Source organism: Coregonus clupeaformis, chromosome 13 (genome assembly GCF_020615455.1).
Source record: "Coregonus clupeaformis isolate EN_2021a chromosome 13, ASM2061545v1, whole genome shotgun sequence".
Classification (NCBI taxonomy): domain Eukaryota; kingdom Metazoa; phylum Chordata; class Actinopteri; order Salmoniformes; family Salmonidae; genus Coregonus; species Coregonus clupeaformis.
In genome coordinates this window covers 39,160,748-39,304,926 of record NC_059204.1, presented here as the reverse complement: position 1 = coordinate 39,304,926, position 144,179 = coordinate 39,160,748, and the positions used below count along the sequence as shown (strand labels likewise).

Here is a 144,179-nt window from a genome sequence, read left to right as displayed (position 1 = left end):
CAGTTCATTACAGGCCTAGAGACTACATGCACCCTTAGTTCACACTAGACAGCCACATAACAACACATACAGTGGGGAAAAAAAGTATTTAGTCAGCCACCAATTGTGCAAGTTCTCCCACTTAAAAAGATGAGAGAGGCCTGTAATTTTCATCATAGGTACACGTCAACTATGACAGACAAAATGAGAAAAAAAAATCCAGAAAATCACATTGTAGGATTTTTAATGAATTTATTGGCATATGATGGTGGAAAATAAGTATTTGGTCAATAACAAAAGTTTCTCAATACTTTGTTATATACCCTTTGTTGGCAATGACACAGGTCAAACGTTTTCTGTAAGTCTTCACAAGGTTTTCACACACTGTTGCTGGTATTTTGGCCCATTCCTCCATGCAGATCTCCTCTAGAGCAGTGATGTTTTGGGGCTGTCGCTGGGCAACACAGACTTTCAACTCCCTACAAAGATTTTCTATGGGGTTGAGATCTGGAGACTGGCTAGGCCACTCCAGGACCTTGAAATGCTTCTTACGAAGCCACTCCTTCGTTGCCCGGGCGGTGTGTTTGGGATCATTGTCATGCTGAAAGACCCAGCCACGTTTCATCTTCAATGCCCTTGCTGATGGAAGGAGGGTTTCACTCAAAATCTCACGATACATGGCCCCATTCATTCTTTCCTTTACACGGATCAGTCGTCCTGGTCCCTTTGCAGAAAAACAGCCCCAAAGCATGATGTTTCCAACCCCATGCTTCACAGTAGGTATGGTGTTCTTTGGATGCAACTCAGCATTCTTTGTCCTCCAAACATGACGAGTTGAGTTTTTACCAAAAAGTTATATTTTGGTTTCATCTGACCATATGACATTCTCCCAATCCTCTTCTGGATCATCCAAATGCACTTCAGACGGGCCTGGACATGTACTGGCTTAAGCAGGGGGACACGTCTCGCACTGCAGGATTTGAGTCCCTGGCGGCGTAGTGTGTTACTGATGGTTGGCTTTGTTACTTTGGTCCCAGCTCTCTGCAGGTCATTCACTAGGTCCCCCGTGTGGTTCTGGGATTTTTGCTCACCGTTCTTGCGATCATTTTGACCCCACGGGGTGAGATCTTGCGTGGAGCCCCAGATCGAGGGAGATTATCAGTGGTCTTGTATGTCTTCCATTTCCTAATAATTGCTCCCACAGTTGATTTCTTCAAACCAAGCTGCTTACCTATTGCAGATTCAGTCTTCCCAGCCTGGTGCAGGTCTACAATTTTGTTTTTGGTGTCCTTTGACAGCTCTTTGGTCTTGGCCATTGTGAAGTTTGGAGTGTGACTGTTTGAGGTTGTGGACAGGTGTATTTTATACTGATAACAAGTTCAAACAGGTGCCATTAATACAGGTAACGAGTGGAGGACAGAGGAGTCTCTGAAAGAAGAAGTTACAGGTCTGTGAGAGCCAGAAATCTTGCTTGTTTGTAGGTGACCAAATACTTATTTTCCACCATAATTTGCAAATAAATTCATAAAAAATCCTACAATGGGATTTTCTGGATTTTTTTTCCTCAATTTGTCTGTCATAGTTGACGTGTACCTATGATGAAAATTACAGGCCTCTCTCATCTTTTTAAGTGGGAGAACTTGCACAATTGGTGGCTGACTAAATACTTTTTTTCCCCACTGTATGTGCTCTACAGTACCATAACACCGAAATGCTTCCCATGTTCTTCAATTACAAGTAATTTAAGCATACCCTGTGTGATGAAATGAAAGCGGCTCTGTTTGCAGCACGTATCTCTACGGGCTGGTGCTTATTGTGGAGTCTGAGAGGTCAATAGCATGGAGAGGATGAATAGAATGAATAGGCCTATATGTTGATATATCTTATGCAGAGGCATTGTCTTTTTCCCCAAATAGAGTGTATCAGAATATATGTTGGCTGAAAATGAAAGCAGGTTGTGTTGCTTTATTGTGCATCCAAATACATCTCTCACTGACTGAGAAGCTTTACGCTGCCAATGGGAGGCATTTGGGAAAAGACAGAGAAGGCAAAACATCTGGCCTCCACATTTTAATTAGAGCTGGCTCACCTTTGGGATTTATTGTCCTTGAGGACCACCTGACAACAATGTGTTAAAGTAAAAACTGCTTGCCTCCTTTGCAAGAGTTCCATTCTGAAACGTAAATTTGTGTTAAGTCATAAAAAATGCAATTCCCAGCCAGCAACAAGCCTGTCGACATTTTCCTCACTGACAGTACTTTGCTGATCAATTTAAACATTCTTTGCAATTTAAACCAACCAGTATGGTGTGAGTTGTCATTTCCGAGCACCAGGACTCATGTGATGGGATCACAACAGCAAGCTGGTTTGGTAGAAGACGGGATGTGAAATGCCAACGCACATCCCAGGCAGGGAGAGCAAGTAGATGGCAAAGATGCACAATTGATTTTGTTTCACTTAGCCCTGTCTGGTAAAAGATGAGGCCTGAGATATCTGTATCAGCACTGACATCAGCTGGACCCAAGTCAAGCCAACTTGCAACTTCCAGAAGACAAATCAAATCCAAGTGCCAGGCTATACTGCCAAGTGCCATGCTACAGTGTCTCCCTCACTGTGCCGAATTGGTTCAACACTTCTATATGCTTCACAAGTTACAGAAAAGTGGCGTTAGAGAGGCTTTGTTGATATTGAATGAGGATGATGGTCCTCACCATTTGACTGAAAGTGAATAATTGTGAGTTTCAGAGCTGTCCTCAGTAAACCCTTGGGCTACAAACCAGCACTCCTTTGACTGACAGTCTTTTGTAATCCACTGCTGGAGTCCCAGACCACCTATTGGGATATTTTGTTGGTGGATGTTGTACAGTTAGAGTTTAAAATGGCTGCTCCCAAGGTCACGTTGCCATGGTGATACTGACAATGGGAGTCACACTGTTAGATAGTTATAGCTAAATTAGTTTTGATCAATTAACGTCTCCATGTAGTCTTTGAGGCATGATAACATGCTTTGTTTGAGGGTGAGTTTCAACGGTGCTCCAACGAGAGCTGTCACTCAGTGCCGTTCTGAAGCAGACACAGACATAGAGGGGGGAATGAGGAACTTTTCATGTTTAATTAATAATGCTAATGAAAATTAATTAGCACAGCTTATGCAAAATTCATTCAAATGAGAGATGCGCTTTATCCTTAAATAACAAGCCTCCTGTGCTGGATTTGGTGTCCTATTACATTTTAATTAGACTCCACTAGGGACCGTGAATTTAACGAGCAAAGATCATTTTAATCTTCTGCACAGTGGAGGGGCCTAAGACCTGTGTTTGTGCATGTGTGCCAATGTCTCTGTGCATGTGTGTGTATGTATCTGTGCATGTGTGTCAGTGGAGGCTGGTGGGAGGAGCTATAGGAGGATGGGCTCATTGTAATGGCTGGAATGGAATAAATGGAATGGAGTCAAACGTGGTTTCTGTATGTTTGATACCGTTCCATTTATATCATTCCAGCCATTACAATGAACCCGTCCTCCTATAGCTCCTCCCACCAGCCTCCTCTGATGTGTGTGTATGTCTCTGTGCATGTGTGTGAAGGTGTGGGTGAGTGGTCGTGTTTATGTATTATGTGTGAGTAGTTTGGCAGGGAGCTGTATTTGGGGATTTCATGATTCACACTGCCGCTTACAATTCTGACACTAACTTGGCACAACATAGGCTATTTCTAAAATGTTTAGAATATTTTCAATGACAGCCCATGTCTTTACTCCTGTTTACTAAGCACTATTTATGAAGTCGACAAAACAATCAAAGAAGTATATATCAGAATCATTACAAAACAATCTTATATGTATGCATAAATGTCTAACATTTGTTTTACTCTACTAAGCCTGTACAAGTGGAATCATCTGCAAAATGATTTTTTAAAAGATGGTTTTGTTTCACACTCCAATTAGTATTTTCATTAGTGAGCTAGGTCATCGGAGAGCTCTTTCAATGTGTGAATGAGAGAAAAGCTGTCTTGAGCTCAAGTGAATTGGAAAACTGATCAAATGGACCCGGAAGGAATTATATGCTCTAATGCTGCATAAATACTGTGGCTGTATTCAATTGTACATATCTTTTATCTTTCTAGATGCAACTGCTACTACTGCCATCGTCAGTATAATTATGGAAAATTACAGTCACACATGATAAACTTTCTTTAGCAATTTAATCTACCCAGAAATGATAATTGACAGTCACTGACATTTTCACTTTCTAAGCATCCGTTATACACAATCTTTATGCAGGGGCCATTTGAGCATCTGCTAAGAAGTGGTTGGCAGGCAGGATGGCAGTTCACAATTTGTAGACCTACTGCAGAAGGTGGTAGACTGTCACATTGAGTGTGTCGTTGTCTCCAGTTTCCTAAAAGCGCAGCGACAGCCCAGCTCATCCGTGGAAAATGCCGTTACGCCCCGCAGGGAAGGGCTTGTGATCAGCTTCTACTCTGTGTGATCCTGCCCCCAAGACCTGATTCTATCTCAACATAAAGCCATTAGCCAGATCTGCATCACAAGATGTGCATTGCCTGCAGCCATTTACTTCTCTAGAATTATTGCAAATTAGCCCTGGTTTAAGAAGATAGCAAATACTGGCTTTATTACAAATATATGACAAACCCCATAGCTGATGTGCTATCAATACTGCAAAATTAAAGATATCAACTATACGACTATATAAGGGTGTGTGTGTGCGTGAGCGTGTGTGCTTCTGTCTGTGTAGGTGGATGTGTTGGTGGGTGAATTGGTGTATGGGTGCACTCTCTGTTACATGGACTGTCAGTTTGGCAGACGCCTGCAGGGGTTGGTGTGTTGCCATGGTGACATGAGGACGGCATGAAAGAGCAGCAAGGTTTGCCCAACAGGACCAATTTCTATTGGACTGAAGAAATGAGAGCCTTTTCATTTACATCTCCTCAACTTCTTTGTTAATAATAATCCTCAGCTCAGAGAAATTCTGCAGGCTTTAAAAACAAGAGGTAGACACAATACAGTACAATGGAATGTAGCCTGCCTTTGCTGAAACAAGTAATTAAAATGGGTTTACGGACCAGGATAACACATTATTCTGTTGCTGAATTATCCATGTTGCATAACATCGAGAAGATTTATATTAATTCATTTTGCCTGCAAATATACCTTGAAACCAAATGTCCTTTATTTGTCATTTAATTTGATCAAAATGTAATTTCAACAAATCACCTGAGGTCAATGTTTAACATACAACATTTGGAGAGTTTCAAAACGCTATATATCCATTTTCAGAAATGTTAAATTAGTGTATTTTTTCACTGTCTAATCATGGCATGAGGTTGTTCAATGAAAGACATGTATTTGTTTAAAATCTACCACTTGATGGTCTCATTTCAGAGAGACAAATAAACATGTTTCTTTGGTGGCGAGTAAAATTCTGTATATCATGTTATAGTACACCTACTGTAATATAAATATGGTATCAAGGCAAGTACTGTGTGATGACACAAAGTACAATACCGTAAAATGTAATGTAGTATACTGTAAAAAAGTAAATGCTATCGTAATCAGAATGAATGAATGAATTTCATTGAGGGGAGGGGTTTGTATTTCACAGTATTTTATTGTAATAACAAGGGATTGGTGCGAGCAGGTTGGCTGCTTGATAACGCATTTATTACAGCATATTAATGAATATTCTGTGTTTTATATCACTTGCACTTCTAGAGACCTTAACAAAAGCTTGTTGCCACTCTAATCTGTCCCCTATAGCCCCATTAAATTGATGGGGCACTCTAATAACCACATAGGAGTTAAATTGGTACAGCATTCTCAATCACGGGTGTAACAAATATAGGCTCTTGCAAGGCCCACCTCAAAATATGTTAATGAGCAAGGAACAACAATACCATGCACCCACTAGTGGTCAAAAGGTTTTTGGCGCTCCAAAGATACGGTGCGGCACTGTGGGGTGGAATTACAGTACTATTCGAAATACAGCAATTTCCCCACAATCCACCATAATTTACAGTATGCTGCAGCTAAACGTTTAAGTTTACTGTTAAAAATACCTAAAATTACCATATAAATTACAGTTTCTGTTACAGTGTATGTAAAACATTTACATTTGACATTTTATTCATTTAGCAGATGCTCTTATTCAGAACGACTTACTGTAAGTGCATTCATCTTAAGATAACTAGGTGAGACAACCACATATCACAGTCAAATATACAGGATACAATCATTCCATTCCAGCTAAACAATGGATATATAGCGTTTTGCAAAAAAAACACATTTTCATACACATCTAAAATCTATTAATTTAAAATATGAGAACAATAATATTTTACACACACATGAAGGTCCCTCCCCCATAAGTAATAATTTCAGATGAAAAAACTGGTGGATATAATGCTTTGGAAACACACTTACATTTACAGGGAGAAGCTATCGTGTATAACAAATTCAAAAATTGGTTTGCCATTTGAATTTCTTGAGTAGGTGTCTGAAAGTGAGATTCAAAGCAACACTTTATTTCTACCCTGTGTTGTTGTTTTTCTGACAGGTCTCAGCTCTCTTTTCACAGCACCGCTGCACTTCTTTCTATATCTAACATTTACCCAGCAGGCCATTGTAAATGGGTAACCATTGCCCTCGGTCTGGGGGCTGTAATTACAATCTAAACTATGGAAAAAGTACTGTATCACAATGGGGCTTCAGTGAAGTCCTACCATGTCATTATTCGGTCACATTATTTGACATGTTTTGTTGTGTATTCATAAGGATGGCGATGGCAACAATTTACATTTACAATACATTTTACATTTTAGTCATTTAGCAGACTCTCTTATCCAGAGCGACTTACAATTAGTGCATTCACAGGGGCGTCGTGAGAGTTATTTAAGATAAACTCTAGAAAACAGAAGTATCATATGGCTCCTCTGTGCCTCCTAATCAAGAGGATATCTAGGCCTTAAACTTGACTTTTCAGGACCTGATAAGGATGCCCTTTGTCTACAAGGATTGGGTAAGGAGCAGGCACAGAGGCAGAAGATCAGTCAGGGTTATTTACAGTCTTCCAAGTTGATACATGAATAAAGGCTGCATGGTCTGGTATAAATAAGATATAAATACTTCCAAAACCATTGTGGCTGTCTTGGGACTGTCTCTTAGTGGATGTGATGTCTGCGTCAAGTAAGCATTTATACTTTATAATGCTTTTATGGACATATGCATTTAGTCACAGTGTTATTGGCAGCAACAGTGGGGAAAAAAAGAATTTAGTCAGCCACCAATTGTGCAAGTTCTCCCACTTAAAAAGATGAGAGAGGCCTGTAATTTTCATCATAGGTACACGTCAGCTATGACAGACAAATTGAGAGAGAAAAAATTCAGAAAATCACATTGTAGGATTTTTAATGAATTTATTTGCAAATTATGGTGGAAAATAAGTATTTGGTCACCTACAAACAAGCAAGATTTCTGGCTCTCACAGAGCTGTAACTTCTTCTTTAAGAGGCTCCTCTGTCCTCCACTCGTTACCTGTATTAATGGCACCTGTTTGAACTTGTTATCAGTATAAAAGACACCTGTCCACAACCTCAAACAGTCACACTCCAAACTCCACTATGGCCAAGACAAAAGAGCTGTCAAAGGACACCAGAAACAAAATTGTAGACCTGCACCAGGCTGGGAAGACTGAATCTGCAATAGGTAAGCAGCTTGGTTTGAAGAAATCAACTGTGGGAGCAATTATTAGGAAATGGAAGACATACAAGACCATTGATAATCTCCCTCGATCTGGGGCTCCACGCAAGATCTCACCCTGTGGGGTCAAAATGATCACAAGAACGGTGAGCAAAAATCCCAGAACCACACAGGGGGACATAGTGAATGACCTGCAGAGAGCTGGGACCAAAGTAACAAAGCCTACCATCAGTAACACACTACGCCGCCAGGGACTCAAATCCTGCAGTGCCAGACGTGTCCCCCTGCTTAAGCCAGTACATGTCCAGGCCCGTCTGAAGTTTGCTAGAGTGCATTTGGATGATCCAGAAGAGGATTGGGAGAATGTCATATGGTCAGATGAAACCAAAATATAACTTTTTGGTAAAAACTCAACTCGTCGTGTTTGTAGGACAAAGAATGCTGAGTTGCATCCAAGGAACACCATACCTACTGTGAAGCATGGGGGTGGAAACATCATGCTTTGGGGCTGTTTTTCTGCAAAGGGACCAGGACGACTGATCCGTGTAAAGGAAAGAATGAATGGGGCCATGTATCGTGAGATTTTGAGTGAAAACCTCCTTCCATCAGCAAGGGCATTGAAGATGAAACGTGGCTGGGTCTTTCAGCATGACAATGATCCCAAACACACCGCCCGGGCAACGAAGGAGTGGCTTCATAAGAAGCATTTCAAGGTCCTGGAGTGGCCTAGCCAGTCTCCAGATCTCAACCCCATAAAAAATATTTGGAGGGAGTTGAAAGTCCATGTTGCCCAGCGACAGCCCCAAAACATCACTGCTCTAGAGGAGATCTGTATGGAGGAATGGGCCAAAATACCAGCAACAGTGTGTGAAAACCTTGTGAAGACTTACAGAAAACGTTTGACCTGTGTCATTGCCAACAAAGGGTATATAACAAAGTATTGAGAAACTTTTGTTATTGACCAAATACTTATTTTCCACCACAATTTGCAAATAAATTCATTAAAAATCCTACAATGTGATTTTCTTGAGAATTTTTTTTCTCATTTTGTCTGTCATAGTTGACGTGTACCTATGATGAAAATTACAGGCCTCTCTCGTCTTTTTAAGTGGGAGAACTTGCACAATTGGTGGCTGACTAAATACTTTTTTTCCCCACTGTAAAACTCATTTTTAGTAAGCCAGAAGCCAGGTGCAGGTCTGTGGATGGTGCTTTGGCACAGATCCTTGTGCAATTGCATCATTTCCTCGTTGCGGACCCTTGCGGCTATGCAGACGCACACACAGCCCCCCGTAAGGCAGCCATGTGTGTCTGGACAGGGGGTGGTGAGGGCCCAGCACATCTGGCCATCTTCTCCATCAGCTGCCATGTTTATGGGAAGGTGAGAATAAGGACATTATCTCATATGATGTGACTACATTCATCAGAATTACTGGAATGGAGTTTGACAGCTTTGACCCTTTTCTCATTTTACAGTGGAAATAAAGGCCTAAAACACTGTATACTCTGGCATTGACCTGTAAGTGTAAGGATGACTTTATTTAGTCTGACAGGCGATTCTTTGAGGTAAATAATCGTTTTAAAAATAGGAGTGGTCTTGTTCAGATTGATACTCTTATCCCCACCCCTTCTCCTCTCTGTTAGGGTGTATGAGGTACATCCTTTAGCAGTGGGTAATATAATGACACCCCGCTCCAGACTGTTCGCATTATGAGATCAAAGCGGTACTGCTCATATAAACACAGAGCACACAACATCAAAGCAGTTGCTTCCATGTACTTTACCCCCGTTATCGCCAAGCATGCATTACCCCTCTCCTCTTCTGTGTTAACACCTCTTTATTTCACACACAAATATCTGGGTCTGCCGTACCAATCTTTCCAAGAACACATTGTAAGTTAATGGTTATCGGTCTGAAATTAGACATGGCAACATATTGGTATTCTCATAGGCAAAATCAACACCCATAGCGGGGTATACAGTATTAACATAAACCAGGCATGCTATTGTGTACCCCAAAAATAGTTTGTTATGGCATTGTGATCTTGTCTTTGGTGATGAGCTGCAAAGACCACTTGTAGGGCAGAAAAGTTAACAGTTGAACAAAGTTCTCTGTCCTGAGTCACTACATTCAGGAGATTAACAGCGAAGCATAGCAATTCATAATTCATAGTCATATGTTGTAGCTGTAAAGCTAGCTGCAGGCTTAGGGGTGATAATGCAGAAGCAGGCTGACATTATGCTATTTTGGAATCTGTCAGTGATAAGGTGTGGGATATGTCAGAGACAGGGATGTGTGTGAAAATGATAGACCCCATGCTGATGAGGAAATCCACATAGGTGAGATATTCATTGTTAGAGTTTCATCTGTGCCTAGCTCATGGTCGTGTTTGCCAAGTTTGTACTGCATGGAGTTTAGTTCACGTGTAAAACACAACAAGAGGACATTATCCAGTATTCAATACAGAGACCTATCTGTTTCTCTGCAGTTAGCCAGCTACAGTATTTATCAATATATAATTAACAGCACCCGAGGCTGATACATGCTGCATAAATTAATGGGGTTTCCAAGGGGCAGAATTAATCCAAGGCAAAAAAGAGGCTTAATAAGACTAATGATATCCAGAACTAGAAGAATGTTATGAAAGACACTGTATTTACTAATCCATTCAAATCTGTGCTATTGATTTAAGGCTTCTGCTGGCAAACCATTTTAAAAGGAGGACCAAAACGTTAAGCGGCTTAATTTGCTGTTTCTTCTTTCTGGGTTTGCTCAATGTTTGGTATATGAGAGTAAATGAGCGCAGGAAACAAAAGAGCCCCACTGGTTCACTATCAGTCATGTTTCTCTTTCCGCTGTGCATCAGTTGCTGTGGGGATCATGGAGATCTAATCCTACTAAACAGCCCGGTGGCAGATAGCCCAGCAGCTAAAAAACAAACGTCTGTGAGACAAGTAAACAAATAGCTAAAAAAGGAAGGGGAGAATTAGCTTGCAGCATGTTCACACACTTACAATACATTATTGCTCAACACTAACCCGAAAAGAGAGTTATGCATGTATTATGTGTAGTGTGTAACACAGAGGCTACCTTTAATACTAAGATATACAGACAAAATGAAAGTTGGTGAAACCCGAGAAGAATAGCAAGAGATGAGAGAGGGAGTGAGAAAGGAGGAGATTTCAGGGTCTGTAAAGTGCGGCCCTAACATCTCCCATTCCTCCTGGTTTAAGTAGCATTTTCAGATCACTGAAGGACATACATGATGTAAATGTGCCTTCTGCATTAACCCAATATAAACACACACATACACACACACACACACACACATTAGGCTGGAGAGGCTGGAGCAGAGGGCAGCCGCAGTGCAATGCCCAATGAGCAGTTTTAGATTAAAATTTTAAAATAGTTTAAAATGCATGTTTACCCTCTGTAGAGGTTCTGTTTAGCATAGGGTCTCTGAAAACCCACTGATCACAATGTGGCTGCTGTTTTTTGTGTTTCTCAATGTCATATGTATATGTTTATTTTTTACCATTCTTTCAGATCCATTCCTTCCCATAAGCCTCAGGACTTCATTCTCTGTCCCTCTCCCTCTCCATCCCTCCTTCTCTCTTTCTCTATCTATCCAATTTCTTCTCAACATTTAACCCATTTAGTAATACGTGGTCTAATGATTTTAGTGGTCTAATGCACCTCCCACACCCTTTTTATGAGCCACTTATCTGACTATCCAAAGTGGCATTCCACCGAGTCTTTATAGGTGTCTTCGATTGGTCTAAGATCTCCCCCTACTCTCCACCAACACAGTCCTATTAAACACCTCCTCTTCCTGTTCAAACTCCTTCCAACAGCAAGTCCACATTAACTAGGCTATTTTTCATCAATTCTGATTCTCCACATTCTATCCTGTTCTTGGAAATGCCCAGTGCTCATTAAAGCTTAATACATTTTTAAATACTCAATCAGAGGTGGGGTGGAGGAGCAGCACAGTGTTTTACCCATTCCAGTGTCCTAGTGCCTGTGTTTATACCACAGCATCACACTCCTAATTAAAGTCCCATAGACTATTCCCTTTTTGTTTACAAAGCTCTACTACACAAGGTTCCAACTTTCCTAACTGTTAACCCACTAGAGTCGCTGTCCGCGCCCCCGCGGAAATCGAATAAGCATGATAATAAAAATCCCCATAAACATCCGTCAGTTTAAGCTAGAGATATCTGTTTTGTTTTGCATTGGGTGTGTCTCAATCCACTGCATCCACCGATGTCGCACTTCCGCATCTGCGGTGAAAGGTGACAGAGCTAGAGCGGTGTTTGTCAGACCATGACACATCCCGAAAATCGGCCTTCTCACAAAATCGGCTGAATAAAAACAAAAAAATACCAAACCCGTTCACGAGGTTGGTTAACTCTTGAGGTTCCTCGGGTCTCCCCCAAACTAGGTAAATCCGCTTTTAGTTTTAAAGCACCTCATTGCTGGAACCAACTACATAATACATTAAAATTGGATGTTCTGGTGTCGCTCAGGCAATTCAAAATATTGGTTGGGGACCTTCTTGTTTTTCTTGAATATTTGTGTTGTGCTGTATTTTACTGGTTTTACATTGTATTAGATTTTTTATGTTGTATATGCAGGGCTCCCTTGTGAAAGAGATCCCTGATCTCAATGTTGACTCCCTGCTTAAATAAAGGTAAAATAAAATAAATAAACTGTCCCCACCACAACAAGGCCAAACCTGCCCCCCTGCTTTGATCAAGTTTATATTCTGGCCCCATAAAGAAAAGCAGCTGGAAGCAGAAGCCGTAAATAAAATAAATGGCTATAGGATGCCATAACACGAGGCCATTTGAAATAGAGGGGGACGTGACAGTCATTTAAAACCTCATCTGGCTGCCCTGACATGACGTTTCTCAGCAAGAGTAATGGTCAGGGGCTGCTGCCTGCTGGTAAAGGTATCACCCCTGTCTAGGGAAACCTGTTTCAGATATTAGAGGAAAAATCCCATACACATCTGTCTCCCTGCTATAGACTAACACATGCTCATTGAGTCTGGTGGTGCCTCCTCCTTATTGCCTTCCACCCCTGTCTTCTCTCATCCTTCTTCCATTCTTCATCCCATTGTCTTTTATTCACTACCAAGCTTCTTTCACCATGGCTCTGTGCTTTTCTCTGGAAATGGGAGGCACGTGTGTGTGTGTGCGCAAGTGTATGTGAGGAAAGGTGATTACTGATCGACAGCTACTGAACAGATTAGTGGGTAGCCAAAATCATTCAACCGTTGAAGCTGTCAATCAGGGATTTCCCTGCCAAGTCCCCTCCATGCACGCACACACACACAAGTGTGAGTTCCTCATAATGGTTTCTGTAGCACTGCCTAAGCTTGATCTGACCGAAGAATCTCTAGATCTAATCAGATAATAAGGTGTCATATGAGGAAAATAAATCAATAGAACATTCACACGTTCCATTTGTTTCTTCACGACAACACAGGGAGTATGATTACTAGTAGTAACTCTTACATTGATAATTAACCTGATTTTGTCTTGCATGATCCATAAGCATGATTGGCATGCAAGACATTTAATCAGTGTGCTGAGTTCTGACAGCCTGCTCATGTAATGATGCTATTGATTTTTACAGACCCTCCATGGTTGGCTGCTTGTAAATCATCTCTTGTAAATCATCATGTACATTTGCTTAAAAAAACGAAAGCAATATAATCATCATTCTATGAAACATCTGCTGTTTCTGTTGCCTATTCTTATTGATGACAATGATACGTTCGTTTTCTAATTGATCAGACTATATACAATAAAGTTTGTAGTAATCCAAACACAATGGAAGCACATTGAAAAATGTGGTGTCTGATGTCTCTCCCTGCCAAAATCAATGAGCATTACAGACTGGCATGTGTACTGGGTATGATAAAGAGTGTCATTGTCAGTGATAATCAACTGATGCCCTCTCTCCTCTTCCTCTCCTGTTTCAACAACAATCTTGTTTGTTTGCACAGGCTGGTCGACACTACTTGGACATGAGACACAACACAACCTTATGCCAGTAGTCCTGAGGTAAACAGAAACACCAACAGTAACACCCAGCTCTACTGACTCCTACCATACATACCTTGACACAAAGGAAAGAAAGGGGGATATAACTGAATGCATTCAACTGAAATGTGTCTCCCGCATTTAACCCAACACCTCTGAATCAGAGAGGTGCAGAGGGCTGCCTTAATCGACATTCCATGTCTTCGGCGCCCGGGGAACAGTGGGTTAACTGACTTGCTCAGCGGCAGAACGACAGATTTTTACCTTGTCAGCTCGGGGATTCGATCCAGCAACCTTTCAGTTATTGGCACAAGGCTCCTACCCGCCAGGCACAACAAAATCCCTGCATGCCATCTCCAGAGCCTGTACAGATTCTCTCCCTCTAACCATTTAGCAGGAATCAAGGATAGACTTTCTTTGCATTTGAACAGCACAAGTATTTAGGCAAATAGATTTGTGAAGGCTATTCGTTAGCTTTGTGAAGTGCATTCGGAAAGTATTCAGACCCCTTTACTTTTTCTACATTTTGTTACGTTACAGCCTTATTCTAAAATTGATTAATTTACTTTTTCCCCTCATCAGTCTACACACAATACCCCATAATGACAAAGCGAAAACAGGTTTTTAGAAATTTTGCAAATGTATTAAATATTAAAAACGGAAATACCTTATTTACATAAGTATTCAGACCCTTTGCTATGAGATTCGAAATTGAGCTCAGGTGGGTCCTGTTTCCATTGATCACCCTTGAGTTGTTTCTAAAACTTGATTGGAGTCCACCTGTGGCAAATTCAATTGATTGGACATGATTTGGAAAGGCACACACCTGTCTATATAAGGTCCCACAGGTGACAGTGCATGTCAGAGCAAAAACCAAGCCATGAGTTCGAAGGAATTGTGTCGAGGCACAGCTACGTGACAGGATTGTGTCGAGGCACAGATCTGGGGAAGGGTACCAAAACATTTATGCAGCATTGAAGGTCCCAAAGAACACAGTGGCCTCCATCATTTTTAAATGGAAGAAGTTTGGAACCACCAAGACTCTTCCTAGAGCTGGCCGCCTGGCCAAACTGAGCAATCAGGGGAGAAGGGCCTTGGTCAGGGAGGTAACCAAGAACCTGATGGTCACTCTGACGGAGCTCCAGAGTTCCTCTGTGGAGATGGGAGAACCTTCCAGAAGGACAACCATATCTGCAGCACTCTACCAATCAGGCCTTTATGGCAGAGTGGCCAGACGGAAGCCACTCCTCAGTAAAAGGCACATGACAGCCCACTTTGGAGTTTGCCAAAAGGCACTTGATCGACTCTCAGACCATGAGAAACAAGACTCTATTGTCTGATGAAACCAAGATTGAACTCTTTGGCCTGAATGGCAAGTGTCGCGTCTGGAGGAAACCTTGCACCATCCCTATGGTGAAGTATAGTGGTGGCAGCATCATGCTGTGGGGATGTTTTTCAGTTGCAGGGACTGGGAGACTAGTCAGGATCGAGGGAAAGCTGAACGGAGAAAAGTACAGAGAGATCATTGATGAAAAACTGCTCCAGAGCGCTCAGGACCTCAGACTGGGGCCAAGGTTCACCTTCCAACAGGACAACGACCCTAAGCACACAGCCAAGACAATGCAGGAGTGGTCTGAAGTCTCTGAATGTCCTTGAGTGGCCCAGCTCAAGCACCTTTGGCAGCTGTAATCGCTGTCAAAGGTGCTTTAACAAAGGATTGTAAAGGGTCTGAATAGTTATGTAAATGTGTTATTTCCAGCTCTGGAGAGTGTATGCTGGTTGAATGCTGAGGGCAAACTCATTTGGAAATTCACAATTTCTGTTCTAATGTGTTGCCCACTTCCTTTCCTTTGGGCCTTCTCTTATAATATGCAGATATGGGCCATCAGGAGAGCTGTGTGGAGAATCAAACAGCACTGTAGTCTTTCAGCTGGCTAATCAAGAGATCAAACCAGCCACTGTCTCATCCCACGTCCTGTCAGACCCAATTCTGCCTGGACCGTCAGCTTTTGTTTCCATTTCTGCACTCATCTCTCTCCATCTCCTTTTTTCAATCCAAAACAATATCTTAATTTCAGCTGTGATCATTAATGCCAAGAGGGATTGCGCAAATTGATGTTGAATGACTAGAATCAGCAAAAAGTGCACTTTCAGTGGTACGCTGTCCCACATACTAGGTTTGAGAGAGAAGAAACAAATAAACACGTTAGTCATTATTAGGTAACTATGATGTAGTTACCATTTTACAATGTAATGATCTGTATCAATATCAGAAAGGTGTAGCAAACTGTAAAATAAAACATAAACACAAACTCTTGAATTCCCTTCTAATTGTTTAATTGTATATTTGAAATAAATCACGAAATAGCATGAAATAGCCCTTTGTGATCAATACACATTGCAAGAGACCATCAGACATTTTGTCATGCAGAAAATCCATCCTCCTTTTCTATAGTGCAAAGGCATAATCAAACGGCTTTGTTTGTGATTCACAGAATACTACTATACAATATTGTCCCTCCTCTCTTCCTCATGCACACGTGTCCATGTGAGCCCCCCACCCCACACACACACACATGCATGCATGCACACACACACACACACACTTTACAGTACATCATTAGAAAGTATATTTAAGCAATAAGGCCCGAGGGGGTGTGGTATATGACCAATATACCACGGCTAAGTGCTGTTCTTAGGCACAACGCATCTTGGAGTGCCTGAATACAGCTCTTAGCCATGGTATATTGGCCATATACCACAAATCCCAGAGGTGCCTTATTGCTATTATAAACTGGTTACCAACGTAATTAGAGCAGTGAAAATAAATGTTTTGTCATACCTGTGGTATACGGTCTGATATACCACGGCGATAAGCCAATCAGCATTCAGGGCTCGAACCACCCAGTTTATAATTACATTCAAGGCTTAACTACAGGTGACTGACAGCGGGGTTGGCTGCCATTACCACACATTGTACTGAGAATGAGTCACCAGTGTCGCACAATCAGCAAACAAAAACGACCTGATTCTGAGAAAGTGTCATGCGGTGGAGTAGGTAATTTGTGCTCAGACATTATCATGACCCTCAATTCATCTGTTAAGTGGCTGCTCTAAACCAAAGAGACGTCCACCATGTCTTGAAAAATCAACAGCTGGCCAAAGAGTGGGATGGTATATTTTACATAGGAGCTCAAACTCTTGTGAACGTTTTGGGGCTGTAATCAGTGAGCATTGTCACCAAATGATTGTACATACTGTGCCTTCAGAAAGTATTCATACTGCTTGAATTATTCCACATTTTGTTGTGTTACAGACTGAATTCAAAATGGATTAAATAGATTTTTCTTTCACCCATCTACACACAATACCCAATAAGGACAAACTGAAAACAGGTTTTTAGAATTTTTTTCAAATGTATTGAAAATGAAATACAGAAGTATTCACATCCCTGAGTCAATACATGTTGGCAGCTATTACAGCTGTGAGTCTTTCTGGGTAAGTCTCTAAGAGCTTTGCACACCTGGATTGTACAATATTTGCCCATTATCCTTTTCAAAATTATTCAAGCTCTGTCAAATTGGTTGTTTATCATTGTTAGACAACCATTTTCAAGTGTTGCAATAGTTTTTCAAGCAGATTTAAGTCAAAACTGTAACTCAGCCACTCAGGAACATTCAGTGTGTCACGGATTCAGCCGAGGCTGCTCCTCCTCCTTGCTCGGGCAGGCTTCGGCGCTCGTCGTCCCCGGAGTACTAGCTACTGCCGATCGATGTTTCGGTGTTTGTCTTGTTTGGTCTTTATTGTTTACACCTGTTTCCCATTATGTTGGATTGTATTCCCTATATTTCCACCTGTCTCTCATTGGTTATTTTGTGTGTGATTGTTCGTTGTCATTTCGGCAGTTGCTTTGTGTTACGGGTCTTTGTGTTTTCCTCCCTGTTTGGAGGTTTGTTGTTTTGTACGTTTTTACTGTGTTCAGTAAAGTATGTTGCCAGCCGCTCTGTGTCCTGCGTTTGACTTCGCTGACCGCATACACGTCGTGTGACAGAATCACACACCAAGACATGGAGTCAGCAGGAGCGGCGGTGCCAGCTGGATCAATGGAGGAGCGCGTAACACAACAAGCGGCCATGATCCAGGCTCTCGGCACCGCCATGGAAGGGGTGATGAACACCTTGGAGCGATGGGAAAGAGGAGGTTTGCCCACCTCCACCATCAGCTATACCCATCGCTTCACCTCCGGGGTCCAGAGGGATTCGGCTCTCGCTCCCGAGGGCTTATGATGGCACCGCGGCCGTGTGTCAGGGTTTCCTGCTCCAAGTGGAACTCTACCTGGCAACCGTCCACCCGGTGCCCTCGGGATACGAGAGCGTGTCCGCCCTCATCTCCTGTCTGTCCGGCAAGGCGCTGGAGTGGGCCAACACCGAGTGGAGGGGAATAGACGCCGCCACAGTCAACTATGCGGAGTTCACCCGCCGCTTCAGGGCAGTGTTCGATCATCCCCCAGAGGGGAAGGCGGCGGGTGAGCGTCTGTTCCACCTCAGACAGGGGAAGAGGAGTGCGCAGGAGTTCGCACTGGACTTCCAGACTCTGGCTGCCAATGCGGGATGGAATGAGAGGGCCCTCATCGACCACTACAGGTGCAGCCTGAGGGAGGATGTGCATCGGGAATTGGCCTGCAGGGACACCAACCTAAGCTTCGATCAGCTGGTGGACATGTCGATTCGCCTAGATACCCTGTTGGTTACCCGCGGATGTCCGGAGTCGGGGCTGTCCATTCCATCCCCCAGCACTTCCGAGCCGAGCCCTATGGAGCTCGGGGGTGCTGGTGCTAGGGAGACTAGGAGAGAGACCAGGAGAGAGGCCGTCCCCTGCACCAACTGTGGCCGCAGAGGACACACTGCGAGTCGGTGCTGGGGAGGGTCTCCTAGGAATCGAGGCAGTAGGCAGCGCACTGATGAGCCATTCCAGGTGAGTAAGCACCCAACTCACCCAGAGCTCTCTGTTGTACATATGTGTATTAAAGTTGTGTTTCCCAAGGTTTCTCCTCACTCCCAGCATAAGGCGCTAGTAGATTCAGGCGCAGCTGGGAATTTTATCGATCGCCGGTTCACGTATAATTTAGGGATTCCTATTGTACCAATTGATGTGCCCTTCCCCATCCATGCTCTAGATAGCCGCCCTTTGGGGTCGGGATTGATTAGGGAGGTCACAGCGCCACTTAAGATGAAGACGCAGGAGGGCCATGAGGAGATTATACGGTTGTATTTGATTGACTCTCCTGTGTTTTCCGTGGTGTTGGGGCTTCCCTGGTTAACATCTCATGACCCCAACATTTCATGGCAACAGAGGGCTCTCAAGGGATGGTCTGATCAGTGTGTCGGGCGGTGTGTAGGTGTTTCCGTAGGGGCAACGACGGTGGAAAGTCCGAACCAAATTCCCACCATGCCCATTCCTCCTGAGTATGCCGATTTGGCACTCGACTTCTGTAAAAAGAAGGCGACTCAATTACCACCTCATCGACAGGGGGATTGTGCGATAGACCTCCAGGTAGGCGCTGCGCTTCCTCGTAGTCATGTGTATCCTCTGTCTCAGGAGGAGACGGCGGCTATGGAGACATACGTCACCGAATCTCTGAGACAGGGATACATACAATCGTCCACTTCCCCTGCGTCCTCAAGTTTCTTTTTTGTGAAGAAGAAGGATTGGGGTTTACGCCCGTGTATTGATTACCGTGGTCTCAATCAGATTACAATCAAATACAGCTATCCTCTCCCTCTGATTGCTAGTATGACGGAGTCATTACACAGGGCGTGATTCTTCACAAAATTGGATCTCAGGAGCGCGTACAACCTGGTGCGCATTAGGGAGGGAGATGAGTGGAAGACAGCATTCAGTACCACCTCGGGTCACTATGAGTACCTCGTCATGCCATACGGTTTAATGAATGCTCCTTCAGTCTTCCAATCATTTGTGGACGAGATTTTACGGGATTTGCATGGACAGGGTGTAGTGGTGTATATTGATGACATTCTAATATACTCTGCTACACGAGCCGAGCATGTGTCCCTGGTGCGTCGGGTGCTTGGTAGACTGTTGGAGCATGACCTGTATGTGAAGGCGGAGAAATGTCTGTTCTTCCAGGAGTCCATCTCCTTCCTGGGACATCGGTTGTCCGCGTCAGGGGTGGAGATGGAGATTGACCGCGTTTCAGCCGTGCGTAATTGGCAGACTCCCACCACGGTGAAGGAGGTGCAGCGGTTTTTGGGTTTTGCCAATTACTACCGGAGGTTTATCCGGGGCTTTGGACAGGTAGCAGCTCCCATCACCTCCCTGCTAAAGGGGGGCCCGGTGTGTTTGCAGTGGTTGGCTGAGGCGGACAGGGCGTTTAGACATCTGAAGGACCTGTTCACCTCGGCTCCGGTGCTGGCACATCCGGATCCCTCTTTGGCGTTCCAAGTCGAGGTGGATGCGTTCGAGGCGGGGATCGGTGCTATATTGTCTCAGCGCTCGGGCACGCCTCCAAAACTCTGCCCCCGTGCTTTCTATTCTAAGAAGCTCAGTCCGGCGGAGTGCAATTATGACGTGGGGGACAGGGAGCTGCTAGCTGTGGTTCAAGCCCTGAAGGTGTGGAAGCATTGGCTTGAGGGGGCTCAACACCCTTTTCTCATTCTGACTGACCATCGTAACCTGGAGTACAGGCTAGGTGGGCCATGTTTCTTACCCGATTTGTATTTAAGATCACTTATAGACCAGGGTCACAGAACGCTAAGGCAGACGCCCTGTCCCGACGATATGACACAGAGGAGAGGTCCATTGAGCCTACTCCCATACTTCCGGAGTCTTGTCTGGTGGCACCAGTAGTGTGGGAGGTCGATGCGGACATCGAGCGGGCGTTACGTGCTGACCCTACTCCCCCACAGTATCCAGAGGGCCGGAAGTATGTGCCGCTCGAGGTCCGTGATCGAATGATATATTGGGCTCACACGTCACCCTCCTCTGGTCATCCTGGTATTGGTCGGACAGTGCACTGCCTTAGTGGGAAGTACTGGTGGCCCACCTTAGCTAGGGACGTGAGGGTTTACGTCTCTTCCTGCTCGGTGTGCGCCCAGTGTAAGGCGCCTAGACACCTGCCCAGAGGGAAGTTACAACCCCTACCCGTTCCACAACAGCCGTGGTCTCACCTATCGGTGGATTTTGTCACGGACCTTCCCCCCTCCCAGGGGAACACCACGATCTTGGTCGTTGTGGATCGGTTTCCTAAGGCCTGCCGTCTCATTCCTATGCCAGGTCTCCCTACAGCCCTACAAATGGCCGACGCCCTGTTTACTCACGTCTTCCGGCACTACGGGGTGCCTGAGGATATAGTGTCTGATTGGGGTCCCCAGTTCACCTCTAGAGTCTGGAGTGCGTTTATGGAACGTCTGGGGGTCTCGATTAGCCTTACCTCCGGTTTTCACCCTGAGAGTAATGGGCAGGTGGAGAGAGTAAACCAGGATGTGGGTAGGTTTTCTGAGGGCCTATTGCCAGGACCGGCAGGAGGAGTGGTCGGGGTATATCCCCTGGGCAGAGATAGCCCAAAACTCACTCCGCCACTCCTCCACTAACCTTACAACTTTTCAGTGTGTGCTGGGTTATCAGCTGGTCCTGGCACCCTGGCATCAGAGCCAAATCGAAGCCCCTGCGGTGGATGAGTGGTTTCGGCGCTCTGAGGAAACATGGAACGCTGCGCATGTCTATCTGCAGCGGGCTATCAGGCGGCAAAAGGCGAGCGCCGATCGCCACCGCAGTGAGGCTCCGGTGTATGCACCAGGAGATCGGGTCTGGCTCTCAACCCGAAACCTGCCCCTTCGCCTGCCCTGCCGGAAGCTGGGTCGGCGGTTTGTGGGGCCATTTAAAGTCCTGAGGAGATTGAATGAGGTATGTTATAGGTTACAACTGCCCATTAATCACCGCATTAACCCCTCGTTCCATGTGTCTCTCCTCAGGCCGGTGGTAGCTGGTCCACTCCAGGAGAATGAGATACGAGAGGCTCCTCCGCCCCCACTAGACATCGAGGGGGCTCCGGCGTACTCAGTCCGTTCCATCGTGGATTCGAGGCGTCGGATGGGGGGTCTGCAGTATCTCGTGGAGTGGGAGGGGTACGGTCCGGAGGAACGGTGCTGGGTCCCTAGGAGGGACATCCTTGATCCCTCCCTGTTGAGGGATTTCCACCGGAGTCATCCGACTCGCCCTGCTCCGCGTCCTCCTGGCCGTCCCCGAGGCCGGGGTCGGCGCACGGCTGGAGCCGCACGTCAAGGGGGGGGGGGGTACTGTCACGGATTCAGCCGAGGCTGCTCCTCCTCCTTGCTCGGGCAGGCTTCGGCGTTCGTCGTCCCCGGAGTACTAGCTACTGCCGATCGATGTTTCGGTGTTTGTCTTGTTTGGTCTTTATTGTTTACACCTGTTTCCCATTATGTTGGATTGTATTCCCTATATTACCCCCTGTCTCTCATTGGTTATTTTGTGTGTGATTGTTCGTTGTCATTTTGGCATTTGCTTTGTGTTACGGGTCTTTGTGCTTTCCTCCCTGTTTGGAGGTTTGTTGTTTTGTACGTTTTTACTGTGTTCAGTAAAGTACGTTGCCAGCCGCTCTGTGTCCTGCATTTGACTTCGCTGACCGCATACACGTCGCGTGACACAGTGTCTTCTTGGTAAGCAACTCCAGTGTAGATTTTGCCTTGTGTTTTAGGTTATTGTTCTGCTGAAAGGTGAATTAATCTCCCAGTGTCTGGTAGAAAGCAGACTGAACCAGGTTTTCCTCTAGGATTTTGTCAGTGCTTTCTTTTTTATCCTGAAAAACTCCCCAGTCCTTAACGATTACAAGCATACCCATAACATGATGCAGCCACCACTATGCTTGAAAATATGGAGAGTGGTACTCAGTAATGTGTTGCATTGGATTTGCCCCAAACATAGCACTTTGTATTGAGGACAAAGAGTGAACTGCTTTCCAAAATGTTTTGCAGTACTACTTTCGTGCCTTGTTGCAAACATGATGCATGTTTTTTATTCTGTACAGGCTTCCTTCTTTTCACTATTTCAATTAGGTTCGTTTTGTGGAGTAACTACAATGTTGTTGATCCCATCCTCAGTTTTCTCCTATCACAGCCATAAAACGCTATAACGGTATTAAAGTCACCATTGGCCTCATGGTGAAATCCCTGAGAAGTGTCCTTACTCTCCGGCATCAGAGTTAGGAAGGACTCCTGTATCTTTGTAGTGACTGGGTGTATTGATACACCATCCAAAGTGTAATTAATAACTTCACCTTGCTAAAAGGGATATTCAATGTCTGTTTTTTTTTTACCCATATACCAATAGGTGCCCTTCTTTGCGAGGCATTGGAAAACCTATCTGGTCTTTGTGGTTTAATCTGTGTTTGAAATTCACTGCTCGACTGAGGGACAATTGTATGTGTGGGGAACAGAGATGAGGTAGTCATTCAAAATCGAATTAAACAATAGTATTGCACACAGAGAGAATCCATGCCATAACAAATGGCTTTTCAGCTTTTCATATTTTATTAATTTGTAAACATTTCGAGAAGCATAATTCCACTTTCACATTATGGGGTATTGTTTGTAGGCCAGTGAGAAAAAATCTAAATGTAATCCATTCTCAATTCAGGCTGTAACACAACAAAATGTAGAAAAAGTCAAGGACCCATAAACCTTCAATTAATAGCCCAGGCGTTTATTTGCTTTAATCACTGAACACAACCGGTGCTTTAAGCTTCCATTTGAGCTGGCATCTATTTCCTTAATACACATATCTTTTGTTCAATAAAATGTTGAAAAGACTACCACACTGTTTATTATAACCAGTATGACTAGTATAAACATTATACCATAATAACAAATCCATCGCAGATCAGACTTGCAAAGACTAGGCTGCTGCCTATCATACACCCCCGATGTTGCGCTTCAGCACCATGGAGAGCGGTACTGGTACTCACCAAATTTTTGTTTAGCCTGTGGCAGGCTGGTTCAGTAAGTTTTTTTGGTATTTTTTGTAATACCAGTAAGTAACAACAAAAAATCAGAGCTGTGTCCACGGTAACCTCGTAAACAATTAATTTAGACCCAGCGTTTATTTGAAACAGCCGTTTATTTGCAGAAATGTGTGCCGATGCCTGCCTATTAAAAGAGACAGGCGGCTATTTGAAACTGAGCGTTTAATTGAAGTGTTGCAGTACTTTGAAAGGTCGTACTTTGAACGTCTGAAGAAGTGTATGTGAAATGTTGCTGCTGTGTTGGAAACACACTTAAGTCAGAGGCGTGGAAGAGGTGGGTTGTTGTATGTTCTAAATTAGATGATAATGATGGACACAACAGTAGTCAAACTACATTTACATTTTACATTTTAGTCATTTAGCAGACACTCTTATCCAGAGCGACTTACAGTTAGTGAGTGCATACATTTTTCATACTAAACACCTTCATACATACAAAACACACTCATAAACACAAGGACACACATGACTGGATGGCAACCATTGTGAAGTACTTGGGAAAGTGAGAGATCACCAGGCAGGGCCTACTGTATCATGTCCACCCACAGGTCTTCCTGCTCATCAATGTAGTCTACAGTGCCTTCAGAAAGTATTCAGACCTCTTGACTTTTAAAAAACTGGATAAAAAAAAAAATCTAATAAATCTACACACAATACCCCATAATAAAAAGCAAAAACTGATTTTTCGAAATTGTTGCTAATTTATATAAAAAAATTATAATGAAATATCACACTTACATAAGTATTCAGACCCTTTACACAGTACTTTGTTGAAGCACCTTTGTCAGCGATTACAGCCTCAAGTCTTCTTGGGTATGACGCTACAAGCTTGGCACACCTGTATTTGGGGAGTTTTTCCTATTCTTCTCTGCAGATCCTCTCAAGATCTGTCAGGTTGGATGGGGAGCGTCGCGGCACAGCTATTTTCAGGTCTCTCCAGAGATGTTTGATCTGGTTCAAGACCGGGTTCTGGCTGGGCCACTCAAGGACATTCAGAGACTTGTCCCGAAGCCACTCCTGCGTTGTCTTGGCTGTGTGCTTAGGGTCGTTGTCCTGTTGGAAGCTGAACCTTCAGCCCCAGTCTGAGGTCCTGAGCGCTCTGGAGCAGGTTTTTATCAAGGATCTTTCTGTACTTTACTCCGTTCATCTTTCCCTCGATCCTGACTAGTCTCCCAGTCCCTGCTGCTGAAAAACATCCCCACAGCATGATGCTGCCACCACCATGCTTCACTGTAGGGATGGTGCCAGGTTTCCTCCAGACGTGACGCTTGGCATTCAGGCTAAAGTGTTCAATCTTGGTTTCATCAGAGAAGATAATCTTGTTTCTCATAGTCTGAGAGTCTTTAGGTGCCTTTTGGCAAACTCCAAGTGGGCTGTCATGTGCCTTTTACTGAGGAGTGGCTTCCTTCTGGCCACTCTACCATAAAGGCCTAATTGGTGGAGTGCTGCAGAGATGGTTGTCCTTCTGGAAGGTTCTCCCATCTCCACAAAGGAACTCTAGAGCTCTGTTAAAGTGACCATCGGGTTCTTGGTCACCTCCCTTACCAAGGGCCTTCTCCCCCTATTGCTCAGTTTGGCCGGGTGGTTCCAAACCTCTCCCATTTAAGAATGATGGAGGCCACTGTGTTCTTGGGGACCTTCAATGCTGCAGAAATGTTGGTGTGAGCCTAGTGTGAACCTTTCCAAATCATGTCCAATCAATTGAATTTATCACAGGTGGACTCCAATCAAGTTGTAGAGACATCTCAAGCATGATCAATGGAAACAGGATGCACCTGAGCTCAATTTCGAGTCTTATAGCAAAGGGTCTGTTTTTTGGTTTTAATAAATTTGCAAAAACCTCTAAAAACCTGTTTTCGCTTTGTCATTATGGGGTATTGTGTGTAGATTGCTGAGGAAATTGTTTTATTTAATCCATTTTAGAATAAGGCTGTAACGTAACAAAAATGTGGAAAATGTCAAGGGGTCTGAATACTTTCTGAAGGCACTGTATGTGTCTTCTCGAGATGTCTTCACCACCAGTCAGTCATTAGAGGCTTGGAGTAACCCATGCAAATGTTTTAAGAATAATAGTGTGAGAGCCACAGGCATTATTGAAGACCTGCATCTTGGCGATGTGTCACTTTTGACCCCGCAGGTGTGTGTGGGCGGGAGCTCTGCCGTGATTGGCTACGGGCCGCTGTGCGTTTGAGTGGCATCCCCTAATGAGAACCCTGGAGAGGTAACCCGACAGCTGTTTGTTTGCAGCTAATGAGAGACTGGAGGAGGAGTGTGGATCAGAGATGGGAACTCTCTGATAAAGGCTACCTTTACCAGGGCTGGAAAGAGGGGAAATAATGTTTCCTCTAGAGGAAGATGTTCGGGGCTCTCCTTTGTGTCAGAGCAGTATGTTTGAGTCATTGCTCCTGGGCCACTGCTTATGCTCAGCAGCTGGTTTTGGGGGGGATGACCACGACGACTACATGGAGGCTGGTTCGTGGAGAGGGACATGGTGTTCCCAGTTGAGTAATGGTGGTTTATAGCCCAAGGCTACAAATCATGTTATATAACTAAACCCACCTGCATCTTCTAATTGATGACACACATTATTAGGAGTTTGTGAGGTGCAGCAATGCAATGCCTTGGTCAAGAACCTGTTGCTAGATATCTGTCCACAGAGACCACTGATGTCCACCCCCTTAATCAAATGGGGAATAGGATACACATGAGTAGGCTATAGATATACTGCGCCAACAAATAATCACATCAAATAAAGATTTGACGTTTACAGTAGCCTACAGTACAGTGGCCTAGCCTATTATTTCAGACGAGATGGCAGACTGGTATATCAATTTTTTCCAGTGCCAGAGATGTTTCCCCATATAAACTAGTCGCCTGAGGGTGGCGCCAAAAGAGCAAATAGCGCCCCTTGTGCTTTCCTCTGTTGAATTGAATTCCAGTACTCAAACCAACGCCAAACTATGATACATTGAATATATCAAGAAGTAAATAATCACATGTGAGTAGATGGCTTTAGAAGTTTGTGAAAAACATTTATCATGAGCTACTGACACATAAAATCACACCTGGAACCTATCCATAGAAACTCCCATCTGGAGATGGAATAACACATTTTTGTATGAGCTCAAGTAGCCTAAAATAAATATTAATTTCAGTCACCCTCTGTTTTAACATAAAGTGTGGAAGTCCCAACATTATGCTTTAGGTAGTTGATAAAATCTGTGTTTAAGTCTCAAGTGTTCAGCCTGTGGCATCCAGTGATGTGGATGAGAAGTTGCTGAGACAGAGAGCGGAGTTCTGTGGAGCCCCACCTCCTCCCACCGTGCAGTCTAGAGAGCAGAGCAAGTGCTGAAAATTTTTCCTCATTTGCTTTCTCATAACAAATACGTCCTTTACTCAACGCGGCGACATATTCCGTTTTGTGATTATGACACGTGACATTTTAAACACTTTTTTAAAAATCTGTATTTCGTGGTGTGTGGGTTTTATGCACGACATTCGCAACGCTTGAGAAACTTGGACGATAGAGATAGATAGGTTGAAGATGAGTGCATATCTTCGCCAAGGTGCAGTTGCAACATGATTTTAGAGTAGAGAAAAGCAATTTAACGTCGCGGCCAGAAGCCCAGAATTCTTGACTATTGGTTATTATTTGTAAAAACGAAAATAATAGATTTCGCTGTCAGAATATATAGTTTTTTTTTGGCCAGCGGTAACATGGAAGGCTGCAGAATGACATGGGAATGGATTCATCGAATTTGAGGGTAAAGTTGTCAATGGTACTAATGGATTTGCTCTCAACTTGGGATTTTTTCGTCGTCGTGATACAGTATTTGGATTGATTAATTGAGACGGAGGTTTGAGGGTTATATACCTGCCTCTGGGAAGACAGAAGGAAAAACATCAGTCCTAAACCCAGGCAAGAATTGTGTCTCGGGCGAAGGACGGAGAGGCAATCGCACCCTAAGAAGTCTTTGGCAAAGGTAAATTAAATATATTGGCATACAACCAGAATAATGCTTTCCAAAATAAATGCATATGCAGTATGTAATGTTTAAAAGTCAGACGTTTCTTAGTAAACGTTAATTGCTAATTTCGCCATTTAGAAATAATATCTGACGATAAGATAATGTGTTGCTGTAGGTATAATTGCTAATACAATATACAGTCATTCATTAAAAAGCCTAGTGTAAATTTAAACAAATTAAAAGATTGATCATTCAAACCACTCCCCAATAGTTCGTTTTCCGAGGATCCGGTTAAGCAGGTGCAATAGCTTGAATCGGACACTTGTTTGACTAAAAGCTCTTAAACGTCTGGAGTCATCACTCACTCATTCTCTCTCTCCCCCCCCTCTCTCTGTCCCCCCCGTCTCTCTCTCTCCTCCCCCTCTCTCTCTCTCCCCCCTCTCTCTCCCGCTCTCCCCCCCTCTCTCCCCCTCTCTCCCCCCTCTCTCCCCCTCTCTCCCGCTCTCCCTCCCTCCCTCCCTGCAGTGAGAGCAAGAGATGCTCTTATCGACCAACTATGCATACTGACCAGCCATACAGGCTATATTCGTTTATCATCGTCTATCAATATTGCGTTCCCACTTCCCACATATTAAATGTCATTTTGACAATGAATGATCAGTCTACATGACTCCAGACGCAGCTCTTCAGTGCGTATTTACATTTTTCAGAGACTGAGCGCATTTCTTTAGTGATACACGCCTATGATTTGTTCATACCCGCCCAAATATTGACAAGCAATACACATGGGCAGAGTATGGATAAAGATTGCTCCTCTTGGTGATTAGTATTAGTGTTGTCTTGTCATAAAAAGTAACTATGCATCTAACTTCATATAGATTATTAAAGATTACTGAGAGGCAAGGGAGTAGTATGTTATGCACTCTATTGTCTTGCTACTCAAATCAATATGAAGTGTATAGACTAGCTGTTCTGGAGATAGTTTAGTCTGAGAATCTATGACAGACATGTTGTTGGTGGGGTCCCTTTTCAAGAATTGTGTTTTAATAATTATATTTGTGTGTTTATTGGTGAGCTGCTTCTGGTATGTTTTAGAGTCAGTATAAAGTGATGTGTTTCTGTACATATTAGATGTGAAGCATGGGTATGGCTTGAAGCTAAAGCCAGTGCTAGGGGATTTTCATCATGGGCCATTCACACACGTTGATTCAATCAGACCGCCATGTCCCTGATGTGCAATCTTCAGACATTGATTTATCAAATTACTTTGAATTGCCATCCATTCCCAAAAACATCACTCAACTACAGTACATATTTATAAGTTAGACAGTTACAGTATGTTTGAAACGCTTTGCGGGATGAAGGCCTACCATATATACATGATTTAACTCAAGCTTTCAATGCATGATATACACAGACCTTTGAGCTACACTCACATTCCTCAAATTCAGCTCTGTGTGTTTGTGACAAATTGATTTCAACCCTTATACTTCTAAGGTAACAGGGTGATTTAAAGAGACATTTATTGCCATATGGCATAAACCCAAGGAATGAAACCATTAGTTGCATAGCAATATAGGCCTACTGTATTGTATTTGAAATGGAATGATTGTGAAGCAGAGGAATGATGAGTCAGTTAATGATGCATGGCTGCTGAGGCTTATCCCAGAACCTGTTGCAGTCTGATCATGACCATGATCTGTCAGTGACCAGGCTGTGGGGAAGAGAAAAGGTCACTGCCACACGGAAGACTGATATCACCAGGATGCCTTGTAAAAGCTGTTGATAAAAGTTGCTCATGCTGCAGCTGATAATGAAAATGGCTGACAAACATCAGGATTAGATTATTCTTATGTCAATAATTGTTCAATTCATGCCAAAGGTTATATTCTCTATGGCATTTTGATGAATGGAGAGCCATGATTCCAGGGCACCTCAACACACGGAATCCCTGGGCTGCAATTCCGACACAGTAATGGCTAGTGCTATGGTTGAAACGATTTAACTGGACTTGGTTCTTCATAGATCTAGGAATTATAATACTAGAATGGACATTAACCATATTATGATGGTTCAAAGGTCAGCCATGTTGGTCTGGGAGTTGGTCAACCATGGTTTGCCAGTGCTGTGATAAGATATTGTGTAAAACACTGAATGTGAAGAATGCATCTGCAATGTATGTGTGTTAGTTAGCTAGCCAGACAGTTTTAGAGGAATGATTCCATTTTGTTTTGTTTTTACTGCCAATATACCAACATTACATTCAAACAATGCAGTCTATCCACAGCCATATACTGACTCAAATCAGTTGATGTAAGGACTTGCAACAAATGCAACAAGTACTGATATTGTATCATACAATAGCACTCACAGCTTTCCAAGAAAACACAATCTGAGACATTTATGGTGTCACCTATGCCTCTACTGCCATTCATTCCAATTAGACTGCTTTTGGATTTCTCCCTGACCAAGATGGCTGCCATTGCGCCCCATTATGGAACTTTGAGGGTTTATGACATTCCCCCCTCTAGTAATTTAATAGGATCTCTATGGAGTAGTTGATATTCTTCTTCAAATATTTTGTCTCACTCAATATGATAGCAATCCAATTTTATGCAGATTCTGAACTCTTGGATTATGTTTTATTAATGTTTACTTATAAATAGGCTAGAACTGCATGAGTAATTTAATATCACAATTGCATCAGATTTTGTTTTGTTTTTGTGAATATAGCACAAGCCATTGCCCTCATTACCCGCTCTGGCTGTTCCAAAATTCCAGTGCTGTTGAACTCACCCTCTGTTGAGGAGATACTCCCAACTTGCAGTGCTGCGGCCCTCAAAATCACACTTTATTGCAGTCCAGGTTGAGTTGTAATTGTATATCTGCTCTTATCTGTTACCTGAAAGTGTATGGACTCTTATCTGAAATGGAAACTAGGCTTAGACTCTTCAGTGGAGTAGTCCACTCATAGGTATGAATAACCTATGTTTGTTACTCAGTATATTGCCTCTGGAATTGAGGCTTCCATAGACTCTTATCTGACGATGAACGTGTGACTATAATCTGAGTTGCTACTGTCCACACTGATACAGAATACAGTGTGTGTGTGTGTGTACCTGATCTGGAGACTGTTGAAAGAATATTGTTGTAATTATCTCCTTGGAAGTGATTATGTGATCACTTCTAATGAGTGTTTGGAGAGTCTCTTATCTAGAGGAAAGTGTGGTTATGGCTTTATTAAGGAGACATTTTAAAGAACCTCTGAGAGACATTCATTCACTGTATGGAGACTCCTGAAGGGCCATATGACACTTATTGGGAGTGAGTTGTATATGATTTAGCCTAATTGAGTGAGTGGTATCTTTTTTTGCCTTTAGTATTTGGTATCTCTTGGGATCTGTTTTAGATATGTCATCTGAGAAGCTTTTGGATTGTTATCACGCTAGTCAATACAGTACTGTAGTTCTGGATATCGTTTTTTAGCAAATGGATGGCTGATTTTAGATAAACAAGGATGGGACTTGTTTATGATTAGTATTAGGCCTATCTACAAAAGGCGTAGATAGAGGCCATCTCATTTAGGTCTTTATACTACAGTAGAGCAGTTCAATGCTGCTTTCATCATGCTCCTTTATAAAGCAACAATTTCAAAGGAGATATTGTAATGGATCATTACTGTTGAACTTGATGACTGTCTTTCTCAGCGATGGTGGATATGGAGGATGAGGGTGATAATGTACTCTGGGTTGTCTAGCTGTCATTGTGTCATTAAGTTTATTTGTCTCCACATGTTTGTCACCACAAGCTCATCACATTAACATGTCTACATCAGGCTGGAAAAGTAATATCTTCTCTGATCTCCTCCAATTTAGTTTATTTATAAAATCTTAATAGATGTTTAGTTTCTATGTAGCTGTAGTCTTAGGTTTAACAAAAATGTTGCGTTACGTTGTACTCTTTAATCATGCTTTTACCTCACATGCTGTCATTCAAGCCACATCGACTGGAGGCTGCACTGCAAATGTAAAAAGAGACACATCAATAACCAAGCAATTAGTGCATCAATAACCTGCACTTCCAATCTTAACGGATTGGAAGGAATTGGATTTCTAATTGGATTTCTAGACATGCTCATGTTTTGCTGTTTAGTTTTAACATGTACTTGCTTTGCTCTGCTTTGGAACATTGTTGCATGCAAGGAGGGGCAGAAAAATATTGACTTACGGGCAAAAATGTATGCACCTATAGGATCACTAAATTTGTTCACGCATGCTTTTTGACACGCACACACACACATACACACACACATACAGTAACATTTTATTTCCATTCAAAATCCTATTTTCCCTAACCTTAACCCTAACCCTGACCCCCTAAACCTAACGCCTAACCCTAATTCTAATGCTAACCCTAAACCCAACCCCTAAGCTTAAAGCCTTGTCGTCGTGGGGACGTGGGAAAAGTCTCCATGAGGAAGAATTTTCCTTGTTTTACTGTCCTTGTGGGGACCTTTGGGGATTTCAGGTCCCCACGAGGATAGAAGAAACAAGACCACACTCACACACACACACACACACACATACATACATACACACACACACATACACACACAAACACACAAACACACACACACACACACACATACACACATACACACATACTCACACATATACACACACACACACACATACACACACACACATACACACATACACACACATACATACATACACACACGTACATACATACATACATACATCAGCATGCAAAGGCTATCAGGAAATGTGCTGGAGCACTACAACTATATATACCACCCCAATGAACTGTCTTATCCTCTTTCAAGTTACAGCGAGAACTCTTCTCACGCATGAAATAATTAAAGTCTAGAATCATTTGCAGTCTGAAAAAATAGTGAATTCTTTAGCTTGGGGAATATGGATCAAAGCAGAAGCTAAACTAGTGGGTAGTGATTAATGAGGCGGCATAGCAGGTTAGAAATCAAACATGAACATTACAGTGTGTAAATTAGCCCATAACAGCAGAGTGGGATGGAGATCTCATCAACTCTAAAGTAAAGCTGTATTTTGTGATAAGGCGTAGGCCAGGTCTGCAGATCTGCAACATGTTCCACATGAAGCTAAACACTGGTGTGCTGCTGCCTCTGTGAGACTCTGGGTCGCTGCAGCTGAAGCCTTAGGTGGGTCAGACCTCTCTAGTATTAGATCAGTCAGATTATGCATTTTCAGTCTTGTCTTTATATCATATCGTCAAGGTTTCGTAACATACTGTATGGTTTGTTCAACAGTGTTGGATTTTTTCTGTGGTGTTGGGTCCACAAGCTGCTTCTATACACATTTAATGATGTCTAGGAGGCTCAAATTTGAACCATGGCACTGTGCTAGGTATTTGAGGCTCTGCATTGGATTATATAGCTGCCGTAATGCACACTGGGCCTCTCTCACTTTATCTTCTGTGTAAACTCTGTCTGGAAATCAATTCTTGAAAAAAATATGCATTCATTATAGCGCTTACACAAGTTTTCAATACTGGCTGTTGCAGTTTTTGATATCCTCAGCACTGTGCTGAAGATCTGTTTTAGTGAATGAAAACAGTAACAAACTGCTGCAAAAGCTCAATTTTCAATTGGGTTTAATTAATGTGGCAAAAAGAAGGAGGGGAACGATTCCACATTTAGATGAATGACATTATCATCCCTATTTGTTAAATTGTTCCTTTCAAAATAGACGATTGGGTGCACATTGCTCTATAAATTCCCTGTAAGTCACTAAGACAGTGGAGAAAATCTCCAACATCTGAACCATACATTTTCATGCACGGCAAAAATGGTCCTTGGGAGAAACATGTTACCAAATAAAATAAAATAAAATTTTATTTGCCACATGCGCCGAATACAACAGGTGTAGACATTACCGTGAAATGCTTACTTACAGCCCTTAACCAACAATGCATTTATTTCTTAATAAAAAAGTAAAATAAAACAACAACAACAAAAAAGTGTTGAGAAAAAAAAGAGCAGAAGTAAAATAAAATAACAGTAGGGAGGCTATATACAGGGGGTACCGGTGCAGAGTCAATGTGCGGGGGCACCGGCTAGTTGATGAAGTTGAGGTAATATGTACATGTGACTATGCATAAATAATTAACAGAGTACCAGCAGCGTAAAAAGATGGGGTGGGGGTGCAAATAGTTTGGGTAGCCATGATTAGCTGTTCAGGAGTCTTATGGCTTGGGGGTAGAAGCTGTTGAGAAGCCTTTTGACCTAGACTTGGCGCTCTGGTACCGCTTGCCGTGCGGTAACAGAGAGAACAGTCTATGACTAGGGTGGCTGGAGTCTTTGACAATTTTGAGGGCCTTCCTCTGACACCGCCTGGTATAAAGGTCCTGGATGGCAGGAAGCTTGGCCCCAGTGATGTACTGGGCCGTACGCACTACCCTCTGTAGTGCCTTGTGGTCGGAGGCCGAGCAGTTGCCATACCAGGTGGTGATGCAACCAGTCAGGATCCTCTCGATGGTGCAGCTGTAGAACCTTTTGAGGATCTGAGGACCTATGCCAAATCTTTTCAGTCTCCTGAGGGGGAATAGGCTTTGTCGTGCCCTCTTCACAACTGTCTTGGTGTGCTTGGACCATGATAGTTTGTTGGTGATGTGGACACCAAGGAACTTGAAGCTCTCAACCTGTTCCACTACAGCCCCATTCGATGAGAATGGGGGCGTGCTCAGTCCTCTTTTTTTTCCTGTAGTCCACAATCATCTCCTTTGTCTTGGTCACGTTGAGGGAGAGGTTGTTATCCTGGCACCACACGGCCAGGTCTCTGACCTCCTCCCTATAGGCTGTCTCATCGTTGTCTGTGATCAGGCCTACCACTGTTGTGTCGTCGGCAAACTTAATGATGGTGTTGGAGTCGTGCCTGGCCGTGCGGTCATGGGTAAACAGGGAGTACAGGAGGGGACTGAGCACGCACCCCTGAGGGGCCCCCGTGTTGAGGATCAGCGTGGCAGATGTGTTGCTACCTACCCTTACCACCTGGGGGCGCCCATCAGGAAGTCCAGGATCCAGTTGCAGAGGGAGGTGTTTAGTCCCAGGATCCTTAGTTTAGTGATGAGCTTTGAGTGCACTATGGTGTTGAACACTGAGCTGTAGTCAATGAATAGCATTCTCACGTAGGTGTTCCTCCTGTCCAGGTGGGAAAGGGCAGTGTGGAGTGCAATAGAGATTGCATCATCTGTGGATCTGTTGGGGCAGTATGCAAATTGGAGTGGGTCTAGGGTTTCTGGGATAATGGTGTTGATGTGAGCCATGACCAGCCTTTCAAAGCACTTAATGGCTACAGACGTGAGTGCAACGGGTCGGTAGTCATTTAGGCAGGTTATCTTAGTGTCCTTGGTCACGGGGACTATGTTGGTCTGCTTGAAACATGTTGGTATTACAGACTCAGTCAGGGACATGTTTAAAATGTCGGTGAAGACACTTGCCAGTTGATCAGCACATGCTCGGAGTACACGTCCTTGTAATCCGTCTGGCCCTGCGACCTTGTGAATGTTGACCTGTTTAAAAGTCTAAGTCACATCGGCTACGGAGAGCGTGATTACATAGTCATCCGGAACAGCTGGTGCTCTCATGCATGCTTCAGTGTTGCTTGCCTCGAAGCGAGCATAGAAGTGATTTAGCTCGTCTGGTAGGCTTGTGTCACTGGGCAGCTCGCGGCTGTACTTCCCTTTGTAGTCTGTAATAGTTTTCAAGCCTTGCCACATCCAACGAGCGTCAGAGCCGGAGTAGTACGATTCAATCTTAGTCCTGTATTGACTCTTTGCCTGTTTGATGGTTCGTCGGAGAGCATAGCGGGATTTCTTATAAGCGTCCGGGTTAGAGTCCCGCTCCTTGAAAGCGGCAGCTCTACCCTTTAGCTCAGTGCGGATGTTGCCTGTAATCCATGGCTTCTGGTTGGGGTATGTATGTATGGTCACTGTGGGGACGACGTCATCGATGCACTTATTGATGAAGCCAGTGACTGATGTGGTGTACTCCTCAATGCTATCTGAAGAATCCCGGAACATGTTCCAGTCTGTGCTAGCAAAACAGTCCTGTAGCTTAGCATCTGCGTCATCTGACCACTTTTTTATTAACTGAGTCACTAGTGCTTCCTGTTTTAGTTTTTGCTAATAAGCAGGAATCAGGAGGATAGAGTTATGGTCAGATTTGCCAAATGGAGGGTGAGTGAGAGCTTTGTATGCGTCTCTGTGTGTGGAGTAAAGGTGGTCTAGAGTTTTTTTTCCCTCTGGTTGCACATTTAACATGCTGGTAGAAATGAGGTAGAACGGATTTAAGTTTCCCTGCATTAAAGTCCTCGGCCACTAGGAGAGCTGCCTCTGAATGAGCGTTTTCCTGTTTAGTTATGGCCTTATACAGCTCATTGACTGCAAACTTAATGCCAGCATTGGTTTGAGGTAGTAAATAGACAGCTATGAAAAATATAGATGAAAACTCTCTTGGTAAATAGTGTGGTCTACAGCTTATCATAAGGTACTCTACCTCAGGCGGGCAAAACCTTGAGACTACCTTAGTATTTGATTTTGTGCACCAGCTGTTGTTTACAAATATACACAGACCGCCACCCCTTGTCTTACCGGAGTCAGCCGTTCTATCCTGCCGATGTAGTGTATAGCCCGCTAGCTGTATGTTGTCCATGTCGTCGTTCAGCCACGACTCTGTGAAACATAAGATATTACAGTTTTTAATGTCCCATTGGTAGGATATGCGTAATCGTAGGTCATTAAATTTATTTAACCAAAACTGAGTGTTTTGTACACTCAGTGAATATTTTAATACTGTATGTATAACTATGGCTGTTATGCTCATTGCTGATGTTTCCTGGGTTTTGTCCTGTTGACAGGGGAAAGATAATCCTTGCTCTCTTAACAAGGATATATTGTCTATTCCACTGTGGAGAGCTTGTTTTTGATAAATATGCCACATATGATGAATCGTTCCCTGCATTGTCAATGAGAAGAAACATACCTGGGAGAATAACGTTTTTTCACTAATGTAAAAATATTTTCACTAGAATTATAAAACATCTTAATTAAACCCCAACAAGATACTATATATATAGTGTCAACAGTTTTCCGTGTGTATCAATAATAGTCCACCACCCAAAGGACACCCAGCCAACTTGACACAACTGTGGGATGCATTGGAGTCAAAATGGGCCAGCATCACTGTGGAACGCTTTCGACACCTTGTAGAGTCCATGCCCAGACGAATTGAGGCTGTTGTTAGGGCAAAAGGGGGGGAGCAGCCCCCCAGCACGCTGATAGGCAGCCTCAGTGAATATTTAAATACTGTATGTATAACTATGGCTGTTGAATAACTATGTTGTTTCAGAGCACATTCAATATAACCGATAAACCTTAAGCCCAAGTACAGTTTTTCATGATATCTATAATGTTGAATTTTTTTCTATTTCTTTGCAGGTAGGTAATCTAGTGACGGACTTCATGGAACTGTGCTTGGGAGCAGTTCTGTTGTGGGTCCTGGTGTTGGACTGCTGTGGTTGGGTTGAGGCTGGTATCCTCTACCGGGTCCAGGAGGAGCAGCCCCCCAGCACGCTGATAGGCAGCCTGGCATCAGACCAGGGCCTGCCAGACTCTGGTCACCTGTACAAGCTGGAGGTGGGCGCTCCGTACCTGCGTGTGGATGGGAAGACAGGGGACATCTTCACCACAGAGATCCCCATGGACAGGGAGACACTGAGGGACTGCCGCAGTATGGTCAGGGGCAAGCCCTGCTTCCTGGAGTTTGAAGTGTCTGTCACAGACCTAATCCACAACCAGAGCCCCAGGCTCATCGAGGGCCGAATCGAGGTCCAGGACATCAATGACAACACGCCGCAGTTCCCCTCCCCCGTGCTCACCATCTCTGTCCCAGAAAACACCCACTTGGGAGCGCTGTTCTCCATCCCCCTGGCCACAGACAGGGACTCGGAGAGGAACAGGGTGGCGGACTACGCCCTCATCGCTGGGCCAGATGCAGCGACGCTCTTCGGCCTGCAGGTGGCGGAAGACAGGGGGGAGAAGCTGCCCCAGCTCATCGTCCTGGGCAGTCTGGACCGGGAGCTCAAGGACTCGTACGACCTGACAATCAAAGCTGTGGATGGAGGTAACCCCCAGCGCTATAGCAGTGCCTTGCTGAGAGTGGTGGTTGCTGATGCTAACGACAATGCTCCGAAGTTTGAGAAGGCCACGTACGAGGCTGAGGTTTCAGAAAACAGCCCTGTGGGACACTCTGTTTTGCAGGTAAAACATTATTTTAATATTGCAGAGTGATCAATGTGTTGTGTACGCTACTGTATAGATTGTATACAACTTTGACTGTGAGAAGACAAAGTGGTTAAATCCACAACTCATTAGGGTCCAACATGCAGTGCTGGGTTTCTAGGCTTTTACCATGATGAAATGCCTGAATGATGTTACTGAATTTATAATTTCACAGTGTAGTCTTATTGAACTGCTGCCAAAAGCAGCAAAGCTTAGCCAATTCGTTGAATGTTTTTTGAACAATTAGCCCACTCAATAAAGTTTCTTCCCGAGTGGGTATTTTGGTTGACAGTTTTGAGTCAAATAAACCCTCAGTTTACATATATTTTCATTACACACGTGTCTCTCTGAAGCTGGGATGGTGTGTTCTGATATTATGGCAAAAAATGTTTATAATATGCACATTTAGACTCCCTTGCTTATTGCCCTCCTGCTGTAAGTTAACTTCAATGACATGGGGCCGTAAACCTAAACCCCTTACCCATACCTCCATATGCTAACATAATCCCTGAATTCTTACCCTGATCCCAACCTCTAACCTAATCCCTTGTCTCTGATTGCAGGTAAAAGCCAATGACTCTGACATGGGCCCCAATGGAGAGATAGAATATACACTACACCAGGCATTAGACCCAGTGCCAAAACTCCTGCGAATTGATCGCTCCACTGGCATCATCTATGTCAAAGGGCCCTTGGATCGGGAGGAAATCAGCGATTTGACATTCTACGTAGTGGCCAGGGACAAGGGTCCCCAACCCAAAAGCTCCAAGACCTTTGTTACAATCCAGGTGACTGACCAGAACGACAATTCCCCTGCTGTAGAGATCCGTGGGATCGGCCTGGTGACCCACAGTGACGGGGTGGCGAACATATCAGAGGACATGCCCGTGGGCACAGCGGTGGCCCTCGTCCAGGTGTCTGACAGGGACGAGGGGGAGAATGCAGTGGTCACCTGTGTGGTGGCGGGGGACGTACCCTTCCAGCTGCGCCCGGCTAGTGACTCGTCCACTAACAAGAGGAAGTACTTTCTGCAGACTACAACCCCCTTGGACTATGAGAGGGTCAGGGAATACCGTGTGGAGATTGTGGCTGTTGACTCTGGCAACCCAGCTCTCTCCAGTACTAACTCATTGAAGGTGCAGGTGACTGATGTTAACGACAACTCCCCAGTGTTTTCCCCGGCCCTGTTTGAGGTTGCCTTTGCAGAGGAGAACCAGCCAGGGGACAAGGTTGTGGATGTGGTTGCCACGGACGCTGATAGCGGCACTAACGCAGAGCTGGTCTACAGCATCGTAGCAGACACATCTACCAGGGGCCTGTTTGAGATTGACCCCGTTTCAGGGGAGGTAAGGGCACGGAGCCCACTGGACAGAGAGCATAAAGAACGCTATGAGTTCCGGGTCACCGCGTCCGATAAAGGCTCCCCCAGTCACAGAGGAACAGCCACGGTTGTGGTCAAAGTGCTGGACCGTAATGACAACGACCCCAAGTTCATGCTGAGTGGCTACAGCTTCTCTGTTCTGGAGAACATGCCCCCACTCAGCGCCGTTGGCATGGTGACTGTGCTGGACATGGATCAGGGAGAGAACGCCAGAGTGCAGCTCTCTGTGGATCCGGACGGAGGGAAGTTTGTGATTCAGAATGGAACAGGAACCATCCTGTCCAGCATCTCCTTTGACCGGGAGAAGGAGAGCAGCTACACCTTCCGTCTGAAGGCCGTGGACGGGGGAGAGCCTCCCAGGTCCTCCTATGTAGGCGTTACCATCAATGTCCTGGATGAAAACGACAATGATCCTGTGGTCACCAAGCCCTCCAACTCCTCCTTCAGACTCCTGTCCCCTCTAGCTGCCCCAGACAGCCGTGTGGAGCTAGTGGAGGCTGAAGACCTGGACACTGGGCCCAATGCAGAGCTGGTCTTCAGCATCACTGGAGGAAACCCTTATGAACTCTTCAGCATCTCCTCCACTACTGGGGAGATCACCCTGGCCAAGGAGCTGACGCAGAAACATGGTGGGCTCCATCGCCTGGTGGTGAGGGTGAGTGACGAGGGCAAGCCCGCACGCCACGCCACTGCCATGGTGCACATCTATGTCAACGAGACCATCGCTAATGTCAGCCTGGTGGAAGCGCTGGTGGGACACAGTCTCTACACCCCTCTGGAGACAGACATCGCTGGTGACCCAGACCACAGCCTGGCGGCCCAGCGCAGTAACATTGTGTACGGAAGCCTGGCAGGAGTGGCGGGCGTTGTCATGGTGATCATAGTGGTGGTGTTTATCCGCCACCGCATTCAGAGGGAAACGAAGAGCGGCTATCAGGCTGGCAAGAAGGAGACCAAGGACCTTTACGCCCCCAAGCAGGGACCAAAGAACGGCAAAGGCAAGAGGGGCAGGAAAGGAAAGCCCTCCAAGGCCCCCAAGCCCTTGGGAGAAGAGGAGGAGGTCAGCCTCCAGAAGAGTCTCAAGTTCAACCTGGATGGGGTCAATGACAGCCCCAGGATCCACCTGCCCCTGACATACCCCCCAGGCAGCCCTGACCTTGGCAGACACTACCGCTCCAACTCTCCCCTGCCATCCATCCAGCTGCAGGCCCAGTCCCCCTCGGCCTCCCAGAAGCATCAGGCGGTCCAGGACCTCCCTGCCACCAACACCTTCGTAGGGACTGGAGGAGACGACAACTCAACAGGCTCAGACCAGTACTCGGATTATAGCTACAAGGCCAGCCAGCCAAAGTACAACAGCAAGCAGGTAAGAGCCAGAGCTTCGAAAGCAATTTTTTTTTTTTCAAATTGCCTGTGACAAAGGTAGGAGGTGGCTGTGATATTTAAGGCTATGGATGGGGGCCATTAACGTTGGAAATGCCACCCAAAATATAATCAAGCAGCCGTTTCAGAATGCTGTTGGCTACCTACCTGCTTTTTATTGCCTGATTTACACACACAATCAGTAATTAAAAAAGGCTTTAGTAATTAGGAAAACTTCCATCCACTTGGAGGGAGAAAGGGCACATGGGAGTAATAAGAAATAGCTTTTGGTCCCCTCTTCTACCGGGGTGGAGACGAGTCTGCCTCGCCTTCCCCTTCTCCCCCCCTCTTCCCCCTCTTCCCATGGGTTCATTAATCTAACTGGTGAACGGAGGAGGTGAGGAAGAGGGCGAGGTTCATGTCTGAATGACTTACTCTTACACTTCTGCTTGACCTCGCGCCCTGCGGTCCATACAGGTCAAATGCTCTTATCTTCTCACTGCACTCCACTTCGCTCGGCTTGGCTCTGACTCTTCTACCATTGCCATGGAAACAGAAATATTAATAGCCTCAGAAAGGATTAGAATGCAAAAAGAAATTAGGGACAGTATGTCTGGATGTCTCTGTGCATATATACGTGCTTGCTTGCGTGCCTGATTGTGTGCCTGTGTGTGTGTATGTGTCTACAAGTATCTATTAGCTTAACCTGACCTGTGTGGTACAATATGTTCATGAAATTATCCTATTCTTCAGGGGAAATGGGTGACTGGGCTCTGAATATGTGTGGGAGACTTTGAGGATAAGGAAGCTTATCCCCAGAACCCAGTCAGTCACCACTGTTTGGATAGTGGCTGGTGGGTAATTTCAGCAGATGTTGGCTGACAGCTTGGACGATTACGAGCCCCTGTGGGTAAAGAGAGTCAGTAGTGAGTACAGTCACCCACAGTCACCACTGTCTCAGTGTTGGATAGCAAATAGGAGCAAAGTGACAATGGACTGTAGCCCTGCAGTGGGTTTGCGTGTTTGGGTTGTATTTGAGGATATACATGTCTAATCTAGCTACATTCTACTGCTAGAGTCTGTGCTGTGTGCACCTGTGAATCAAGCTGTCCTCCTCACCTCTCTCTATTTGTGTTTCTCTGCGTGAGTGTGTAAAGTGTTTCAAGACGTGTGAGTTGATTGGTGGCGTAAAAACGCGGACAGATGTTAAAACTCATGTGACATACCTCAGCAGATGTTACCTCATGTATGGCATCCCCTCTCACATCAGGAAGAACCAAAATAAATAATTAAGTTGCTGCCTATTGGAGTGACAGATGTGGAGTGGAGAGCTTACTCTAGTCAACCATGCTGCTCTAAACAATGACTCACATTTTCAGTGGGGATGTGCTCAGGTGTGTGTGACTAGAACTGAGCTTCTCAAGGATTATTGGCAGTGCTGAATGTAAACACGCTGGTGCTGCCATTCGCTGTCAGGTACATATTCATATCTCTGGCAGTTTCACCTCTTCTCTTTTTAGCCCTAACTCCTATAACTGGATGTAGGGCAAGCATCTTTGACACGGAGGATGATATACACTGAGGGTGTTTCTCAAAAGGCATTCTACCATGCTCCGAGCACGCAAATTGAAGCAAGGGAGGGTCGGAGTATGTCCAAATCAAAGTATTTGCGTTCCACCCAATTACTGTATATAGTTTCCACCGAGCGTGAGACATTTGTTTACATTGTAGCCACTGTAGCAGCGTGAGCAACTAGTGCTAGCAATTCAGTGAACAACTATCCCAAAATGGAAATATCTGACACGAATAAAAAGTAAGCAAGTTACAGAATTGATCTCCTCCGTACCTGTTCATGAATTAAGTTGACACTAACAGAATAATTGTTCTACAGTATAGGGTCCTCCTCTAGCATATTGCTTGGTCTGCTGCTCCATAGTTGGGGAATGTGGACTTGACAGGTAAGCTTGCATGCATGATACAGGATACTGTTTTTTGAGATAGCTAAGCTATTTTACTGACTGCTTAAGAATGATTAATAGCCAGAATAGTGGTGTTTCACTGTGAAGCTATTATTGCATTAGAGCTGCTAATGTTTTATTCTAATGAGTTGGCTTGCATTGTGATTCATCAACTATCACACCCGCGCATATTATTAAATGACACTGATCTCAACATGGTTTTATATTTGTTGATAACTAATATTGAAAGGTGATATGATGCAGACTAACTACATAAGAAGGCTACTTCATCCTAATGTTAACTAAATGCATTGTATACAACAACAACAAAAATACTGGCATGTGATAAAGGATAACATGTACAATATAATTATATAAATGCATATCAAACTAGGAATATATATTCAATTAAATGAATACAGCATTGTAAAATTATTGATGCCTTTCTCTTGCAGGGGATTAGTCAGATTAACTGAAGTCACCAGATGCCCAAACCTCAAAACATGTTGAGACATCAACACTTGTCATTTTGAATAAATGTTAACATTTGTATTGGTTTTCCTGTATCTGTGCATGAGTCCTTAAAACACATTCCATTGTACAAAAGAAGCAATTCCCAAGTGAGGGACATCAAGGAGATTAACTTCCAACATACATAAGCTTGTTCAGTACATGAGGGGAAATTTTGTCATGAAAGCCACAGGTTTTTTTTTTATAGACAGGCCAGGAGTTTACTGGTTTTTGTTCCATCCCCAGCCCTTCACTAACCTAAGTCAACTAACTGTGGTCTAAATTGAAGACTTGCACACAGTGAAATCCCCTGGGACAGAAATCGTGTCTATTTTAGAATGAGCTTCATAAATTACAATGTCCTGACAAATCTGCATGATAAATAATAACATGGGTGAATCTATTTCTATCTAACATTGTGATGTTGCACACTCCGTAAAATCCTGGGATATGGTGATTATCCTGGTGGCTTGAAGGTTCCCAACAAGTTCTTTAAATCTGCAGGGTGTAGGTGTGGGATGTCCTTCAACCTGGAACAAGCAGAGACAAGGGGGGAGAAACTAACCTCTCTGCTCAGATTTCAGTGCTGGTTCAAGTTGCTGAAGCCCCAACTACCTTTATTAATGTGCAATCGTTTTGTTAACAGTTTTGCTTATTTGTAGGCTTGAACAATTTGTTTACACTAAGAGTAGAATAATTTAGCCTATAATGTTAACTAGTAACCCCAAACCCAATGGTGCAACACAATAGGGGAAAGGAATGTAGCAAGAGAAAGTTAGCTAACGTTAGGTAAACAGACACTGTATGCAGCTTGTTAGCAAGCTAGCAAAACAGACTCATCAACAGAATGCACAAATAATTTGGCTGGCTAACAAGCCTAGATTGAACAGAACACAGCTGGCTGCATTTCCTACGTTTTTCATCAGATGTTGTTAATAAAATGTCTTCCCTCTAAACAAGTCGGGCAGAACTGTTTTCTGCTGCCAATGCAATGGAGTGAAACGCGATCAGGTGCCCACTTTAGTCCCTGAAAACAGATTGGGAAAAAACGATTTGCTACATTTAGCTGGCTAGTAAGTTTACCAATTCATGATTTAGAAACTGTCCGGGTCTTCACAATTGACACAATGCTGAATCTATGGTTAGTTTGTTTAGTTGTTAATCTCTAAACAACCGATAAGCAGGACGAGATCGCCTGCTAGCTAGCTATCGCGTCCGGCGTGTTAGCAATGGGCTGATAAACACCAGTTACTCAACATTTTTGAATTCAAAATTCATATGAAGGTGATTTGTTGAGCATTTTAACATAATTTGGTGAGAAATAAATGTTATACTTACATTAAGTTATTCCTTATTCTTCTGAAAAATGTTCTCCAAAGCGGGGACTTCTGTTTACCATTAATTCTTACATTTGGGGTATTTTCGCTGCGCCACAAGGTGTTATGGGATAGCCTCCCCGACGAAGGATACATGTGATGCTGCCTTCAAAATCAAACCCCTTTTTAAGGCACCTTAGAAGGCAGCATTTTAAGGTACCTTAGGATTGATACATGCCAATTTTGATTGGGACACAGCCTATACAGCTTATGTGTGTTTGTGTTTGTGTGAGTGTGAGTGCAGCTTGACATTCAGGGATGCATCTATAGGTTTTCCCAACACGTTCTCCCTCTCTCCGAATGTGTGAAATTACATGATGGTTGCCGGGGAGACCATTAGCTTACATTGAGCCCAGTGTTGATAATTAGCCCAGTCAGGCCAAAGATTGGACACCTTTTTACATAGCATTTTAATGATGTGTCCCTCCTCCTTAAGAGAGAAAGAACCAGTGTGAGAGATATTAGCACACAGTGAAAGATCAAGGGAAAGGCCTTCCCAGTTCATTTTTAAGTGGGCGTGATGAGCGCTTGTGAAGCCATAAATCTGTACTTAAATTAAATCCACACAATTAAAATGCCTTATTAGTCAGAGATAGCGGAGTGTTGTTCCCCTGTGGGGCTCCGCCTTCATCTCGGCACTGCAGTGGGCAGCTAGCTAACTCCATCTCCAGCCAACCTGAAGGATTCTCACAGAGGATTCAGGGCTAGCCTTAATTAACCCTACTTCATTGTTCAACTGGCCATACACTGGGTGAACTCTAGGCATCCCTGTGAGCTGGGATTAATCCAGTTTGAGTTCACTATCTGAGAGGTGCAGAGATGCGTTTCAGAGGGCGAGGCCAGAAGCAGAATCTCCTTGTCATCTCCGCAGATGGTTTACAACACGGTCATGCCTAATACTCTGTTTCTTGCTTTCTTTCTGAGACCACAGAAACCCTCAGATCAGAGCACATCCATGCAATCCATGATGCATTTAACTGCAGTCGTACTCTCTCCCTCTTCTGCTCCCTCGCTTATTCTCTCTCTCTGTCCCCCCCCAATATATTTCTCTCTCGATCCATCCATCTGGATGGCACCCTTATCAGACACATAGGCACACACCCACACTCAGACACATGGTGCAGATACATATTCTACTATCTGATTCAAAACACTCTACCAGACACTTCCCACTCACATCCTCTGTAGCGGAACTTAGTCAGGGAACAATGTAGAATTAGGAGGAAGTATTTGGTAGCAGACCAAGACCCGCCTTCACCCTGAGGGGAAGAACAGCAATTATCTGCAAATATTTTGTTCATAGATACTGGAGAGACATGTCCCACTGAGGGAAATTCACCATGTAATGAGTAATTCTAATACACCTGGAGCTACAGCAAGCCTCCCACTGGGGTGATAGAGTCAACACAGTGAGGACAAGGAAGACAGCAGAGAAGCAAACAACTTCAATTAGCACACTGGCTCTAATGAAAGTGGGGGTCTTTGAACCAGGACAAATGGGTTGATTTCATTGGTGTAGGATTCATAGACAGAGTAGTCTAGGCTTGCCATCTGAGATTGGCTGGTTTGGCCTTGCATTAAGGGATTAGCAAGTGTGCGACCTCTCTGAGATTGACTTGTCGGGGCTGGGTGGTCTCTGAGACGGTATGTTGGGTGTGAACGGTGAGAATGTAAAGTGAAATCACAGTGCACTGTCTTGAAGTGGGCAATTTATAGCAAACTTTCCCTTGATTACCTGTTAAAAGAGATTACAGCTGGAGACCAAGTGAGGCTCCCGGGGCACATTCAATCCAAACCAAACCCACAGGCTAGCTAGAGCAAACCTACAGACGGGTTGCCATAGTAACTCATACATGGCACCTGTACACAGGAAAAAGGAAGATGATAATGATCTTGCTTGTCTTCAAGCCCAACATGCTCCGCTATAATATGATTCTGGCAATACTCCTAAGGTTTTCATATCTGTGACTCAAGATAATTATATTCCTTTTCCCCCCAACCATAACCTCTGTTGATTTTATCAAATTACCTGACTTGCTTGTTAATGCTTTTGAAAAATAATTGAAGCGGAATAATATTAGAAAGTGACACTCTCCCAGCATCTAGCTGAACCCAATGGAAAGCTGAGCCTTTGGTTCCCTATGTTCACTTCTCATTTCTCTGCAGGCAGAGATGCTTTCTGCAGGCTGCCCATGGTCAGATTCCCACTTTTATGTAAAAATTTAATGAGAAGCTCCTTTAGGTAAAGCTGTGTGGAGGCTCAGCTCCCTGATGGCATTGCCTTTAGCTCAGATATTTTATCACCACACATCCCAGCCTCCTTACCTTCTGCCAGGCAGATTAGTGCTTTTATCAATAAGCAGCTTAGCACCAAAGCGTCCCTCAATAATGTGCCATGGTATTTTCTCTCCTGCTGCTATAACTCCGAGGCTCCTCTCTATTCCCTATCTCCCTCTCTCTCTCTCCCTATATATTCCCCTCTCTCTCTTACACTCTTTCTCCTCTCTCTCTCTTTCCCACTTTCTCTAACTCTGACTATTGTTAACTATCCTCTCGTCTGTAAGTTTGAGCAGTGTGAAATCTGCCTGTGTGTAACTAAGCAGGGTTTGACTAATTGTCAGATTATTGTTTTCTTAAGGCCAGATAACTATCATGTGTATTTAGTCAGAGTAATCCCTCCTACCTTTCCAGTGAGGGAACTGATTAAGATAAAAACCCAGACTAGACTGTCTCTAACCAAGCATTGGGATGGTCCAACCAATGGAAATGTACAGAATCTCCAGAATGTTTAACATTGCAGAGGTGTTTTATACCTCAGAGAGAGAGAGAGAGGCAGAGAGAGAGAGAGAGAGAGAGAGGCAGAGAGAGAGAGAGAGAGAGAGAGAGAGAGAGAGAGAGAGAGAGAGAGAGAGAGAGAGAGAGAGAGAGAGAGAGAGAGAGAGAGAGAGAGAGAGAGAGAGAGAGAGAGAATGAGAATCTCTCTCTCTACAGGTCAGATTAGGAACCCAGACAGAGCCCGGGAGAGTCAGCAGGAGAACAACAACAGACCCATCAGACATGTAACCCCATTAGAGGTCCTGTATAGCGCACCATAAAATCCATTAGGAAGGTATACACCTTTAATGCTACTTAGCCACAGAGGTGCCCAGTTACACAGATTCAATCAAATTGATTTATTTAATTGTAGATTAAAATGTCATGTTTTGCATAATACCCAAGTCAGCCAAAGGACACATTTCATTGGAAATCTTTAGACCCAATAGATTTTGATACGCTCTGCTGTGGCTACACAAGGCTCATTTTAATACATCATTATTAATATGATAATACCAATTTACACAATGTTTCAATAAGTTAACAGAGACATGGATTGTCAGCAATAATTGTTGTGTAGTTGATTTTATCTGTAACCGTTATGCACATGACTGAACCTTTTTTTCATGTGTTTACAGTGTTTCTATCTCTGAAGTTGATGACATATTCTTCATTAAGGCTGATTGGCTTTCCTGAGGGCTGGGCTTGGCAGCAAGTGCTGTTTTATAAGGTTACTGTAATAAAACATCATGTAACCAAGAAAACTCACAAACAATTCCCAACATGAAAAATTAATGACATGAATAATATATTCCGACATAAAAACAGAACAGAATGGAGCAGAAATAGTGTATTGTGTGCCTGTCCTGAAGTTTATCCCACTAAACTGCACTCCAACACACAGCACCTCCTCTAGCACATCCTCTCTATTATCATTTCTAGGGAACACTGTATGCAGATGTGAGGGTTCTGCACACTGCCTCCCACACTGTTAGAAAAAAGAACCTAAAAGGGTTCTTCGGCTGTCCCCATAGGCGAACCCTTTGAAGAACCCTTTTTGGTTCCAGGTAGAAACCTTTTGGGTTCCATGTAGAACCCTTTCCACAGAGGGTTCTACATGGAACTCAAAAGGGTTCTTCTATGGGGATAGTCAAAGAACCCTTTTGTGATTAGTGCAATGCTAATTACGTTTGATGTGTTTGCCCCAAATCTTTAAGAGGCAGACGTGTTTAAGGCAGAGAGTGGGAATTTCTAAATCCAATATAAAGTCACAGCTGATTCCCTGACTTGGCTTTAAATTATTGTTTCCTGGTGTATTGCTGTGTATAATAATCCACTTTTCAAAATCCCCTAAAAGCCCTGGAAAAAACACTCTGAAATAAGTTATTGCATAATTCCATTTCCCCTGCTGACCAACGCTGGCTGACATGAGAAGTGATCATTACTCTCTGTGTCTTCACCACACTAGAGACCAAGGATATTAGAATATTTCATGAATATTGAACCCTGCTGGCTCTTGGGTTGCTGCAAAAAGATGTTCACTGCTGTTTCATGTTGGCACTGAAGAAGAACATGGCTTAATTGCATAAATCTCTAGAAACGGGATGAGGGGAGAACTCAGCATCTATGACAATGGGAATTGTTCTGATGGATCGGCCTGCCAGTATCAGAGTCATACACAGCTTTGTTGAACTCAGTATGTTCCAGCGAACAGATGAAAAGAAGCCTTGGAATAGATGAAGACAAAACCTTGCATTCTCAGGTTTAATGGCCTATGTGACCGGGCTTTTAATTGTGCTTCTTAGTCAAAAGGAGAAGAGTTTATTGTGCATACTGAATAGTTCTCTGAGCCATGTTAATGTACTGCAATCTCTTTAGGTTTACGATGCATGACTGTGGTTCTGAATGTACTTATTGGTTTAGCCTATGGCAAAAAATAATGATCAGCTCATGCTTTAGGTGTAGGCCAATATTCCTCAGGCTAGGGCCTGTAGGGCATGCAGGTGTCATCAGGGTGTTCCAACTCTTTCCTAATTAACCTTCTGAAGATAACTGTCCATTGATTAATTAGTATGCAGCAGAATTTTGATTCTATTGGGGAATACTGATTTACTGTAGGTATGATAGATTGCTAGTACCTGAAGTCTTTAACATTTCTCAATGTTATAGTTTCATCTCAATATCATGTTTGGAAATCTTTTTAATACAATATAAAGTACTTTTGTGTTATTAATACATTCCTTCTGTCCACCAAATGGAGCTCTTTCCACTATATTAACATTCCCAAATGATTGCCTACTCAGACGTTTCTCCTTTTCCTTTTTCTCAGAAGAGATTTGTGGGTAAGTGAACCAAGGCCTACTGAGAGATTATTATTTTCATAGTGGTTTTACACTTTAAAGGTGATTAAACACATAGGGCAAATGGAGGGGGAGAAAAACAGAGATGGAGTGGGTTTGTGTATGTGAGAGAGGTGGACGAAGCACCAGGGATAATTATCTGTCTAAAAGCACTTGTGTGGATGATGAAATCCAATTAAAGTGCTTTAAAACAAGCGAGAAATTTTTATAAATTGTATATGAGGCAATAAGGAGATAGGATTTAGTGAGTGAATAGGAGAGAGAGACATGAGAGGGGAAATTTGCCTCAGTGTCTCTGTGTGTTGGTGGTGAAATACTTATCCTCTCCCAATCTTCCACTGTAGGACTAGCGCTAGACTGCAGGAGGCTGACCACTATGGAAGACTCAACCATGAGACATCACAGACACATAACCTTTGATAATACTCATACTATAAATCATAAGAGAGCTTCTGGATATCAGGACAGCGATTACTCACCTCGTATTGGACAAATATATTTTTTCAACGAGTCGGACGCGAAGGATATCCTGCAGACACCCGACAAGGCCCAAATCCCAGTCATTCAAATGAGAAAGAGACGGAGATATCGGGGACGTAGGTTCGGGGTGCCTTGTAAGGATCCGACGGCGAGCGAGTAAACTGCCTCTTCCATCAAGCCTATTAGCCAATGTTCAATCATTTGAGAACAAATTGGATGACCTAAGATTACGGTTATCCTACCAACGGGACATTAAAAACTGTAATATCTTATGTTTCACCGAGTCGTGGCTGAACGACAACATGGACAACATACAGCTGACGGGATATACGCTACATCGGCAGAATAGAACGGCTGACTCCGGTAAGACAAGGGGTGGCGGTGTGTGTATATTTGTAAACAACAGCTAGTGCACAAAATCTAATACTAAGGAAGTCTCGAGGTTTTGCTCGCCTGAGGTAGAGTATCTCAAGATAAGCTGTAGACCACACTATTTACCACTACAAACCTGTCTATCTACCACTACAAACCGATGCTGGCATTAAGATTGCACTCAATGAGCTGTATAAGGCCATAAGTAAACAGGAAAACGCTCATCCAGAGGCAGCGCTCCTAGTGGCCGGGGACTTTAATGCACGGAAACTTAAAACCGTTCTACCTCATTTCTACCAGCATGTTAAATGTGCAACCAGAGGAAAAAAAACTATAGACCACCTTTACTCCACACACAGAGACGCATACAAAGCTCTCCCTCGCCCTCCATTTGGCAAATCTGACCATAAATCTATCCTCCTGATTCGTGCTTATAAGCTAAAACTAAAGCAGGAAGCACCAGTGACTCGGTTAATAAAAAAGTGGTCAGATGACACAGATGCTAAGCTACAGGACTGTTTTGCTAGTACAGACTGGAACATGTTCCGGGATTCTTCAGATAGCATTGAGGAGTACACCACATCAGTCACTGGCTTCATCAATAAGTGCATCGATGACCTCGTCCCCACAGTGACCGTACGTACATACACCAACCAGAAGCCATGGATTACAGGCAACATCCGCACTGAGCTAAAGGGTAGAGCTACCGCTTTCAAGGGGCGAGACTCTAACCCAGACTCTTATAAGAAATCCCGCTATGCCCTCTGATGAACCATCAAACAGGCAAAGAGTCAATACCGGACTAAGATTGAATCGTACTACACCGGCTCTGACACTCGTCGGATGTGGCAGGGCTTGAAAACTATTACAGACTACAAAGGGAAGCACAGCCGCGAGCTGCCCAGTGACACAAGCCTACCAGACGAGCTAAATCACTTCTATGCTCACCTCGAGACAAGCAACACTGAAGCATGCATGAGAGCACCAGCTGTTCCAGATGACTATGTGATCACGCTCTCCGTAGCCGATGTGAGTAAGACTTTTAAGCAGGTCAACATTCACAAGGTCGCAGGCCAGACGGATTACCAGAACGTCTACTCCGAGCATGAGCTGTCCAATTGGCAAGTGTCTTCACTGACATTTTCAACATGTCCCTGACTGAGTCTGTAATACCAACATGGTTCAAGCAGACCACCATAGTCCCTGTGTCCAAAGACACTAAGATAACCTGCCTAAATGACTACTGACCCGTAGCACTCACGTCTGTAGCCATGACGTGCTTTGAAAGGCTGGTCATGGCTCTCATCAACACCATTGTCCCAGAAACCCTAGACCCACTCCAATTTGCATACCGCCCCAAAAGATCCACAGATGATGCAATCTCTATTGCACTCCACACTGCCCTTTCCCACCTGGACAAGAGGAACACCTACGTGAGAATGCTGTTCATTGACTACAGCTCAGTGTTCAACACCATAGTGCCCTCAAAGCTCATCACTAAGCTAATGATCCTGGGACTAAACACCTCCCTCTGCAACTGGATCCTGGACTTCCTGACGGGCCGCCCCCAGTTGGTAAGGGTAGGTAAAAACACATCTGCTACGCTGATCCTCAACACGGGGGCCCCTCAGGGGTGCGTGCTCAGTCCCCTCCTGTACTCCCTGTTCACCCATGACTGCATGGCCAGGCACGACTCCAACACCATCATTATGTTTGCTGACGACACCACAGTGGTAGGCCTGATCACCGACAACGATGAGACAGTCTATAGGGACGAGGTCCGAGACCTGGCCATGTGGTGCCAGGATAACAACCTCTCCCTCAACGTGATCAAGACAACGGAGATGATTGTGGACTACAGAAAAAAAAAAGAGGACTGAGCACTTCCCCATTCTCATCAATGGGGCTGTAGTGGAACAGGTTGAGAGCTTCAAGTTCCTTGGTGTTCACATCACCAACGAACTATCATGGTCCAAACACACCAAGACAGTCATGAAGAGGGCACGACAAAGCCTATTCCCCCTCAGGAGACTGAAAAGATTTGGCATTCATCCTCAGATCCTCAAAAAGTTATACAGCTGCACCATCGAGAGCATCCTGACTGGTTACATCACCGCCTGGTATGGCAACTGCTCTACAGAGGGTAGTGCGTACGGCCCAGTACATCACTTGGGCCAAGCTTCCTGCCATCCAGGACCTCTATACCAATCGGTGTCAAAGGAAGGCCCTCAAAATTGTCAAAGACTCCAGCCACCCTAGTCATAGACTGTTCTCTCTGCTACCGCACGGCAAGCGGTACCGGAGCGCCAATTATAGGTCCAAAAGGCTTCTCAATAGCTTCTACCCCCAAGCCATAAGACTCCTGAACAGCTAATCATTGCTACCGGGACTATTTGCACTGCCCCCCCCACCCCCCTCTTTTATGCTGCTGCTACCCTGTTTATTACCCACATGTATAGTGAGGGACAAAAGTATTTAATCCCCTGCTGATTTTGTACGTTTGCCCACTGACAAAGACATGATCAGTCTATAATTTTAATGGTAGGTTTATTTGAACAGTGAGAGACAGAATAACAACAAAAAAATCCAGAAAAACACATGTTAAAAATGTTATAAATTGATTTGCATTTTAATGAGGGAAATAAGTATTTGACCCCTCTGCAAAACACGACTTAGTACTTGGTGGCAAAACCCTTGTTGTTTTCTTGGTGACTATGGTCCCAGCTGCCTTGAGATCATTGACAAGATCCTCCCGTGTTGTTCTGGACTGATTCCTCACCGTTCTCATGATCATTGCAACTCCACGAGGTGAGATCTTGCATGGAGCCCCAGGCCGAGGGAGATTGACAGTTATTTTGTGTTTCTTCCATTTGCAAATAATCGCACCAACTGTTGTCACCTTTTCACCAAGCTGCTTGGCGATGGTCTTTTAGCCCATTCCAGCCTTGTGTAGGTCTACAATCTTGTCCCTGACATCCTTGGAGAGCTCTTTGGTCTTGGCCATGATGGAGAGTTTGGAATCTGATTGATTGATTGCTTCTGTGGACAGGTGTCTTTTATACAGGTAACAAGCTGAGATTAGGAGCACTCCTTTAAGAGTGTGCTCCTAATCTCAGCTTGTTACCTGTATAAAAGACACCTGGGAGCCAGAAATCTTTCTGATTGAGAGGGAGTCAAATACTTATTTCCCTCATTAAAATGCAAATCAATTTATAACATTTTTAACATGTGTTTTTCTGGATTTTTTTGTTGTTATTCTGTCTCTCACTGTTCAAATAAACCTACCATTAAAATTATAGACTGATCATCTCTTTGTCAGTGGGCAAACGTACAAAATCAGCAGGGGATCAAATACTTTTTTCCCTCACTGTACATATTACCTCGACTAGCCGGTGCACATTGACTCTTATAAATAAGGTAAGGTAAATAGCCTCCCTACTGTTCTTTTATTTTAGTTATTTAAAAAATATATATATATATCTTTAAAAAATGCATTGTTGGTTAAGGGCTTGTAAGTAAGGATTTCACTGTAATGTCTACACCTGTTGTATTCGGCACATGTGGCAAATACAATTTTATTTAATTTTATTTGATAATAAAAATACTACCGTAGTTAGTTTAATTTCTCAGCAGATGTCTTTATCCAGAGCGGCTGGATAACATATCTCTGGGTTTTTCATATTACACAGTTGAGTGCACTCCGCCAGAGTCGGTTCCAGGCATAAGCAACATAAGTGGTCGCTTAGGGCCCCCGGCCACTAGGGGCCCACAACCCAAAAAAATAAAAAATTATGATATATACAGTACCAGTCAAAAGTTTGGACACACCTACTCATTCAATGTTTTTTCTTTAATTTTACAATTTTTTACATTGTACAATAATAGTGAAGACATCAACACTATGAAATAACACACATGGAATCATGTAGTAACCAAAAAAGTGTTAAACAAATCAAAATATATGTTATATTTGAGATTCTTCAAATAGCCACCCTTTGCCTTGATGACAGCTTTGCACACTCTTGGCATTCTCTCAACCAGCTTCACGTGGAATGCTTTTCCAACAGTCTTGAAGGAGTTCCCACATATGCTGAGCACTTGTTGGCTGCTTTTCCTTCACTCTGCGTTCTGACTCATCCCAAACCATCTCAATTGGGTTGAGGTCGGGGGATTGTGGAGGCCAGGTCATCTGATGCAGCACTCCATCACTCTCCTTCTTGGTAAAATAGCCCTTACACAGCCTGGAGGTGTGTTGGGTCATTGTTCTGTTGAAAAACAAATGATAGTCCCACTAAGCCCAAACCAGATGGGATGGCGTATCGCTGCAGAATGCTGTGGTAGCCATGCTGGTTAAGTGTGCCTTGAATTCTAAATAAATCACAGACAGTGTCACCAGCAAAGCACCCCCACACCATAACACCTCCTCCTCCATGCTTTACGGTGGGAACTACACATGCGGAGATCATCCGTTCACCCACACCGTGTCTCACAAAGACATGGCGGTTTGAACCAAAAATCTCAAATTTGGACTCCAGACCAAAGGACAAATTTCCACCGGTCTAATGTCCATTGCTTGTGTTTCTTGGCCCAAGCAGGTCTCTTTTTCTTATTGGTGTCCTTTAGTAGTGGTATCTTTGCAGCAATTCGACCATGAAGGCCTGATTCACACAGTCTCCTCTGAACAGTTGATGTTGAGATGTGTCTGTTACTTGAACTCTGTGAAGCATTTATTTGGGCTGCAATTTCTGAGGCTGGTAACTCTAACTAACTTATCCTCTGCAGCAGAGGTAACTCTGGGTCTTCCATTCCTGTGGCAGTCCTCATAAGAGCCAGTTTCATCATAGCGCTTGATGGTTTTTGCGACTGCACCTGAAGAAACTTTCAAAGTTCTTGACATTTTCCGTATTGACTGACCTTCATGTCTTAAAGTAATGATGGACTGTCATTTCTCTTTGCTTATTTGAGCTGTTCTTGCCATAATATGGACTTGGTCTTTTACCAAATAGTGCTATATTCTCTATACCCCCCCTACCTTGTTACAACACAACTGATTGGCTTAAACACATTAAGAAATAATTTCCACATGTTTTCTCCACCGTCAAGAGGGTGGCCACATAAATGATTTGCCGCGAGGTGGGGGCCCCCCAAACAAATCCTGCTTAGGGGCCCCAGAAGGCTAGAGCCGGACCTGCACTCCACAGACAATTAAGGTTAATTACCCTCGCTCAAGGATACACAGCAGTGTCCCCAACTGGGGATTGAACCTGCAGCCTCCAGGTCATAAGTCTGGTTGCCACTATGCAATGCTTCCTGAGCCAAATAGTTTTTTTCTGCTTTGAAAGAGAGGTTTTCACTGAGGAGGCAGACTACACCATTCATTACATGGAGGTGGTCGCAGTGGACACACAGCCAATAAATGAGTTTGTCCAATTCTACCTGCGATGCATCCAGGAGTGCTACATCAGCGTCCACTCTGCTCCCGGACAAGGGATACATACGGGAGGAGGGAAGAGAGGTCCAGGGGTGTACTGAGCAAGCACAACCGCTGTGTTTTTCTAGCATATTAGCTACTGCTTCACCAAATCAAAATGTTCACTCATCCTCTCCAACCGCCGTCTTTTCGCAAGGGAGGGCAGGCATTGCAAGAATTAATGAGATGATATGAATGTACTTTATTACCTAGCACAGAACAAACACACTCCAATATGATAATTCTGCAAATTACTAGGGCTTTATACATGGTACGAGGCTAAACCTACTAGGGCTTTATACATGGTACGAGGCTCAACAGACTTTGTACATGGAAAGAGGCTAAACAGACTTTCCATTCTGGATAAGGCTATATACTAAGGGTCGCTACTATACTATGTCCATGCAAGCAGACAGAATACTGTGCGTACAAAATGGACTGTTGCTCAGTGTGGGTCATCTTCAGTTCTGGAATGAGGGGGCAGGCATGGGGTGGGTGGGTGGGGTGGGGGGTCATGGGGCAGATCCTCGCTCTTTTGAAGGAGAAGCAAACCGATCTGACAGTGACAAATGAACCATCTCCTCTCCCCCCAGCCTCATCCCTCTCAAACTCCCCCATATCACCCTTATACTCTCTCTTTCTTTCTTCCAGTGTTTTCCTCTCCCTCAGTCCCCTCCTGCCTTACATTCACCTCTCCACCTTTTTCTCTGCTTTACATCCACCTGTCCTACATTTTCTCCCTTCTTTCCACTTTTCTCTTGCTTTTACTCTCTCGCTCTTGCTTCTGCTCTTACCCTCTCTCTCTCTTGCTTTTAGCTTCTCTCTCTCCTCTAGCTTGCTCACTTTCTCCCTTGTCCTTCCTTGCTGTCTAAGCACAGGAAGCTATTACAATAGAAAATGTCTCTATGCATAATAATATTTTGTAGATGTTAATTTCCGCACACAAAAAAGCTCATGATTCAAGTTTGCCTAATATCAGAACCACTAATACGACATTTAAATATCATAGACTGCCTAGGGATGTATCAAAATGTTTATTGCTTTTCAATAGTATGGTCACAGTCTAGTGCTACAGTGAGTGAAAAAAGTATTTGATCCCCTGCTGATTTTGTATGTTTGCCCACTGACAAAGAAATTATCAGTCTATAATTTTAATGGTAGGTTTTTTGAACAGTGAGAGACAGAATAACAACAAAAAAATCCAGAAAAAACACGTCAAAAATGTTATGAATTGATTTGCATTTTAATGAGGGAAATAAGTATTTGACCCCCTCTCAATCAGAAAGATTTCTGGCTCCCAGGTGTCTTTTATACAGGTAACGAGCTGAGATTAGGCGAACACTCTTAAAGGGAGTGCTCCTAATCTCAGCTCGTTACCTGTATAAAAGACACCTGTCCACAGAAGCAATCAATCAATCAGATTCCAAACTCTCCACCATGGCCAAGACCAAAGAGCTCTCCAAGGATGTCAGGGACAAGATTGTAGACCTACACAAGGCTGGAATGGGCTACAAGACCATCGCCAAGCAGCTTGGTGAGAAGGTGACAACAGTTGGTGCGATTATTCGCAAATGGAAGAAACACAAAAGCACTGTCAATCTCCCTCAGCCTGGGGCTCCATGCAAGATCTCACCTCGTGGATTTGCAAGGATCATGAAAACGGTGAGGAATCAGCCCAGAACTACACGGGAGGATCTTGTCAATGATCTCAAGGCAGCTGGGACCATAGTCACCAAGAAAACAATTGGTAACACACTACGCCGTGAAGGACTGAAATCCTGCAGCGCCCGCAAGGTCCCCCTGCTCAAGAAAGCACATATACAGGCCCGCCTGAAGTTTGCCAATGAACATCTGAATGATTCAGAGGAGAACTGGGTGAAAGTGTTGTGGTCAGATGAGACCAAAATCGAGCTCTTTGGCATCAACTCAACTCGCCGTGTTTGGAGGAGGAAGAATGCTGCCTATGACCCCAAGAACACCATCCCCACCATCAAACATGGAGGTGGAAACATTATGCTTTGGGGGTGTTTTTCTGCTAAGGGGACAGGACACTTCACCGCATCAAAGGGACGATGGACGGGGCCATTTACCGTCAAATCTTGGGTGAGAACCTCCTTCCCTCAGCCAGGGCATTGAAAATGGGTTGTGGATGGGTATTCCAGCATGACAATGTCCCAAAACACACGGCCAAGGCAACAAAGGAGTGGCTCAAGAAGAAGCACATTAAGGTCCTGGAGTGGCCTAGCCAGTCTCCAGACCTTAATCCCATAGAAAATCTGTGGAGGGAGCTGAAGGTTCGAGTTGCCAAACGTCAGCCTCGAAACCTTAATGACTTGGAGAAGATCTGCAAAGAGGAGTGGGACAAAATCCCTCCTGAGATGTGTGCAAACCTGGTGGCCAACTACAAGAAACGTCTGACCTCTGTGCTTGCCAACAAGGGTTTTGCCACCAAGTACTAAGTCATGTTTTGCAGAGGGGTCAAATACTTATTTCCCTCATTAAAATGCAAATCATTTTCTATCATTTTTGGCATGCGTTTTTCTGGATTTTTTTGTTGTTATTCTGTCTCTCACTGTTCAAATAAACCTACCATTAAAAGTATAGACTGATCAAGTCTTTGTCAGTGGGCAAACGTACAAAATCAGCAGGGGATCAAATACTTTTTTCCCTCACTGTATTTAACTGAAGGGATGATGAAGCTATACACTGTGTGTACAAAACATTATAAACACCTGCTCTTGCCATGATATAGACTGACCAGGTGAATCCAGGTGAAAGCTATAATCCCTTATTGATATTTCAATCAGTGTAGATGAAGGGGAGGAGACAGGTTAAAGAAGGATTTTTAAGCATTGAAACAATTGAGACATGGATTGTGTATGTGTGCCATTCAGAGGGTGAATGGCCAAGACAAAAGATTTAAGTGCCTTTGAACAGGGTATGGTAGTAGGTGCCAGGCGCACTGGTTTGAGTATGTCAAGAACTGCAACGCGGCTGGATTTTTCACGCTCAACAGTTTCCCTTGGGAATCATGAATGGTCCACCACCCAAAGGACATCCTTTTGACACCTTGTAGTGTCCATGCCCCGATGAATTGAGGCTGTTCTAAGGGCAAACGGGGGTGCAACTCAATATTAGGAATGTGTTCCTAATGTTTTGTACACTCAGTGTATTTAATCTGTGATTAATGTTGAGCTTTAATGATCGTACTGCTTCTCTAATATACTTTCTTTGTGTGAGTGTTGAAATGGGATGCCAGGCAAAGATAATGCATTGCTTGGCTTCCTTTTTATGTTGTTTTTGTTTTTTCAGCCATATTATTCTATGTATTGGGCTGAAGCCTGATAATGGAGAGAGGAGCAGGGCCACCGTGATACACTTCCCAGACCCACCATATCCATGCTAATACAGTAGCCCCTCTCTGCTGAAGACGACTCATTGTTATGCAATAGTAAGAGGAGTATAAAAGGCAATACTCAATATTAACAACACAATAGAATAGAGCAGTTACGGTACAGCCTGCACAAAGCCTACGCATTCTTGTTCATAAATGGAATACAGCGCACAGGCAACTGACAGTATATTATATTGCAAATTGTAGGGCCTGTACTGCAATACTATACAGTGCAGTGCATACAAGATTAATGCAAATCTATCAGAATCGCCAGAGAAAATATTTAATATATAATGAAATCAGAATAACAAATTGTATATATAAATCAACATATGGTCAATACTACATCGACTATATAGATGGATCCGGACAAATATGTAGATTTACCGGCCCATTTCCTCTCTGCTGGCACACAATGGAGTGTCATTAAGAGAATGGTCCTCTGTGGGTAATGGGAGGCATGACAAATAACACAAATATCACACAAATATTGTTAATCAATTCTGGGGCAATTTTGCAAGGTCACAAATGTCTGATTGCAGGGCTGATAAATTATTTTGCTCATACCTAAGAAATAGAAAATAAACCGTATTTGCTTCCTACTTTCTACATTGCACAGTCAATATTGCACAGCGCTAAATTGACTCATTTCTTGGACAGTTTTTTTAGTATTTGCAATTTGCAACCGTTTCCATATAAACCAACATTATGTTGACATGCCTACCAATTTAGAAAATCTGATTGTATCGCTCGCCTCTCCTTTTTTGATAAATGTCAATGTAAACAAAGCACTCCCGTGGGATTTTTTTCTCTCAACAAAATTATTATCAGAACTGCAGGAGCTCTCCCTGGGACGGATTGTCTCTGATTTGCAGCCGTATGAAATGGCACCTGGGATTTGACAAGTATTATATGAAGCAGCCAATCCCCTTTGGAGATTTCCACTGAGCCGCAACATTTGTCTGCTATTGTTCTGCTGAGAGAATTATGCCCTTCCGGGTGACCCGTGTCATTGTGTGATGAAGTTAATTATTATCCACGGAGATGATTGTCGCCCTCTGTTGATACATGACTGGAAGCCTCATTATGTTGTTTAGCTGTTGGCACAAAAACTGTGCTACATGTCGACAGGGTTCATATCTCTCATTCATACATATCAGAGGACGGTTCAATTGTCGTTTTCCACCTTGGCAGAGTTTCACCCCGGTTTAATCACACTGTTCGCTTTACCCCTCCCACCGGATTGGACTAGGGGAAAGTTAAATTGCCATGTTGTGTGAAGGGAGTAATTAGAGAAGCTAGTTTCCACAGCTGCATAAAGTACGGGTTATCAAAACTATTGTCATCCAAATGTACCTACTGTGTTGGACAGCCAAATAGGCACACGTTCATAGCTATTGCACATGAGTTTATAAAGTTAAGAGTGTGTGCTATTGAATTTTAAACACATGGTTAGGTCACGGTAGTTCTTCGAACCGTTCCATCTATACGTCGATATTGGTATCAACAGGGAATCCCAGCTGGGGCTGAAGGAGGAATGCACTTCTAGTTCCTTAATTCCGTCATTGTCTTGGCAGCACAGCCGGGGGGTTCAAATGCGTGTGTACTTCCCATGTCCTGCAATCCGCCATTGCCATGGTAGCACAGCTGGAGTTCAAATGGGTCTGCTGGGCTCCTGTCCTGGATTCCAGCTGCTCCGAGGTTCACTAACACAGTTGGAGTGTGGACTGTATCTTCTGTAAGGCCTGCGGTCCTGCACCCTGGCATCTCCATGGCTGCACAGCAGGAGCGCCAAGGCATCTTACGCTAGGACGGCTGCCCTACTTCCACTATTCTACTATTAACACAGTCTTCTGCGCTCATAGAACGCCATCATTGTCAAGTATGAGACATTTGAAAAACCATCTCAGAAATGTACTGTGTGCCCAAATAGTCAGTCTCCGTTCTGTTCCCATTCCATGTGTATCTGAGGCTATTACTAGAAACACTACGCCTGACCTACTGACCTAAAACCAGTTGCGATGTTAGCATGTAAATCTTGGTGGGGCAAATTCTCCAATTTATTTTTTAGAAGCAAAGCCACTACACAACACAACACAACACAACACAACACTAAACAATACATTAACTGCACTATAACGGTGACAAACGGTGCCCACAAACTGTTAGGGTCTACATTTACATTTTACATTTTAGTCATTTAGCAGACGCTCTTATCCAGAGCGACTTATAGTTAGGGAGTGCATACATTTTCATAAAGCTGTCCCAACAGCAGAGCTTTCTTTTCAGCACATTGGAGTGAATCCTTACCACCCCTACAGCTGGCTATCAGCTGAGCCTTGTCTGGCAGCGAAACAGTTCATTCATCCTCATTTACTGCCTTTAAAAAAAAACATACAGTAGCTGATATGGCTGACTTGCTTAAACAAATGTGGTTTATACTGACAATTGAGATGTACATACTATAGCATAAGGGAACGACGAGCAGATAAGAGGCAATCCGTAATTTAGATTAAGACATTAATGAGCTTAAAACAATTGAACATTATGAAACATCAAAGATACCAGGCCTGGCCTTCATAGCAGATTTTGAAAAGGCAATTGATAAAGTATGACTAGAATGTATATACAGTGGGGGAAAAAAATATTTAGTCAGCCACCAATTGTGCAAGTTCTCCCACTTAAAAAGATGAGAGAGGCCTGTAATTTTCATCATAGGTACACGTCAACTATGACAGACAAATTGAGGAAAAAAAATCCAGAAAATCACATTGTAGGATTTTTAATGAATTTATTTGCAAATGATGGTGGAAAATAAGTATTTGGTCACCTACAAACAAGCAAGATTTCTGGCTCTCACAGACCTGTAACTTCTTCTTTAAGAGGCTCCTCTGTCCTCCACTCGTTACCTGTATTAATGGCACCTGTTTGAACTTGTTATCAGTATAAAAGACACCTGTCCACAACCTCAAACAGTCACACTCCAAACTCCACTATGGCCAAGACCAAAGAGCTGTCAAAGGACACCAGAAACAAAATTTTAGACCTGCACCAGGCTGGGAAGACTGAATCTGCAATAGGTAAGCAGCTTGGTTTGAAGAAATCAACTGTGGGAGCAATTATTAGGAAATGGAAGACATACAAGACCACTGATAATCTCCCTCGATCTGGGGCTCCACGCAAGATCTCACACCGTGGGGTCAAAATGATCACAAGAACGGTGAGCAAAAATCCCAGAACCACACGGGGGGACCTAGTGAATGACCTGCAGAGAGCTGGGACCAAAGTAACAAAGCCTACCATCAGTAACACACTACGCCGCCAGGGACTCAAATCCTGCAGTGCCAGACGTGTCCCCCTTCTTAAGCAAATATATATCCAGTAAGCCAGTACATGTCCAGGCCCATCTGAAGTTTGCTAGAGTGCATTTGGATGATCCAGAAGAGGATTGGGAGAATGTCATATGGTCAGATGAAACCAAAATATAACTTTTTGGTAAAAACTCAACTTGTCGTGTTTGGAGGACAAAGAATGCTGAGTTGCATCCAAAGAACACCATACCTACTGTGAAGCATGCGGGTGGAAACATCATGCTTTGGGGCTGTTTTTCTGCAAAGGGACCAGGACGACTGATCCGTGTAAAGGAAAGAATGAATGGGGCTATGTATCGTGAGATTTTGAGTGAAAACCTCCTTCCATCAGCAAGGGCATTGAAGATGAAACGTGGCTGGGTCTTTCAGCATGACAATGATCCAAAACACACCGCCCGGGCAACGAAGGAGTGGCTTCGTAAGAAGCATTTCAAGGTCCTGGAGTGGCCTAGCCAGTCTCCAGATCTCAACCCCATAGAAAATCTTTGGAAGGAGTTGAAAGTCCGTGTTGCCCAGCGACAGCCCCAAAACATCACTGCTCTAGAGGAGATCTGCATGGAGGAATGGGCCAAAATACCAGCAACAGTGTGTGAAAACCTTGTGAAGACTTACAGAAAACGTTTGACCTGTGTCATTGTCAACAAAGGGTATATAACAAAGTATTGAGAAACTTTTGTTATTGACCAAATACTTATTTTCCACCATAATTTGCAAATAAATTCATTAAAAATCCTACAATGTGATTTTCTGGATTTTTTTTCCTCATTTTGTCTGTCATAGTTGACGTGTACCTATGATGAAAATTACAGGCCTCTCTCATCTTTTTAAGTGGGAGAACTTGCACAATTGGTGGCTGACTAAATACTTTTTTGCCCCACTGTATGAATTACTTTAATTTCGGTGAATCTCTTATACAATGGGTTAAAGTTATGTACAGAAACCCCAGACGTAAAATAGTAAATAATGGTTACTTCTCAGAAAGTATTGAGCTTTTAAGAGGAGTAAAACAAGACTGTCCGTTGTCTCCATATCTATGTATTATGGCCATTGAAATGCTAGCTATTAAAATTAGATCCAACAATAACATCAAGGGGTTCCTTGATCCAGGGGATATAAAAAAATCCAGGAGATAAAAACAAAAGTGTCAATGTATGTCCATGCCTACAGTTTTTGCTTAAGTCCACAATCTGGATCCCTGCACAGTCTCATTGAAGATCTTGATCACTTTTCTAGCCTCTCTGGACTAAAACCTAATTATGACAAGTGTACCATATTATGTATTGGATCGTTAAAAGACACAGTGTTTACACTACCTTGTAGTTTACCAATAAAATGGGCAGATGGTGAAATAGACATACTTGGTATTCACATCTCAAAAAATATAAATGAACTTACCACAATCAATTTCAATAGAAAGTTTGCAAAAATAGATAAGATTCTGCAACCATTTAGAGGTAAATACTTGTCTATTTATGGAAAAATCACATTGATTAACTCTTTGGTCCTATCACAGTTTACTTACTTACTAATGGCACTGCCTACTCCAGACGACTCGTTTTTTAAATCATATGTGCAAAAAATATTTCTTTTTATTTGGAATGCTAAGCCAGACAAAATTAAACGTTCCTATTTATATAATGAATATGGGTTTAGGAGGCTAAAATCATTAAATATTCAAGCTTTAACCTCTTAAGGATCGGACCCTTTTTTTCAATTTTCGCCTAAAATGACATACCCAAATCTAACTGCCTGTAGCTCAGGACCTGAAGCAAGGATATGCATATTCTTGATACCATTTGAAAGGAAAAGGCTTAAACTATGTATTTAGATTGTAGTTAGGTATTGTAGGTAGGTATTGTGGGTTGTTGTAGGTAGTTATTGTATGTAATTATTGTAGGTTTGTATTGTATTCGGCGGTATTCGGTGAAGTTTGTGGAAATGTGAAATTAATGTAGGAGAATATAACACTTTATATCTGGTAAAAGATAATACAAACAAAAAAACATGTGTTTTCAATTTTTTGTTTTGTTCCATCATCTTTGAAATGCAAGAGAAAGGCCACAATATCATACTGCAGTTTAGGCGCAATTTAGATTTTGGCCACTAGATGGCAGCAGTGTGTGTGCAAAGTTTCAGATTGATCCAGTGAAGCATTGCAATACTGGTCTGCCCAAATGTGCCGAATTGGTCAATTGATACATTTAAGTACATAACTATAGAGAACATACAAAAATGACATGGTAATACAAAATGTAAATTTACACACTCCCAGGAATGTCATACATGATGGATCATTAGCTTATACACTAACTTTCACACATCTAGATGGCCGGGCGGGATGGGTGTGGAGCCAGAGATGGCAAGGGTTCAAACTGTAGAACCCAGTTCCTACATTTGAATTTTAAAATTGATTTTATCAAACAAAACTATGCTACATTTTATCTCTGGGACCCTCAGGATGACACATCAGAGCAAGATTACTGAATGTAAATACATTATTTACCTTCAGAGGTGAATGTATCAAACCAGTTGATGTGATAAGGTTTTTGTTGTTGTGCACTCTCCTCAAACAATAGCATGGTATTTTTTCACTGTAATAGCTACTGTAAATTGGACAGTGCAGTTAGATTAACAAGAATTGTCCTGGAAAGTTTGCTGTTACTTACAACAGTCATGCTAATCACATTAGCACACGTTAGCTCAACTGTCCCGTATACAGTGTCACGCCCTGGCTCTGGGGACTCTCGTATGTTGAGCCAGGGGGTTAGGTTCTAGTTTTGTGTTTCTATGTTGGCCAGGGTGGCTCCCAATCAGAGACGGCTGTTGCTCGTTGTCTCTGATTGGGAGCCATACTTAGGTAGCTGTAAGGCATTCGTTTGGTGTGGTTTCTTGTTCCTTTTGATTTGTGTTTGTATCGAAGGACTTCACGTTTCGTTTGTTGTTTTGTTCGCTGTGGTGTACAAGAAAATAAATATGTACGCATCTCACGCTGCGCCTTGGCCCGCTCCTTTTCAAGACGAACGTGACATACAGGACACCGATCCCGTAGAGGTTAAACCTCTCACTAAAAGCTTCTCTCATACATAAGTTATATTTAAACCCCAAATGGTCCTCGAGTAGATTATTAAGAAAGGCTCATCCTTTGTTCAAAAATGGCCTTTTTGCCTTTATACAGCTAACAACTTCTCATTTCCGACTAATTGAAAATGAAATTTTGTTTAAATTATCGCCTTTTCTTAAACAAGCCATACAAAGCTGCTTACAATTTCAGTTTTATCCTCCATAAAAGATTGAACAAATATTACAACAAATGTTAGAGTTAAACTCAAATATACTGATGAATAAAAAAACATTCTGTCACGTTCGTTGAATGACGGGTCAGACCAAGGCGCAGTGTGATATGCGTACATGTTTATTAAACTTTAAACACACGACAAAACAACAAAGGAAACGAAATGTGAAGTCCAAGGTAGAACACACACAACATACCTTACAAGGAACAAGATCCCACAACTAGACAGTGCCAATAGGCTGCTTAAGTATGGTCCCCAATCAGAGACAACGAGCGACAGCTGCCTCTGATTGGGAACCACACCGGCCAACATAGAACTAGACATACTAAATCCTCATACATAGAACAAGCACAACAAGGAATATACACACCCTGACTCAACATATAAGCATCCCCTGAGTCAGGGCGTGACAGTAACCCCCCTCCAAAGGTGCGGACTCCGACCGCACAACATAAACATAACAGGGTAGGGGCCGGGTGGGCGTGACGACCTCTCACTCTCCACCTCCCTGTTGCGCCCCTGGTCTGGTCTGCTTCCCCTCTCCTTCCTCCCACGATACGCCAGGCCCTGTCTGGACCCTGGTGTGGGAGACCCCGAACCTGGAGAGGGGCTGACGTCATGGTCTGGACTGGAGCCACTGACCGGAGCCGGACTAGGCACCAGTGGAGCAGACTGCTTTGGCTCCGGAGTGGAGCCACTGACCGGAGCTGGATCAGGCACCGGTGGAGCGGACTGCTCTGGCTCTGGAGTGGAGCCGCTAACCGGAGCTGGTTCAGGCACCGGTGGAGCGGACTGCTCTGGCTCCGGAGTGGAACGGCTGACTGGAACTGGATCAGGCACCGGTGGAGCGGACTTCTCTGGCTCCGGAGTGGAGCAGCTGACCGGTGCCGGACCAGGCACGGGTGGAACGGGCACGGTCCGTGCCGGACTGGACAAACGCACCACTGGTCTGGTGCGAGGAGCAGGCACGGGCCGGACCAGACTAGGAACACGCACCACTGGCTTGGTGCGAGGGGCAGGAACGGGCCGGGCTCGACTGGCGACGCGCACCACTGGCTTGGTGCGAGGAGCAGGAACGGGCCGGGCCGGACTGGCGACGCGCACCACTGGCTTGGTGCGAGGAGCAGGAACGGGCCGGGCCGGGCTGGCGACGCGCACCACTGGCTTGGTGCGAGGAGCAGGAACAGGCCGGGCTAGACTGGCGACACGCACCACTAGCTTGGTGAGAGGAGCAGGAACAGGCCGGGCCGGACTGGCGACGCGCACCACTGGTTTGGTGCGAGGAGCAGGAACGGGCCGGACCGGACTGTGAAGGCGGACTGGAGGTCTGGAGCGGAGAGCTGGCGCAACCCGTCCTGGCTGGCTGCCCACTTTCGCACTACACGTGCGGGGCGCTGGCACAGGACGCACTGGGCTGTGCACGCACACTGGCGATACAGTTCATAGAACTGGCGCAGGATATGCGGGACCGAGGAGGCGTACTGGAGACCAGGAGCGTTGAGCCGGCACACCCCGTCCTGGCTGGATGCCCATCTTCTCACGGCACGTGCGTGGTGCAAGCACAGGACGTACAGGACTGTGCCGGCGCACTGGCGACACAGTACGTAGCTAACATGGAGCTTGCCCAGTAATACGCCTCTTCGCGTGAGTACGAGGAGTTGGCTCTGCTCTAACCCTAGGCTCCGCCAACCACCCAGTGTGCCCCCCCAAAAAATGTTTCTTGGGGCTGCTTCTCGGGCTTCCTCCTCGACCGGCCTCCTCCGTGTTGCCGTTGCTCCTCTCCTGCCTGGGCATCTACCTTAGCCCATGGTCCTTTCCCCGCAAATATCTCCTCCCATGACCACAAATTGGCCACCTGTGACATGGCCATCCGCTCCGCCTGGGCACGCTGCTTGGTCCTCGTTTGGTGGGATCTTCTGTTACGTTCTTTGAATGACGGGTCAGACCAAGGCGCAGCGTGATATGCGTACATGTTTATTAAACTTTAAACACACGACAAAACAACGGAAACGAAAGGTGAAGTCCAAGGTAGAACACACAACATACCTTACAAGGAACAAGATCCCACAACTAGACAGTGACAATAGGCTGCTTAAGTATGGTCCCCAATCAGAGACAACGAGCGACAGCTGCCTCTGATTGGGAACCACACCGGCCAACATAGAACTAGACATACTAGATCCTCATACATAGAACAAGCACAACAAGGAATATACACACCCTGACTCAACATATAAGTGTCCCCTGAGTCAGGGCGTGACACATTCTTTCTGGAAAAAATGTTTCAAATTGGTATTATATTTATTAATGATATAATGAATAGAAACGGTGGAGTTATGTCACATATGCAGCTATTGAAAATATATGGGAATGCTCAATCCAAACTTACAACCAACTGATTGCAGCATTACCACAAAAATGGAGGAGGAAAGTGGAAAAGGGAGAAGGTAGGGAACTTGTTTGCCTGCCCTATATTAAAGATACAAATTGGATGAAAGGAATTGGAATAAATAGAAAAATATACCAGTTTCATTTGAGGACAAACATTTTGACAGCTCCGCCATACAGGTTGCAAAATAAATGGGAAGAGATTTTCGATGTACCGATTCCATGGCACATGGTTTATGAACTGGTATAAAAAACAACACTTGATTCAACACTTCACAGTTTTCAATTTAAATTATTATATACAATTCTTGCCACCAACAGAATGCTATATACAGTGGGGAGAACAAGTATTTGATACACTGCCGATTTTGCAGGTTTTCCTACTTACAAAGCATGTAGAGGTCTGTAATTTTTATCATAGGTACACTTCAACTGTGAGAGACGGAATCTAAAACAAAAATCCAGAAAATCACATTGTATGATTTTTAAGTAATTCATTTGCATTTTATTGCATGACATACGTATTTGATACATCAGAAAAGCAGAACTTAATATTTGGTACAGAAACCTTTGTTTGCAATTACAGAGATCATACGTTTCCTGTAGGTCTTGACCAGGTTTGCACACACTGCAGCAGGGATTTTGGCACACTCCTCCATACAGACCTTCTCCAGATCCTTCAGGTTTCGAGGCTGTTGCTGGGCAATACAGACTTTCAGCTCCCTCCAAAGATTTTCTATTGGGTTCAGGTCTGGAGACTGGCTAGGCCACTCCAGGACCTTGAGATGCTTCTTACGGAGCCACTCCTTAGTTGCCCTGGCTGTGTGTTTCGGGTCGTTGTCATGCTGGAAGACCCAGCCACGACCCATCTTCAATGCTCTTACTGAGGGAAGGAGGTTGTTGGCCAAGATCTCGCGATACATGGCCCCATCCATCCTCCCCTCAATACGGTGCAGTCGTCCTGTCCCCTTTGCAGAAAAGCATCCCCAAAGAATGATATTTCTACCTCCATGCATCATGGTTGGGATGGTGTTCTTGGGGTTGTACTCATCCTTCTTCTTCCTCCAAACACAGCGAGTGGTTTAGCTTTATTTTTGTCTCATCAGACCACATGACCTTCTCCCATTCATCCTCTGGATCATCCAGATGGTCATTGGCAAACTTCAGACGGGCCTGGACATGCGCTGGCTTGAGCAGGGGAACCTTGCGTGCGCTGCAGGATTTTAATCCATGACGGCGTAGTGTGTTACTAATGGTTTTCTTTGAGACTGTGGTCCCAGCTCTCTTCAGGTCATTGACCAGGTCCTGCCGTGTAGTTCTGGGCTGATCCCTCACCTTCCTCATGATCATTGATGCCCCACAAGGTGAGATCTTGCATGGAGCCCCAGACCGAGGGTGATTAACCGTCATCTTGAACTTCTTCCATTTTCTAATAATTGTGCCAACAGTTGTTGCCTTCTCACCAAGCTGCTTGCCTATTGTCCTGTAGCCCATACCAGCCTTGTGCAGGTCTACAATTTTATCCCTGATGTCCTTACACAGCTCTCTGGTCTTGGCCATTGTGGAGAGGTTGGAGTCTGTTTGATTGAGTGTGTGGACAGGTGTCTTTTATACAGTTAACGAGTTCAAACAGGTGCAGTTAATACAGGTAATGAGTCGAGAACAGGAGGGCTTCTTAAAGAAAAACTAACAGGTCTGTGAGAGCCGGAATTCTTACTGGTTGGTAGGTGATGAAATACTTATGTCATGCAATAAAATGCAAATTAATTACTTAAAAATCATACAATGTGATTTTCTGGATTCTGTCTTTCACAGTTGAAGTGTACCTATGATAAAAATTACAGACCTCTACATGCTTTGTAAGTAGGAAAACCTGCAAAATCGGCAGTGTATCAAATACCTGTTCTCCCCACTGTATATGGGGCATACAACAATCTCAGCTCTGTAGATTTTGCTGCGAGGAGACAAAATCACTAGATCATTTATTCGGGTATTGCCCCTATGTAGCTTGTTTCTGGTCACAGGTCCAGGAATGGTTAAGAAATCACAAAATTCACTTAAAATTAACCTTACCAATAGCAGTGTTGGGCGATTTGGAAAGCCACAGTCAGTCAATAAATAATATAATAACACTCGTAGGAAAGGTTTTCATCTTTAGCTCACAATCTGTGGATACTATACGATTTAGAAAGGTTCAAAATGTATGTAAAACATCACAGCACAATTGAAAAATGTATGGCACAAGGAAACCAAACGAGGGTGGTCTATGGTGATAGGTGGGGTGGGCTGAGAGTGGCTGAGGGGTGGGATTAAAGAGCTTATGTTTGGTAATGTATTATTGTTATGTGACTTCTTTATATAAAAGTACCATGTATGTAAAATGTATATGTAAAATGTATATGTAAAATGTATGTATATGTAGCAGAAAAGCTGTAAAAAAAAAAAAAGATATGTGTCCTCCGAAAGAGGAGGGGTGATGGATGGGTTAATAAATTAAAAATAAATACAAATAAAGACATTAAAGAGCGAGCTAGGACAGACGTAGTCAATATAACAATTTTTATCACTTTTTAAATGTACATCGACAGAATTCAGAACATGGGCCGTTCTTACAAGATTCTCCCTGTACACAAAGTCAGAACCGTAGGATCAATAAAGGGGGCATATAAGCAGAAAGCTCTTACAATATTTGATGATTACATTTCCCTAAAACAGGCTATAGGTTACATGTACACCACCAAGTCAGAGCAATAGGCTAAGTTATGAGGGGGAAAAGGACCAAATTATTAGGGTGAGGCACATGGGCTGCTAACAGCTTACTACACAACATACACTTAGTATTACTTTCTTAGCTACAGTATACATATCTCCCTGGTATATTACATGATTTACGCAGCAGCATACAATCCATTTTTGGACTCACCTTTTTGTGCTGTGCTCACTTGAACAGGAAGGTGGCATGGCGGTCCTTCTTGTGGGCAAATTTTGTCATCAAACTTTGTCATCAAAGTCTGGCATTCTCTGGATTTATGGTGCTTTCAAGACAACTGGGAACTCTGAAAAAAACAAGGTTGAAAACATGACATCAGTGATCTTCAGGTTGGAGCTCTAGAAAGAGGCCCGAGTTCCCTACTTGGAATTCTGAGTTGGATGACCGTTCAAAATGTATTTTCCCAGTCAGAGCTCGTTTTTTTCCCGAGTTCCCAGTTGTCTTGAACTCACTGAAGTCTGAGATTTCCCAGTTCCGAGTTTCCAGTTGTTCTGAATGTGGCAGAAGTCATGCTGGATTGACAGCATGGCCAATGTACTTATCTTTTCTGGCCCATGGCATGTGAATGTTTATCCTTTTTAAGCTTGGAAAGGAGACCCTTCAACCCAGACTTGGACCACACACCAACTCCACTGAATAGCAGGCTAGTGATTGCTTTGCAACGCTTTCAGTTAGCCACTGATTCATTCCAAACCACTCATTTGCGATTTCCAACTTGCTGTGTAATGTTTATGTCCAATGGCCGATGAGCACCGATACGTTTGATCTATAATTTCTCTTCGTATGACAAGGATTGAAAAGGATTTGCAAGTAGATTGTTGACTTGATTCATGATGATGCCTGCTTGTCTAGCTTGCTAGCTAAGATTTTGAAAGTATGATGTTGACATGTTCAGTCCAATCAAAGCCACGGTAGATATAACGTGATTTGACGTCATTTTATCTGTGGCCAATGACCTTGAGCCTTATTGGATGGGCACTTCTAATGTAAATCTAATTTTTGAGCTCTCCCCATAGATTTTGCGGTGATGTAGTGTCCCCATGAGTGATAGAACACTGAGCCAATCACGGCGCAACTAGAGAACATTACCAACGCCTACCCTCCGTATTTTCCGCTGGCTGCCCCACCACCACAGAAAGCACTGAGCTAGGCTGAAATCTGCATTTTGGAGCTGTCTTACTCAAGAATGCAAAAAAGAGACCATGTTTGTATGCGGCTTTATTAACTAATTTATTTAAAAAATTACATTGTTTGCAAACTGATATGTGACACGTATTAATGCCATAATAACATGTAAAACAGGCAACAACAACAACAAGAAAAACGAAAGTGATTAAAAATTAATAAAAAATTAAATAAAAAATAATATATATACAGTGAGGGAAAAAAGTATTTGATCCCCTGCTGAGTTTGTACGTTTGCCCACTGACAAAGACATGATCAGTCTATAATTTTAATGGTAGGTTTATTTGAACAGTGAGAGACAGAATAACAACAAAAACATCCAGAAAAACGCATGTCAAAAATGTTATAAATTGATTTGCATTTTAATGAGGGAAATAAGTATTTGACCCCTCTGCAAAACACAACTTAGTACTTGGTGGCAAAACCCTTGTTGGCAATCACAGAGGTCAGATGTTTCTTGTAGTTGGCCACCAGGTTTGCACACATCTCAGGAGGGATTTTGTCCCACTCCTCTTTGCAGATCTTCTCCAAGTCATTAAGGTTTCGAGGCTGACGTTTGGCAACTCGAACCTTCAGCTCCCTCCACAGATTTTCTATGGGATTAAGGTCTGGAGACTGGCTAGGCCACTCCAGGACCTTAATGTGCTTCTTCTTGAGCCACTCCTTTGTTGCCTTGGCCGTGTGCTTTGGGTCATTGTCATGCTGGAATACCCATCCACGACCCATTTTCAATGCCCTGGCTGAGGGAAGGAGGTTCTCACCCAAGATTTGACGATACATGGCCCCGTCCATCGTCCCTCTGATGCGGTGAAGTTGTTCTGGCCCCTTAGCAGAAAAACACCCCCAAAGCATAATGTTTCCACCTCCATGTTTGACGGTGGGTATGGTGTTCTTGGGGTCATAGGCAGCATTCCTCCTCCTCCAAACACGGCGAGTTGAGTTGATGCCAAAGAGCTCGATTTTGGTCTCATCTGACCACAACACTTTCACCCAGTTCTCCTCTGAATCATTCAGATGTTCATTGGCAAACTTCAGACGGGCCTGTATATGTGCTTTCTTGAGCAGGGGGACCTTGCGGACGCTGCAGGATTTCAGTCCTTCACGGCGTAGTGTGTTACCAATTGTTTTCTTGGTGACTATGGTCCCAGCTGCCTTGAGATCATTGACAATATCCTCCCGTGTAGTTCTGGGCTGCTTCGTCACCGTTCTCATGATCATTGCAACTCCACGAGTTGAGATCTTGCATGGAGCCCCAGGCCGATGGAGATTGACAGTTATTTTGTGTTTGTTTCATTTGCGAATAATCGCACCAACTGTTGTCACCTTCTCACCAAGCTGCTTGGCGATGGTCTTGTAGCCCATTCCAGCCTTTTGTAGGTATACAATCTTGTCCCTGACATCCTTGGAGAGCTCTTTGGTCTTGGCCATGGTGGAGAGTTTGGAATCTGACTGATTGATTGCTTTTGTGGACAGGTGTCTTTTATACAAGTAACAAGCTGAGATTAGGAGCACTCCCTTTAAGAGTGTGCTCCTAATCTCAACTCGTTACTTGTATAAAAGACATCTGGGAGCCAGAAATCTTTCTGATTGAGAGGGGGTCAAATACTTATTTCCCTCATTAAAATGCAAATCAATTGATAACATTTTTGACATGCGTTTTTCTGGATCTTTTTGTTGTTATTCTGTCTCTCACTGTTCAAATAAACCTACCATTCAAATTATAGACAGATTATTTCTTTGTCAGTGGGCAAACATATAAAATCAGCAGGGGATCAAATACTTTTTTCCCTCACTGTATATTGTAGCTAAACAGGTGGGGCTCAAAACAGGTGGGGTTCTGCCCCACCTGCCCTGAATGACGGGTCGCCAATGCCTAGAACGTTTCAGGAAAAATGTGTGAACTGCCCATAAAACCAACTAATTTCCAGAAAAGAGGCAGCATTATCAGAAATCGTCTCCCACTAAACACCAGATAATGGATACGGCTTCAATTAGCTTCAATATATTAGTGTTGTCCCACATTCATTCAATTCTGTCAACAAGCCCAACAGCTACTCCCAACAGGTTATCTGTGTGTTGTCAGGCTGTCTTGAAACCATGTCCCCCTGATATCGATCAATCAGCTTAATCAAATGTTGTTTGTGTAGAGATCTTTAACACATTAATTTGTCACAGAGAAGAAGCCTTAATAGAAAGATGCAGAGCCATGATCCCCCACATGCCCGCCTGTGGTTTCTTTGACTGCTTCTGAATCATTTTATTCTTCACAGTCAATCTCATTGTTTGCTGTCACTTCGCCCGGTGGCAAAAACGAATGTGCTAACAATGACTGTTAACATAGGTGATTTAATATTGATGTTGACCTTTAAGAAGGTAAATAGGAGATATGTTGACCAGGGTTTACACACTAGCTCTGACTGATATATTGCTGTCATATCAGAACAATTCCAGAGTCAAAAAATAAAATAAAAAATTAGACAGTTTATTCTGTACTTGTTACAAAACATGAACTGTGTGTAGAAACCCAAATCTGACAGATTAGTATTGCAAACACAGATGTGGGTGTGTTTGAGGGAGCCCATGTATTTGACAGGGTGGGTCCCAGAGTGTGTTTGACAGAGTGTGTGTGTTTGATAAGGTTTCTGTGTGAGTTTGATAAGCCCATGTTTTTAATCGCAGCCCTGTGAGTGTGTGATAAGCCAGTGCGTTTGATTATTACTCTTCATAAAGCCTGCGTCTTTGATCAAGGTTCTCTGTGAAATTTTTTTAACAGTGTATTTGATCCTCACTCTGTTTAAATGTCTTAAAGCCTATGTACTGTATTAGGCCATGTTTCTGCCTATAGTGTATCTGTAATCATGGCATTGTGCGTGTGTGTGTGCATGTGTGTGTTTTGGGTTAGCCTGTTAATTTAGTTCAGGTTCTTTGTGCGTTTGTATTTGACAAAGCCACATTTCCGAAAGCCTGCGTGAGCACACACGACCCGTGAATCTGATAATGGCTTTTGGTTTATTTCATTAAGTTTTTGTTTTTGAAACAATCTGTGTATCTGATAACGTCTTAGTGTGTGTCTAGGACTCTGTGCACATTTGATACAGCCTGCATATTTGATTATAGCTATTTGTGCATTGCTTGATTACGGTTCTGTGACTATGTGCTATTTATTTTTCCAGCTGAGGGCTTGTTTGTGTCTCTCAGCCTGTGTGCTCCGCTGTTGGCCACGGTCACTGACTCAGAAACAATTACCTACGGGGGACCCTGATGACTTGAACATAATTCAATTAATTCTCCTTGATTTCACTGGTAATAATGCTTACCATACAGTAGGGGTTGTGGCTGCTTGGAAAGCTACCTCCAGAGAGCCCCAGTGAATGCTACAACCTTTCCCTTTAAAGGGCAACTTCACCTCTAGCACACCTGGGGCAGAGCATTCAGAGAGAGACAGAGAGGGGAATGTCTGGTATTACTTGATCGATAGAGAGAGAGAGAGGGGAATGTGTGGTATTACTTGATTGATAGAGAGAGAGAGGGGAATGTCTGGTATTACTTGATTGATAGAGAGACAGAGAGGGGAATGTCTGGTATTACTTGATTGATAGAGCGACAGAGAGGGGAATGTCTGGTATTACTTGATTGATAGATAGAGAGAGGGGAATGTCTGGTATTACTTGATTGATAGAGAGAGAGAGGGGAATGTCTGGTATTACTTGATTGATAGAGAGACAGAGAGGGGAATGTCTGGTATTACTTGATTGATAGAGAGACAGAGAGGGGAATGTGTGGTATTTACTTGATCGATAGAGAGACAGAGAGGGGAATGTCTGGTATTACTTGATTGATAGAGAGACAGAGAGGGGAATGTCTGGTATTACTTGATTGATAGAGAGACAGAGAGGGGAATGTGTGGTATTTACTTGATCGATAGAGAGACAGAAGGGCATGTACAGTATTTTGAAAGGGAGAGTTTATATTTTGTTTGAGGATGTTCAGGCTCTAGACTTTTTCCACTAGTGGCACTGGGCGCTACCGACTTTTTCAGTTGATAGCACCAGCACAGCTGCGCGGCGATAATGATCTGCCTGTGTCCCATAATGTACCTGCATTCCTTATTAAACCAGGCTAATAATGACTAGCCATCTTTTAAATTAGCATGCCCTTAACATTGATTTGGATAGATTTACTCAGGGTTCAATGTTAACTTTTTATCTCACTGGCAGTTTATAAATGCATTGGGGTGTATGCTTTCTCTCTGTATTCAGCTAGTAATAGGCTACATTTGATTATTAATGAATTATGTATTAAAAAGCTGTATGAAATGATTTAGCAATGTAAGATATTACTCTATTCTTTAGAATTGTATTGCATTAATTGGATACATTTTTGTTTCTAAAGTAGGCCTGTCATTTAAAGATTTTCAAAATTCTCAAAATTGGACATTGCCCCTTTAAGACAGACTGCTTTTCAAAAGAGATATTGAAATCACAGAGTTTCTAAAACCAGAGGCGCAGACTTCGAAAAGGCATTTGATAAAGTTCGACTGGGGTTTATATATAAATGCCTGGAGCATTTCAATTTTGGAGAATCTCTTATAAAATGGGTCAAAATCATGTATAGTAACCCTAGGTGTAAAATAGTAAATAATGGCTATTTCTCAGAAAGTTTTAAACTGTCAAGAGGAGTGAAACAAGGTTGTCCACTATCGGCATATCTATTTATTGTGGCCATCGAGATGTTAGCTATTAAAATCAGATCCAATAATAATATCAGAGGATTAGAAATACAGGGCTTAAAAACAAAGGTGTCATTGTACGCTGATGATTCATGTTTTCTTTTAAATCCACAACTAGAATCCCTCCACAGCCTCATAGAGGATCTAGATACATTTTCTAACCTCTCTGGATTACAACCAAATTATGACAAATGTACTATATTACATATTGGATCACTAAAAAATACAATTTTTACATTACCATGTAGTTTACCAATAAAATGGTCTGATGGTGATGTGGATATACTCTGAATACATATCCCAAAGGAAATAAATGATCTCACTTCAATACATTTTAATAGAAACAATTCTGAAAAGTCATAGTCAATCGATCAATAATATAATAATACCTTTAGCAACATTTTTTATTTTTTATTCACAATCTGTAGAAGCAATGAGAATAGAAAGGTCCAGAACTTTTGTAAAATATCACAGTACGGTTGAAATATACAGTGGGGAAAAAAAGTATTTAGTCAGCCACCAATTGTGCAAGTTCTCCCACTTAAAAAGATGAGTGAGGCCTGTAATTTTCATCATAGGTACACGTCAACTATGACAGACAAATTCAGAAAAGAAAATCCAGAAAATCACATTGTAGGATTTTTTATGAATTTATTTGCAAATTATGGTGGAAAATAAGTATTTGGTCACCTACAAACAAGCAAGATTTCTGGATCTCACAGACCTGTAACTTCTTCTTTAAGAGGCTCCTCTGTCCTCCACTCGTTACCTGTATTAATGGCACCTGTTTGAACTTGTTATCAGTATAAAATACACCTGTCCACAACCTCAAACAGTCACACTCCAAACTCCACTATGGCCAAGACCAAAGAGCTGTCAAAGGACACCATAAACAAAATTGTAGACCTGCACCAGGCTGGGAAGACTGAATCTGCAATAGGTAAGCAGCTTGGTTTGAAGAAATCAACTGTGGGAGCAATTATTAGGAAATGGAAGACATACAAGACCACTGATAATCTCCCTCGATCTGGGGCTCCACGCAAGATCTCACCCCGTGGGGTCAAAATGATCACAAGAACGTTGAGCAAAAATCCCAGAACCACACGGGGGACCTAGTGAATGACCTGCAGAGAGCTGGGACCAAAGTAACAAAGCCTACCATCAGTAACACACTACGCCGCCAGGTACTCAAATCCTGCACTGCCAGACGTGTCCCCCTGCTTGTCCAGGCCCATCTGAAGTTTGCTAGAGTGCATTTGGATGATCCAGAAGAGGATTGGGAGAATGTCATATGGTCAGATGAAACCAAAATATAACTTTTTTGTAAAAACTCAACTCGTCGTGTTTGGAGGACAAAGAATGCTGAGTTGCATCCAAAGAACACCATACCTACTGTGAAGCATGGGGGGTGGAAACATCATGCTTTGGGGCTGTTTTTCTGCAAAGGGACCAGGACGACTGATCCGTGTAAAGGAAAGAATGAATGGGGCCATGTATTGTGAGATTTTGAGTGAAAACCTCCTTCCATCAGCAAGGGCATTGAAGATGAAACGTGGCTGGGTCTTTCAGCATGACAATGATCCCAAACACACCGCCCGGGCAACGAAGGAGTGGCTTCGTAAGAAGCATTTCAAGGTCCTGGAGTGGCCTAGCCAGTCTCCAGATCTCAACCCCATAGAAAATCTTTGGAGGGAGTTGAAAGTCTGTGTTGCCCAGCGACAGCCCCAAAACATCACTGCTCTAGAGGAGATCTGCATGGAGGAATGGGCCAAAATACCAGCAACAGTGTGTGAAAACCTTGTGAAGACTTACAGAAAACGTTTGACCTGTGTCATTGTCAACAAAGGGTATATAACAAAGTATTGAGAAACTTTTTGTTATTGACCAAATACTTATTTTCCACCATAATTTGCAAATAAATTCATTACAAATCCTACAATGTGATTTTCTGGAATTTTTTTTCTCATTTTGTCTGTCATAGTTGACGTGTACCTATGATGAAAATTACAGGCCTCTCTCATCTTTTTAAGTGGGAGAACTTGCACAATTGGTGGTTGACTAAATACTTTTTTTCCCCACTGTATATGGCAAATAGAAATCCTATATGGATGGTGTTAAGAGATAGATGGGAGGGGTTGAATAGAGTTGAAGGATGGGACTAATAACAAATAACAACAAATAATAACAAAGATAGCTAATAATGTAAGCATACTGTGTCCATAATAAGTATATAGGTTGTATGTTGGGAGCCTTTGGGAAAGAGCACAGTTAGAAAGATATGGCATATAGAAGCAAACCGGATGGACATCATGAAAATGATCGGAGAGGTTGAGAGTAGAAGAAGTTCAGGAGCAAAAAAAAATAATATAAAAATAATTATAATAATTATATATATATAATAGAATTATTGTAAAATTAACTGTGTCCATAAGGTGTAGATAGTAAGTATAGACCGGAAGTAGAGGCCTGGGCATTGTTGTTCACTAATTTACTCCAAGTAGGGAAAGGATGGCGGGGTTGAAAAGTAATAAAGGGGAGTATATATATAAAAAACATGGGGGATTGGAAGTGATGCAGACAATTACATTGATAGAAGATACAATATATCTGCAATATTAAGCTGATCCACCCCCCCAAAAAAAAATAAAAAAATAAAAAATACAAATAACCAGAGGCGCAACATCGCTATGCTTCCGTGAACGCTTGCGAAGCAGAACAAGCAGACCAGGCCAGGGTTTGAGAGAAGTGCAAAATTCTTCCTTAGTTGTTAATTTTCTCGAAATCTAAAGGCACAACCTAGATTTGAGCCAATGTCTTCAGTAGTTGAAAATGTTATTACTCCAACCTCGTCAAAGTGAAAAACTGACACCTTAACATTTTTGTCAAAAAAAATGTTATATCGAAGGAGTGCCTTTGATATGACGGCCTGCACAGGCGCAGCTCGGCGCAAGATGACCGTTAGATCTAATGATGTGTTTCTGCACATGAGCTTAGCTAGCCAACATCACCATGACATCGCCTACAAGCGTGATCGGGGATTTCTATTGAAGAAGCAGTTTTTGCCTATCTTCATACTGTACTGTCTTTGTTAGCCAATACTAATGCTAGGTGTCTTTTTGTAGCCACTAGCCACTAGACTTTTTTTCCAGTGACAAGTAAGACAAATGAGATGGTGATAAAAAAAAGAAAGCTATTTCACCTAACATCCCTGCTGAAAAACCCCCAGCATAGACCAGTATACATTTCAAGCTGGTCCATGCTGGTCTATGCTGGTTAGTGCTGGTCGGTTGTTGGTCAAGCTGGTTTGACCAGCATGGTCTAGCTGGTCAAGCTGGTCTGACCAGCATGGTCTAACTGATTCTGCTGGCCGACCATCATGGTCTAGCTGGTCTGACCAATATGGTCTAGCTGGTTATGCTGTAAGACCAGCCTTCGTTATGTTTTCGCTGGTGACCAGCCTTCATTGTGTTTTCGCTGGTGACCAGCCTTCATTGTGTTTTCGCTGGTGACCAGCCTTCATTGTGTTTTCGCTGGTGACCAGCCTTCATTGTGTTTTTGCTGGTGACCAGCCTTCATTGTGTTTTCGCTGGTGACCAGCCTTCATTGTGTTTTCGCTGGTGACCAGCCTTCATTGTGTTTTCGCTGGTGACCAGCCTTCATTGTGTTTTCGCTGGTGACCAGCCTTCATTGTGTTTTCGCTGGTGACCAGCCTTCATTGTGTTTTTGCTGGTGACCAGCCTTCATTGTGTTTTCGATGGTGACCAGTGTTTGCTGTGTTTTTGCTGAGTCGAAAGGTTTGTTCTTTTAGATGAAAAGATCAGAGTCAGTAAAAAGAGCCGAACTTCCCATCACTACACGGTTAGAAAGATGAATGAAACAATCTAAACTGGAACAACCATTTCAGTAACGGGTGCAATAAGTCCAACTAACAGATTGGATTAGTTTATAAAAATCTATGTTATGTATCTTTGTGTAGCATAAGATAAATGATTTGATTAATGAATCAATCAATCAATGAAAATGCAAACATTTGGCAGACCAGCAAAATTCTGATTACTTGGGAGTCAAACTCACTTGGGATTTGAACTCACAACCTCTTGGTCTCTGGTGTAGCAAGAACAATTAATAATTTTATTATTTGTGAGCCATAACTTTTATTACTTTGATTTCATTATTGGAGTCCTCCAGGTGTATGAGTTAATATGCACCATAGAGAACGATAGAGGCCTCTAGTGGGGGGAACGATAGAGGCCCCATTGAGGTTTCCACCATGCTTCCGCCATTTTAAAGTAGTCAAAGTAGTCAACTGTGTTGGGATTCCAATGGGTTGTAGCCTTGATGGCGCTGCCCATGCTGTCACAGACTCTATAATGGCACAGATATAAAGATGAGTCTTCTATATATCTCTATGATATGCGCTGAAAGGTTTTGGTACCACTAGGTGGAACCAGTGGAGGATGGCGTAAGCGGATGTTACGTTTGAATGGAGATGAGTGAGAAGAATTGGATTACAGTGGAGAAGGATTTAAGAGAAGTAAAGTGGTAGTGGAATCTAGTAAATCCAAGCCTAGTGCTGATTATTTTTTGGTCAGAGTACGGGTTTTGGATCGATGTTGTTACCTGGGAGGTGCAATTTAAGTCTCTATAAAAATTGCGGAATGCGTTGGATGAGGTGGCGTCTATGAGATTAATGAGAAGTGGCCTTATTTGGGATTTTTTGTGTATCTATGGAACAGAAGGAGCGTACTCTGCGCCTCAAGAAGGATTGAAATGTGCCGTGTGTGGATCTTCGAAGCAGGGCGCCTATCAAGGATGTTATCTCTGGGGTGGCGCTAGAAGTAAAAGCAAAGGATATATGTAAAGAATTGGATCAAGTTGTTGGTGCACACTGACTGATTCGAGGAAGCCCACATCATCCATTCTATAGTTTTTTGATGAAGAGTCTCTCCCTTCTCACGTGTATTTGGGTTTTATGATATACCCTGTGCTTGCCTTCGTGCCTAAACCCATGCAGTGTGATAAATGCTACATATTTGGTCATGTGTCAAGTGTATGTAGACGGGAGGGGTATTGTATGTAGACGGGAGGGGTATTGTATGTAGACGGGAGGGGTATTGTATGCCAGCTGAGCCTAAATGCTACAATTGTAGTAGTGAACATGCAACCATATTTCTAAAGTGTCCTGTTAGGGTGAAGGAGACAGAGGTGGTAAGAATAAGGGCTGTCCAGCATGTCTGCTATGTGGAGGCGGTGAGAAGAGTGGAAGAAAGGAGTGAAGTTGAATAAATAATGGTAGTAGGAGTAGAGACACCAGATAATATTCCTTGTCAACAGAGGGATCCTGACATATTACATGTTAAGGTGGACTTTTTAGCGTTTTTTTGTATTGGTTATCAACTGCACAGCGTAAACAGAGAGGAAATCTGAGAAAATAGGCATCATTGTGAGTGTGGCTAAGTGTTTTTTGGGACTCAGGGATCTTACAGCAGAGGCATTACAAGGAATCCTGTCGATGGATGCTCTGTCCTCGCAGGCACCTGAGCCTGTTTAGGGATGTGATTTGAACTGTGACTGAAGGAATGGGATGTTTTTTTTATTTAATTTTTTTATTTTGTATGATGTCGGGTTCCCTCCCCTCTTCCTGCAATGAATTTATTTTATTTGATATACCCCGCACAGTAAGTGGCGGCAATACACCAATAGGTGTAGTCTGCCATAAAACCTTGAAGAAGAAGAAGAAGAAGAAGAAGAAGAAGAAGGTGGAGCCAGCAGATCTGTTGGTTGGTGGCCTTTACGCTGGTGATCGGACCTCACTTCCTCGTTCTATTGAGAGTACTTTTCCTGAAACCAGCCAACTTTCTCTTGTCTCAATATAAACACAACATGTAACAATTTCAACGACATTGGAAATCAGTCAATTGAAATAAATAAATTAGGCCCTAATCTATGGATTTCACATGACTGGGCAGGGGCGCAGCCATGGGTGGGCTGGGAAGGGCATAGGCCCACCCACTTGGGAGCCAGACCCAGCCAATCAAAATGGGGTTTTCCCCACAAAAGGGCTTTATTACAGACAGAAATACTCCTCAGTTTCATCAGCTGTCCGGGTGGCTGGTCTCAGACTATCCCACAGGTAAAGAAGCCGGATGTGGAGGTCGTGTGTTGGCATGGTTCCACATGGTCTGCGGTTGTGAGGCCGGTTGGACGTGCTGCCAAATTCTCTAAAACGACGTTTGAGGAGGCTTATGGTAGAGAAATGAACATTAAATTCTCTGGCAACAGTTCTGGTGTGCATTCCTGCAGTCAGCATGGCAATTGCACGCTCCCTCAAAACTTAATCAGCTTCTTGATATGCCACACCTGTCAGGTGGAGGGATTACCTTGGCAACTGAGAAATGCTCACTAACAGGGTTGTAAACAAATTAGTGCCCATCATTTGGGAGAAATAAGCTTTTTGTGCGTATGGAACATTTCTGGGATCTTTTATTTCAGCTCATGAAACATGGGACCAACACTTTGCATGTTGCGTTTATATTTTTGTTCAGTATACATAGCCAGCACTGCCCGTCCCCCACCGAAATGCTTGGACTCCAGCTTGGCTAGTTGCTTTTCAGTGCGTGGACTTGTTTTGGTGGAAGACTCATTCGAGCAAGCAAAGGATGGCCTTAACTATGCATTCAAGCAAGCAAGGGGTGCTGCTGGACATTACTTGTAAGTAGCAACATTGTATATTTGTATTGATTATTTATGTTATTGTTATAGCTAGAATATGTAGTATTTGCTGTAATGTTAGTTAAATACTGCGCTCAGGTTTCATAAAACACCATTGTAGCCTGTTTAGCTAGTAGTTTAGCCTAAAGAAAGGGCCGAAGTGGTAACATAAGGCACATTATAATGCGAACACAATGTTCAGATTGAAATACAAAGACAGTTTATTAGGTACACCACCCCTTTCACGAAAAATGGATCACTCCTACAGACAGTGAGTCATGTGGATGTGGCTTGTTATATAAAGCAGGCAGACAGGCGTCAAGGCATTCAGTTACAGTTTGATTGAACACGTTAGAATGGGCAAAATGAGTGACCTAACCAACTTTGAACGTGGTATGATCCAGGTGCACCAGATCCAGTATCTCAGAAATGGCTGCCCTCCTGGGCTTTTCACACACGACAGTGTCTAGGGTTTACCGAGAATGGTGAGACAAACAAAAACCATCCAGTCAGCGGCAGTCCTGTGGGCGAAAACAGCTCATTGATGAGAGAGGTCGAAGGAGAAGAATCGTGCAAGCTAACAGGCGGGCCACAAACAGACAAATAGGGGTGTGCAGAATTGCATCTTGGAACGCACAACTCGTTGATCCTTGTCATGGATGGGTTATTGCAGCACACGACCACACCGAGTTCCACTCCTATCAGCTAAAAACAAGAAGAAGCGGCTGCAGTGGGCATGCGATCACCAACACTGGACAATTGAGGAGTGGAAAAACATAGCCTGGAACATGACAGCGAGTTCAGTTTACTTGAGTGGCCTGCGTAGACCCCAGACCTCAACACAGTAGAGCATATTTCATATAAGTTGAACGGACTGTTCACAGCATGAATGTACCGTCGTTCAATCTGCAGCAACTGCATGATGCCATCGCGTCAGCATGGACCAACATCCCTGTGGAATGTTTCCGACACCTTGTAGAGGTGCCCCAAAGAATGCAGGCTGTTCTGGAGGCAATGGGGTCCAACCTGGTACTAGATGGGTGTACTTAATAAACTTGTCGGTGAGTGTATATTATAGAGCACTATGCGTCTGTTTATGATATTCCTGAGGGGGAAAAGGTGTGGTCGCGCCCTCTGCACGACTGTCTTGCCGGATAACTTAACTTCGCTAGATAACATACAGTATTATTCATATCATAACATACATTTTCTTCATATCACAATGTTTCTTTAGACCTACCTAATATAAATAATGGATTCATTGTTATGGCGTATATTAAATTGATTTATTAGACTTGTTCAAATGTAGATGTTCCAAAGGCACGCATCAGCAGCTTGTATGTGTGGAGGCCTGGAGATGCTAAAGGTGTTTATGTTTATTAATGGTCGATTACTGTGAGACCGGCAGTCTTTTGCATGAGAATAACCAGCTGACAAAATTTCATGACCGCCACAGCCCTACTGGTCACCAGCAAAAACACAATGAAGGCTGGTCACCAGTGGAAACAGCGAAGGCTGGTCGTCAGTGGAAACAGCGAAGGCTGTTCGCCAGTGAAAATACAACAAAGGCTGGTCGCCAGTGGAAACAGCGAAGGCTGGTCGCCAGTGAAAACACAACGAAGGCTGGTCATGTGAAAACACAACGAAGGCTGATCGCCAGTGAAAACACAATGAAGGCTGGTCACCAGTGAAAATACAATGAAGGCTGGTCACCAGTGTCCAAAACGAAGGCTGGTCACCAGCATATGCTGGTCTATGTTTTTTTTTTTCCAGCAGGGATATCCAGGGAATACATGTCAAAATAGATCCAGAATTATCCAGACATCTTTGTGCATATTGGCCTAGGCTATATTATTCATCACCTGAGGATAGTGGGAACTGAAAACAATTAGCTAGATTGCTAACTCTAAATATGATCATGTTGCTAGATGTCCTGGTGTGTTTGGACCATGATAGTTTGTTGGTGATGTGGACACCAAGGAACTTAACTCTCGTCCCGCTCCATTACAGCCCCATCAATGTTAATGGGGGCCTGTTCGTCACTCCTTTTCCTGTAGTCCACAATCTGCTCCTTTGTCTTGCTCACATTGAAGGAGAGGTTGTTGTCCTGGCCCCACACTGCCAGGTCTCTGACCTTCTCCCTATAGGCTGTCTCATTGTTGTTGGTGATCAGGCCTACCACTGTCGTGTCATCAGCAAACTTTAATGATGGTGTTGGAGTCGTGCTTGGCCACAGAGTCGTGGGTGAACAGGGAGTACAGGAGGGGACTAAGCACGCACCCCTGAGGGGCCCCGGTGTTGAGGGTCAGCGTGGCAGATGTGTTGTTGCCTACCCTTACCACCTGGGGGGCGGCCCGTAAGGAAGTCCAGGATACAGTTGCAGAGGGAGGTATTTAGTCCCAGTGTCCTTAGCTTAGTGATGAGTTTTATGGTGTTGAACGCTGAGCCATAGTCAATTAACAGCATTCTCACATAGGTGTTCCTTTTGTCCAGGTGGGAAATGGCAGTGTGGAGTGCGATTGAGATTGCGTCATCTGTTGATCTGTTGGGGCGGTATGTGAATCGGAGTGGGTCTAGGGTTTCCCGGATGATGGTGTTGATGTGAGCGATGACCAGCCTTTCAAAGCACTTCATGGCTACCGACGTGAGTGCCACGGGGCGGTAGTCATTTAGGCAGGTTACCATCGCTTTCTTGGTCTGCTTGAAACATGTAGGTATTATAGACTCGGTCAGGGAGAGGTTGAAAATGTCAGTGAAGACAGTTGGTCCGCACATGCTCTGAGTACACATTCTGGTAATCCGTCTGGCCCCACTGCCTTGTGAATGTTGACCTGTTTAAAGATCTTGCTCACATCGGCTACGGAGAGCATGATCGCACAGTCATCCGGAACAGCTGGTGTTCTAATGCATGCTTCAGTGTTGCTTGCCTCGAAGCGAGCGTAAAAGGCATTTAGCTTGTCTGGTAGGCTCGCGTCACTGGGCAGCTCGCGGCTGGGTTTCCCTTTGTTTTCCGTAATAGTTTGCAAGCCCTGCCACATTTGACGAGCGTCAGAGCCGGTGTTGTAGGATTCAATCTTAGTCCTGTATTGACGCTTTGCCTGTTTGATGGTTCGTCTGAGGACATAGCGGGATTTCTTATATTCATAGGCCTATATATGAGCCCAAGCTCGAAAATAAAAATGAATTCAAATATTGATTGTGCCATTTGTTATACAATACATATATCCTACTGCATATTACAAGCTACTGAAAAATATTTTAAAAAACTGATTTAACATGTATTTTATTGGTCTAGCCTATATTCCAAAATTAAACAAATTCTAGTAATCGTCTTTGAGTGTGGACTATATTATTATGCATACTGGATGGACTGGTTACCTTATGCTACACTCCAAAGTTTATATTCATGAGTCTGGGATAAAATGTATAGGCCTAGGCGATTGGTTCATTGATTGTGCAGGGTGGGTTACAGAGTTAGCCTACAATAGTGAATTTGTATTTGATTTTGAATAGCCTAGTAATAGTAATAATTAATAGGATGACACATTAGGTTACCTTTAGCTACAGAATATGTCACCACCGTGCGTTTCCATCTCCTCCCCTTTCTCCTTCATTACTTTCTCAAGCACGTAGAGAGAGGAGCTGTCAACAGTTTAATTAAATATGTTTCGTTGTGAAAACATGTTACTTTTGATGTTCCCGAACAGATTTCACTTGGTTTCCCAAATTAATCACTTGGTAGCTGCAGGAACAGGGTTGGGCAGCCCATGGCATACAGAGTTTGGGAGGAATATCACCTGTTGCGCATCGAGAGGCTGCATGCTCCTCAAACAGTGGTTGATGTGTGGAGTGAAATAACTGGAGTAGCCTACCTGAACGAACAGTGGGAAAGCGGCTCCCATTCGCTATTCGAGTGCATAGGCATATGACAGGTATTTTTTCCCCCTGCCCCGTTCCTGCCCATTTGATAATGAGCCATTCTAAATCAAAACTCATTTAACATATTAGTAAAGACAAAATTAAATTGTGAATAGTCTGATGGGAGATAATATGATAACTTGATGAGAGAACAGTGTGTGTAGCCTGAGGCTTTTTTTGCAACTTTCTCAAATCATCAATAGCCTATAGTTGCATCATGCAGCCCATATATGTTTTGATTTCTAAGACATTATAAGGTTTGTATCGTTAACAACTAAAGTTGCCAAATGACTGTAAATCTAGAGTAGCCTATAGGACTTTTTTCATCTGATCACTTTTACGCTCAACATAGCCTTCATATGCGCACTCGCTCCGGAATGGGAAAAAATATCCTTTCTATTTCATTCAGCTAAATTCAGTTATATTTTTCTTACTATAAAATCATATAAAATAATGACAAGCATATCCTGTCTGCTAAATTAACAAGACTACAGCCTATGGCATGCCACATAGCCAGATAACATACAGGATTAGGCCAAATTGTATTCTGTTAATCTTAAATACATTTTCTTCATATCACAATGTTTCTTTAGACCTACCTAAAATAAATAATGGATTTATTGTTATGGCGTATATTAAATTGATTTATTAGACTTGTTCAAATGTAGATGTTCCAAAGGCACGCATCAGCAGCTTGTATGTGTGGAGGCCTGGAGATGCTAAATGTGTTTATGTTTATTAACGGTCGATTACTGTGAGACCGGCAGTCTTTTGCATGACAATAACCAGCTGACAAAATTTCATGACCGCCACAGCCCTACTGGTCACCAGCAAAAACACAATGAAGGCTGGTCACCAGCGAAAACAGCGAAGGCTGGTCGCCAGTGGAAACACAACGAATGCTGGTCGCCAGTGAAAACACAACGAAGACTGGTCGCCAGTGAAAACACAACGAAGGCTGGTCACCAGCGAAAACACAATGAAGGCTGGTCACTGGCGAAAACACAATTAAGGCTGGTCACCAGTGTCCAAAACGAAGCCTGGTCACTAGCCTATGCTGGTCTATGTTGTTTTTATCAGCAGGGATATCCAGGGAATACATGTCAAAATAGATCCAGAATTATCCAGACATCTTTGTGCATATTGGCCTAGGCTATAATATTAATCCCCTCAGGATAGTGGGAACTCAAAACACTTACCTAGATTGCTAACTCTAAATATGATCATGTTGCTAGATAGCCATGTAGGCTTAATTAATTAATCTATCAGTAAATGTAAGGTCCTACAAACACTTTCCAGCTATAGGCCTATAAAGGCTAGATGTAGGCCTATTCACTCAAAATGGTGCACTCCGCTTGGCTCCGCTCTGCGGGTGCATCAAAACCATACTACATAGCCAACTCTGGTTGTAAAGTGGTGCTATGAACTCAATATTGAGATGTGAGAAATACATTATACAGTATATACACAGAAAGCTGTTTCTATTCTCTCTGTAACTAGATCAACAGTAGTTTAAAAACTGTATTTTTCACGCAATTGTATTTTGAGCAATGGTCATACGGTTGTGCTTATTAGATTGCACCTCTCTCTCCTCCGTGGGCACAGTAGGGAGTGGCTTGCTCACACAGCAACCGACAGCGAAATAGGGACAGGCAGATACTTTCATGTGGTTTATTTTTGGTCAATTGCACATTACTGTTTGAATAAATCATAAAAAATACAAAAAATAAAACTGTGACCAGCTAAAATTTTTTTACTGCCACCCTAGCGACCAATTAAAAATTGGTGTCGCACTGCCAAGTCAAAGGGTTGTAAATGCGAATGTTTTGGTTGCAGTTTTGAGCCCTGGATTGTGTGAAAGGATTGAGAAGAACCACCATGTAGAGTGGGAGGAGTATGAGGAGCAGTGGACCTACTGTAGTTTTTCACCTGAGGGTTGAGGTCAGTTAAAGGTAGAAGGATGGAAGTCAGAGGACAACGAGAGGAGGCGAGAAGCATCGTGACTGGGAAGGTGCAGAGATGCGTCCCTTGTGTCTGAAATGGAGGGGGTTGCTAGGATACAGGGGAATAAGAGAAGGGGGTGCTTTCTCAGAGCATACAGAGAGACTGTGTGAATGTTATGTTAGGTAGACGAGGGCAAATGATTGCAGAATATTTTAGCCTAGGATTGTATCAGTGGAGGCTCCTCAGAGGAGGAAGGGGAGGACCATCCTCCTCAGTGAATTTAATAAAAATCTAAATAGTGAAACATTTAAAAAGTTTTCATTTTTAGATAAAACTATGCTACATATATTCATGTTACCAAATAATTGATTAAAACACACTGTTTTGCAATGAAGGTCTACAGTAGCCTCAGCAGCACTCTGTAGGGTAGCACCATGGTGTAGCCGGAGGACAGCTAGCTTCCGTCCTCCTCTGGGTACATTGCCTTCAATACAAAACCTAGGGGACTCATGGTTCTCACCCCCTTCCATAGACTTACACAGTAATTATGGCAACTTCCGGAGGACGTCCTCCAACCTATCAGAGCTCTTGCAATATGAACTGACATGTTGTCCACCCAATCAAAGGATCAGATAATTAATCCAGTACTGAAAGCATAAGATACAGCTAGCTGGCACTGCAGTGCATAAAATGATGTGTGTAGTTGACTCAAAGAGAGAGAAAGAAAATAGTTGAACAGTTTTGAACATTAAGGAGAAGCAAGAGAGAGAAGAGAGAGATAGAGAGAGAGAGCTATATTTGGTTGTATTATTTTAAAACGTTCACTTAGCTAGCAAATGCAGCTAGCTAGTTTAGCCTACTCAAACCCCCGACTCAAACAGAGAGGGATGGTATGTTAGCTAGCTGGCTATGGCTATCCAACACTGGAATTCTTCCAAGTCAAATTAAGCTTTTGGTTTTATTAATTTATTGCCAGGGAGCCCGCAGGTGTAACTGCTAAACTGCTTTCTGACTGTACACTGTACTGCATGACTGTAGCGGGTTTACTAAAGCGTTAGTTCTAGTTTTTTGCCTGGTCACAGACAGCTGATGTGTTGTGCACAAGCGAAGGGAAAAGGTGACAGGAGGAGAGCGCGTAGATAGTTGCAAGAAGGAATTATATATATACAGTGGGGAGAACAAGTATTTGATACACTGCCGATTTTGCAGGTTTTCCTACTTACAAAGCATGTAGAGGTCTGTAATTTCTATCATAGGTACACTTCAACTGTGAGAGACGAAATCTAAAACAAAAATCCAGAAAATCACATTGTATGATTTTTAAGTAATTCATTTGCATTTTATTGCATGACATAAGTATTTGATACATCAGAAAAGCAGAACTTAATATTTGGTACAGAAACCTTTGTTTGCAATTACAGAGATCATACGTTTCCTGTAGGTCTTGACCAGGTTTGCAGCAGGGATTTTGGCCCACTCCTTCATACAGACCTTCTCCAGATCCTTCAGGTTTCGGGGCTGTCGCTGGGCAATACGGACTTTCAGCTCCGTCCAAAGATTTTCTATTGGGTTCAGGTCTGGAGACTGGCAAGGCCAATCTAGGACCTTGAGATGCTTCTTACGGAGCCACTCCTTAGTTGCCCTAGCTTTGTGTTTCGGGTCGTTGTCATGCTTGAAGACCCAACCACGACCCATCTTCAATGCTCTTACTGAGGGAAGGAGGTTGTTGGCCAAGATCTCGCGATACATGGCCCCATCCATCCTCCCCTCAATACGGTGCAGTTGTCCTGTCCCCTTTGCAGAAAAGCATCCCCAAAGAATGATGTTTCCACCTCCATGCTTCACGGTTGGGATGGTGTTCTTGGGGTTGTACTCATCCTTCTTCTTCCTCCAAACACGGCCAGTGGAGTTTAGACCAAAAAGCTCTATTTTTGTCTCATCAGACCACATGACCTTCTCCCATTCCTCCTCTGGATCATCCAGATGGTCATTGGCAAACTTCAGACGGGCCTGGACATGCGCGGGTTTGAGCAGGGGGACCTTGCGTGCGCTGCAGGATTTTAATCCATGACGGCGTAGTGTGTTACTAATGGTTTTCTTTGAGACTGTGGTCCCAGCTCTCTTCAGGTCATTGACCAGGTCCTGCCGTGTAGTTCTGGGCTGATCCCTCACCTTCCTCATGATCATTGATGCCCCACGAGGTGAGATCTTGCATGGAGCCCCAGACCGAGGGTGATTGACCGTCATCTTGAACTTCTTCCATTTTCTAATAATTGCTCCAACAGTTGTTGCCTTCTCACCAAGCTGCTTGCTCATTGTCCTGTAGCCCATCCCAGCCTTGTGCAGGTCTACAATTTTATTGATTGAGTGTGTGGACAGGTGTCTTTTATACAGGTAACGAGTTCAAACAGGTGCAGTTAATACAGGTAGTGAGTGGAGAACAGGAGGGCTTCTTAAAGAAAAACTAACAGGTCTGTGAGAGCCGGAATTCTTACTGGTTGGTAGGTGATCAAATACTTATGTCATGCAATAAAATGCAAATTAATTACTTAAAAATCATACAATGTGATTTTCTGGATTTTTGTTTTAGATTCCGTCTCTCACAGTTGAAGTGTACCTATGATAAAACGTACAGACCTCTACATGCTTTGTAAGTAGGAAAACCTGCAAAATCGGCAGTGTATCAAATACTTGTTCTCCCCACTGTATATATATATTTGAAAACTTGCAACAAGGCACTAAAGTAATACTGCGAAGAATTTGGCAAAGCAATTCACTTTTTGTCCTCAATACAAATTGTTATGTTTGGGGCAAATCCAATACAGCACATTACTGAGGACCACTCTCCACATTTTCAAGCATAGTGGTGGCTGCGTCATGTCATATGTATGCTTGTAATTGTTAAGGACTGGGGAGTTTTTCAGGATAAAAAATAAAAGCAATGGAGCTAAGCACAGGCAAAATTATTGAGGAAAACCTGGTACAGTCTGCTTTCCACCAGACACTGGGAGAATAATTCACCTTTCAGCAGGACAATAACCTAAAACACAAGGCCAAATCTAAACTGGAGTTGCTTACCAAGAAGAATGTTCCTGAGTGGCCGAGTTACAGTTTTGACTTAAATCTACCTGAAAATTGTTGAACAATGATCAACAACCAATTTGACAGAGCGTGAAGAATTTTTAAGAGTAATGGGCAAATGTTGCACAATCCAGGTGTTGAAAGCTCTTAGAGACTTACACAGAAAGACTTAACACCTATAATCGCAAATTAATTACTTAAAAATCATACAATGTGATTTTCTGGATTTTTGTTTTAGATTCCGTCTCTCACAGTTGAAGTGTACCTATGATAAAAATTACAGACCTCTACATGCTTTGTAAGTAGGAAAACCTGCAAAATCGGCAGTGTATCAAATACTTGTTCTCCCCACTGTATAACAAGCAAAGTGATCATGCTGTTTGTATGTGGCTGCTATGAAAGTGAACTATTTGCGTGTGATCAGGGGTGTATTCATTCCGCCGATTCTGTTGAAAAACGTTTCTTAAACGGATGCAAACGTAACGAAATGGGGATAAACATACCAGAATTTGGCCAATACAAACTCTCATTTGCTACTGTTGGACTAATGATTACACCCTAGATCAGCTAGATGCAGGCAAGGCACTGTCTATCACCTTGTTTACTAAAACTTCTCTCGACCTGTGCACCTACATTGTAAACTTTAATTCATAAGCTAGGTTGTATCAACCTCATGATGGGTATAGGGAAAATGTGAGGATCATGTAGCAGCCTAAACCTATTATTGTTACATTGAGCTGGGTGAATGGAATATGAATGACAGTCATCCAATATGCTGGAATAGAAATAAGGCCATGCTCATTAAAAAAATATGCCCAGAGTAAAGCACAGGGTGTTGGGGTATATAGTACTGGTGCATCATGGGAGCTGAAACAGATCAGAAATCCTCTCCCTCTCTCACGGGCGAATTGAACCCAACACACTAGGATGGTATCAAAAGGAGAAAATCATTACACACAACCATAGCAGCTCTGTGTATGCATAATTTAAAGGGAAGATGTATCAGTAATTGGCAGGGCTTAAGCATCTTGAGCTGAGGTAATTGAACAGTCTCCCCTCTAATAGAAGCATGTCGGACATGGCCTTCCACCCAGCAGACAGTGAGTGACAGAGAGCCAGGGAGAGAGGAAGAGAGGGGGGGATTGAGAGAGAGGATGGGGTGAGAGGGAAAGGAGAATAAATACAATTCACTCTTATTATTCAATGGTCCTTGTAGCTGTGTCATGATGAGCAGGAGGTCATGTTGCTTGGCTGTCTAGCTACTGTGGCTTATTCCACTCCTTTTCTTCAGTATTCATCTTAATGATAAACCCGCTGTTAAAAGCTCCCGAGCAGTATTATTGGGTTTTCTGCTCTGATCTTAACCCCCTTGACTATCACAGCAGCACCATTAGTTCTAGTATTTCATGCATCCTCCCATCTTCTATTCTGCCCTAGCAGTGTAACACCAAAGACAATTTTATGGTGTAGCTATCATTTTAGGGCAGGGTGAGTTAAACCACTCAGAAACGCCATTGATTAGTCTAGGAGAGAGTCATTGTTGGTCCCTTATTAATAATAATTTGGTGGGTGCTTATATTTCTCCTATTTCACACATGTACTAGTACTAGTTTATTTTGCATATCCCAACTCCCCAGTGGGGTCACAGCCAGCCATTATCAATGACGATCCTGGCGCAATTAAGGTTAAGTGCCTTGCTGAAGGGAACATCAACATATTTTCACCTTGGGGAATCGAACTAGCGACCTTTTGGATATTGGCCCAATGCTCTAAACACTAGGCTACCTGCTACGCTTGTTGAGGATGGTCCTATTGCACCTCTACTCTAATGCAGGCCGGGGCTGTCGAGTCCATTCATGAATAACTGGGGCAGGGAGGGAAGCGCAGGAGAAAACCACCAGCTCTCATAAATAAAGCAGGAAGCTGCTAGTGCCTGCCACTGAGTCACCCAGCCCAGCACTGCTCCGTCTCCCTTACGTAACCGGGGGGGAAATAAAGCCTGCAAACCTACCGCAGAGACCAGGGAAAACCTGCCACCACTGCATTCAGTCCAAAAATGAACCTCTCTCCCACTGTTTCTGTGCAACTGGGAGTTACCCGATCTATATCCGCCAAATGCTGCACTATGAGGAGAAATGCTCACTTTATCCATGAAAGGATGGGGGAGTTAGTATAATGAAATGTTAAAGGACATTTCATTTCTTCCTATTGATTTAAGATGGTCACCTGGATTTGGGTTTAGGTATTGATTTGAGATGTTAGGGATGGGATGGTTATCTAGTGCAGGGAAATCGTTATATGTAATGTCTATATTGGATTTCAGCACACCCTCCTGGGGACACTCCAGACACCCTCACATCAAAATGCTACTAAAATGCCAGCAGGGAAATAGAGGCATTTTTCCCAGACTCTACACTCTTAGAAAAAAGGGTTCCTAAAGGGTTCTTAGGCTGTCCCCATAGGAGAACCCTTTAGGAAAAAAAGGGTTGTTCAAAGGGTTCTTCTATGGGAACAGACAAAGAACCGTTTTAGGTTCTAAATATTTTTTCTAAGAGTGTACCAACGTTTGATCAAAATAATTGGCAGGATTCCTCGAGCAGTTCTTCATTATTGCCAGCAAATATCACCATTCTCCGCTGAGCCACACCAGTAGATCTGCTTACAGTCTTAGAATGTTAGCTAGCAGTACAATGGCAGGAAATCAAATGTAGATTAAAAAGAAATTATTTAAAACAAGTCGATTGTTTGTGCAGTTTTTTCCAGTATTGTCACACATAGTGGAGTTGGAGCTGAAACTTTATTTCAATAGTGGGAACAACATCCTCTATATTTGATAGTGTATCAAAGCAGCGCCACACTAGCTGACTTGGGATGTGTTCCTCTCTTTTTTTTCATGATTTATTTCCATCCTGACAAGTTAATGTGGGGCCCTTTGATATGAACTCTTGCAGCGTGTTAGGAGTCTTCTCGTATGTCTGCCTTATGTGTTTATGGTGAAGGCAGATGTCAGGCTGATACGCAGAAAACATTTCTAGAAATGTCACACTGACTGGTTTCATCCTTAAGTAGGATTCCTTTGGGAGAGAAGATTGTGGTTCATGAAAAAGTTATGTAGTTTTAATGAAAACATGAGAATCTAGTCAATAAACCCAACCAACCTTAACCTAATGAAACCTCAGTTGCACTCTCTGTGTGTGTGCGCATGTGTGTGTGCGTGCGCACGCGTGTGTGGATGTCTTCACTCGCACATTTATTGTGGGTGGTGAAACACACCCTGCAGGATAATGGCGCCGGAGAAGATGGCTGCCGTTTTACTGCCCTCTAACCAATTGTAATATTATCTGTGTTTTTTCGCGTAATTTTAATTTATTCTGTACATAATGTTTCTGCCACTGTCTCTTATGACCAAAAAGAGCTTCTGGATATCAGGACAGCGATTACTCACCTCGTATTGGACAAATCATTTTTTTCAACGAGTCGGACGCGAAGGATAATCAACCCTGTCATTCGCATTAGAAAGAGACAGAGATATCGTGGACGTAGATCGGGGTGCCTTGTAAGGATCCGACGGCGAGCGAGTAAACTGCCTCTTCCATCAATCCTATTAGCCAATGTTCAATCATTTGAAAATAAATTGGATGACATAAGATTAAGGTTATCCTACCAACGGGACATTAAAAACTGTAATATCTTATGTTTCACTGAGTCGTGGCTGAACGACAACATGGATAACATACAGCTGGTGGGATATACGCTACATCGGCAGGATAGAACGGCTGACTCCGGTAAGACAAGGGGTGGCGGTCTGTGTATATTTGTAAACAACAGCTGGTGCATAAAATCTAATACTAAGGAAGTCTCAAGGTTTTGCTCGCATGAGGTAGAGTATCTCATGATAAGCTGTAGACCACACTATTTACCAAGAGACTTTTCATCTATATTTTTCGTTGCTGTCTATTTACCACCACAAACCGATGCTTGCACTAAGATTGCAATTAATGAGCTGCATAAGGCCGTAAGTAAACAGGAAAAAGCTCATCCAGAGGCAGCGCTCCTATTGGCCGGGGACTTTAATGCAGGGAAACTTAAATCCATTCTTCCTAATTTCTACCAGCATGTTAAATGTGCAACCAGAGGGAAAAAAAAAACTCTAGACCACCTTTACTCCACACACAGAGACACGTACAAAGCTCTCCCTCGCCCTACATTTGGCAAATCTGACCATAACTCTATCCTCCTGATTCCTGCTAATAAGCAAAAACTAAAGCAGGAAGCACCATTGACTTGGTTAATAAGGATGTGGTCAGATGACGCAGATGCTAAGCTACAGGACTGTTTTGCTAGCACAGACTGGAATATGTTCCGGGATTCTTCCGATAGCATTCAGTCACTGGCTTCATCAATAACTGCATTGATGACGTCGTCCCCACAGTGACCGTACGTACATACCCCAACCAGAAGCCATGGATTACAGGCAACATCCGCACTGAACTAAAGGGTAGAGCTGCCGCTTTCAAGGAGTGGGACTCTAACCCAGACGCTTATAAGAAATCCTGCTATGCCCTCAGACAAACAATCAAACAGGTAAAGACTCAATACAGGACTAATATTGAATCGTACTACACCGGCTCTGACGCTCGTCGGATGTGGCAGGGCTTGAAAACTATTACAGACTACAAAGGGAAGCACAGCCGCGAGCTGCCCAGTGACACAATCCTACCAGATGAGCAAAATCACTTCTATGCTCGCTTTGCGGCAAGCAACACTGAAGCATGCATGAGAGAATCAGCTATTCTGGATGATTATGTGATCACGCTCTCCGTAGCCGATATGAGTAAGACTTTTAAGCAGGTCAACATTCACAAGGCCGCAGGGCCAGACAGATTACCAGGACGTTTACTCCGAGCATGCGCTGACCAACTGACAAGTGTCTTCACTGACATTTTCAACCTGTTCCTGACTGAGTCTGTAATACCAACATGTTTCAAGCAGACCACCATAGTCCCTGTGCCCTAGAACACTAAGATAACCTGCCTAAATGACTACCGACCCGTAGCACTCACGTCTGTAGCCATGAAGTGCTTTGCAAGGCTGGTCATGGCTCACATCAACACCATTATCCCAGAAACCCTAGACCCACTCCAATTTGCATACCGCCCCAACAGATCCACAGATGATGCAATCTCTTTTGCACTCCACACTGCCCTTTCCCACCTGGACAAGAGGAACACCTACGTGAGAGTGCTATTAATTGACTACAGCTCAGCGTTCAACACCATAATGCCCTCAAAGCTCATCACTAAGCTAAGGACCCTGGGACTAAACACCTCCCTCTGCAACTGGATCCTGGACTTCCTAATGGGCCACCCCAAGGTGGTAAGAGTAGGTAACAACACATCTGCCACGCTGATCCTCAACACCGGGGCCCCTCAGGGGTGCGTGCACAGTCCCCTCCTGTTCTCCCTGTTTACCCATGACTGCATGGCCAGGCACGACTCCAACACCATCGTTAAGTTTGCCGACGACACAGCAGTGGTAGGCCTGATCACCAACAACGATGAAACATGGGAGGAGGTCAGAGACATGGCCGTGTGGTGCCAGGATAACAACCTCTCCCTCAACGTGATCAAGACAAAGGAGCTGATTGTGGACTACAGGAAATAAAAAGAAGAGGACTGAGCACTTCCCCATTCTCATCGACGGGGCTGTAGTGGAACAGATTGAGAGCTTCAAGTTCCTTGGTGTCCACATCACCAACAAAATATCATGGTTCAAACACACCAAGACAGTTGTGAAGAGGGCACGACAAAGTATTTTCCCCCTCAGCAGACTGAAAAGATTTGGCATGGGTCCTCAGATCCTCAAAAAGTTCTACAGTTGCACCATCCTGACTGGTTGCATCGCCACCTGGTATGGCAACAGCTCGGCCTCCGACCGCAAGGCACTACAGAGGGTAGTGCGTACGGCCCAGTACATCCCTGGGGCCAAGCTTCCTGCCATCCTGGACCTCTATACCAGGCGGTGTCAGAGGCCCTAAAAAGGCCCTAAAAATGGTCAAAGACTCCAGCCACCCTAGTCATAGGCTGTTCTCTCTGCTACCGCACGGCAAGCGGTACCGGAGTGCCAAGTCTAGGTCCAAAAGGCTTCTTAACAGCTTCTACCCCCAAGCCATAAGACTCCTGAACAGCTAATCATGGCTACCCGGATGATTTGCATTAACCCCCCCCAACCCCACCCCATCCCCCTCTTTTACGCTGCTGCTACTCTGTTTATTATTTATGCATAGTCACTTTAACTCTACCCACATGTACATATTACCTCAATTACCTCGACTAACCGGTGCCCAAGCACACTGACTCTGTGCCGGTACCACCTGTATATAGCCTCCCTACTGTTATTTTATTTTACTGCTGCTCTTTAATTATTTGCTATTTTTTATTTTTTACTTATCATTTTTTTACTGCATTGTTGGTTAAGGGCTTGTAAGTAAGCATTTCACTGAAATATCTACACCTGTTGTATTCAGTGCATATGGCAAATACAATTTGATTTGAATTTATTTGCTATGTTAGAATGTCCAATTTGTTTCTTTCACCCACACACACACACACACACACACACACACGCTATCCCTTCCAGAAATCCATATCATCCACACATATTGAGGCACTTTTGTGTCAGTTGGGTGGATTCCAAAGAGTCCTAGAGTGATATCCTAGCTTCTATTTCCATCTCCATAAAAATGCAATGGCAGTCTAAATGACTGAGGAGATTTATGAAGAATCCAAGCAGCCGTAGTTCAGTTAAATTGGCCCTCGTTGTTCTACGGGTATCAAAACTGGTCCTGTTATTGAGAGTGAGTGCAGTGCAGGCCCGTGAATCAGGCCCTGTTAGTTTGCACTGATACCCTGGAGTCTGTGACTGACTGACATAGGAAACATATCAATCTATACTGAACAAAAATATAAACGCAACATGCAACAATTTCTAAGAGTTTACTGAGTTACAGTTCATAGAAGGAAATGAGACAATTTGTATACATTCATTAGGCCCTAATTGGGTGCGGCCATGGCTGGGCCTGGGAGGGCATAGGCCCACCCACTTGGGAGCCAGGCCCACCACCGGCGAGCCAGGTCCAGCCAATCATAATTAGATTTTCCCCACAAAAGGGCTTTATTACAGACATACAGTGGCTTGCGAAAGTATTCACCCTTCTTGGCATTTTTCCTATTTTGTTGCCTTACAACCTGGAATTAAAATTGAGTTTTTGGGGGTTTGTGTCATTTCATTTACACAATATGCCTACCACTTTGAAGATGCAAAATATTTTTTCTTGTGACACAAGAAATAAGACAAAAAAACAGAAAACTTGAGTGTGCATTACCATTCAGCCCCCCAAAGTCAATACTTTGTAGAGCCACCTTTTGCAGCAATTACAGCTGCAAGTCTCTTGGGGTATGTCTCTATAAGCTTGGCACATCTAGCCACTGGGATTTTTGTCCATTCTTCAAGGCAAAACTGCTCCAGCTCCTTCAAGTTGGATGGGTTCCGCTGGTGTACAGCAATCTTTAAGTCAATTGGATTGAGGTCTGGGCTTTGATTAGACCATTCCAAGACATTTCAATGTTTCCCCTTAATCCACTCGAGTGTTGCTTTAGCAGTATGCTTAGGGGCATTGTCCTGCTGAAGGTGAACCTCCGTCCCAGTCTCAAATCTCTGGAAGACTGAAACAGGTTTCCCTCAAGAATTTCCCTGTATTTAGCGCCATCCATCATTCCTTCAATTCTGACCAGTTTCCCAGTCCCTGCCAAGGAAAAACATCCCCACAGCATGATGCTGCCACCACCATGCTTCACTGTGGGGATGGTGTTCTCGGGGTGATGAGAGGTGTTGGGTTTGCCCGAGACATAGCGTTTTCCTTGATGGCCAAAAAGCTCAATTTTAGTCTCATCTGACCAGAGTACCTTCTTCCATATGTTTGGGGAGTCTCCCACATGCCTTTTAGCGAACACCAAACATCTTTGCTTATTTTGGCCACTCTTCCATAAAGCCCAGCTCTGTGGAGTGTACAGCTTAAAGTGGTCCTATGGACAGATACTCCAATCTCCGCTATGGAGCTTTTCAGCTCCTTCAGGGTTATCTGTGGTCTCTTTGTTACCTCTCTGATTAATGCCCTCCTTGCCTGGTCCGTGAGTTTTGGTGGGCGGCCCTCTATTGGCAGGTTTGTTGTGGTGCCATATTCTTTCAATTTTTTAATAATGGAATTAATGGTGCTCCGTGGGATGTTCAAAGTTTCAGATTTTATTTAATAACCAAAAACCTGATCTGTACTTCTCCACAACTTTGTCCCTGACCTGTTTGGAGAGCTCCTTGGTCTTCATGGTGCTGCTTGCTTGGTGGTGCCCCTTGCTTAGTGGTGTTGCAGACTCTGGGGCCTTTCAGAACAGGTGTATATATACTGAGATCATGTGACACTTAGATTGCACACAGGTGGACTTTATTTAACTAATTATGTGACTTCTGAAGGTAATTGGTTGCACCAGATCTTATTTAGGGGCTTCATAGCAAAGGGGGTGAATACAAATGCACGCACCATTTTCCGTTATTTATTTTTGAGAATTGTTTGAAACAAGTTATTTTTTTCATTTCACTTCACCAATTTGGACTATTTTGTGTATGTCCATTACATGAAATCATAATAAAAATCAATTTAAATTACAGGTTGTATTTCAACAAAATAGGAAAAACGGCAAGTGGGATGAATACTATTTTAATTCAGCTCATGAAACACTGGACCAACACTTTACATGTTGCGTTTATGTTTTTGTTCAGAATACATGGCTGCAGTGGACAGTTAAGAAACCAGGTCCTGTCAATGTGCTGATGGACAGGGTCTAACACCATGGTCTTTATTTACGTGACTCCTCTGCTCTGCAGTGGTTGGCTGGCTGCATGATGCTCCTGGAAATGTGATTTTAAAGCCTCTTCTATCCGCTTTTTAGGATTTGCAGTATAGCGGATCACATCCATTTGAGTCTCGCCACTCTTAAGCTATCAGCAGCCCAATGGGATGCCCATAACACAGAGAGCCCTCCTCTTTTCACTCTGACATCATTTAGACCAGCGTAATACTCCCCGGATACCTTTCAAACACCTAAATCCATCTGCTAAGTGTCTTACCGACGAAACGTCAGAACTGCTGGTTTAAGTTAATGAAATGTCCTCAGTGTAAAAAAGATGAGACAGACGTTGCATCTCTGTCTTTGCAGCCTAACAGGCTATTTCACGGATTACCTGCTCACTCTGAAAATGATCAGGTAATTGGAGATAACACCACTCCAGTCTCCAGATAGTAGCGTGTCAATGCTAATATTAAGTTGGCATAATAATTGGGCTTCAGATTGTCAAGGCACATTTAGGACTTCATAGCATCCAAGTAGTATTTTCTAATGCACATGAGAAAATGTAACCAAATGGAGACCTTGGAGAATATATATATATTTTTCATCCATTTGATGTGAAAAACAGCTCATAGACATTGATGATGTTTGAACGGTGTGAGGCACTGACAAGATTATAGTTCCTGTGTGGTTGATAGGCATCAAAGTGAAGGCTAAAGACACCGTCGTTTTGTTGCTTAATTCATGCCGCCACAGCAAGCATATAAAACCCTGTTCAAAATCCAATAGTTCAATCCAATAGCATAATAATAGCATTGTAAATGTGAAAGGGGGGGGGGGCACTTAAACCCAGTATTTACAGGGTAACAGGCCATGGAGTTGCCATGGTAGTTATAAAGCATTTCAATGCTGTTGATATACTAATGAGTGTCCATTTCATTAGGGTTGGATCCAATAGGCCACCTGCTCGCTCTATTCACTGGCCTGTTTTCAGAAGAGGCCTTGTTCACTGCTGCTTTACAAATGGTTAAAAGAAAAGCAGCCTAATTGCACAGGGCATACTGTAATTTAACTCATTCAGTGGATGTTGATTTGACCGTTTTGATGGATGGTGAAATTTCCCTTCCAAGAACTGATTACCGATATACCACTAGCGCAGGGTATTCATAAAGGACATAGTTATAAATAACCACTATACAAATAGGATGTAGCATTCCTACAATAAGGAGGTGTTGATCAATGCATGTGTTTATTGATTGTTATGTCTCTGGAGTCTACATAAAGCCCTTCGCCACTGTCATCCTGTTGTATGGTTTGCTTTCTAACATGACATTATACAAGCTTACAAAATCGAAGGTAAGTAAGTGAATCTAGTTTGGCAGCATATTCTTTAACCACCCATATACAGTAGACTTCATAGGGAATAAAGAAGCTGGTGAAGCTGGAGGGGGAGGCAGCAGCAACTGAGGAATCATGGGCTGTCAGAACCGTGTCTGTCTAAGCTTTTGGAATCCAGGAAGCTAATGCTGTTTGATGTATTAACCATGAGGGAGGGGGTAGTGTGAGTGTGTGTATGTGTCCATGTTCATACTTGTGTGTATGTGAGTACTGTGTGTGTGTGTGTGTTTCTGTCTGTGTTCATATGTGTGCGTGTGTCTGTCTGTGTTCATACGTGTGTGTGTGTGTGTGTGTGTGTGTGTGTGTGTGTGTGTGTCTGTCTGTGTTCATACTTGTGTGTATGTGAGTACAGTGTGTGTGTGTGTGTGTGTGTGTCTGTCTGTGTTCATACGCGTGTGTGTGTGTGCGTGTGTGTGTGTCTGTCCATGTTCATACTTGTGTGTATGTGAGTACTGTGTGTGTGTGTGTGTGTCTGTCTGTGTTCATATGTGTGCGTGTGTGTGTCTGTCTGTGTTCATACGTGTGTGTGTGTCTGTCTGTGTTCATACGTGTGTGTGTGTGTGTGCGTGTGCGTGTGTGTGTGTGCGTGTGTGTGTGTCTGTCTGTCTTCATACGTGTGTGTGTGTGTGCGTGTGCTTGTGCAAGTAAAGGGATGGGAGCTGATACTGTTTGATGTATTAATCATGCATTTGTGTGATTGAGAGGCTCTGTGTTGGGTTGGTTCGGCACTGAATACATCTTCAATCAATGTCACATTTGGGTCCCTTTGCGTAAACACTTAGCATTATTCAGTGTGAAATAAACATGGCTTATTTGTAAGCAGCATAGAATGAGACAGGTGTGGGTGTGCGTGGGTGGGTACACACATGCATATGTGTGTGGGGGTGTGTGTCCATCACTTGTCAGCTTGTCAGTTCTGTATTCATTTTATGGACAACAGCCTCATTAACAGATGTACAGTTGTGTTTTCTGATGCAGCCATGTTTTGATGTGTAATTCATGGGCTAGTTATTGGGGGACACACAGAGAATGAAAATACAAATTAGTTTTAACTATAGAGCTCTGATCAATTATTCAGAGGAATGGAGGGGCAACAGCCATTCATCCTATCCTGCCTATCACTTTCCACTATCTCTTACAGTAAATCACCCCAGATCGTATTTGTTATCTCATAGTATATAATCCTGTGTGATGACAAAAAGGGTAACCCTGCAGGCCTAGGTGCACAATAAGTAGCAATTGCAGCCAGCTACTGAAAGCCAAAAACGTGTGTTGCTGCGTTGCTTTGCCACCTTCACCAGCATAGGCAATGTTGCTTTGCTCCCATTGTAATAAGCATGCAGAGAATAGAGGATGCTCTTTTTTTAATTATTTGCCCACCTTAGCTAATAGTTTAAAGTATTCAGTCTAAGGCACTCCCACTGTTTAACAGTAAATCCATGTTGTAGCCTGTGGGATACAGGGACGGGTTTATAGTTTTTTTAATTCACTGTAAAGGAATTGGATTTATGAGCGCTGTGATAACTTGTACCTCTAGAGACCCTAATGCATCCAACGTTGTTCATTAAAAGTTAAAGAAAAACTTGACATGCTGGTTATATCAACTTCAACATGATATCAAATCAAATTGAATTTGTCACATGCGCCGAATACAACAGGTGAAATGCTTACTTACAAGCCCTTAACCAACGATGGTTAGTCAAGTTAATTTGTACATGTAGGCAGGGGTAAAGTGACTATGCATAGATAATAAGCAGCGAGTAGCAGCAGTGCGGGGGGGTTGTTCACATATGCATTGAACTTAAGTGGATAGCAACCTTTCCCCCTTATAAAACAGTATGTTTTGACATCTCTACATTGGCTTTGTCTTATGATTACTCCTGTAACCTACAACCCTTATACAGCATAGACAGTACATCATGTTTTAACCTCTCAGGACCACAGTCCAGACCCTGTCCTACTTGACCCTACTAACCACTCACTAAATCCACAGTGATGAAACTAGCTTCTCACGCATGCAGTAGTCTGAACATCAAACACTCAGTTGTTCCTGAAGCATCAGCGGTGTTTTTCTAACAGGAGATGACAGAATGGCCCTCAGTAATTATAGGGTTCATCGTTGTCGTCCTCTGATGACCAGCATTTGACATGATGAGCCATGAATATGTCACGTATGACTCCAATGAGCTGTGAAGGGACATTGGGATAGAATATTTATGCCAGATATTGTGCTTAGGGACTTCCACCATGGCCCAGTGTTATTAGTTCAGCCATCATTTAATCAGATCTGTCATCAATCTCATGCTGGCTCTATTTCAACAATATCACATTATCCTACAGCCTAGCCTGGGCACTGTTATTAGTTATTGTATCCAACTCAATATTACTCTCTTTAAGACATGCTGTATGTTTCATTTTTAAAACCATAGCAATGCTCTCAGCAATCTTTTTTAAAAGACAGTATTACTGTATGTCTCTCCAGTTAGGTTGCTTGTGGCTTTGTGGCCAGATGATAAACAGTTGGCGTGTTTGTGTGAGTTTATTTAACATACTTTGGGCACATTGCTAGAGAAAAAAAGCTTATGTGATTAATGTTTTAGAGAGAGATAGTAAAAATCCTGTCTTAATTAACAAGCCCTCATCAGAGCTTTACTGCACCCTGCAAACGCGACCGCGAGTGAGCACTTCTCCAAACTTTTCACCCCAACATGCATTCCCACTTAATTGGAAATGCTGGATCAATGCATTCTGATTAAAAGGCTTCATTGGATAGTTTGTTTATCGTTTACGACAGTGCTTCTCAGCTGTTGACCTGTGTTTTTCCTCACTGAACCTCTTCTTCTGCGATAAGGCCTAGCACCCCTTCCCCCTACAGCCAGCCCTGTCCCTATCGATCACTAATCGGCTTATAATTCATTAAGTGGAGAAAGTTGCAGATTCATCAGCCTGGCATCTATCTGAGCCTGGCCTCTGTGCAGCATGCTGGATGAACACTAGTGATGCACGAGTTGACTCGTAACCCGCAGTCCCAGCGGTTATATCCGCGGGGTGGGTGGGTTTAGGGTCATTAAATATTGTGTGGATGAAGGGTGGGTGGGTGGCGGGTGGGTGGATTGAATAAAGAGAAAACAATACCTTTAAAAAATCCAGAAATGTATAATTATTGTGCAATTTATATCTATAGACTACATTTAGGTTTATTTATTTTAGGCTATCTGGCTTTAGTGCGTAAGCCTGAGAATTAGGACCTAACTATACTTGCGCCAAATAGGCTACACAGCCAAACACCAAATGCTTTTGGGAACGGGCAGAAAAAGTTAACATTGATCCACCGAGGCAAAAAGGACAATGTTGGAATTTAATTCAATAAGAGAAAAGCTGTGAAATTGAGATTTAAAAATAAAAAGAAGGGAGGGCCAGAAAAGTAATGTTTGGGAAAGATTTGGTGAAGGGATAAAAGAGGATGATAGCAGCTATGTTATGTGGATTTGTATTTGTATTTGTATTTATTAGGGATCCCCATTAGCTGCACTTACATTACATATAAAACAAAATATAAAACAGTACATCATATAACATGATTACACCACTACATATCTACAATGCAAAATGTTAAATACCACCATACAACAATATCACAATGTGTGGGTATGCATGTGTCTGTACCTTTGTGTGTGTCTCTTCACAGTCCCTGTTGTTCCATAAGGTGTATTTGTACCTGTTTTTAAAAAAATCTGATTCTACTGCTTGCATCAGTTACCTGATGTGGAATAGAGTTCCATGTAGTCATGGCTCTATGTAGTACTGTGCGCCTCCCATAGTTCTGGACTTGGGGACTGTGAAGAGACCTCTTGTGACATCTCTTGTGGGGTATGCCTGGGTGTCTGAGCTGTGTGCTAGTATTTTAAACAGACAGCTCGGTACATTCAGCTTGTCAACACTTCTTACAAAAACAAGTAGTGATGAAGTCAATCTCTCCTCTACTTTGAGCCATGAGAGATTGACATGCATATTAGCTCTCCGTGTACATTTAAGGGCCAGCCATGCTGCCCTGTTCTGAGCCAACTGCAATTTTCCCAAGTCCCTCTTTGTGGCACCTGACCACACTACTGAACAGTAGTCTAGGTGTGACAAAACTAGGGCCTGTAGGACCTACCTTGTTGATAGTGTTTTTAAGAAGGCAGAGCAGCGCTTTATTATGGACAGACTTCTCCCCATCTTAGCTACTGTTGTATCAATATGTTTTGACCATGACAGTTTACAATCCAGGGTTTCTCCAAGCAGTTTAGTCACCTCAACATGCTCAATTTCCACATTATTCATTATGAGATGTAGTTGAGGTTTAGGGTTTAGTGAATGATTTGTCCCAAATACAATGCTTTTAGTTTTGGAAATATTTAGGACTAACTTATTCCTTGCTACCCATTCCGAAACTAACTGCAGCTCTTTGTTAAGTGTTGCAGTTTTTTCAGTTGCTGTAGTAGCTGACGTGTATAGTGTTGAGTAATCCGCATACATAGACACACTGGCTTTACTCAAAGCCAGTGGCATGTCGTTAGTAAAGATTGAAAAAAGTGGGGCCTAAACAGCTACCTTGGGGAATTCCTGATTCTACCTGGATTATGTTTGAGAGGCTTCCATTAAAGAACACCCTCTGTGTTCTGTTAGATAAGTAAGTCTTTATCCACGTTATAGCAGGGGGGGTAAAGCCATAACACATACGTTTCTCCAGCAGCAGACTATGATCGACAATGTCAAAAGCTGCACTGAGGTCTAACAAGACAGCCCCCACAATCATTTTATCATCAATTTCTCTCAGCCAATCATCAGTCATTTGTGTAAGTGCTGTTGTTGAGTGTCCTTCCCTATAAGCGTGCTGAAAGTCTGTTGCCAGTTTGTTTACTGTGAAATAGCATTGTATCTGGTCAAACACAATTTTTTCCAGATGTTTGTTAAGGGTTGGTAACAGGGTGATTGGTTGGCTATTTGAGCCAGTAAAGGGGGCTTTACTATTCTTGGGTAGCGATGATTGTGAGCCGCTATACAAATTCAACAGTCACAAGACGGGGACTTTAAATAGGCCTATGGCACGTCAAGGGAACTGTAGCCTATTGTTCAGATGGGTTGAAGGGAAACAGAAATCTGGACACTGACTGTAGGTATATAACCTCTCACATCTCCTTAATATTAACCCTTTCTTGCAGTAAAACGATTTTGACTCGGGAACAGGAGTGGAGAAATATGTTTTTTTTTTTCATTCAGCATCTTTAGAGAATGCAAATGCGCAGTTAGATACTGTATGTAGAGATGCTATCTTTATCAGCATCATGAAAGTATTTCAATCATATAAAATATGCATCCAAACTGAACTGAAATCATGTTGTTTCAGAGCTTATTTTTATTTATTTTTCTCCCCAATTTCAAACCAAATTACGATCTTGTCTCATCGCTGCAACTCCCCAACGGGATCGGGAGAGGCGAAGATCGAGTCATGCTTCCTCCGAAACATGACCCGCCAAACCGTGCTTCTTAACACCTGCCCGCTTAACCCAGAAGCCAGCTGCACCAATGTGTCGGAGGAAACACCGCCCAACTGACAACTGTAGTCAGCCTGCAGGCACTCAGCCCACCACAAGGGGTCGCTAGGGCGTGATGAGCCAAGTAAAGCCCTCCCGGCCAAACCCTCCCCTAACCTGGACGACGCTGGGCCAATTGTGCACCGCCCTATGGGACTCCCGGTCACGGCCGGTTATGACACAGCCTGGGATCGTAGCCGGGTCAGTAGTGATGCCTCAAGCACTGCGATGCAGTGCCTTAGACTGCTGCGCCACTCGGGAGGCCTTTTCAGAGCTTTCTATTTCCTTACAACCGGTCAAACTGATGTTATTTGCATTTTTCTCCCGGGTCCCTAAACGTCTTTGCGCCACGAAAGAAGCAGAGAAGACAGAGAACTTTACCAATGTCAACTAGATTGAAGCATTCATTTTATCGATTTATGACATTATTCTGGTGAGCAAGAGTTTATTTAGTCTTCTAGGGCAACATATAACGACAGAACAGAAGCTGCATGTATCTAATTATAAACAAGTTGACTAACAAATAGCCTACCAAAATGTCGGAAATTATAAGTAGAAACATATCTAAATCAGGCAAAATAAAATCCTGCACCCCCTGTCAAAAAAATTGTTACGCAGTCTCTGACTGTAGCCTACAGCGCATTTTATGTTAGTGGGTTAGGGTCGGGTGCGGGCCTCAGATTTTCACTTTATGACATAAATCGGGGCGGTTGCGGGTGGGTTATTAGCAATTGCGGTCTGATGCGGTTGAACAAATAGCTGACCCGCACACCACTAATAAACACTGCTACAGTACTGGATCATCTGACCTGTTTGTTTTCTAGGCTTTGATGCTTCTCAGCCTTTGATACCTTTGATTTTTCCCGACTACATTCTATCTAGCCTGCCAAGCAATGTGATTGAGAGGCAATAGAGGGACGCACAGCACATCTCACTAGCTCAGATAGAATAATCTCTTGATCTGATGATTTTTGGTATGTCGTTTTTCTGCCTCGTTTCACAGTGTTAGAGCCCTGCTGAATCCCTTGGTCTGCTGAGATAGATCAATGGAGGGAACATGTCCCACTGCTTTGGCAGTGGCAGGGTGCTTGTAGCCAGAGATGAAAAAGGCAGCTCCGGATCTAATTAAGCATGATTTTTTAATGTCATCAGTTCCTTGATTTGATAAGATGAAGGGACACATGGAATGCCCGTCAAGTTGTTTCCAACAGATTACTTAGAGTGCAGGAATGAGATGCAGATGCATTTCCAAGATTCCCTTCCTCATAAAATGACTTGTCAAACTTGTCAACTTCCATCTCCTATGTAGGCTAATAAATGAAGAAGATCACCAAGGCTATGAGAAGCTATTAATAGAGATACCAGAAAAAAGACAAAGGAAAGAAAGACAGAGGAAGCCCAGAAAAAAAGTTTTAAGCATGCTTGAAGGCTTTGTCATCTCAATTCACAACCCCATTATGTTCCACTTCTTTTAAGCAATTGGAGCTCCATGCATGCCTCCCAGCCCGAATAGAGATATTCACCCTGAAAGAGCGAACTTTGAGGGGGACTAAGGTACCCACTAGGGAGTGGATAATGCGGATTAATTTCTCTGGTGTCTGGCTCTCTCATTCCCTGCAACCTCTCTCTTTCTTTCTCTCTCTCATCGCCCCCCCACCCCTCTCTCCATCTCTCCTCTCCTCCACACCCTCTTTCTCATTCCTAATCTGGTTTGATATTTAGGCTGCCTCTCCTGATCTGTCACTCAGCATTTCAAAACGGAGGTCTGACTGACAAAGCCTTGTGTGACAATTTTTCATGTTCTACAGGGAGGTTTTTAACTTTTCTCGTTACTTGGAATGGGTGAGGTATTGTAAATGATGACAATTACAGTTCTTTTCTCATTATGTTAATGTATGCAGCATTTTCTCATCTTCTTCTGTAAAAGCTTCCCTTGTTTGTCAATTCAGCCCTAGGTCTCTAAAAACAAAAGGAGTGGAGATTGAATGAGACCCTCTACCTCTTTATTTGTACACAGTACAGTTTAATACAAAGACACGGAAAGCCTCATATGCCCCAGGGAGAGGCAGAGACAACAGGAGTGGGAGAGAGAGAGAGGTGTGAGCTCAGGAATAAGACACTCAGCCCCATTAAGGTTTGAATGGAGTGCTCCTAATGGGTTGTGAAGGCAAACATATATTTTTTTTATTTATTTAACTAGGCAAGTCCGTTAAGAAGAAATTCTTATTTACAATGACAGCCTACACCGGCCAAACCTGGGCCAATTGTGCGCCGCCCTATGGCACTCCCAATCAAGACCAGTTGTGATACAGCCTGGAATCGAACTAGGGGGTCTGTAGTGACGCCTCAAGCACTGAGATGCAGTGCCTTAGACTGCTGCGCCACTCGGGAGCCCTATACAATTCATAGTAATGGTATGCTTTCACCTTTTCAAGTTGCAGAGATCTATGCTACCCTTTGTTATCATTCAGTGTTGAGGAACACATACACTGCTGTTGGAAGTATGACTTTTCCCATTGAATCACAGTTTGTGGCTTTCGGATGTTATGAAATGGGTTTTCTGCCCATCTTAAAGGAAATGGCAGATGTCTCCGTGGCCTTGTGATATGAAAAAATCAATTTAAAAGGATGAGAAAGAATTGTGCATGGCCTATTTTCATTCCCCCACAACGAGAGATATGAGAATGATGTTTTATTGTGAGGGGGGAAATTATGCCAATCGTACTGCAGAGAAATTCCTTCATAATTCAATTCAATTTCCTCTAAATCCCAATGGCAAGCTACTCTGCCAAATAGAGGGAGAGTGACAGGGATGGATAGAGGAAGATGGAGGGAGAGAGAGAGCGGTGCGGAGAGAGATTGAGACCGAGACAATGGGGAGATGGGGAGATTGTGGGAGAGTAGGATTTTTGCAGAGAGGTAGAGAGAATTGCAGGGAGCATTGAACAGACAACAGAGAAAGAGAGAGAAAGAGGGATAGCTAGGGCAATCAGAGAAAAAGTAGAGATTTTAGAGGGAAGTGGGGGTAAATGGGCTTGTAACAACTACCAATTCCAGTAAGAGGAGCTTTTTTAGAGACAGGGGGTTTACCAATGTACCTCTTTTCTAACGGATCAAAGTCAGATGCTTTACTGCAAGGCTAGTTCTAGTATGGGAGATGCCTCTTGTGATCTATTTTGGTTCACAGTATGTGTTTAGAGGGTCAAGGATTTTTCTTGAAAAATTCATTACATAGTCATTTGACATAGTTTTGCCAAGATCAATTAAATCATATCATAACAAAATAATGTAAGTAATGCCTGTGTGTATGTAACTCTCCACACCTTTGAGTCCTCTTAACTCTATCCAATACTGTCGTATAGGTTTAAAGCAGTATAAACAGTGCCTTGTTCAACTCAAACTCTGGCATTAGTTAGAGAGTCCCAGTATGTATTGTAAACTCTGACAGTTTGTTAGCCGACCTGCATGTAAATCCTAGCAGCATTCCCAGTTAGTTACAGTGTGTTGTGTGTACGCTGTGGCTCTGGCAGTCGGGGCGTGTACGCAGGGATCAATGAGCCGCTTCCTCTGAAGGCATGGAGGAGAGCACAGGAAAAATGAGCTGCACGAACAAATATGACAATGAAGGAGTGCACCTCTAAAGAGATGCAGCAAGCATAAAGTCATAGAAAGTGAAGCAGAAGCGAAAGAATTGCATACAGATCTGTTTTTATTTTTTCGATTTCACTCCCGTCTCCTCTGTTACCGACCCAACCCCCTCTCATTTTCTCTCTTGCTCTCTCTCTCTCTTTCTCTATCATGTAGTTGTTTTTGTATTGTAGGTGCAATAGCTTGGAGGCAAGTAGTGTGGAACTGGAGTCTTCAAAAAGTGCAGGCTAATCAAAGAGACACAGCTACCAGAAAACTAGAGGACAAGAGGCAGAGGGGGGAGGGAGGGGGACAGAGGCAGGAGGCAGGGACAAGAGGGAGACACTATACGGGGGTCAACATAAGTTAGGGTAGAGGGAGATGAGACTAGATAGGATGGAGAACAGAGGAGGATGAAGGAGGAGAAAACATTATTTGTTATAAAGAAGAGGATTGGGAAAGATAGGAGAGAGGGAGCAAGTAGATGACTAGATTAACAAACCGTTATATATTGCCATTTGGTGAGTTACTGTGTATTCATGCTCATCACTGTCCCTGAGACTACCTTTCCCTCCATGGGAAAACCGTTCTATACCCAGGAAATCATGCACTTAACAATGAGCGCAGTGGCCTTGAAATGCCATAATGTTGTCACAGTGAAACCCTGCATTATTGTAGCAGCATCAGCCAGTGTGAATGTAGCTGCCACCAATGCCAGTGTGAATGTAGCTGCCACTAATGACGAATCTCACTATTCACACCGTTTCAAATGACAGGATGCAGGAGTAATGGTGTGAATGAATCACTCACATACAACAACAAAAATGCTCTCCCACTGGCCTCAACAGGCCCATGCTGAACTGAGAATGTCTCTCCTTCCATTAGAGCAACACTTCTCACCAGACCACACCTACTGTGAGAAGAACAGCCAGCTCCATCAGCCAGCTACAGGGCATCATTTACACTCTACTGTGCCAGGCCAGACGAATCCTCAGTCTGGGCCTCAAACACTCTGATTCTGACAAATCCCATCTGTATGTTCTTTTGCACTCCTATCATGATCAAGCCATGTGACATTGATCAAGTCATAATAATTCTATGTGACACTGATCAGATTGATCAGATATTTACATTTACATACAGTCCTCTCTGATTTTGCTTTAGCCCCACCCCCAGCTCCAAGTCTTTCCAAGATTCCAGCTTCCAGTCCTCTAGAATCTCCTCCAAGTCGCCTCTAGCCCCAAGCATTGATCTCGACTACCAGCCTGATGCCCCCTCTATTGCTCCACCTCCCTCTCTGTCTCCTCTCTGTACACCTTCCAGGCCTGGTGGAGTAGATGTGTTCAGACTAAAAGGGGGAATCTTATTTCCCATCTGTGTAGCCCCAGCCTCTCAGCCTCCCAGCCTACCATACATACTCAGGGAAAATGCTGACTCTGTAGCTATGCCTGGAGGAGCAGTTTAAGCATGAATCCATATTTAAACAACTAAATGCCCCCTTACATTTAAATAGTAATGTGTCTGCCTTGGAGACCTTTAATCACAGTCTGAGAGTTCTCCTTGAGAATACCATTACCTCGGTCCGTCCTAGTAAAGCAACCCAGCAAAGAGGGGATGTCCTAAGGACATTAGACAACATTCCGATATGGGTGGTCCCACAAAAAAAATTATGCACGCATGACTGTAAGTCGCTTTGGATAAAAGCGTCTGCTAAATGGCATATTATTATTATTATATTATTATTATATTATTATTAAGTTTCGGCCAGACGTTATCCCACTGGCGTTCTGAGAATGTTCTAGGAACATTAAAACATGACGTTAACCCCTGGACCATAAGAGAACGTTCGGTACAGGTCCCGGTTTGGTCACAGTATAACGTTATAATAAGGTATTTTGATGTCCATTAGGGTATGTTATGATAAGGTTCCTATTTGGTTCCTACAGGACGTTATCCATGGGACATTCAATGACCACAAGGGGACGTTTCATGATGGTCAAGGGGACGTTTCATGATGGTCAAGGGGACGTTGCATGATGTGAAGAATGGCGACGTAAGGGATGGCTGCCGTTTTACGGGCTCCTAACCAATTGTCCTATTTTGTGTGTTTTTTCACATTGTTTGTAACTTATTTTGTACATAATGTTGATGCTACCGTCTCGTATGACTGAAAAGAGCTTCTGAATATCAGAACAACGATTACTCACCTCGAACTGGACAAATATTTTTTCTTTAATGAGTCGGACGCAAAGGATATAATGTTGCTCCCAGACAAGGTCCAAATCCCCGTCATTCGCATGAAGAAAATAAGGAAATACAGGGGGCGGAGATCAGGGTGCCTTGTGAGAATTTGTCGGCGAGTGGGTAACCCGCCTCTACCATCCGTTCTATTAGCCAACTTGCAATCACTGGAGAATAAACTGGATGAGCTCTGTTCGAGACTATCCTACCAATGGGACATTAAAAACTGTAATATATCATGTTTCGCCGAGTCTAATATTAAGGTAGTCTCGAGGTATTGCTCGCCTGAGGTAGAGTACCTCATGATAAGTTGTAGACCACATAATCCACCAAGAGAGTTTTCATCTATATTTTTCATAGCCATCTATTTAACACCACAAACCGACGCTGGCACTAAGACCGTACTCAACAAGCTGTATAAGACCATAAGCAAACAAGAAAATACTCATGTCACATGTGCAACCAGAAGAAAAAAAACTCTAGACCACCTCTACTCCAAACACGAAAATGCTCATCCAGAAGCTGCGCTCCTAGTGGGCGGGGACTTTAATGCAGGCAAACTTAATTCGCATACCGCCCAAACAGATCCACAGATGACGCAATCTAAATCGCACTCCACACTGCCCTTTCCCACCTGGACAAAAGGAACACCTATGTGAGAATGCTGTTCACTGACTACAGCTCAGCGTTCAACACCATAGTGCCCACAAAGTTCATCACTAAGCTAAGGACCCTGGGACTAAACACCTCCCTCTGCAACTGGATCCTGGACGTCCTGACAGGCCGCCCCCAGGTGGTAAGGGTAGGCAACAACACATCTGCCACTCTGATCCTCAACACTGGGGCCCCTCAGGGGTGTGTGCTTAGTCCCCTCCTGTACTCCCTGTTCACCCACAACAGCGTGGCCAAGCACGACTCCAACACCAGGGGACCATGACACAACGTCCTGACCACTTTAGGTGACCATTTTGTGACGCTCCAGGGACGTCCTAACATCTAATTTTTGTTTACAGGGTAGGACGTCATGTAGTAGTCCCAAGGGAATGTTCTCTGGTGGACCTTTGTGTAGTTCCCTGTCAGTTACCAGGATGTCGTTAAGAAGCATGTTAGGACGTTTGTAAGAGGTTCTCGAGACATTTGTTTTACCGGTCGTCAAGACGTCACATTATGGTCCCAGGTGTCCCAAACCATTATAAGTAAAGTAGTTAAATGGTATGGAGGTTTTAAGGGAAGTGGTACACTGTTCAGCTAAAATAGTGTACAAATCTTTAATCAATGACAATATGATTACATTTGACATGATCACTTAGTGCTGACTTTTCAATATGACCTCACCTGGGATTTGAACTCACAATCACTGTATAGTTGATCTTTGTGCTGTGCCACAAAATGTGTAGCATTCTCAGTCCCCTACACATTCATTACCTATAATACATCTCTGCATGTAGCAAAAGAGTGCCATCTGCACTGCTCTTTTAGTTATCAGTTAATCTGACTATTCTCTCAACATTGATTTAATTTACATATTTCAGCAATTTGAGGGTTTTCTGTATAGTTGTCTAATGTTGGTGGGGCATATTATTCTGTTTTACTATGATAAATATAATACTTTTTTCTTGAGTGTATTTTTAACAGAGCTGAGATTTACTTTGAAGTGCAAAGTCTAGGAATACAGGTGAAATCAGTCATTGACACATACCTTGTGGCGTAGCAGGAAGATCAGGTGATGTCCCGGAACAAGCCAAGAACTAGACAAAAATCTCCATGGGACCATGACAGAACCTTCTAAGAGCATCCTATAAACATCCTTGGGGACGTCCCTGGAACAAACCGGGAACTATAGACAAAAACCGCTGGGCCATGACACTATGTCCTGATGACTTTTCGTGGCATTTCGTGTCTTAACGACACATTTTTATTTGCAGGGAATAACTGGTTTGATTGAAATATCACAATAACAATGCTAACCCACGGCGTTAAATAAAAGTCTGTATACTACTATACGTAATGTAATCGAGGCCTTAACACAGATCAAACAATACAATTTGCATTCTTCTTGAGGCATGGTAAACATGGTATTCTTTCTTACAGCAGATCATGCAATTCCATTTGCAATTCTCCACAAAGGGTAATGTGCACATTTTTCAAAGTACTGTAGATAAAACAATGTCACTTAAATGTACATTTATGTTGCACCAGAAGTGTGGTGTTCATGTTGTTATTACAAATCAAATCATGTAATTAAGGGGGGAAACACATAAAAGATTATGCCCTAAGACACACTAACAAACACAAAAATTTAGTGAGAGATCGAGAGAGTTTTTACATTTTAGTCATTTAGCAGACGTTCTTATCCAGAGCGACTTACAGTTAGTGAGTGCATAAATTTTTTCATACTGGTCCCCCGTGGGAAACGAACCCACAACCCAGCCGTTGCAAGCGCCATGCTCTACCAACTGAGCTACACAGGACTATAGATGTACTAAGCATCTCGTTCAGTTAGGCTTACATTTTTTATTTTTTTATTTTATTTAACCAGGTAAGCCAGTTGAGAACAAGTTCTCATTTACAACTGCGACCTGGCCAAGATAAAGCAAAGCAGTGCGATAAAAACAACAACAACACAGAGTTACATATGGGGTAAACAAAACACAATAGAAAATGTAGCAAGTTATGGAGGTAAGGTAATAAATAGGCCATAGTGCAAAATAATTACAATTTAATATTAACACTGGAATGATAGATGTGCAGAAGATGATGTGCAAATAGAGATACTGGGGTGCAAATGAGCAAAATAAATAACAATATGGGGATGAGGTAGTTGGGTGGGCTAATTACAGATGGGCTGTGTACAGGTGCAGTGATCGGTAAGCTGCTCTGACAACTGATGCTTAAAGTTAGTGAGGGAGAATGAGAGTTTCCAGCTTCAGAGATTTTTGCAGTTCGTTCCAGTCATTGGCAGCAGAGAACTGGAAGGAATGGTGGCCAAAGGAGGTGTTGGCTTTGGGAATGACCAGTGAGATATACCTGCTGGAGCGCATACTACGGGTGGGTGTTGCTATGGTGACCAATGAGCTAAGATAAGGCAGGGATTTGCCTAGCAGTGATTTATAGATGACCTGGAGCCAGTGGGTTTGGCGACGAATATGTAACCAGAGCGTACAGGTCACAATGGTGGGTAGTATATGGATTGATGGATAAGGCTCACTAACTTTTCCCATGCAAATGTTAACTATTGGCTTTTTGTATGGCCACGACCATTTGCACTGGGCCATGTGGGAGGAAGAAGTGTACACGCAGCATATGTGGGCCAGCACTTTAGAACGCAGATAGGAAGTACTAATTATGAGTGAAAGAAAGCAAAAAAGACAGAATGAATGAAACGGAGGAGAGAAAGAGTAAATTAAGAGTTGATAGATTATAAATGATTGATAATAACAAAAGCATCGTGGCAGCATTAGTGGTCTGGTAGGCCTGATTAACAACCCAGTGTTGATAGTAATGTATGCTCTAAAAGATAGTTCCTGTACAATATATATGCTAAAGGACTGTCCAAATGCTTCCAATCCCTGCTAAAATGGATCTGTTTAGTTAGTTTGCCTGAAAGAAGAGGGGAGGATGGAGAAGAGAGCGTGGAGTACAGACCTGGGTTATTGATCTCCACCACAGACTCTTAGCAGCACAGAATAGGGAATAAGGTATTTTCTGCTGTATCAGTGGTTTCCTCAGTTTTACGAGGGGTGTGCGTAGATGAGGGGTGTGCGTGGGTGAGGGGTGTGCGTGGGTGAGGGGTGTGTGTGGGTGAGGGATGTGCGTGGGTGAGGGAGTTTGCTTGTGTTTGTGCCATGAGAAGTCATCTTTCCATTGTTGAAAATGGCGACTGGCCATTTAGTAAACTGATCTCTGTAAGAGTGAGATTCCCCCTGCTGTCAACTCCATTACAGCTAATACAGTTGAGTCTATGCTTTATATAGGGCATGGTCTTCTGTCATTTATCATTATGCTCCTCTATTAAGAAGGTTTCTGTTAGACTTTTATGATGATGGAACTCTGCTGATGGAGATCTATTCTGGTTTCAGCTCCCCCATCGCAGAGTGACATTCTCCACAGCCAATCCTGTACAGGATCTTCAGGATGCATCTCAGCACAGTTACTATGACAGTGGCCTGGAGGAATCAGAGACGCCCAGCAGTAAGTCATCGTCAGGCCCCCGCATCGGGCCACTGACCCTGCCTGAGGACCACTACGAGAGGACCACCCCGGACGGCAGCATCGGGGAAATGGAGCACCCTGAAAACGGTACGATCCTGAATTCTCTGTGAGTTTCAGTGTGTGTGTTGCATGTAATAGTAGTTGGTAGTCTGGTGTTTTGTGTTTGTAATGTGAGCGGTTCAGGGTTGTGACCTAAGGCAGGGATTTGTTTGGGCTGTTTGTGTGTTTGCTTTTTAGAGGGTGGACATGTGCAGACAGTGTTAGTGGCAGTGATGTGTGTTGTGTTTGCAGAGCGTTGTATTTAAATGTTTGCTGTTGTTTTAAGTGGTGGCACAGATAGATAGATAGATAGATAGATAGATAGATAGATAGATAGATAGATAGATAGATAGATAGATAGATAGATAGATAGATAGATAGATAGATAGATAGATAGATAGATAGATAGATAGATAGATAGATAGATAGATAGATAGATAGATAGATAGATAGATAGATAGATAGATAGATAGATAGATAGATAGATAGATAGATAGATAGATAGATAGATAGATAGATAGATAGATACCCACCCACTGGGCACACACTAATCAACGTTGTTTCCAGGTCATTTCAATGAAATTACGTTGAACCAACGTGGAATAGATGTTGAATTGACATCTGTGCCCAGTGGGTAGATATATCTATGTGTTGTGGTGTCAGAGTTGGAGTCAGCAGTCAGTGTCTCTGTCTTTTCCCACAGCAGGCCCTCTCTCACAAGTGTGCTAATTAAAAAACCCAACTATTGGAGCGTTTGGCCTCCAAATAAATCTGCCCTGTGATATTGTTGTAGACAACAGTGTGTTTGCCGTAAACATTTTCCCCTCCTTATGCCAAGCTTTCTCTCTGCAGCCAAGTGTACTTAGGTGTGCCAGATATAGAGACATGCTCAAACCACAATCCTACATCCATATATGCTGTGCACCAGTGGAAGCTGCTGAGGGGAGGACGGCTCATAATAATGGCTGGAATGGAACAAATGGAATGGCATCAAACACATGGAAACCATGGAAACCATGTGTTTGATGTATTTGATACCATTCCACCTATTCTGCTCCAGCCATTACCACAAGCCTGTTCTCCCCAACCTCCTGTGCTGTGCACTATGGCTAATACACACAGACATCTAGGTCCATGGAAAAACCTTTACCCATAGCAAAGAGCAATAACGCTATTAAGATTATCCATGCATGCACCGATAATAAAAACCACAGGTCCTTAATGCTCAGCTTAGTGCATTGTTAGTCCTGTGTCACAATGCACTAAATCATCCACTGGATGCAAGCCCCAGCCAGAAGGGCACTGCTTCAACTATATTTGCTTACTGTTCCACAACATGTCCTCAATGGTTTCATCTCCAATATTAAGCCTTTTTACCCATTACACTGCTTTTACACCAGAGCATGGCTCCGTCTTTGTTTCATTTTTGTCCTGGTAAAACATGGCTTCCTGTGGCTTTCTCCCAGAGCCTCAGTCGCCCCATGTGGGGAGTGGCTGTCAGCCGCCCAGCAGCAGTCGGGATAGAAAGGAAACATTAGGGAGAGAAATGTCAGCTCCACCCAGGAACGATGTGGGTTGGGGTAGAGGATGAGTGACACGCTAACAGGTGGGGGCAGTCTCCTGCTCTGTGCATTCACAGCCACTTCCCTCAGATATGATATGTTATGAATGCTTTATTTTCTGGTTCTGTTGTTGTGTTGTATTCTTTCCCAGGCATCATATTGGCTGAGCAAAAAAACAAAACTCCCTTTAAAGAACAAAGGACTTTGTTGTCTGGTTTGTTGTTGGTGGCAGGAGGACAAGATTGTGATCGGAGCTGGAGCGGTTAAAGAATGAAAAGACAGAGGGATGAGGGAGATGTTGGATGCTGACAGGGAGCTGGGACTGTGTCGTCTTTGACAGGGATGCAAAGCCCACAGGGTGAGCACATAGCAGTATGTAGGGACTGGGAAACTGGAAGATGAACCGTTAACAATGGATAGACCTAATTAAAATGTGATTCTCACTTCAGGGAGATTACAGAGAAGGCCCACAGAAAATGATGGATGTGAAAAGGGATTCCTCCCTCCCCAGCTCCACATGGTCTTTTTCCCACTCTGTTAGAAGGAAGTTGAGCGACAGGGTGACAGGCTGTACCGATGCCGGGCTTTCTTCGCGGCTCCCGAGATGATTGACAGGTGGAAAGCAGGGAGGTGAGCACTCTGTGTCACTGTGTTCAAGCTGGATGAAAAGCAATATGTGAACTTGAAACATTCAGCATGTGCGTCGTTGGCCTACAGATGGAATGACGTGGATGTGGTTTATGATGCAGGCTGGCCTTTTGTTATGGGAAAGCTACATTTTCAAAGTGTGTCTATGGCCCACAGCAGGAGGAACTGTGGATTATGATTCACTCTGGCCTTTTGTTCTATGAACTCTGGATTTTCTGTATCTGTCTGTATCAGTGCTGCTGCCTGCTGTAATGGTTGATGTCCTGCTCCATCCTTTGCTGGGTGAACTGATAGTCAGTCTGTATTAGCAGCTTGAAGTTAGGATGACTCAGTGATGTTATGATTCACTGTTGTCTTTTGTAACATTTCCCCCTTTGTTCATGTTGTCAGGATGCCGTGAAGGTCAGATGAAGTTAGTCTTTCTGAAAAGAAACAGAAACTAGACCTTCAATTAACTTTGCTAACCCACACTACAACAATCACAAGTCTATCTGAGTGCAAACGTGCATCCCAAACTACTCTCGTAGATCATAAAGCTATCTTATAGAGAAATATCTCTCCTGCTCTCCATATGCGAGAAAATGTAATGCAAAAAACGAATTTCCTAGTTTTCCCTGTCTAGTCTGATTGACCTAAGGAACTATGTGTGGTAGTTTCTTGTGGCTTTTTAATTAACCACTATATTAATGCTGGCTTTGTGAAAGCAATTGGGGTTGATACTGTGTAATGGAATATGTTCTCTTACTCCGGTTGTATAAGCCTGTGTGGTGTTAGTGGGAGTGTGTGGTCTTTGACTCAGGCTCTGGATCACTGATAGAGACGGAAGCATGCGCTTTCCTGGCACTAAGTCTCTTGTCTTCAGAAGGCAGGTTCAGACAGCGTTCGGAAGACCTGTGATATTTGATTTGTATGCTACATGATCTGCAGCTATTGATTTCTCCAGTTCCTTTCTTTGGTAGGCCTCCTCTGTATTTCCATTCTGTATTTCCATTCTTGACTCCAGGCTGTGTTGGAGTGCTCTACATTAGGTTTCTTTCTCCCATGTGCATTCTCCACTGTGGTGTATACATGTGCATGAATGCTGCTTTATTCATATGCTTTGTTCACCCTTTTACACTATAGCACATCTGAAGCAAGCATCTATAGCAGTGGGAGTGAGTGTTTGAGTGCGCATGTGTGCACACTTGTGTGTGGGTGTGTGTTAGGTGTATGTGTGTGTGTGGTGGGGGTGTTCACAAGCTAGTAGGTCTTTGCAGATGTAAAAGAGTATCTTTACAGTTTAGTACTTATAATCAGTCACTTTGATTGGTATGCGACTAAATATTTGGATTTCTGAATATTCCAATAGGCTTCCTAATCCTAAAGCTAAACATCCGAGAATATCATTACTGATCTACCGTTGTCTGATTGTGACTTTTCTCAGTTATCATTAGTGATATTAGACATATTAGATCTGTCAAAACAAAATCAGTGATGTAAGTTAGAAAATAGCGTCCAGCTACTCTGAGTGACATCATTCAATTGCCACTTCCTTCAATGCTTAATTGAGTTGTTTTGAATGTGTTTGATATGATTTGTGAAGTGCCACCAGTCTTTCTGTCATAACTATGAGAAGCTATGCTCATGACAGCTTTTATTTGCTTATTTCCATAATCTCTAAACCAATGAGGCAGTAATCCAGACCAGTAACGAGCCCCAGCGCAGCCTTGCCTCACATTCCCAAGGACCTCAAGTCTTTGACACTACACTGTCCCCATTACATCCCCTCTGTCCGGGTCACTGGGGAACCTGAGTGGGCCCACAGCCCCCGCTCATAGATGATACACTATGGGTCAGTGACTGCTGCAGTATACTCTGGGTCAGTGACTGCTGCAGTATACTCTGGGTCAGTGGTGTCCAGCAGTATAATTAGGATGCTCATATACTCTGGGTCAGTGAAAACATTACTCCCAGTGTTCTAGTCATGTCCTCTTTCCCCCGGGTTGGTGATGACTCCCACTGGGATCAGTGCTCAGCCCTCAGGCTGTGGTGGCGTGGGCACTGGCACGGATGGGACGCCTTGTGTATTGGAGACAGGTACCAGGGCGAGCTCACACTCACACCACATACACTGACACACACAGTCTCTCTGGGCGCCCCAGATGGAGGTATTTCCATGTGTCTAGGTGCCCAGCATGGGGCCTCACTGTGTCTGCATCTGTGCGGACTCACTGCACATATGGGCCAGTGAGAGAAAGGGATCAAATTGAATAAAATTCATTTGCATAATAATGAGGGCCATTAGCGATGCTGTGTGATTTTTCTCCCTCAGATGTCTCAGATGATGCATGTAGCCTTATATTTCTGTTCTTTTGAACTCCTCTCAGATATTGTTTTGTTCTGTGGGTTTTTCAAAAGATCTGCACCCACCTTCTGCCCAACAGACTACATGTAACTCATTAATGTCACACTATGGTGCCATACGTGGATGCCACTGACGACCTGTATGTGTGTCTGTGCGTGGGTGGTGTGTGTGGGTGGTGTGTGTGGATGGTGTGCGTAGGTGGTGTGTGTGTGGGTGGTGTGTGTGGGTGGTGTGTGTGCGTGTTTTTCTGTCTGTGCGTGTGTCCATGTTCATACTTGTGTGTATGTGAGTACAGTGTATGTGTGTGTGTGTGTACTGCGCTGATTTGTGTTGTGTTTGAGGGAGAAAGAGGGGGACATGGAGAAAGAGAATGAGACAGACTGAGAGACAGTGTGAGTCTGAGGGGGCTTGTTTGTCTTGCGGGTGCCAGTTTGGGCTTGGGCTGCTGCCCGGATGCCAGTGTGGCGTGGCGATGCAGGGGCATGGTTTTGCTCAGACAGATGGTGCTGGGCCTTGTCAGAGTCCCTGCCTGTTAGTAGAATTGATTGCAGAGGCCTGTGCCAGCCTCTCCCAGGACAGTGGCCTATGCCAGCCTATCCTGGGACTGCCACCACCTTAGAGGCGACAGGTCATGTGACTCACAGCTTATTTTGGGCCCAGTTGAAAATGTGTGAACAATGCGCTCCCATGCAAAGGGTCCCCCTGAGGCAAGTTGTCATGAGAAATCTGGCCTTAATACAGAGCACATTCTGGCACAGCTATTTTGCTCAGTTCCAATCAGCTGCTGCTGTTCGTTGCTCCCAATTTTTTAGTTGTTGTTAGTATCTTTACTGCAGAGCAAGCAGGTCAGTGTTAGAGATGTTTCTTACTGTAGCAGAATTACATTCTCTAACCTGCCACAAGCTTTTGGCACTACGGACAATGTTTCACCATATCCCTTTTGGTGATGCGCTAATGGGGCAATGGAGCTGAACACAAAAGGCTAGTGTAGTGATGATGTTCTAGGGTGTCATAGATGTCTCTAGACGCCCCTCTATCAGTCTGGATAACTCCTATCTGTCTGTGGTCACTGGCAACATGGCCCTATCCCACAACACAACCAATGCATCGACCCACTCACTGCAATGGCTGTAAAATGATACCCCTAAAGTGAAAACCGGGTATCAGGGACCAAACCATTGACCGTATCATATAGGAGATTGGCTCATTGTCCTTCATGGTGGATTGGCATGAAAGCTTATAAAACAGATTGCAGCCACAACATGCAGTAGCAACCACATTACGATGCTGTCCTTATTATTCTAGTACCCAAATTCTACCCATTGCCGACAATTTCACACAATCTTTCTTCCACTTAAAAAGATTTCCCCAAAGTTACATCATTCAGTGAGGCCAGTCCAGTTCGCTGTAAGGCTTTGATAATACTGTTGATAACAGCGATGCTTTGACAGAACCTTAAATTAATTTTGGCTATATTCCATGTTGCATTTCAAATGGATGTCAGGGAGATTGTTCTGTATTTCCATTTCTGTGTTCATCAAAGTCACTTTTGGGGTTTCAGCCACAGTATTATGAGAAGAACATAAATCATGAGGGATGTGATTGACTCAAACAGTGCTTATTAACATACTCATATTCACAGTTTTGATATTCTTTCTGGTTCTATTGACAAATCCCAATCCTTTTCACTTGAATTTAAAACTGGGTGAATGAATAAGCTTCTTTAAAGCCATGCCAGTGCTGTAAAACTTAGATGATCACTATGAATTAGTGTAGCTATTTGTCAGAGTCAGAGCACACGGATATGAATACACATTAGGTCCCCTAAATAATATTTCTAACTACACTCTCAAAGTATTAAATGACTGCTCTTAATACCACGTACTCGCTGTAAATGTCCGGTTTTACGGCTAAGCTTGTAAAGTGGACGAGTGTGCCAGTATCTCTAACCTCTATATACAGTCTGTGTGCATGTATTACTTTAATAGGAATGTATCACTCTCTCTGTCCATAGAAACATCTTGGATAGGATTGTGCCTGCTCGCACCGTATCAGCAGGAACTGGCGAACTGAAGCTGCAGATTTGGAAGTGATGATATCTGTGTGAGCTGGGGCCTGAGAGTATGTAGTTACAATGAGAAAGGCAGAATAATGTATCCATTAGCCTTGCTCTGCTCTCAGCCACTGGAGAGGGCCCATTCGGCTGGGGGTCCCACCGCAGCAACTGGGGGTCCAGGGCAGGCAGGGGGAGGCATGGGAGGGGGTAATTAGAGGATCAGATATAGAAAGTGCTGGTGGAGTTCTATGGGTCTTAGTGGCGTTGGTTTGCCCCGCCCAGTCTCACCATCTCTGGGTTCATAGAGCAGGTAATACACAGTAATTTGGGGAGGGGCACTGGCTCGGGGCCACATCGTCTTCCGCCCCAGTTGGGCTGCTCAGACGGGCATTAGAGAGAGACCCCGGGGGTCATCTCTCCATCACAGTGCGATGTGGACCGAAAGCTGCTCAACAGCTCTCTAAGTAGTGCACTGCCCTTGCATGATGGATGGCACTTGAGGGACTGGAACTGTGTGGGTCTGACATGTACTTCCTTATTTCTAGCGAGTCACTGTGGAATGGCCTTTAAGTCTTTCTCACAGCCAGTGGAGCATGTCCCACAATTCACTGGGGTTCATTGCCACTGCCTCCTCAACAAGGAACAGAGCATCATTGCAGTCACACAGAAGATCTTCCCACCTACTCTCAAAACACGCTGAAACCAAGCTCTCACCAAACTGACAAATATTACTGAAGCATCATAAAACCAAAACATAGGCTACTATCATAGTCAAATGTAAGTAGCATTGATCCCAAAGATCCCAAGATACCATAGTAGGCAGACATGTGTATGATAGGCCTCGAGTTAGATCCAGTATCATTATGCAGCCAAAACACATAAAAATGTATTAAGACAAAAACAAACCATTCCAAACATCCTGTTAGTGTAATAAGGCCAATGTCATGTCAACACCAAAAATAGCATGCTGCATTGAATGTAGGCCTTTATTAAACTACACTCTATAGTGCATGATTTCTTGCAGCAGTAGACAGCTGATCCCACAAAACCATCAGTGAAGGGCAGGTGGGAGCTCTGTTATGCACTTTAAAGGTCATTTAACCAAAACATTTGGCCTCACAGAAACAACTGAGCCTTTGTGTATCTCCTCTCTTGTCCCTGTTCTGCCACATCAGAGCCACTCTTAGATCCGCAGTGGTTTTGTACTTTGATTATTTCTATCTAAGGATTCCAAGGCTTTCTTCAAAGGACCTTTGCGCTGACCTCTCTTCCTCATAGCTAAAAGTTGGTCAGAAACACAGGAAGTTGAATGAAAGGGATTAGTCCACAGACGGGAACAACGGGGGAGGGTGGGAGGGGCAGGCAGGGGACGACTGGCCTTCAGAGAAGCTCTACTGACGTTATCCGTGAGAAAGTAGACCAGACACAGGTTCAATAATTTATTAAATATTTTCTTGAAATTTACCCACTTTTGATTTTTTTGTGTGTAAAATTCACATGCTGAAATTAGCTTCCTTAGACTGAGGAAAGGCTGCACAGAGCAGCTAAAGACTGGAGGACGGGCAGGGATGATCACTGGGAGGATATGCTGTTTGCCTCTCCTCTCACTCAAGTGTCAGCCTCTCAAAGAGCATCCCCACGACAATTTGGACTGTTATATAATTTTACATTTTAGTCATTTAGCAGACGCTCTTATCCAGAGTGACTTACATGAGCAATTAGGGTTAAGTGCCTTGCTTAAGGGCACATCAACGGATTATTCACCTAGTCGGCTCAGGGATTAGAACCAGCGACCTTTCGGTTTCTGGCACAACGCTCTTACCCACTAAGCTACCTGCGTATGCAGAATGTATATGCTAAATGCTCCCATACACGTCAGAACGTCAGAACGATTTTCATAGAAAACAAGGAATTGTCTCCTATGAATTTGGTTCGTGAAAAATGTGTATATTCCTTTTGTACGTGTGGTATATTTAGTGTTTTGTAATGTATATGTTTAGCCACATATTTTATTTCCCTCCTGTTTTCTCACTCCCTCTTTTTGAGGGAGACAAAGTGTCAGGGATCACTGCTTATCGAAGGGAACTGTTTTGAATGCTTTAGTAAACCCGCTCAATATGTCACTGAAAAAGAAACAAACACGACCCCGGAATTGTATTTATCCTACTATGCATGAACAGATCACTATCTATTTACAGCCTGTTTTGATGGCACGCTCCATCTTTATTTAGAACGCCTAGAGTATGTAAAGATATGTGAATACATTGGGTGTTGTTTCCACTGTCTGTGGGGTGCCTTGAATTTTTAATTCATAAATGAACATTTTAGCACTAACCACAATTATATAATTCTAAGACCACACAGTCAATCCCCAGCTATAATGTTTTTATTTTGATCTCTTCTATCTTTCTATGAACTGCGGGTCTCTAATGTCTGTTCCCCATCGATCACAAGCGCTGTGGCACACACTGGAAAGCAGCCAGTGGGGAGAGGGAGGATTTGCAATCAAACAGAGAGGAGCAGTGTGAAATCTCAGGAAGAGCAGCTTCCCCCCATGCCCATGGGGCAGGGGATCAGACGGAGAGGAAGCCTGCCTCAGACACCCAACACCTCCCACTGGCACCCTGATGCAAGCAGCATGCAAACCCACCCCTCACATGTGTATCAGCTGGGGCGTTAAGTTCTGCACGTACTCCCCTTCTCCTCTCCTCCATGGTCGTGCATGGTAGATTGTGTGTTACACCAGTGTGAAGGAAGTGCATTTGAAATCAATGATGAAGTTCACTGGGAATCAAAAAGCGAGAGGTGGATGGGATATTGAATGTGGCTCGGCAGGGTTTCCTGTTGTTCATGGCCAAGTGTGTCTGATGTAATAAATGGAATATATGAAATAGATATGTTTAAAAATGAAACAGACTCTAAGTGAATGAGCGAGAGCTACATGGGCTGCACTGGGCTGTCTCCAGATCTGGAGAGTCCAGGACTTGCTGTGTAGGGAGAAAAATTGGCATTGAGTCACCTCTCTTCAAAACCCAATCACCTGCTCTCTAAATCCAATCACCTTGCTGTTAAAGCCAGTGCCCTGCCAGTGCTGCGGCTCGCCCATCCACTCTCTCTGGGCTGCCCGCTCTCTTCCTGCTCCCGGCCTATTGGCGCTGCAATCTCCATCCGTGACACATGAGACAGTGAACTCTTAAAGGGTTTGTTCCAGACCTTGATTTATTCAAAGCTCCACTCCAGGATAAAAAATCCTCCTTTTCCCTCGCCTGTCTTTGGCTGCTCCTTTAACCTACTGTGCAACTTCTTTGATGTATCTTCCATGTCTGCTGTGTGTTTGGGGTCTGTTTATTTCAGCAGTGTGAGCTGTGCTGAGCTGAATGCGCATGGTAGGTAAAATGGTCAATACTGTGGCTTTGTGTAAAAGGGAACAGGGGGGGCTCCCATCCCCTGTGTAGTGCAGGTGGAACAGCCCATAAGTCCTACCTAATGGCTGCATTAGAGCTAGCTGTGTGTACAGACACAGAGAGACCAGTGGGGAACGGGTGCCCTGGGCTTATAAGCAGGCCTACAGGCTGCCATCTGCAATTTCCAGGCAAACACATGTAAGGGTTGCTCTGCATGCTTGTTTCTCTGTAAACTGCACAGAAAGCTGAATTGACAGAATATCTCTGTTGTTTGTGTTTTGAGGTTCATAGGTGCTATCAATTTACTGTACATATTGACTGAGACCCAGTCACCATACCTTGTATTTTCTGTGACTGCCCAAAAAGGGCGTAGGCATACAGTACAGCTATTGATTTGGATCTGTGCTGTTTGGAATGAGGTCAGTAGGTCGTGGACCTATTTAATTAATTAGGAATGGTAGAATGGAAAATGGATAACAATCAGGGACATGGACTCATTTCAGACTTGCCAGTCAATAACAACCATACCACAATGGGTTTACCCTGGGGCCCTGCAGGGATCCCTTTGGAGCCACATGCAGCATTGTGTGTGGGTGTGTTGTGTGGGTGTGTTGTCTGATCATGCATGCGTGTTTGTGTGTTAAACTTATTTTTTTCTCTCTGGAAACACATTGGGGGCACCATTTACACCCACTGCATACTAGATGGCAACCTACATACAACACAATACAGCCACGGGCAGCACAGAACTTGGCAACAACAGTGAAATTACGGCACATATCAATCACCACTAGACACACGGTTGTAACCCTTGCTCAATACTTAGCAGTGGCGGTCAGTGCCGTTTAAGATGAGGGAGGACAATTTTTTTTTTTTATGAGCATGGCCTTATTTCTATTACAGCATATCAGATGACTCTCATTCATATTCCATTCACCCAGTTCAATGTAACAGCGATAGGTTTAGGCTACTACATGATACTCAAATTTTCCCTATACCAATCATGAGGTTTCTACAACCTAGCCTATGAATTAAAGTTTACAACGTAGGTGCACACAGGTCGAGAGACAAATTTGAGGTGACAGACAGTGACATTCAATACCGCCTTGCACACTCTTGCCTGCATCTAGCTGATATAGGGTGTAATCATTAGTCCAACAGTTGCAACCAAGAGTTTCTATTGGACAAATTCAGGTATGTTTATCCCCGTTTTGTTCCGTTTGCATCCATTTCAACAGAATCAGCGGAATGAATACACCCCTGATCACGCGTAAACAGAGTTCACTCTCATAACAGCCACGTGGTTTTCCTTCTCTTCCCTTCGCTTGTGGACTTCAATGCACAACACATCAGCTGTATGTGACCAGGCGAAAAAACCTTTCCAAGCCAAACCTCTACAAACAGCCTACTTCGTTGTCACCATATTAGCTAAAGTAACGTCATAGTCAGCATAGCTAATAGAACTAACGCGTTAGTAAACCCGCTACAATCATACATTAATGTTAGTGTACAGTAAGCAGTTACACCGGTGGGCCCCGGTGGCAATAAATTAGTAATACCAAAAGCTTCCCTTGACTTAGAAGAGTTCCAGTAATGTGTTGTAAAGTCATAGCCAGATAGCTAACATAGCATCCCTCTGTTTGAGCAGGGTGTTTCAGTAGGCTAAACTAGCTAGCTGCATTTGCTAGCTGCATCTTGCTTCTCCTTCATTTTTGAAGAAATCAACTATTGTCTTTCTCTTTATTTGAGTCAACTACTCACCTCATTTTATGCACTGCAGTGCTAGCTAGCTGTAGCTTTCAGTACTAGATTAATTATCTGATCCTTTGATTGGATGGACAACATGTCAGTTCATGCTGCAAGAGCTCTGATAGGTTGGAGGCCGTCCTCCGGAATTTGTCATAATTACTGTGTAAGTCTATGTAAGGGTGTGAGAACCATGAGCCTCCTAGGTTTTGTATTGAAGTCAATGTACCCAGAGGAGGACGGAAGCTAGCTGTCCTCCAGCTACACCATGGTGCTACCCTACAGAGTGCTGTTGAGGCTACTGTAGACTTTCTTTGCAAAATAGTGTGTTTTAATCAGTTATTTGGTGACGTGATTATATTTAGTATAGTTGTATCTAAAAAGGATAACTTTTTAAATGTTTTACAATTTGAATTTTTATGAAATTTACTGAAGAGGATGGTCCTCCCCTTCTTCCTCTGAGGAGCCTCCACTGATACTTAGCAATGATTGCCCAAATCATTGAAATGACTTAATAGAACACACCACCGGACTGCACCTACTGTAGCATCCATGGCACCGTGCATAGCAACAGCTGTACTGTGCATAGCAACAACTACAAGTGAAATAGCAGACAGAGCAGGAAGGTTTTCACAGACTGGGCATTGTTATATCAGCAGTGAAACTCCCTCTATTTTCTTTCTTGTCTGCTAATATTTGAACTTCTCTGAACATGGGTGTTCTTCTCTCCCTGCAGATATGCGATCCATTCCTGATGTGGCCATGACGGGGAACTGTACTCAGGAGTGCAGCGAGCTGGGCCACTCAGACGCCTGCTGGATGCCTGGGCAGCCCTCCCCAGTGCGCAAGACCAGGAACCCCCCCAAACTCTCCACCTTCGTGCCTTACCAGGAGAGAGGGAGCCTGGGCCGCTTGGCCAACGGGAGCGCCAGGCTGGGTGGAGAGGAGCACCGAGCCCACCTTCCGCCCTCCCGCAGTGCCTATTCCAACAGCGGCCACGCCCCAAGTCAGGACTTCCCCCTGGAGGAGGTGCCCCTGAGCGTGGCCACCGAGTTCCCGTCCACCTCCCCTCCTAGCCACACCCCCAAACGAGAGATCTACCTGTGAGGAAGCCACACCTCCCACGTCTGATTGGTGCACAGATAGAGGAGAAGCCACAGAGACACACCCACGTTATAAAAAAGAAACATGCTCTAATGCTGCATTCATAACCAAGTGGGAAGGTGGTAATTACCACATACGACTGGGAAGAATCCGCTTGAACGCCCCACCAACTGGTAATTACTAGAGGGAAACACGTCTATCATCCCTAAACTCCGACTTCTCCCACATGCTCACCTCTGTCACTTACTAAGGAAATTACCTTGATAACAGCATTTTCGGCAATTAAATGCAACAACAAAACATTATTTATAAAAAGCAATCTATTCATATGGTTTTTTAACACTATAATTTGTTTACAAGCATGATAGCTGTACTTTTAGTTTATGGTTGACGCAGCTTGTTGGCCATTAGCCAATCGGCATTTCTCAACAGATTCAAAGCATGTGAATGCATCCATCTGGTATTTACAACTTCACAACAGGTAATTACCACCTTCTCACTTGGTTATGAACGCCGCATTAGCATCTGAATTGTCCATTTATTTAAATAAATACCCGTTCTGTAGGAAAGATGGGCTGTAATTTGTGCAACCATTGGTACGTGCAATAGGAGTTTTTCAGTTTATTTATTTTATTTATTTACATATCTATTGGTTCATTCATGTATTAATTAGTTAATGTATTTATTTATTGATGCAGTTTATTTGAAAGCATTGATTTAACACTTGTGGTAATATCACACTAAAACAACTTACAATCAATCCCTCAAATGCTACTGATTTCCTTAGCTTAGCCCCAGCCTGTGGAATGTTCTCTGGTACTTCAATGTGTGATCAGTGCTTTAGTGCCATAACCAGATAACATTCTACTGACAGGCGATAAAGCCCTAGGGTAGACTTAATGCTTTTGATTACAAATCAAATGGAATGGTCTTTCTTAATGTACAGTGCTGTAAATACATTTGAATGGTGTATACTGTATCCTGTATATATTTCTGTCTGGCTCAAGCTGATAACAATAGCCTCAGAATTTTAGCATTTGAGCTTTTCTTTGCTGCTGCTGTTTAAAACTTGATTGAAATGTTTTCCAAAAGCTTGGATGGACAGTGTGGAAAAGCTCTTGATTGAATTCCATCAACTACTTACAATCACACACACACACACACACACACACACACACACACACACCTGTGACCCCCAATCATGATAGAACCATGGCCTTTTACCTCATGCTCCATGGAGATCTCTTTAGCCGTTGATGAGAGCTGTGTGGCAGCATTTAATCGGACAATGTGTGTTTCACTGAGTCTCAGCACTGTGACCCGTCTCTTTTCCTGGAAACAGTACACTTAGAGGCCACCGCCCTTGGTCGCACTGACCATTCCCTAACCTTTAGCACACATTCTGATATGGGTTGCCCCTCTCAGAGTAGAACCTGTGGTTCTCCACCTAGATGAGACTATATTCTCTGTTCTGTGTGAAAAGCTCCTCTCCAATGCTAGGCCTCCCTATGGCTGAACAACACTGAGCTAATCAGTGGCTCTCCACGTAGAGGTCACCATTAACTACAACCCCGTGTCTCCAGCCTCATTAGGGTTTCTCTTCACGATCCGCATGAATTTCAATAGTTCTGATTAATGCATAAGGAGTTATTCACACAAGTTTCAACACAGAACTCTTCAGTCCTGAGAACCACTGAAGTGTCTGAGAGTGCTGTGACTGAACTCCCCTGTCTCACAGAAACTAAGCTTTTTACATTCACAGGACTAAGAGACATTTCAATGTGTGAAGAAGAAAAGTGGTTGTCAATGCCTTAGAAAACACTCTGGTCACCATTTTGTTTTAAAAGACCTGTTGCATCCATTGGTGCATGTAATAAACAATGGTGAAATGGTTCCATTTCAAATAAAGTTAAGTATTGGTAGCAGGAGTGTATTTACTGTCCCATATTTCCAGTCCATTTCCAGTTGACTTTCATTGAGGCCAACAGGTTATGTTAGCTTGTTATCTGTTGTTCCTCACTCTTCAATTGAGGATGATATAGATAGAGGGTATTCCTGTAGGCTGCAGCAGCTATCTTTGACAAAGACATATTTTCAAAGTCATTTAAAAGCAGACGTCTGGAGGACACAGGAATATTAGTATGTAATTGGATAGTGATAATGCCACCAGCCCGCCCCACAGCACAGTAGCATTACTCATAGCTTTTGATTTGTACACTGATTCGATTAGATTTGTACCTTAGTTTTGACCGCAGTGTATTTCTATGGAGAGAGAAACAGTGGGTATGGTCTGAGTAAGGGTGGAAGAGCCTGGAATGGATGCTCCGCTCCCCTAATTACTGTGAGTAATGAGTCCTGAGCCAGGGCATATGTGAGCACTGAGCACACACCCTGAGGACAACACAGCAGCCACATAATCCAAATCCATCCGCAAAATCATTTAAAAGGGGTATTTTTATCTGCACTTACCTCATCGCACTGCCGTTGGCAGCACATGTAGAATAATTCAACTCAGAACATATGGAAATTACTGGACATGGCAATGATTAAATAAGGTGAGGGATTAACCTAGCCTTGAGGGAAAAATTCACATAATGCTGTTTTCAAAGCCATTCCCTTACAACAACAAAGAACAAATCCCGTGTGAAAAAAAACGTGGTTTTCGGACACGTGTGAAGACACGTGTGAACAAATCACATGCAAAATTTGACATGTGAATCTACAAATTTGACTTGTTTTTATTTTGCAAGGGTTTAGCTGCTGAAAGACACTGTGATGAAGCCCCTTCGCTGCCCCCCACCCCCTTCTCAGTGTGGCACAGAGCAGCTTCACAGAGCTACAGCTGCGGGTGAGTTCACTGACCTGGAATTAATGATACGTGTGAAAGATAGCGATGAGTGATAAAGCCAACGTCACACAGACTCAATCACTGGCTTTGGCTCCTACGCTATGTCTGACTCCTTTCAGATTCACTGGCTTTGACTCATCTGACTATTCTGATTCACCGACTCCTCTGACTCGAGCGTGAATCTCCTGAGTGAATCTGGCATGAATCACCAGTTTTATCTCTTTACTAATGAAAGTCTGAATCACTTGGTTTGGCTTCACTCTGGCTTGACTGAATCACTGGTTTTGACTCAAGACCATATTAAAATTAAACCACTGGGGTTGAGTCCTTACCAACACCAGTCTTAGCATCCATTTTCTTGTTTTTTCAGCCTGAATAACTGTGTTATACTCCTTTTCTCCAGCCTATATCAATAGTTCTGACTCTTTGAATATACTGAATCACATGGTTTTACCTCTCTTTTGAACTCACGCTGAATGTATTATTGGTGTTGACTGCTCTCTAGAAAGCAGGATGGTTGTCCTTTATCAAAGTAGAGGACAGCATGAAAACCTTTGATACACTCCACAGTATGTCCAATCATGTTTAGTTTGTATTTTTGATGTTTTATTTCATGTGAAGTTCACCTGAGTATCCTCTGCCTCTCTGTAGTGGTATTGTATGGTGATTGTGGCTGTAGATTGATTAACATTATGAAACACTGGAGAATGGGCAAATAATTTTTCTTGCAGGTGTTACATAAGACTAAGCTTCCTTACATAGTAAATCAAAGCGAGCTGTATGTGACAAATCTCTCCTGAAGGTGTACTGTACATATGTAGATCTACACATCCCCATGTGTGCTGTCAGGCAGGCTATGAGTTTAGCATGAATTCCAAAGATAATTGGTAGAAATTGTTTACTGTTTTTGCTGAGGTGTTAGTGCTGGTTTCTGTTCAAGACCCCCCTCCCCAAATGAGCTGACATTCATCACTGTCACAGACAGTTCACACTAAAATAAGGACAGCTGCCTTGAAAGTTTGTCTTTGCAGGAGAGTACCAAGTTGTTATCCTAATTGTTGGTTATATTTATATAGGACAAAATACTTGTGATGCCATGTTTTTGTACAGTTTTATGTACATGCAAGTGAAGCTTTTTAAAACGTATGACAAAAGCCGATGGCATATAAACATTGTAATGTGTTTCTTGAGATGTGCACATCTTGCCTTGGTTGGATTGATCTTTGCTGAGTCAGTGTGAATGTGGCCGTTCTATGCCTGCACCGTAGTCATTCACTGGCTCCCTGCTCCCGAGGGCTTTATCAGAACTTATGTTTATCGTGAACAGTGGATTGTCGGATCCTACCTGTTTGTTCAATTCCCATGTGTTCTGTTTCTTTCTGTTTTCGCATGTTAAGGAAAAATCCCTTGTAATAAGTCCTCAAGAACTTTGTAATAAAATGAGTCCAGGAAAAACAATGGTTTCAGTGACTTATTGAGTGTTGAGTATGGTTATTGATAGAATATTGGAGTAATTGTTTCCACTGGTACATTTATCGACACATACATTTTAAAAAATCCCATCACATGTAGATTGGTAGTGTTTAGTATTCTTATAGTGTCCATTGGTGATGACTCATACCCTTTGCTCCTGCAGTTTGCCATTTTTTAAATTTTCCTTCACATTTTCTCTGAAAAGCATGTTCTCTGTCTGCTAGTATCTATTGCTTTTTGGACATGGCAGGTATTGCATTTCAGCATTGTGGTGAAAGATGACTTATCTGACACCTCCAGGACCTATCGTGCTGCAAATGGCTCATGCATAAGGGCAAGCCATTGCATTTCAGAATTACACTGTGCTGACTGTCTATCAATCAATTATTAATGTGTCTGCACTCTGCAAATATGAAGGAGACCCTCTCACTTGAGGGATGTGCTGGCTCAGTGTCAAGGATATTGCCTGATGTTAGGACTCATGAAAGTGTCCACATTGCTATTCAGAGAAGTCACTCACTGTTTTGTTAGCTAACCAGAGAGAGGGAGAGACCTAATTCTAAACCTGCTACAAATATCACTTGACACCATGCAGGTTGAGGCAGACCAAACGGACCCCTTCTGGATGCTGAAGAAACTGCACTGTGAACTGTTGGACAAAAATAATGAGACATTCAGAGAGGACATGGAGGAAAGATACAGTCGTCCAATCTTGGGACTCCCAGGCTTTCCTGAGACAGTTAGCCTACATATTGCATTTATTTCTCTCTCTCTTCTCATCCTTATCATTATATATATATATATATATATATATATATATATATATATATATATATATATATACACACAGGATTCTGAAATTGAAGATAGAGTGAATTCCATTATTAGATGAATACTTATGGTGATGCAATGTCAAGTCTTTGATGCATGCAGGGACTGTTAGTATTGTGTTGCAAGAGCTCCGGCAGGGAAAACACTGTGCTCCTGTAGCCTTTTCCTCAAGATAAAACTACGCCTTGGCTACTGCTGCTGTAGATCTGCCGTTGCCGTGGAAACCTGGCCGCGCTCTCTCTCTCTTTCACCCACGCACGCTTCGTTAAGCGCTCTGCTGCTGGCAATTAGAAATAAAACCAGCAGCAGGGCTGGTTGCCTTGAAACGCACTCTCCAATTAAACACTGTCAAATAGCAATGTTTCTTAGCGCTACATCCACTCTCTATATAATAAACCATGTGCCCACAGCAATGTTTCTAAAATCCTAAACTGTGTGCTGCTTGCTTTGGAAGATGAATATGTCCAAAAGCCATCTTTCTTACAAATATACTAAGTACATTTACAAAATGGATCAGGTTCCATTTTAGCATGTTATTGTTCCAAATGCTATGTTTTCAGAAGCATTATCCATGCTCCTTTAGGCAGGGACATGTTCCCAACACCATCTAAATATATTTTGGAAAAAAAACTTTATGGTTGATTGATCCAGATACACATCATCATGTGGTAACGCACATGTGAACATTTGTTTTTCTTTTTTTCCTTGAGGATTCATATAGTAGTTACAGTACATTCCACACGCAGATACACATTCATTCAAAGTGCCTTCAATTACCATATATTATATTATGCATGACTGTTCAGAGCATATATTTCTGTAAAGTAAGATTTGTGGTTCATAAGCCCTAAACTCCCATAGAAAATCACTGGTGTACAGTCTTAGCCAGCCATTTGTATTACTGTCTTGTTTATTGACTTTCATACACTAAAGATGTAATTTCTGGATAAAAATCAATGGACGAATTTAAAGTGTATCATAATTACAGGAGTTTCTGTGTAAAGTCGATAACTACACTTGAGAAGATTCCGCACTGCATGTCCTACATAAACCAACTTCATTATTTAAAACTCACAAACACACATACTACACAAACACACACAAAGACACACACAATAACACACACACACACACAAAAGGTTCTGTGAGGAAAAAACACACACTTATCAGCCCATTTCTAAAACGATAGAAATGCAACCTTTCTCTACTGTGTTGAAAGCGCTCTCCTACTCATGTAACAGTTTATTACCTCCCACCTGAGCTCAATCTCCCAATCATCTATGATTCCTGAAATACCTGTGAGCCTTCCATTAGCTGTGACACAGCTCCCCCATTACAGCCACAGGCCACTCGGAGAGAGGAAACAGCTCACATCCAACACTGTTCCCTGCCTTATACACAACAATCACCACTAGACCCAGACACATCAGGAATCAATCACATAATCATCCACATATCCACGTGACTCTGTCCATCCAATGGGATCACCCAGAGTCAGGATCAGTCTGAGGCACACAGTCAGGCCCACACACTCAGAGTTGTTAGATTGTACTACTGAAATATTCACCAATGAAAATGCACATGGCGATAAATCACTCATAAATCACTTATAACATTGGATTGTTAGATTGCTGGGGGACTGCATTGGAATTTTGTTAGCTGTCCCAAATATGTAGGTCTATTGCTTTTTCATGATCATTTTAAACTGTAGTCTATTCTATTCCCACTGTGTGCTGTCTCCCATCTGTTCCACTCCGTTCCCCCACAGTTTAACGCTGTCTGTATTGCTTAATCGTTATAGGATCTGGATACATGGTGCATGAAGGAGGGCTGGCTGCAATCCCCAATTTACTTGCAAACAGCTAATGTTAGCATATTGGCCATTGGAATTCTATGCCTTGCTGCACTAATCAAAAGATGACAAAATCACCTTACAAAAACCACAATGGATTTTTTTTGCAACATGATCCGCTTTCCTCTCAAAAGTGTTTGCTGAAACATTTTCTATTTTTACAGTACTTGCCAATTCAGCAATATTCCATTCAAATGTGACATTACACAGTTGATTAAGTATAACAAATGACTGTTACCCTCAATTTCCACTCCTACAGCCTCCAATAGGATATTGTCACACACAAAAAAACATTGAACCATCTGTAAAAGTGATTCTGTCCTGCATTTGATTAGCATATCAGGGCCAATGGCAGCAAAAGGCAACATTAGCTGTTTGTATAGTAAAGTAACCAGAAATGGTCCTGCTCCATTGTAACATTACTGTTTTTAAAGAACAGAGTGAAACAGTAGAGCTTTAAAATCAGTACAGACAGACTATCGCGTTAATGAAAACCATCAATATCCTGTGATTCAGACAGAGTTAGAGTTAGAAAAATGTATTTAAGTGTCACTCCACAATGATACAACAATACTAAATACATATTTTTTTTCTAACCAAATTGTGGATCACTGAAATTGAGTTCTAATACACTAAAAACAATCATGGTCAAACATGGTACTGTGATGGGTGATTTGAAGGAGTCAGGCGCAGGAAGGTAAATCACAGAATACAGAGTTTATTCCGGAATAAAGAGTTACGCAGGATAGCGTCAAACAGTGGAACAAAACAGGCACACAGGGAAAATATACCCCGGCAATACAAAATACACGTAGCTCAACCGAGCTACTCTCTCCTCACATTAAACAATCACCCACAAGGACAAGGGGGCAGAGGGAACACTTATACACGTACTAATGAGGGGATATGAACCAGGTGTGTGTAATAGACAAGACAAAACAAATGGAATGATGAGATGTGATGCGGCAGTGGCTAGAAAGCCGGTGACGACGAACGCCGTAGCCTGCCCAAACAAGGAGAGGAGGCAGCTTCGGAGGAAGTTGTGACAGTACCCCCACCCTTGACGCGCAGCTCCAGCAGCGCGCCGACACCGGCCTCGGGGACGGCCAGGAGGACGCGAGGCAGGGCGAGCCGGATGGCGATGGTGGAAATCCCGCAACAGGGAGGGATCGAGGATATCCCTCACCGGGACCCAGCACCGTTCCTCCGAACCGTACCCCTCCCACTCCATGAGGTACTGAAGGCCCCCCACCCGACACCTCGAATCCAAGATGGAACGGACGGAGTACGCCGGGGCCCCCTCAATGTCCAGAGGAGGCGGAGGGACCTCCCACACCTCAGACTCCTGGAGCGGAGAGACACATGAAATGAGGGGTTAATACGATAATCATGGGGAAGTAATAACCTATAAGTAACCTCGTTGATCCTCCTCAGGACTTTGAATGGCCCCACACATCGCAGGCTCACCTTCCGGCACGGCAGGCGGAGGGGCAGATTCCGGGTCGAGAGCCAGACCCGATCACCCGGTACGAAGACCGGGGCCTCCCTACGGTGGCGGTCAGCGTTGGCCTTCTGACGACGCACAGCGCGTTGGAGGTGGACGTGAGCAGCGTTCCACGTCTCCTCCGCGTGCCGAAACCAGTCATCCACCGCAGGAGCCTCGGTCTGGCTCTGGTGCCACAGTGCCAGAAACGGTTGTTAACCTAAAACACATTGGAATGGCGTTAGGTTAGTGGAGGAGTGACGGAGAGAGTTCTGGGCATATTCGGCCCATGGTAAGAACACCGACCACTCCCCCGGCCGGTCCTGGCAGTAGGACCGCAGGAACCTACCCACATCCTGATTAACCCGTTCCACCTGCCCATTTGACTCGGGGTGGAAACAAGAGGTCAGGCTGACCGAGACCACCAGACGTTCCATGAACACCTTCCAGACCTTGGATGTGAACTGGGGACCCCGGTCAGACACTATGTCCTCTGGTACCCCGTAGTGCCGGAAGACGTGTGTAAACAGGGCCTCCGCAGTCTGCAGGGCCGTGGGGAGACCGAGCAGAGGAAGATGGCTCTGTGCATAATGCCTGCTCTATATCCACATCCATCGCCCATACTACCGGCACCACAATGCAGGAGGCTGGGAGTATGGGGGTGTGGTCTCTGGGCCTCTCCTCTGTGTCGTACAGCCGTGACAGTGCGTCTGCCTTCACGTTCTTCGTACCCGGGATGTATGATAGTGTGAAAATGAGGGTAAATCACAGAATACAGAGTTTGTTCCGGAATAAAGAGTTACGCAGGATAGCGTCAAACAGTCCAGTGCGCAAAACTGGCGCACTGGAACAAAACAGGCACACGGGGAAAATATACCCCGGCAATACAAAATACACGTAGCTCAACCGAGCTACTCTCTCCTCACATTAAACAATCACCCACAAGGACAAGGGGGCAGAGGGAACACTTATACACGTACTAATGAGGGGATATGAACCAGGTGTGTGTAATAGACAAGACAAAACAAATGGAATGATGAGATGTGATGTGATGCGGCAGTGGCTAGAAGGCCGGTGACGACAAACGCCGAAGCCTGCCCGAACAAGGAGAGGAAGCAGCTTCGGAGGAAGTTGTGACAGGTACAGCCGTCATCTATAATACATTAAATAATCTATACACATGCATAAACAACAACAAAAAAACTCTACAGTGGATAAAATTATAATTAGGCACTTAATAATAAACGTCTCCGTTGGAGGATAGGATGGCAGGCTTTGGTGCAGACATCTACATTATTGTTACCTGATAAAATTTCACATAGTTAATTATTTTCATCAAGACGGTTAAAATGTTCATTTTGGGTGGACAGACCCATGGGATGCTTTAAATCTCATTATAGGGTCTATAACATATGTTTACACCATGCTTTTTCTGCCCTCTACCCTCCTAAAGGTTTAGTATGATATGCTGTAAATCATGGAGGCCTAGCATCTATCTGTTAGGATTAACGTGCAGTACTGTAGCCGGTATAAAGGCTCCAAGATCTCTGTGTCAGCTGGGAGAGCTCGCTTAGCACTTCCCTGCCTGCCCGTCGCCTGCCTCCTAGAATACACTTAAACCGCTTCCATTTACATCTCTAAACCTGAGAAACATGACACTTAAGCAGTAATCTAATTAGCCACAACTATAAGTCCAAATGGAATTAGCGTTGTTTGCCTTTTCCTTAGTCGGCGTAGATGTCTAAACAACATGAGCATTTTCTTCCCTTTCGCCTCACTCTTCTAGCCATTAGAGGCTCATACTGTGCACTCACAATGTCTAATACTGTATACAATAACACACACAGGCCCAGGAGATACTGTTCTGACTGTCACAGGCTCTCATCAGGCTCTCATTTATTCACATACTTTTCAGGGCATAATATTCTCACATATTCTCACTGTATACCCATAGAGGTTAATATAATAATCTACCATCACTGTCCATTATGCAATCTGTTCTACCTCCATAGTCTCGCATCCTCTCATGGCCATATGCACTCACCTCATTATGCTAGTTCCTTCTAATAGATTCACAGTCAACACAGTCACAGCTGAAGAGCTACCTACGCTACCCTCTTGTATCAGCTACAGGCCTTTGTCAGTGACACTCCACAGACTCTAAACATCAGTAGCCAATTGATAGTAATCTCTTCAAACAGCTGACCTGGCTCCTCTGGAGTGACAGACTCTAACCTTTAGGAGTGGCTGACCCATATCTTCAGGGACAGCTAGCTTGGACTAGGAGTTGAGACTGATTATGTACTCACAGTAGAGCCACTGAGTTGCAGAGCTCAGTCAGGGAGTGCATCCACAGCCCACGGCTGTCAAGCCCTCTGCACTAAGCCCGCTCCTCACTTGATGGTCAGTCATCTAGTTCCCCTCCTGTGGTCAACGGTTTAGTTCCAGCTCTGTGCCCAATCATTTATTTCTGGTCTCATGGTCACTCATTTATTTCCGGTGTTGTGGTCAGTCATTTACTGTATTTATTTCCGGGGCTGTGGTCAGTTGTATATGTCTGGTTTTGTGGACCATGATGGAACCCTGTGCTGCAGTACATTGTCTTCCCAGCGCTGTGCTATCTATCTATGGCAACCATTTTCCTGGTAGCTTTAATTAATCGGCAGGGGACTTATTTAATCCAGTGAAAACATGGTGTTTCTGTGAAAAGTGGTTCCCCAGGGACGCTAAAAAGCATCAGCTACAAACATGAGGGGAAACAGGTGCACGGTGGAAAGAAACAAATGACAAATAGTGGGAGTGTGTGTGTGTGTGTGAAAGTGAGACATCAGGAATGTACTCCACTACATTCCTGATGAAAATATATACTTTTTACAACCCATACATTTTCCCTGACACCCAAAAGTACTTGTTACATTTAGAATGCTTAGCAATACAGGAAAATTGTCAAATGTATACAGTTATAAAGAGTACACATGGTCATCCCTACTGCCTCTGATCTGGCGGACTCACTAACACAAACGCTCCACCATGATAGCTGATGTGTTGTGAGCTTTCTAGCACAAAATGGTTGCCGTGCATCACCCAAGTGGGTGTTACACATTGGTGGTGGAAGTTTCTCCCTTACTATGTAAAGCGATTTGAGCACCTTCTGTAGGTGGAAATGCGGTATATAAATGCAATCAATTAGAAGTAGTATTATTTGTAAATGATGCCTGAGTTTTGGAGTGTGCCAATGGCTATCCGTAAATAAAAAACAAGAAAATCGTGCTGTCTGGTTTGCTTAATATAAGGAATTTGAGTAACACTTAATTTTAAGGGGTCCTTATTACAATGTGTAAGTACATTGTAACAAGTATTGTAGTTAATTGTAAGAACTTATAATAACAACATGTAACTGGTGGTAATTGCAGTCTGTTATTAAAGAGGTGTAACAAGATATGCTTGTTACCATGCTTGTTACAAATGGGCAAGTTTCCACTAAATTCACCAATTTAGTGTTTAGTTTCTCCTCCGCTGCATCCGGTTCAGTAACAACTGTTACAGGGTTGTAATCTCTCATGGACAGATGCGCTGGGTGTCCAAGATTAACAAGGTTGGAGGCTCAATAGGCTCTAATTACTTACCCGTGAATGCGTACTCTTAGAAATATTGTTGTTGCTAGCAGTTGCCACCCAGAAGTGTTTCATCTGGATGAACTTGGATTGACTGGGGTCTACAATATGGGTGTCATCCCAGATTATATATTTATATTTGATTTACTTATAATTCATGTGTATGTTGCCCATTATGACAACCTGAACCTCCTTGGCATCCAAGTGGGAGGATAAACAAACTAGTACACCCCAGAGTACATGT

The 144,179-nt window shown here is 43.4% G+C and overlaps 1 protein-coding gene across 1 annotated transcript; it reads left to right on the top strand.

Annotated features, from left to right (window-relative positions):
- The first annotated feature begins 27,147 nt into the window (after positions 1–27,147).
- LOC121579891 (protocadherin-1) lies at positions 27,148–132,164 on the top strand. Its single transcript, XM_041894847.1, has 5 exons — positions 27,148–27,787; positions 37,268–38,089; positions 38,674–40,857; positions 118,799–119,018; positions 131,467–132,164. Exons 2-5 carry the CDS (start codon positions 37,292–37,294, stop codon positions 131,835–131,837), a joined length of 3,573 nt encoding a protein of 1,190 aa, XP_041750781.1. The 5' UTR covers positions 27,148–27,787; positions 37,268–37,291; the 3' UTR covers positions 131,838–132,164.
- The last annotated feature ends 12,015 nt before the right edge of the window (positions 132,165–144,179 follow it).

What these genes read in the sequence shown, in the direction of transcription:
- LOC121579891 (XM_041894847.1), top strand. Translation starts at nt 37,292, where the DNA reads ATGGAACTGTGCTTGGGAGCAGTTCTGTTGTGGGTCCTGGTGTTGGAC. An exon ending in CAAAGTACAACAGCAAGCAG is followed by an intron (nt 40,858 to 118,798) that starts GTAAGAGCCAGA and finishes TTCTGGTTTCAG; the next exon opens with CTCCCCCATCGCAGAGTGAC. An exon ending in AATGGAGCACCCTGAAAACG is followed by an intron (nt 119,019 to 131,466) that starts GTACGATCCTGA and finishes CTCTCCCTGCAG; the next exon opens with ATATGCGATCCATTCCTGAT.